Source organism: Bidens hawaiensis, unplaced genomic scaffold, assembly GCF_021521415.1.
Source record: "Bidens hawaiensis isolate Kalapana, Puna unplaced genomic scaffold, B.hawaiensis_p1.1 tig00031115_1, whole genome shotgun sequence".
Classification (NCBI taxonomy): domain Eukaryota; kingdom Viridiplantae; phylum Streptophyta; class Magnoliopsida; order Asterales; family Asteraceae; genus Bidens; species Bidens hawaiensis.
In genome coordinates, this window is record NW_027505203.1 from 49,400 (window position 1) to 193,578 (window position 144,179).

At 36.6% G+C, this 144,179-nt stretch overlaps 1 protein-coding gene, 2 long non-coding RNA genes and 1 pseudogene across 9 annotated transcripts; 2 read left to right on the forward strand and 2 right to left on the reverse strand.

Moving 5' to 3' along the window:
- The first annotated feature begins 34,200 nt into the window (after positions 1–34,200).
- Positions 34,201–105,734, forward strand: LOC143611434 (oxysterol-binding protein-related protein 1D-like; annotated as a pseudogene). Its single transcript, XR_013149771.1, has 8 exons — positions 34,201–34,384; positions 46,088–46,123; positions 46,845–47,034; positions 47,346–48,038; positions 48,652–48,697; positions 103,447–103,711; positions 104,008–104,352; positions 105,337–105,734. The product of XR_013149771.1 is annotated as an oxysterol-binding protein-related protein 1D-like (transcript).
- On the reverse strand, positions 65,186–68,176 carry LOC143611425 (uncharacterized). Its single transcript, XM_077085625.1, has 2 exons — positions 68,040–68,176; positions 65,186–65,433 (listed from the first exon to the last, which is right to left on the reverse strand). The coding sequence occupies exons 1-2, from the start codon at positions 68,142–68,144 to the stop codon at positions 65,347–65,349; spliced, it is 192 nt and encodes a 63-aa protein (XP_076941740.1). The 5' UTR covers positions 68,145–68,176; the 3' UTR covers positions 65,186–65,346.
- Positions 77,384–99,371, forward strand: LOC143611428 (uncharacterized). 6 transcript variants are annotated; one of them, XR_013149767.1, is made up of 6 exons: positions 78,678–78,796; positions 80,187–80,251; positions 80,333–80,390; positions 81,232–81,324; positions 82,386–82,480; positions 98,415–99,371. It is a non-coding gene; the product is annotated as an uncharacterized LOC143611428 (long non-coding RNA). The 6 variants fall into 6 exon arrangements; XR_013149764.1 differs by lacking the exons at positions 78,678–78,796; positions 80,187–80,251; positions 80,333–80,390 and adding exons at positions 77,384–77,604; positions 77,684–77,741; XR_013149766.1 differs by lacking the exon at positions 78,678–78,796 and having other exon boundaries at positions 80,033–80,251.
- Positions 105,735–119,315: 13,581 nt separating the features above from the next.
- On the reverse strand, positions 119,316–120,120 carry LOC143611426 (uncharacterized). Its single transcript, XR_013149763.1, has 3 exons — positions 119,950–120,120; positions 119,751–119,835; positions 119,316–119,343 (listed from the first exon to the last, which is right to left on the reverse strand). It is a non-coding gene; the product is annotated as an uncharacterized LOC143611426 (long non-coding RNA).
- Between the last annotated feature and the right edge of the window lie 24,059 nt (positions 120,121–144,179).

Genomic DNA, 144,179 nt, shown 5'->3' on the forward strand with positions numbered 1-144,179 from the left:
ACGATTGATAAATGGACGTCTCGTGAGGATACGTACATCCCAACGCGGTAGAGTTAAAACATCCATTATCCTCTCGTAATACTGGACACCCTTTTCCCACTTGACTATACATACTTTAAGGTCAGAGTCATAAGCCCATGAAACAATCACCGTGTACCTTTGAAACAGTCTTGAAAGTAGTCACCTGATTAGTCTCAATCCAAGCAGCAGCAGTATCTTTTCTTTCTTGATCTACATAACGATAAGCACTGATAATTTTACCCACTTTATGACGTTTGAACCATCTTTCTACGTCATCATCAGTCACTTCTTTGAGGGAAGGAACTGTTCGCTGCACAACCTTTTCCAGTTCATCCTCAGTCTCTTTAATTACATCTTCATGAAATACCGGAGCTCCTTGATCAACGTTTGTGTGTCGATACAAGTCCGGGTACTCTTCAGCTGTCACATCCTCCATCTCAATCTCTTCATCCTCATAAATAAAATCCGTATCCATATACAACGGATCAACTTCCAATTCTTCCTCAGTGATCACTTCGACATCGGGCTCAGTCTCTAAAGCAGTCCACTGATCGTCATTCAGCCCAAGCAGAATCGAAATCTGCTCCCGTGTCAAGGATCTAACCACAAACTCACCAACCTCTATCTCATCTCTGTTTCCCACACTACAAATAACCCCTGATCCATCAACAAAAATCACTGTGTTAGCTGCAATCATTTCAATTGGCTTGGCAGCTGTTGGATCTTGATAAATAATTATCTGCTTGTTCGAATCATCACCGCCACTAACATCTGCACCAGAGGATGAACCATGCGATTGTTTAGGCTCACCTCCTGCATCAGACTCGTCAGGATCATCATCGTTATTCTTAAGTTTCTTGAGGGCATCTTCTTTACAAGTTAATTGTAAAATCAACTCTTCTTGTTCTTTTAATTTCACCCCCTGAGACTCAACAATCTTACGTAACGACTTAGTCTCTTTTTGACAAAAAGAAATATAACTCATCATTCGTCGTTGATTCTCCATGAGTCTTTCTTGAGTTTGACAGTCAGCTGCATTTTCATATAAATGTAGCAGATTTAGCGGCATTTCAGTTTGACGACCTGGTGACAAGTTGTATACGGATGGATGAACAGGTTGAACAGGTCCTTGAGGTCGAGTGATTCTCATGAATGAGACATCACTAGGCGGAGGTGGAGGAAGAGTAGTTGTTGGCGGAGGAGGAGGTCGCATCGATGTAGCAGAATATACGGTAGACAATGCAGCAGGAGGCCTCGGTATCTCGATTAACGCCATTTGAGGAATAAGACCGAGCCTCTCATGGGACACCAACGTCGTTGTCAAGGTAAGCATCGGAGTGCTAGTAGTTAGCGGCACCGCCGAGCTTTGAGGAGTTGATTGACGTGGTGGTGGGGTTCCAATGATTACCCCAGCCCCAGCAGACACACGGGGCTTCTTAGATGGTTCACCAGTAGCTACAGCTTTACCTTTTCTTTTTCTTTCCAGCTGAGCTTTCATGGTGGCAGCTAGAGCAGCATCGACTGCATCCTGTTGTTCTTTAAGAGCTCTTTCACCAGCTCCACCATCACCATTGTCACCATCATCATCTCCACCATCATTGTTCCCACCTTCTCCCTCTTCACGCTCGGAATCCGAATCATCGTGGATCCAGCGCTCATTAGGAGGACATACGTAATCCGGATTGATTATATGACCAATCATCCGTTTATCTTGTGGCTTTTCATTTCTATAGATTAACATACGATGCACCGTTTCAGCTTTCATATGTTCCATATCAAGAACATCGTTCACCAATGATCGATCAATCACCAAGTTCGGAATCAAATCCTGAATAATTAGCTGTAAAAGCGAGGGTACATCAAGAACTTCTTTGACGGTAGAGTTTGCTGAACTTGCTCTTTCAGATGATCAAAGATGAGTTCTGAGTAGTTGAAGGGCTTGTTCAGGAATAGAGTAACAAATGCTGATTGCAAACTTAGTCTACACTCATCAAAACCACCGCGACGTCCACTCATACAATGAAGTAAAACATGCAGCAGATACTTGTATGGTGGACACAACCCATTCTTATTCAACATAGATTTATGAATATCACCTCCGTAATTCAAGCGTGTGAATAAACCCCTAACCAATGTTCTGTCAAATTCACTCAGGTAATCATCATTATCGTCAAATTGAAGTACCCGAAGAATGACCTCAACATCAATCGTAATTGGAATCTGATTAATTGTAGCTCGAACCCAATTATTTTTCTCGACATATACCGCCGTGTTCCAAAACTGCCTGATAATACTAAGATACACTTTAGGTTTAGCAGTGATTGCATAGTGTATCTTTGAACGTCGTAAGAAAGTCAACATAGCTCCAAACGTTCTCAAATCAGTCACATCTTGATCAACATAAGCACAAATGTTGTGCTTCTTATCAAACGGCAATAAGATCACTTCAGCTTGTTGATCTTGTTGTTGTGGTTGTCCTTGTGGAGGTTGTTCCTGTGGTGGTTGATTTTGTTGTTCTTGATCAGCCATTTTTTACTGTATAAATAAAACCAAATATGAGAGTAGATATCAGAATATATAATCAAAAGATATGTGTAATTAATCTATTTACGTATTAGACGATTTAAATCCTATAATTAAAATAAATGAATATTGAAATTAATTTAGATTGAGATTTTTTTTTAATGTCATTCGTTGGGAATCATACTGATTCGTTATAATAATATAACGAATCAGGCGAGTCGCTATCAAGTAAATGTTTTAACGAACTGAACATAGCGAATTACTATTTAATTTTAACGAACTACACGCTAGTTCGTTATATTTTCAGCAAATTCAAATCTGATTCGTGTAACATCATATTCGCGTAGCTAGTTCGTGTAAAATCTTAACTAATTGGACACGAAACAGTTCCAATTCGCTAAGACTAACGAATGGTCATAATTAAGACTTGTTCTTTGACTTCACAAAGTCAAGGTCAAAATTAGGATGAACACAGATAGTCAACAAGATGAACCCGGAAACGATTAGGCCATAACTATCGTCAAATCATCACAACAATGAGATCGTTGTACTCGGAATTACATTCGTAATCGAAGATGAATGAGATTAAGACTCAAAATCTCTAAGTACATAGGTTAGATGAACCCACAGTAAACACCAATATCACAAAACAATAATTAACCCGGCAAACAACAATTAAAACATGATTGAAGCCCACAAGGGTATCGGAATGTGATTCTGATCATAATGACATCAAAATCATACAGTTATGCACATAAGTTATACACAAATGGGTTTGAAAACTTCAGAAACCCTTAAACTCCTAAAATTTCATAATTTAACTATCAACACATAGCCATTTTTGACGAAAATTATATCGCCATGATTGACTATACCTTAGATACCCAAATATATCTTTGAAATATCCAAACAAGAAAGTCGAGATTTCAAAGAAAATTTGAATAAGTATCTTAATGATGAAGAAAGAAGACGAACAGTGAACGCCTGTTCATTTTCTTGTCTTATATAACATAGCACGCAACCCAAGGTACAGCATGGACGAATCAGACGATTCGTTTAAATTAAAGTTAACGAATTGGCTCATTCGCTAACTCAATTCGTTCCCTTATGTTGGCGAATCGCTACATGATTCATCAAATTAAAGTAGCGAAACAAGTCTTGATTCGTGACGCGATTCGTTAAATATACATAACGAGGGGATGATTCGTTACAGAGTGCGGAAGCGAATTAGGTTAGCGAACCAGAATCTAGTTCGCTAAAGAATCACCTTGTTCGTTATCCATAAATAACGAATTGGATATTAACGAATTAAATTCTTTTATTTAATTTTAAATTAAATAATTAAATGAATTAATTAAAGAATTAATTAAATGAATTAATTAGGTTATCAAGAAATCCTTTTATCCTGACAACCAAATACGTTAAGAAACATTTCAGATTTTCGAAACATAACTTAAACTTATTTAAGTATTTTCTACAAAGAAGACGAAAATATTTTTGGTATTTTGCAAAAATTTAAAGAATGTATTTTAAAAAAATATCCGGTCCGCTAAAAAATAGACAATCTTTTTGTGTTTTTCAATGATTTTATCAAAAACAGTACATATTTTTGTATTTTTGTTGAGTTTGAGCAGAGAATCATATTGACCAAATTGCCCTTCCATCACAGTTTTATATTTCAGCGATATTATGACTGGCGATAAGTCGGTCATTGGTATTGTTATCCACATAAATCTAATAACTCACATTCAAGTATTTTTGTGATATGATTAAATAGTTCAATTAAAGCACAGAATATCAGAAACTATCAGCTTCTAATCTCGGTTCAAGCTTAATTTGATTTTTGCCAAATCACCCCAACTTGACTTAAACCATTATATTGTTGATCAAAATTTTGATACCTATTTTGAAATTTTGAGCAATGCATCAAGTTTCCTTTACTGTGAGTGAATATGCACAAGTCCATCTGTCGGCTTACATACATTGTATCCCCTGGGGTCCGTTTCTTAATGGTATTAAGACGCACGCAAGGGAGGAACAATTGTATGACTAACATCGAATTTTGATCAAGTCGGTAATTTAAATTGTACAAAGTACAGCGGTGATCAAGTTTAATGACTTTGGGTTTGCTCTAGAAGGCGAGTGAAATATTCATGCTTATGAATACCCAGATGGTTAAGCCGCATAAAGACTCACAGTGTCCAGAATCTTAACGCTTGTTATTTGCTTTATTTTATTTTTTGGTGATCAACAAATATAAGGCTTGAGTATGACTGGTTATTACATTTCTGCCATCCTCACCGAGACTTTTGCTAGAGACTAACACCCCTTTCAATTTGGCGTTTCTTTATGTTTATATCACATACTTTACTCTACTGGGTTGTTTTAAGACCTACCGATGCACCAATGCAATTAAGCACACAGTCTTTTAAACTTACTTTTTGCTGAATTTGGGGTCAAGGTAATCAATGTACTATCATGTTCTCTTTTTGCTTCAAAAACTCAAAATTTTGAGGAGCATAAAATAAAGAAAAGATAAATTTAATCGCCCAGTTAACTTAAGTTTATAAATAAATGGCTAACCATCAATTCACAAGTGAATCATAGGACCAAGACATGCAAGCATGCTTCACAAACTTAAATAACCGACGTAATTTTCAGCGAGAAAATAATCTAAAAACCTTTTTTGGTTTTTCTCTATACAAACTTAAAAAAAACAATATTTTTGTCTTTTTCAAATTTCTTATAAACAAAATAAACTTCACAATCTTTTTGGATTTTCGGAATTTTCTGTACAAACATAAATCACATTCTTTTTGGTTTTTCAAAATTTTAAAATGTTTTTTGTTTTTCTAAATATTTAAAAGAAAACATTAAAGAACAGAAATCATCATATTTTTGAATTTGTTTTTTTGTTTTTTTTTAAATTTTTTTTAATGTTTTTGGATTTTCTCTATACAAACGAAAAACACACTCTTTTTGTATTTTCTAGATTTTCACCCCCTAAAACCAAAATAAATTTTAAAAGAAAAATATGACAGAAAATAAAGATAGTCATCCCTGTTTAAGTATATCAGCGAGGGTCTTCAATCCGTTTAAGTCAAGCAAAAATTTAAAACGCGTTTTGTTAAAAGCTTTAGTAAACATATCGGCTTTCTGAAAATCAGTATGTACTTTCTCAAGATCGATTAATTTCTTTTCATAGCAATCCCGTATAAAATGATATCGAATTTCGATATGTTTCGTTTTAGAATGTTGTACGGGATTCTTGGTGATACTAATAGCAGCAGAATTATCAATCAAAATAGGAGTAGTAAGAAACTTCAAACCGTAGTCGCGAAGATGTTGTTGTATCCACAAAACCTGGGAACAGCAACTCGAGGCTGCAACATACTCAGCTTCGGCGGTTGAAGTGGAGACCGTTGTCTGCTTCTTACACTGCCAGCCGGTTTCCTAAAAATTGACATCCTGCAGTCGTTGATTTGAAGTTGATCTTGCATCCTCCATAATCTGAGTCTAAGTAGGCAGTAAGAACGAAAGTATCATCCTTGGGGTACCACAACCCGATGTCTGGATTTCCCCTCAAGTACTGAAGAATTCTCTTGACTGCAGCTAGGTGAGTCATTCGTGGACTTGCTTGATACCTAGCACAAAGACAAACAGCAAACATAATATCAGGGCGAGAAGCCGTTAAATACATTAAAGAACCAATCATGGCACGATAGAGGGTAGGATCAACGGAATCCTCCAATTCATCCGGTGATAAATTGTGCCCTACTGGAAGAGGAGTTGAGGGGATTTTTCCGGCAGAAATCTTGAATCGGCTCAAGACGTCGTTCACATATTTAGTCTGGTGAATAAAAATTCCATGAGCAGACTGGTGAACCTGCAGCCCTAAAAAGAAATTCATCTCTCCCATCGAACTCATATCGAATCTTAATCAATCATGTCATAACTCACACAAAATTAATCGTGTTGACAAGCGAGTTAATGACGGGTTACTATGTTTAGAAAGATGACCGTTTGTTAAAGGCGGAATCAATAACAAACATACGGTTGCAGTGAATATTCAAAAATACGAAGACACACGAAGGATTCACTCAAAAGATTTCCATTTATATAACGTTAATCATACAAAAGGATAGTCGATTAGGGTTTAGGAGGAATCCTAGGACAGCCGTCACACACAAAATATTCTCTTAATTAATGTGTCGGTCTTATCCTCTCTGTCTCTCGTGTCTCGCTCTCCGTCCCCTGGCGGCGTGCCCTAATTATTCTATTTATAGGCCTGCCAACCTAGGACAGCTGTCATTCCTTCTAGAAACCCTATCCGATAGTACATATTCAATTTACATATTCAAAAATTATACTAAGTGTAAAACAAGTCTTCCGGGTAGGCTTTTCATTAAACTTCAGTCTCCGAGTACGCAGTGTACTCGGCCTTCCTTCAGACTTGGTAAACATAGAAGTGTACTCGGAATCAGTTTCCGGGTAGACTTTACTTAAAGAATATTTTACCAAGTAAATTATTCACCGAGTAGACTTCAATCTTCTTGGACTTATCAAACTTTGCTCGACAAATCCTTACGAGCAACCTTGTTCTTCTAAGATCCTGTTCGGCTCATTGTCAGTTAAACAACTTATTGATACGGCGTACTCGGGAGTACATACCTTACTTGAGCAGAACCTTACTCGATATGACTTAGAGATATTCCATCAACTCATCAAGTATACTCAGACCATATTTATTAAAGAATACCTTGCCCGGTCTTCCAATTACCTGGCTTCTTGGACTTGGTTGACCAAACCTTACTCGGAAGAGTAAAATACTTGGTCTTGAAGAACAACCCTGCTTGACAAAGTGAACCTTACTCGGATATGCCAAATTAATGAACCTTACTCGGAAATCATTAAAAAGCATACCTTGCTCGGTTATCCACTTAAGAAGTTTATTTGAAGTAAACCGTGCCCGGGAGGCAAAATCTCGTACTCGGCTAAGTAAAAGCTTACTCGAAGGTCCAAGGTGTACCCGGGTTCAATACTTAGCAGTTTCTGAGGAGGTTGAGAAGATTCCAATCTTCAATATTCTTCATTTAGGTCAAATCTCCTCATTTGGGTCAAACTCTTGACCCAACAATCTCCCCCTAGATTGGAACACCTCAGCTGACCCAAAACACTCTAAGGTTACTTACACTTAGCAAAATACACATCAAATTTCATAATTGAATTACATAAGTAAAAAATTACATAATCAAAGGTTTGTCCGAAGACATTAAAAAGCAAAGCCTATTCTATCTCATTTGTCTTTTCCTCTCATTGTAGGCTGCTTGTCTTCTCAGCTGGATCACAGATGCTGCTCTTTCTCTGAATATATTGAGCACTTGGTAGTGAGTGTGTCCTTCTGGTATCACCAAGTCTCTTATATCAGTAAGATCATCATTATGTAGGCATGTCAGATCTGCATCCTTCTTGATTGTTGCCAAGGCCTTCCCATCTGAGTTCCTCAGCACATAGTGGCCAGTGTCTTCTTTGTATTCAACTTCTGTAATGACACCGTTCTTCTGCACTGTGTAATTTGGCCTTCTCATCCTTCTTCCCAAGCTTATACAAGTCTCCATGTTGGACAGAGGATTTTGATCTCGGACTCTCATCTGGTAGTTCAGTTCAGCCCTGTCCATTTTCTTCAGTTTTTCTGACCTCTTTGACTTGTGAAGTTGGATCAGTCTCCAACTTCTCTTTTCTTTCAAAAACTTGAACCCATCAGCAGCCTGTTCTTGCAGATACTTAGATAAGTTGTTCATTTGTCTTCCTGCTGATCTGTCCCTGTTCCTGTAATCATACAAGTGAAGTGTGGCCATCCTTCTTAATTGATCTTCATTATACTCACGGAAGTCACTTCTGACCACAATCTCCCTTAGCATTCTGCTCTCCATAATCACTTTCATAGAATCATTAACTGAATCATAGTACAGCTCTCTGGGTAGATCCACACCAGACTGTGGTCTTGTTCTTTGTTGTACTGAGCCGCTTGATTCTCCTCTTCCTGCTTGGCCTCTTCCTCTTTGCAATCTTTGATGGATTGGTGGTCTGAATGGAATTGATTTCTTGGGCTTTTGAGGTCCCAAGTTGAATGTCTTTACAAATATTGCTTCCACCATCTCAGTAGGAAGGTTTGCAATCTCCACTATGTCATGCCCTGCTGCCTCCAGCTCAATTAACATTTTTATCATTCCTGGAGTTCTTGCTAGTCCAGCAGGCACAAATCTGCCATCAGAGTAATATCTGGGATTTTCTCCCTCCCTTAATGCTTTTTCCCATTCATCCTTCTGCAGATAGAAAAGAGTCTTCAAGTCCTCTTTCTCCAACACATTAAAGTCTTCTTCAGTCATCCCTCTCTTGTTTATCATTATGTTTCTTAGGATGCTGATCATTTCCTCATTCTCCCAAGGCATAAATGGCTCAGTTTCTTGTTCAAGTTTAGCATCATCTTGAGGGATAGGAATTTCAACAGGTTTGACTTGCTCTTTTACCTTCTCCCTTAAGGTCTGAATTCTTCTTTTCTTCTTTGGAGGCTTATTAGGTAGTTCTGTTTGAATTGTGCTCTCAGTATAGACCCTTTTTAAATCTTTCTCTTTTCTTTTGGAATACTGGTCAAATACTGCCTCCTTGCTCAGATTTCTCACAACCTCAGGCTTCATGCCTTTCTCAATCAAATACCCACACATGCCATCATATTTATTTTTTAATTCTTCCAATTCCATCTTATCATCTTGTTTCACAAACTTTTCTGCAACTATCTCTTTCTCACTATTATAAAGATCTTGAATTTGTTCAGCAGTATACTTTTCCAATGCAGCTTCAGGATAGCCTCTGACTTTCAAAAAAGTTTTATGGTGATCAGTGTTTTTCTTTCTTTTCTCAACCTTCTTTAAGACTTCCTCTGCATTTATTTCAATTATGCACCTTTGAATATAAGTCATTTCAGCTTGAGGGGTCTCAGCATTAGAGCTTGTGCCAACTTTTTCACCTCCTTGATCAGGGTGATCATCACCCTTTCCATCAGACTCCTCAGAGTCATCCTCCTCATCATCTGATAAGTCATTCATGGCATCTATTTTGGGTTCATCAGAGGCAGGATGCTCTTGTTCAGTAACATTCACATCAGGAACCTCAACCTCAGGGACATCAACATCAGAGACCCCTGGTAATTTTTCTCCTGGTTTCAGTATTTCAAGGGGATTGCCCTGATTGGTTCATCATCAGTCTGTTCAGCAGATTTATTTCCTCTTTGATAGGTCTTTTCATATCTTCTTTCTCCCCAGTTACTAGCAGGGTTCTTTTTCATATTCTCCTTAATCTGTTCTGCCCATTCTTGGCAGCTGCAGATGCAATTGACTCCCCAATCTCTTCAGGTATAATCATGTCAGTGTTAAGATTGGTTGATGGTTCAACAGTCTGCTCTTGTTGCTCCTGAAACTTATTAACCACCTTTCTCAAAGAGTCATCAAACTCTTGAGTTTTGTTCATATTCACCAGAATTTCAATAACCTCTTGATCTGCCACATCTTGAAATATTTCTTTTGCTACATTGGCTTCATTGATCAATAGGTCCTGCTGTGCCAACTCTTCTTCAGTCAAGGAATGGGCAATTGCTTCCCTTTCCATTGACTCTTTAATCAGTCTTTCTTTCTCAGCAAGAGCAGCAGCAGCAGCAGCAGTATCTACAAAGGATACATCTTTTTCAACATACACAGCAGGCTCATCCTCTGTTGCTATCCCTTTACCTTTTTCTTTTCTCTTTCTCAACTGCTCTTCATCTTCCTCTTCATCAGAAGTTTCATATTCATCAATTTCCTTGAACAGTTGATCTAATTCAGAATCATGCTCTGCTCTCTTGGAACTAACTTCTTGATCATCTTTAGGTTCAGTGTTTATTAGTTCCTCAGTAGTAGCATTCTCATTCACATTCTCTACAGTCAATTCCTCATTCACAATATCAGTCAACTCTTCTGTTAGCACATTCTCATCATCATCATTGATTACTTCTTTTCTCACTTCCATTTCAGATTCATCACTAACATCATAATCATTCATAATCATTTTTAAACCATCAATATCATCAATACTCTCTGCATTAGTCATACCCACAACATCATCATTTATATTCTCCCCCTGTTTTGGGGCAGCTGAGGTCTTCTCAACCTCCTGCATCAGGGTTTGAATCATCAGTTCAGCATCAGCTAACCTTTTTAACAACATTTCATTTTCATTTGTTAGCTCTTCATTCTTTCTACTCAACTCAACATTTTCATCCCTAACCTCCTCAACTCTCCTCTTCAACTCATCATTCTCCAACATTAGTTCAATATTTCTTTGAAGTGTGTTATCTTGTTGGCTTGAGGGTGGGGTTGTAGGGAATGGTTCATAAGTGGGTTGATCAGTGATGGATGGGGATTGTGTGTGTTGTGTGGAGGTTTCAGGTTGGTCTAAGTTAAATGATTGAGGTGGTGTTTGATGTGGTGAGGTTGGTGGTGGTGAGTGTGATAGTGTTGGGATTGGTTGTTCAATGTCTTCCCTTTGCTCCCCCTGTTCAGGTGCCATCATCTCCATCTCCAAACCATCTCCACCGTCATTACCATCAACATCATCATCAGAGTCTCCTCCATCACTCTCATCATCACTCCCTTCTTCCTCATCTGAGCTCAGCTCAGGCACATGCATAACAGCCAAATCATGGTTTAATAACCATGGCAGAATTTCCAATGGAATACTTGCATCAAAATTGTTAGAGACACCAGGATTCTTTATTCTCTTGTAAGCATCGGGATCTTGCAGTTTATGGGTGGTTCCAATTGTTGGTAAATCTTGTAGTGTGTTATTGAATATGATCTGCAGGAATCTAGGGTACTGTAAAAATATTTTTCTTTCCGGTTTCTTTAGATTCCCCACTAGCCCATCAAAGATCATCTTGGAAAAATTAAATGGCAGATCATAAATTGTTCCAACGGTGGCATTTGCTAGATCAAGACTCATCAGAGTCCATGATCCCTTTCTTGGAGAAAATCCATGTATGATGTGATGAATCAGAAATCTGTACAACATTGGAAATAATCCCTTCTGAAACTGTCCCTCATGGACATTTCCTTGATACCCCATAGTTTCTCTGAAAATCTTCAACAGATGCTTTGTATCGAAACTGATGTGATTGTGATCATCGTCATTCAGTCTTAAACATCTTCTGATCAATCTTTCAGTGATCTGTATTTCCTGCCTGGCCACGGTTGCCTCGATTCGTCTTTCATTACCGTCTTCAATAAGCTCTGCTGATCTCCAGAAATCCAAGGAGTGATTTCTATAGATAATCGGGCTTTCAGTGAGAGCAAAGCTAATGTTTGACCGTGCCATCCATAAGATCATTCGAGCCATCGGTTCATTTTCTGGTGTTACTTGTAGTAGTGCGCACATATTATGCTTTGGCTCAAACACATACTTCGGCTCGTTGTCTGCCATATCTGTAAAACATAAACAAACATATTCAAAATGAAATTAGACATAAAGTTTAAAACTTTAGAAAATTTCAAGTTATAAAAATGAAGAAGAAAGAGAGAAATCTTCAAGAACCTGTTCTTCGACAAATTAATAACCTAAACACATAAACAGAGTGTTAGTACTCGAATACATAATCAAGTCACAATAACAATCTAATCGTGATCGGAAAACATAAAATTTTATGCTTACCGAGTCGGAAATTTGTGGCTGATAAAAATTAGGGTTTGGATTAATCTTGAATTCGATAAGTCGGTTATTTTTCTTAGTAAGAGAGATTTGCAGTGGAAGGAGAGAGATAGAGGGAAATAATGTAGAAGAAATTTGCCTAAGTCCCTCTTTTATACATTTTGAAAGTGGGTTTTAAATGCTTTTTGTCTTCTTGTGAATTACTAGCTGTCAGCCAGTAATGTTATCCACTTGATATATTAAAAACATTTAATCTCGATTAAAATTTTAAGACCTTACTCGAAAAATTAATTTATCCAAAGTCTACTCGATCTACTTCCACTAACAAACCTTGCTCGGTCAAACTTTACTCGAAAAGATGTTCATTTTGAATATAAATTTGCCCGAATACTTCTCTATTTAAACCTTGCTCGATCAAGTAAATTAATTTAAAGTCAAGATATAATGAAGAAAGCTTACCCGAAATACTTGATTTCTTGAGAAATAAATCTCAAGGCAAATAATCAAATATAGTTATCAAATAAACATTCTTATTAAGAATCAATTAAGATCCTCCCAAAAATTTCTCAAATTCAAATTAAAACTTATCTAGCATGAACCCTAAAAATCATAATCACTATCATATTCAAACAACGTATTCATTCAAGTATGAGTCTAAACAATTTCATCATACTAACTCACATATTCAATCAATGCATTCATTCAATTATACTTGTATGAAGATTGTGCTCGAGCACTCTTTCAAATGTAAAGTGTGCTCGGACAACAATCTTATGCAAAGTATACCCGAATAACTTTCATATAATACAAAGTGTGCTCGAAACCAAATTCTAGCAGACAGTGTACTCGGAAAGTTAGGTTTTGAAAATTACTAAGTATATTGAAGGAACACAAGTGTACCCGAAATATAAAGTGTGCTCGGAAAACAAAGTTTGCCCGAAAACACTTGTAATTTCAAAGAAATCATAAACACATATATCACATAGCATGCTCGGAATGAAATTAAACACATAAACATTTATGTGTGCTATAGTCTAAAATTTCATAGAGCTTGCTCGAAAATCCTAAGTTAGCACTAAGCTTGCTAGGATAAACACATTCAATCATCAGGTATGCCCTTGTTCGAGGGAACTTATCATATCAAACCATACCCGAAAAATGACAAACTTAAACAGTAACATCTAAGCGTGCCCGGAAAGATTAACAAACCTTTCCTAACAACATATTCACACAAAGCTTACTCGGTGTACTTAAGTTCACAAAGTTTGCTTGAAAACACAATCAGCATATGATATGCATAGCTTACTCGAAGCTAACATATAACATGCATAGCTTACTCGAAACAAGAATTTCTTGTTAACAGTTAGCTATTTCAACACATAATCATCTCAAGACTTCAAGCTTGCTCGGGAAGTGAGTACAACAGTGTACTCTACCCATAAAGTGTAAACACTTCAAAGCATGCTCGAAAATCATAAAGTTAGTCAGAAATGACTAAGCTTACTCGGAAAGGTTGAAAATTGTCGAACCTTACCCGAAACAACATATTTACACATAATCAACTGTTTTGTACTCGGAAAGGTTATAATTCAATAACCTTACCCGAAAATACATATTCAAACAGTTTGTGCTCGAGAAGGTTAGAAATCATCAAACCTTACTCGAACTTACATATTCAAACATAATCAACTGTTTTGTACTCGGAAAGGTTATAATTCAATAACCTTACCCGAAAATACATATTCAAACAGTTTGTGCTCGAGAGGGTTATGAAATCATCAAACCTTACTCGAACTTACATATTCAGCCTATTTTAGGCAAAATGCAACACTTTTTAACTTAAACCACTTTTCAAAGACATTTCTAAGTTATGTATCATTTCAGAACATAGTTTAAGAGCAAATGGTGCATTTAGAGATCAAATTTCAGTTATACTTCATTTCAAGACAATTTCTTTTATAAACTGAAAAGATATCAGGAATGGGATCATATTGACTAAGTAGCTATCTCATTACTTCACTCTCAGCATTATTATGACAACTTAGATAGGTTAACAGCAGGTATAAACTTAGCATGATTTTCATCTCTTTGGTGATATGATTAAGGTTCAATTTGAGCATAATGCAATAATGGTCAACACTATGCTATGATGCCTCATATCTCTTCTCAAAGCTTATTTGGCTTTCCCCAGATCACCCCAATTTGACTCCAACCTCCTGTATTTGGTCAAAAATAGTTTTTTTTTTGTATGACAGAACTTATTGTATTTTTGTATTTTTAGATTCAAACATATATAGAGGTTGAACGTTGGACTTACAGTTAGCAACATGCCTTTCATTCAAGATGAGACATATTTTGTCAACATCTTTGTAGTTCTTGTTGTAACCCTCTTGTTTGATAAAATATTTAAAACACTTATCAACTTTTGGTTGATTTATTCATTCTTCCCCTTGTTTTTGATATTTTCTCAAATTTTCTAAAAACATGTTCTTTGTCATATATAAAAAAAATGTTTCATTTTGGTTGACCAAATAGCAACAGGCTCGTGTATGACTGGGTAATCACTTTTCTGCCGTATCATTCGGAGAGATCTATCTTGAGACATGCAAAACAACTATGCATCACCACATAAAGATTAGCATATTCATTATGTTTATATCACCTTAGATTTTACATCATCATGGGAAAGCAATCATACATGTCAATGACTATACTAAGGTCTTTTTAGCCTATTAATTCCATATGATCAGCTAAGTAGTCAATGTACTATCATTTCCCAATAAATACAGTTTAATATTCAATCACCCCAATTTCTCTTCATTGTCAGGTTAATGGCTATCCTGTTTGACCAAAAGTGGTCAACAGGACCAAACATACATGTGATATATGTCCTTTCAAAGTCAGAGCTAATGACATAGTTTTAAGTGAAGGAATAAGAAACAAGTCATAATTGCCCCAAATGCATTCAGTTTTCAGGTCAATGGCTATCCTTTGAATCTATAGAGATTTAAAGACCAAACATACACAAGTGCATGTCCTTCCAACTGGGCAAATGACATAATTTTCAGCAAAAACAACTGTTTGAGATCTTTCCCTTTAAAAAATCCTTCTTTTAAGCTTCTTAAAAGCTTGAACTGAATAATCTTATCATATCTCTTCACCATTAATCAACTTGCTCATGTTTTGATCAAAATATAGTGTTTATGCAAAATTCATTATAAATTTCATTGAATCACTTAATTTTGACATAAAGCACATTTTGACATAAACAGTTGCATCACATACTTAAATCTTAATCATTCTTTTATCATCAAGAAAAACAGACTGTAATCTCATTTAATGTCTATTCTATCTTAACAACTTCAGAAGATCAGATTAAGAACATATTCAAGTAATCATAAACATGTGATTACTCATGACATTATATAAGCAATTAAGCTCACCTAAACAGATCAAATTACTTATCATAACATCAGATCAGTTAACAAGATAGTCAATAATTGTCATCAATGTCAAACAAATTGCACAGATAGTTACTTAACTACCTATCAGTTAACTTCAAGACAGTGACATAATCAAAACATATTAAACAACATATTCAGCAGCATATTCAGCAACATATTCAACTTGTGTAACCTCTTCTAAAATATTCAAGTAGCACATAGAGGTACACAACTAAGCACACATCCTTAATCAGATTTCATCAGAGTTGATCATCCCCAGGGCTTTCAAAAGAAAGTTGAACCTGGTTCTATCAAGTGGTTTGGTGAATAGGTCAGCCAGATTATCACTTGTATCAACTCTTTGCATTTCAATCAAACCTTTTTCACTACAATCTCTGATGAAGTGATGTCTGATTTCAATATGCTTAGTCTTAGAATGTTGCACAGGATTCTTAACAGTAAAATATGCAGCAGTATTATCAATCAGAATAGGGGTGTTTAGAAAGTTCAAACCATAGTCCAGCATCTGATTCTGAATCCAGAGAACTTGTGCACAGCATGCAGATGCAGCAACATATTCAGCTTCTGCAGTGGAGATTGACACTGTGGTCTGTTTCTTGCATTGCCATGACACTAGCCTTTCACCCAAAAACTGGCATCCCCCTGATGTTGACTTTCTACTCATATTACATCCATCATAATCACTGTCTGTATATGCAATCAGATCAAAGAATTGGTTCTTTGGATACCAAATCCCTAAGTCTGGTCTTCCCTTCAAATATCTGAATATTCTTTTCACAGCATTCATGTGGGAGACTTTTGGATTTGATTGGAACCTAGCACATACACACACAACAAACATGATATCTGGTCTTGTTGCAGTCAAATACATCAGTGATCCAATCTTGGCTCTGTATTCATGTTCATCAACTGACTCCCCCTTTTCATCAGCTATCATCTTTTCTTTGGTGTCCATTGGAGTTGAGGCAGCCTTGTAATCATGACAGTTGAACTTATTCAGAATGTCCTGCACATACTTAGCTTGGTGAATGAAGATTCCTTCATCCTTTTGTTGAACTTGTAGTCCCAGAAAGAAATTCATTTCACCCATGGAACTCATGCTGTACTTGGACTTCATCACCTCTTCAAACTCCAAACACATATTTTCATTTGTAGATCCAAAGATGATATAATCAACATAGACTTGCACAAGCAGCAAATCTGACCCTTGTCTTTTGTAGAAGAGTGTCTTGTCTATGGCTCCCCTTGTGAAGTCATTTTCAAGTAAATGAGTTGATAACTCATCATACCAAGCTCTAGGAGCCTGATGTAAACCATAAAGGGCTTTGTTCAGCTTATACACCCTGTTTGGATACATGGAATCCTCAAAACCTGGTGGTTGAGTCACATACACTTCTTCATCAATCTTTCCATTAAAGAATGCAGATTTGACATCAAGCTGGAATACTTTAATGTTCTTTGAGGCAGCATATGCAAGAAAAATCCTTATGGCTTCCAGTCTTGCAACTGGTGCAAACACTTCCTCAAAGTCTATCCCTTCCTTTTGAAGACATCCCAGTGCTACAAGTCTTGCTTTGTTCTTAATCACCAAACCCCTTTCATCCCTTTTGTTTCTGAACACCCATTTGGTTCCTATTGCATATCTGTCATGTGGCTTGTCTACAAGATCCCATACATGTAAATCTCTAAACTGAGCCAATTCCTCTTGCATTGCCTCTACCCAACTATTGTCTCTTAAAGCTTGAGCAATATTCTTTGGTTCTAATTGGGATAGAAAGCAAGAGTACAGACAGATGTTAGCTATTTCAGAATGACTTCTTGTTACTCTTTCATGCATGTCACCAATGATATTTTCAGCAGGATGATTCTTTTCAACAGTAGGAGTTTGTATTATCATATTTGTAGACAAATTTATGTCAAGATTTGTTTCATTGATTTCAGGTTCTTCAATGATCAAATCAGCTTCTGCATCATGAAACTCTGGTGCTTCATCATTGGTTTGTCTTGAAGTGGATGCACCATTGTTTCCCAGATTCAAACTTTGAAATAAGTCTTGAAATCTTGCTGTTGTTGCAGCTTCTTCATCATTTGTATTGTTGCCTGTGTCACTCCCATTATGAACATGATCATTTTGTATATCAGTACTATATTGACTTGTCATTTCCTGATCTTGTTCAATGTCATTGTTTGAGGAGCTATTCACAAAAGTGTATTCCTTTTCTTTTCTGGCAACCTTTTTCCACAATTCTTCCAAGTCCAGTTCTTTCTTCTTATTTTCTTCAAGTACACTGGTCTTGTAGAATGTTTCATCAAAGTCTTCAGGATAAATCTTGAATGACTTGATTAACTTTTCATGATCAAACAGCCATGTTGCACCATTGACTGTATTGAATTAATTCTCATTAAAAATAATGTCAGATGACTCTATCACACTCATGTGATCTTTCACATAAACTCTGTAAGCCTTTAAGTGCGTAGAATATCCAACAAAGAAACAGTCTAGTGACTTGGTTTGAAACTTGTTCAAATAGTCTCTAGTGTTCAATAAGAAACATTTGCAGCCAAAGGGCTTGAAGAACTTGATGTAAGGCTTTCTATTGTTGAAAATCTCATATGGAGTTTTATCATGCCTTTTGTTCACAAGCACTCTGTTCTGAACATAACAAGCAGTGTTGATTGCTTCAGCCCAGAATGTGACAGGTAAGTTAGCATCAGCCAACATGGTTCTTGCAGCTTCTATTAGTGTTCTGTTTCTCCTTTCTGCAACACCATTTTGTTCAGGAGTTCTTGGAGCTGAAAATTGTTGAATTATTCCTTTCATAGCACAAAATTCTTCCATAGCTCCATTCTTGAACTCAGTACCATTGTCACTTCTCAGCATCTTCACTTTCTTATTCAGCTTGTTTTCAATCATTGTGACACAACCTTTAATCAACTCAGCAGTCTCATCTTTAGTGCTTAGGAAATAAACCCAAGTATACTTGAATAGTCATCAATGATCACCAAACAATATCTTTTCTTTCCAATACTTGGTACACTCACAGGACCAAAAAGATCCATGTGAAGTAACTTAAGTGGTTGATCAATTGAGTTGATGAGCTTTGTCTTATGAGTAGACTTGTGTTGTTTTCCCTTCTGACATGAGTCACAATGATCATCTGACTTAAATTCTCTTGTAGGTAAACCAATCACATGTTCACCCTTGACCAGTCTATTCATATTCTTTAAGTTCACACCACAACTTCCTATGCCACAATTTAGATTCATTTTCAGTGGCTTTGGACACAAAACATGCACCACCTCTTGAAATAGCATCTTTCATATTCAACTCATACAAGTTGCCATTTCTTGGTGCCATCATCATAATCATGTCAGGTGGGATCACAAACTCAGGTTTTAAGATGAAACAATGAGAATCATCAAAACTAACTTTGTAACCCTTATCACACATTTGAGATATACTCAACAAATTGTATTGTAGTCCCTCAACATGAAAGACATTGTCAAAAGACACCTTCCCATTTGTCAATATCCCTTTACCCACAATCTTTCCTCCATTTTCATCACTCCCAAAGGCAACTGGACCCTCATACTTCTCTACATAATTCACAAGTGACCTCTTGTCACAAGTCATGTGCCTAGAACAACCACTATCCATATACCATATATCATTCAATGGAGTGGCCTGTTCCTGCACAAAGAGAAATTTGATTAGTTCAGTGATGAGATGCAAGCTTCTTCAACTTGCAACTTATCAGTGTCAATTTTAGTGGCAGCTTGGGAAGTGAGTGTAGTAGGTTCAGGATCTTCATGAGTGATCTCCAAGTTGTCTGAATGGTCAGTTTCATACCCACACTCTCTTGGTGTCTTGACAAGTGAAGCTGAATTGTCAAGCTCAACTGAGGCAGTTCTCTTTTCTTGTAAGACATAGTCCTTTGATTCTGAGAAGTCTCTTACATCAGTCACAGCTTCAACTTTAGCTTCAGTTCTAGGTTTCCATGTGAAACCTTGTGGTTCATACCCATGTTTTAACAAGAACTTTTCATCACCAGTGAGTACAGCTTGTTTCTTTCTTTGATATACGGTTTTTCTTTTTGATTTCTCACTGCCTGATGATTCTTGTGACTCGTCAGACTTGACTGAATGAGTATTTTTGGTAAATTTCAATGACTGGTTTTCCCTTATCACCTGCGTTTGCTTCTGAGGTGATTTACTTCTTCTCACATTTTCAGTCATGTGCATCTTCTTCTTTGTCTTAGTCTTCACTTCAACTCTTGTCTCTATTCTATTCACAATTCCCTTTCCCAAATACAAGGCATACTTCTCTTTGTACAAAACAAAATCTTGACCAAACTTTGTTCCATTTGGGACATGAAATGGCTGAAACTTGAGTCTCTCATTACATGAATCAGTATGGTGTCCATATTCATCACACTTTCTACACCACACCTTTCTTTTGAACATCTCATGTTCTTTTGGTCTCCTGAACTTTCACTTGGTTTGGGCTCTCTTACACCAATTGTCTTTTTGTTTTTCAGATTGTCAAAATCAATTGAGAATGGAACAAACTCAGCCATTCTAATGTCACTTCTTTCCACATTCCCTTTAACAAAGACAACCTTTTTCAAGTCCAGTGTTTGATCATCTTCATTGTCTCTATATCTTGACTTCCTTCTTTCATATTCCTCAACAGTTTCTATCTCACCAACATCAAAGTCTTCAACACTTGAAAGGATGGGATAAATAAGAGTAATATATTCTATATCCATTTCTTCCTTATTTACCTTCTTTTTCTTGTTCTTTTCTAATTTTTCCAAAAACTTTTTGCTTGGAGGTCTGACAGCATTGTAATACACATTCTTCTTTTCACCAATGTCAAAAGAAACATGTTTTCTTTTCATTTGCTCATTAATTCTTTTCATTTTATGTGTAACTGGAGGATACTTTGGGAGTTGATCAACAGATTCAGGCTTTCTATATTTTCTTCCTTTTTCAGCAGCTTGAATTTCTTTTTCAGTAATTTGATCACTCAAATCACTCAGATCATCTTGATCCAACTCATCTGAATCAAAGTCATCTTCAGAGACTTGAACTCCAATTGACTTTTCTTCTTTCATTTCTTTCTTCATAACAAATTCACCATCTTCACTCACCTCAACATTCTTGTACAAATCTGCAACATCTTCTTTGTCTTGAAACACATCTTTGAATTGTTGTAGATAAGCACTTCTCTTCTCTTTGTCAACTTTAGGCATAACGTTGTTGTTGAATGGTGGTGGAACAGCCTTGTATTTTTCATCTTCTTTTACTTTATTCAGAATTCCACAAATGTTTCCAGTTGAAACTAAGTTCTTTAGGAATTCATTTTCAGTTTGCAGCTTTGTATTCAGCACCTTTTCATCAATCACCATCTTCTTCAATCCACTAATTTCTGTTGTGAATCTTGTCTGAGCTCTATAGCTATTCATACAATCCTCTTCCAAACTTTTCATTCTTTCCTCACTAACAATCTCACTTGCCTCATAAGCATTGATAATGCTTTGCTTCTTAAAACACTCACTTTCCAGTTTACCAATCTTTTCTTTTAATTCATTGACAAGTTTAGGTAAATCAGCATTAGGATCAGAATGTACCTTAGATGAAGATGCAGAGTCTATGGCCATGAATGCCACATTAGCTCTTCTGATATCATCTGCTATATCTTCCTCATGGTTACTCCAGTCAAAGCTTCCCTCATGCTGAGTAGTTACTGCCACATTGCCTTGATTTCTTGGTTGATTTTGGTTTGCTGGAATGTTGTGAGTTGCAGGGATTTGAACAGCTTGATTCTGATTGTTGTTCATTTGATATACTTGATTCTGATTCATGCCCTGCTGGTTGTTCATCTGAGGCTGATAGTGGTTATTAAAATTGGGATTGAAGTTGTTGTTTGGATGGAAGTTGTTGTTGTTGGGATTGAATCCTTGGTTATTGTTGAAGTTCTGCTGGTTGTTGTTTCTATGCACATTCTGCTGGTATTGTTGTTGGTTTCTAGGCTGTTGGAACTGATTGACTTGAAAGTTCCTTGGCAAATTACACTCTCTTGCAAAGTGTCCAGGCTGTTGACAGTTGTAGCAGATTGCCTTGGACTTATCAAATCCTATTCTCTCATTTGGACCAGAAACTAGTGATCTGCCAGTTCTGTTGTACAGTCTCTTGCTTATTAATGCCAACATTGCAGCTTGCCATTTGAGATCCATGTCTTCAAGGTCATCAGCATCTATTTGTTCCAAATCATCCTGCACTACACTTGTGTGAATTATGTTTTTGGCCACAAATGCATTGTAGGACTCAGTGAACATAGACATTAGGGCTTGTGCTTCACTCCCTTGAACATGCCCTGCACCAGCACTTTGAGCATTTCCATTTCCCACAGAGGCTGAATCATCATCAATTAATTGAACATTAAACCTCTGTTGACCACCTTGATTGCTTGAACCACCTCCAATGAATGACCTAGCAGTCTCATTGTTGTGATCACTTGGTTCTTCAATGATGGGAATTTGTTGTTGATTCTTTGTTGTAAGATTCCCCATTGGAGCAATTAAAACATTTGACACATTGAAACTTGGTTTATCTTCCTTGATCATTTCATTCTCAATCATTTCAAGTTCAGCAGCTTGAAGAAAACATACTACATCATCCAATTTCAATTCATTGAAATTTTGCTTTTGAAGGATGAATTTGCAAGCAGTATACCATTCTTTTGGCATTGAGTTGAGCAACTTTGTATTTAAATCAAAGTCAGTCATTACATAGTCAGTTGTTCTCAACTCATTCACAATACTCAGAAAACGTTCTAGTATTGACTTCAACCTTTCACCATCTCTATACTTGAATCTTTCTAACTGTTGCTTCAGTCTTTGCTTCTTAATGTTCTTCAATTCAGTATTCCCTTCATACATCTCAAGGATTGCATCATACATTACCTTAGCACTTTGATGATGTGCAACCTTTGTGAGGATTTCCCAAGACAGACCAAGTTTGAGCATAGCCAAAGCCCTGTCATCAACCTTTCTCATTCTCTCTCTAACAGCAGCAATAGCATTTGCATTAGCACCTTCTTCAACAGCAGCTTGTGGTCCATTCTTGATAAAATTCCACATATCCACATCATTATAACAAACAGCAGCCTCAAAAAGCACTTTCCACTTGGTAAAGTTCTCCTGACCATACAATCTAGGTATCTTATTAGTAGACACCTCTTGTTCCTCATATCCAGACATTTTCTTAAAATAAAAGTTAAGATCTTATCAAAAGTAGATTAAAACAATCAGATCTGAGAATAAATTCTTAGATCTGAGGTGTCTGATATGAATAGAACAAGATTCAACAATAAAAATAAAAGCTTTAAGTGAAATAAGGAAAAGAAAACACCTAAAACTTGTAGATCTGGAAGAAAAATGAAGAACAGAGCTTCTGACGTCACAAATCAATCGAACAGTGCTCTGCTTACGTCATTCTTCTTCAAAACTTAATCAGCAACAATTTTTCTAAAAATAGCAGCAACAAGCTCTGATACCACTTGTCAGGTCGTTTCGGATCGGATCTTAATCAATCATGTCATAACTCACACAAAATTAATCGTGTTGACAAGCGAGTTAATGACGGGTTACTATGTTTAGAAAGATGACCGTTTGTTAAAGGCGGAATCAATAACAAACATACGGTTGCAGTGAATATTCAGAAATACGAAGACACGCGAAGGATTCACTCAAAAGATTTCCATTTATATAACGTTAATCATACAAAAGGATAGTCGATTAGGGTTTAGGAGGAATCCTAGGACAGCCGTCACACACAAAATATTCTCTTAATTAATGTGTCGGTCTTATCCTCTCTGTCTCTCGTGTCTCGCTCTCCGTCCCCTGGCGGCGTGCCCTAATTATTCTATTTATAGGTCTGCCAACCTAGGACAGCTGTCATTCCTTCTAGAAACCCTATCCGATAGTACATATTCAATTTACATATTCAAAAATTATACTAAGTGTAAAACAAGTCTTCCGGGTAGGCTTTTCATTAAACTTCAGTCTCCGAGTACGCAGTGTACTCGGCCTTCCTTCAGACTTGGTAAACATAGAAGTGTACTCGGAATCAGTTTCCGGGTAGACTTTACTTAAAGAATATTTTACCAAGTAAAATATTCACCGAGTAGACTTCAATCTTCTTGGACTTATCAAAATTTGCTTGACAAATCCTTACGAGCAACCTTGTTCTTCTAAGATCCTGTTCGGCTCATTGTCAGTTAAACAACTTATTGATAAGGCGTACTCGGGAGTACATACCTTACTTGAGCAGAACCTTACTCGATATGACTTAGATATATTCCATCAACTCATCAAGTATACTCGGACCATATTTATTAAAGAATACCTTGCCCGGTCTTCCAATTACTTGGCTTCTTGGACTTGGTTGACCAAACCTTACTCGGAAGAGTAAAATACTTGGTCTTGAAGAACAACCCTGCTTGACAAAGTGAACCTTACTCGAATATGCCAAATTAATGAACCTTACTCGGAAATCATTAAAAAGCATACCTTGCTCGGATATCCACTTAAGAAGTTTATTTGAAGTAAACCGTGCCCGGGAGGCAAAATCTCGTACTTGGCTAAGTAAAAGCTTACTCGAAGGTCCAAGGTGTACCCGGGTTCAATACTTAGCAGTTTCTGAGGAGGTTGAGAAGATTCCAATCTTCAATATTCTTCATTTAGGTCAAATCTCCTCATTTGGGTCAAACTCTTGACCCAACACTTCTCGAACTCCTTACACAATGTGTAGTTTGTAGACCCAAAAATAATATCTTCAACATAAATCTGGACTAGAAGAAGATCGTCACCAACAGTTTTATGAAATAAAGTGCAGTCAACAGTTCCTCGTTTGAAGCCATTATCAGTGGTCGGAGAGCGTGCCATACCAAGCTCTCGGGGCTTGATGTAGACCATACAGGGCCTTGTTTAATCGGTAAACACGGTCTGGATAATCAGGATCTTCAAAACCAGGTGGTTGTTGGACAAACACTTCCTCGTGTAATTCACCATTGAGAAAAGCACTTTTAACATCCATTTGATAGACCTTGATATTCTTATAAGCTGCATAAGCCAGGAAGATTCGAATCGACTCTAATCTTGCAACTGGAGCATATACCTCTGTGTAATCAATACCCTCTTGCTGATAAAAACCTTGCACCACTAGACGTGCTTTGTTTCTGACAATCACCCCTCGATCATCCTTCTTACACTTAAATACCCACTTAGTCGGAATGGCTTTCTTAACTCTAGCAGGTTTGTCTATTAAATCCCAAACACCCAATCGTGCAAACTGCTGTAATTCATCTTGCATAGCCTCTACCCAAGAAGGATCTTCAAGTGCCTTACGAGCTGTCGTTGGTTCAACTTGAGATAGAAAGCAATTGAATTTAGCAATATTCACAATTCCTGAAGAATGTAAGATTGTGTAAGCACACAATATGTTATTATCACTTGACGAAGCAACTTGATGACGTGTACGAACGCCCACATCAAGTTCTCCAATGATATTTTCCTGTGGATGATATCCATGAATCTGAAGAGTGGGATTCTCAGGAACAACAACATTATCAAATAAGTTAGTGTAATGTTCACCCAACTCAGGAGATGAAACATTATCACTGTCAAGATCAATAACTTGAATTTCAGCTTGATCATCATCAGAAGAAGTAGAAACATTATCAATAGCAACTGGAGAAACAACTTGAGATTCTTCAGTTGGAGCATCTGGTTGAGCTTCAACTTCATTAGAACTTGAAGATCGTGGAATGGTCAAATGATCTTCAAAGTATGCTCGAACCAGATCTTCATCGATGTGTTCAGTCGAAGGAGTAAAAGAATTAAATAAACTATCATAGTCAAACATCCAGTCTGGACCTTTCCCTTGAGGAGGAGTTGTGTACTTTTGACAGTCCACATGGTACCATTCTTCAACACAACCAGATGTGAAATTGAAAACCCTTTTCTTTGGAGATGAATATCCCAAGAAAAATCCTTTGATAGCTTTTTCTTCAAATTTACCCGAATCCTTCTTCAACATTGCACACGGACACCCAAATGGTTCCAGGTACTTTAAATTAGGTTTTCTAATATTTAAGATCTCGTAGCTTGTCTTCTTGAGTCTTTTCACAGTTAGAACTCGATTAAGCGTATAACAAGCTGTATTCACTGCCTCATTCCAAAATTGGACAGGAAGCTTTGAATCAGCGAGCATTGTGCGTGCAGCTTCAATCAGAGTTCTATTTTTCCTTTCAGCAACACCATTTTGTTGAGGTACATAAGGTGCACTATATTCTCGGTGAATTCCCTTTTGAATACAAAAGAAATCCAATATAGTGTTTTTAAATTCAGTACCATTATCACTACGGATTCTCCTCACCTTTTGTTTATACAGTGATTCAATTTTAGTAATAAGATTTTGTACCAAAACCGGTGTTTGATCTTTTGAACTCATAAATAACACCCATGAATATCTTGAATAATCATCTGTCACTACAAGACAATACCAGTCTCCAGAAATACTCGCACGATTCACTGGACCAAACAAATCCATATGAATTCGTTCAAGAGGAGTATCAATGGAATTCAATAACTTATAGGGATGTGTCTTTTTCTTCTGCTTGCTCTTTTTGCATGCAACGCAGTGATCAGATAACTTAAAATTCTTTAACGAGACACCCTCAACAAAGTCATTTGCCATTAAATAATTCATCTTTCTGACATGTGTGTGACCCATTCTACGATGCCATAGAATCGAGTCTTTCTCGGTTGCTTTCGAGACAAACATGTTTCGATCGATGTGGATACCTTAGATTTCATATTTAAGACATAAATATCATTTGATCGTGGTGATCGCATGACAACCATGTCCTCGGGGATAACATAACCCGGTTTCAAGATGAGACATTCTTTATCAGTAAATATCGTAGTGAATTTTTTATCACAAATTTGCGATACACTCAATAAGTTATGATCAACCTTGCCACAATAATTCACTTTCTCAAACGTAATGTGACCATTTGAAACTTCACCCTCTTGTGTGATCATGCCCTCAGAATTCCCAGCAAACGCTACATAACCCCCTTGAATATTTCTTACGTTGGTTAATAGGTCGAGATTCCCAGTGATATGGCGAGAACATCCGCTATCCATGATCCAGTTTTCACCAGAAATGGTCTTGGATGAACCCTACACACAAACAAAAAATGATTAGTTCAAAAAGGCAGCCCAGGCCTCAGTCTTGGGCACCTTTTGGTTTTCTCTTTGATCATTAACATTAACATATTTCAATTGTTGTTCAGCCACTTGTGAATAAGTTACCGGCTTCCTAGACTTTCGTCTTAAGTAAGCTGCCTGAACAATGTTTGAATTCTTGTTTTGACATATAGGTTCAGTTGGAATGAATTTTAGTTTCACTTGACCGTGTGTCTCATTGACATGAAGAACCTTCCGAGAATTCACAACAGAGAACAAAATATGAGTATCATCAGCATACGACACAGGTCGTTTTAGGATCTCCTTGACCAATGGAATTGGCTTAGATTTGTCCTTGATAAAAGGATGAAGATTCTGATAGTGCTGCTGACTACAATTTCTCACAACATGACCTTGTTGACAGCATAAAAAACAAGTTCGCATGTCTACATGATGATGTTTAGAAGTAATTGGAATAAATGATGCAGATGATTGATGATGACTCACATTTTTAGTCATGCTGTTAGCAAACTCATCAGATAATTCAGATTTCTTCTTTAAATAAAAATCTAAATTAGAACAGTTCAAAAAGCTTTTTAGTGTATCTGTTCCAGTTGACTTCACAAAGTTAATCTTCTTAGCTTGTTTTAAAAATTGTTTTGCCTTAGTCAATGGATCAGATTGAACTGATGTTTTTGTTTGAGCATACACACGTTCAAGTTCTTGAATTTTTGAAGTTTCATTGACAAAAACACTCTCAATAAGTTCAGGTTTGATAATACTTATTGGAATATCTTTTTTAGTGAACATCGTATCCATTCCCTTTAACTTAAAAACTCTAGCCGATGAAGACCTAGAACTCGAAGGATTAATGAAACGCATTAAGTCCTCATCAGAAATCTTTGGTTTAACTGACTTCTTTGTCCTCACTGGTTTAGTTTTCACAGTTTCTTCCTTGTTCATTTGAGATTTTAATGAACCATACACAGCTTCCTCAAACTCTTGAGGTTCGCAAAGAATATGATTAGAACTAGGAATGTTCTTATTCTTGTGTATTATCTCAGGTTCAAACACATCTTCAATAATCACTTTATCAACATTTTCAACAAAGACCTTTTTACTTTCCACATGAGGTTTTTGAGGAACAACTTGGGATTTGACAATTTCAGGTTTAACCAATTTAGGTTTTTCAGAAATCACAGATTCTTTTTGAATCAAATCCTCTTCTTTTCTTGCAAAATGATTAATTTTATAATCATTATGAAAAGGTGGTGGAATTTCAACAAAACCAATACCCTTTTTAGAATCTTTTTGTTTTCCAGATACTTCAATAATTTCATTCAACAGAAAAGACGAATTCCTAAATTTTCCCAATTTGTTCTTCAATTCAAGAACCTCATTCTCAAGCTCAGTTATCTTAGAACGATGTTTCAAGATTTCCTGAAACTTTTGATCATTAATGGTCATTTTCACAGATAACTCGGCTTTGAGATCGTGGTTACTTGTCGACAATGCTTCAATCTTTTCTCGAGATTTCCTTTGAGATTCAAGAGATTGTCGATAAGTATCCTTAAGAGAAGCAATTTCTCTTATAAGATTATCATTTTGATTTTTCAATGCTTCTAACTTAGATTTGTTAGATTCACAATCAACACATGATGCTTTAAATGAAGTAGTAGAAATAGAATTACTAACCTCATTGATCTTAGCCATGCAAGCAAACATTGATTCAGAAGGCTTGTCGCAAGAGTCGTCAGAATCAGATCCAGAATCATTATCGGAAGACATCTCACTACCAGTAGCATCTTGACAATCTTTATGTAACCCAAACATAGCCAAATTTGCTTGAACATCATTGCATAGTAACCGTTGTGACCAATCAGTTCCATCTGCTAACATTGCTTGTGTTGTAGAAGAAGATGGTTTCTTTTCAGCATCACTTCCTCGTGGTGTAGAAGCATTTTGACTTTGACCACGAGGACCAGTGTATTCTTTCCTTGGTTTGTCACATTCTTTCGCGAAATGCCCAAATTCTTGACAATTATAACACTTTACTTTTAATTTGTCAAAACCCAACTTCTTGTTTAAAGCTGGAAGATCTTTTCCAGTTCTCTGCATGAATCTTTTAACTTTACGAACAATCATAGCCATGTTCCATTTTAAATCCATAATTTCTAGATCATCTGGATCTATCTGATCATAGTCCTCATCTGTTAAATCACTTGTGGCAATCTTACTACTCACTAAATTTTCATATGAAGACATAAAAGCCGTCAGAAAAGCAAAGTTATGATCAGCTTCCTTCATATTGACACTAGGTGGTGTAGCAAATGGATTGGTATTAGTTGAACTTCCAGAACCACCCGAATTGCCAGCAGAGTAGTAACAAACTTTTGGATCATTAAACATAGATGATTCTTTTTCACTTGCAGCATGAGTAAGAAAAGCAGTGATTGGAGAGATCGTTGAACTAAGAGGCATACTTCCACCATAGAAAGCTGGATCTTGATTTTCTTTGGAGGATTTTTGACACTTAAGATCATATTCTCTAGCTTCGATCTTTTTGTAGAAATTCAAGTGCCGTCAAGTCTTCATTCAGAAAATAATCATTCTCTTTCAAAACCATTAGAAATGTTGAGTAGGAACTTGGAAGCACACTTTTAATAGTGTCAATTTTGTCTCTTTCAGAAATTTTCATTTTCATCTTGTCCATTTCAGCAATTAAATGACTAAATCTTGTTGTCATCTCTTCAACTGTTTCTCCTTTCAATAAATTAAAGTTTCGAAACTGAAACTTGAGCATCACTTTCTTACTCTCAGCTGTGTTTCCCATGCTTCTCATACGTGGATGTTGAAATAAGGACGCACATCTCTTGATACTACCAACTTGATGAAAGATATTTTCTGGTAATGCCATAGTCAAAGTAGAATATGCTTTTATCTCGATTTCTAAAGCTTTCTTCTCTTCTTGTGAGTATTGAGAAACAGCTTTAGGAGTATATCCAATAGTATCATCACCAATCATTGGTGCAACATAAACTTCATCAAGACAATATGAGCAGTCATGATGAACAGATCCCAAATGTGCACGAAACTGAGGTTCCCACTTGGCAAAGTCACTGAACTTCATCAATCTTGGACATTTAGAATGCGAACCTATCTCGGTATCAAGTTACAACATATGTTGCATCAACAAGTTTTGAGACGCTAATGCATACATACTAGCCATCTTTGAAAATTTAAGTGTTTAACGAATCAAATAATGAAATAGCTTAACGAATCAGTGAACAGTTATAGCGAACTGTGAACAATTGTAGCGAACTGTGAACAGTTATAGCGAATCAATCCTTAACGAAGTTAAGACTGATCAGTAACGAAGTACCTTAACGAATGAGGTGAGTGTTTTAACGAATCAAAAGTCAACTTAACGAGTCAACTTAACGAATCACAAATAAGGTTAACGAATCTCCCAAATGGCGAAACAGATAATGAATGAGATTAAGGTTTAGCGAATCACAAGTCAACTTAACGAATTGAGCAAACGAATTGACCAAGTCAACTTAACGAATTGACCAAACGAATCACAAAGGATTAGTTTAGCGAATCAGATGATAATCAGTAACGAATCACTAAGAAATGCTTAGCGAATTAATATAACGAATCAGCTATAGTAGATTAACGAATCACACTATAGCGAATCAGGTTGTTACAACCGTTTATAACAAACTCTGACACCTTATGCCACTTGGCAAAGGTTGTTATGGCACAAATCCCAAGAAGAACACGTGTCACACGAATCGGTTAATCTAGTTAACGAACTAGATAACACGAATCAATAACTCACACGAATTGATTAACGAACTAGGTAGCGAAGTAACACTGTTGATAACGAATCACCAAGAAACATATAGCGAATCACCAGGAAGAAGATAACGAATCATCTTCAAATCTTCAAATCTTCAAACAAGTTTTCCAGAAAATTTGAAGATTAAACCCAGAAACCCAACAATACCAAATCTGTAATACTACTTCGTTTCTCAACCAAATTGCACAAATAAACTACCAATATACTCGTAAACCAAATCCGAATCCAATACTCATTACCTCATAACCGATTAACACCAATAACCAAACCAATTTGATCAAAAAACAAACCCCTGTTTCGGACTTAAACCAAAACCAAAACCAAAACACACAAATCCAATCCAAACCTCAATTCCTCTAATCCAAACCTCTACAATACCTTAACCAACACGAATTCAATCCAATTCGTCCATAATTCAATCAATTCAAACACACATTGATTCAAAATCAAACACAAACTGAAAAACTTAATAACAATAACAATTAACACACCAAATCAAGTGTAAAGAGCACCAACAGCTCTAATACCACTTGTTGGATCCCAAAATTAATAGTCAATCGATAACAATAAACAGATAACAGATATGTGAATATCCGATTACCACTATTAAAGATCTAGCTCATAATTTACCTTGATTTAATGTTACGTGTGTATATATTATCAATATATTAAACGAATAATGTTAAGGTGAAGCTTGAGAGAAAGCAATTACTCTAAAAATTTTTCTCTAAAAACTTTTAATTAAAGTGAACAGTGGTTCACTATATATAGAAGGCGACCTGGTTCGCTAACATTCCCTAGCGAACCAGCTTCCCCTTCGTTACATAATTTAACATAACGAACCACCCCCTGATTCGTTAACATCCCCTAACGAATCAGGAGGGTATACATAATAATGTCTTAGTTCGCTAACATCCCTTGCGAACTAGACTTAATCTTAACGAACTAGTCAATAATAAATATTAAATATTACATTAATTAATAAATAAACATTAACGATAAATACAAAGACTCTAGACGCAAAACCGTGCACTAACAGTTATAGATGTCGTTTAAAGCTTACACGGAGAATTATGTACGCAAGGCAAAGGAGGCTGGAATCACCGAACCATACCCCGAGGATAACATGAGCGAAGGGTATTATGAAGCCTACTTCAACCAAGACGTGGAACACGATCTGTCCAAACCCTTGTACTACCCCGGTAGCCGACACTACCCAATCAACATCTCCGACAGTCCATCGAAGTGAAGCATTGAGGCGCCAAGGCACTCAAGCTACTATCCACCAACTCAACCGGTGTACCAACCTGCGGAAATGTCACAATATTTCCCAAATAGTTATGGACCGTCAAATCCACAACCAACGGAAATCCCCACTTTCCAACCAACTGAGGCTTTCACCATTCAACCTATGGAGACACCACAATACTACCCAGCAGGATACCTACCAAACTCTCAACCACCCGCCGAGTGGATGAAGTATCTCAACGAACAACAAGAGTGGCATGCCGAGAGCTCTACCCTCAGTGAAACCAATCCCCAACCAACCCAATATGAAGGACCATCTCGTAAGCCAAAAATGAGAGTGATGATGCCTACTGAAATTTTCGAGAAGCTTTCCATTGAAGCTACCCAACCAATGGAAGAAAATGAACAAGAGAGAGAACCTATGGAGCAAGAAGAACCAATGGAGGAGGAAGAACCTACGGAAGAAGAAGAGTCCGAAAATGAAAAGGATTCCGAAGAAAGTAGTGAGGAGGACCCAATAGGAGAGTCCGAGGGAAACATGGAAGAAGAGCATCCAAATAACTCCAACGAAAAATCAAGATCGATGAATGGATCACTCACTTCCAATGCAAGCTATGGTTCAATGGATCCATATGTTGAACACCTCGAGAAGTTAAAGAACCAAGCTTCATCAAGTTTTCCCCCATATCAAGGAAGAATTCCAACCATCCAAGAACAAGCGGACGAGATTCGTGAGCAAAATCAAGCCGCCAAAACCTATCTCTACATGTCATCCAACGGGGATTACGTTCCATACCCTGAACCGAGAAATCGTATTGAAATGGTGACACTAGGTTATCGTGACCCACCACCACAGTATGGGTATCCTGATGTAATTCCCCAATCTTATGAAGAGCATTTTGACCGCGCCCTTCATGAGATTCATAAGACTGATGAGTGGAGAAGGAAGATGGATAAGGAGAAGAAAAAGAAGAAGAGCGTAGGAGAGAAACTCCTTAAAAGTGCAACAAGTTGTCAAGGATGGTGAAGAAGTATATGAAAGATTGAAGATGTTAGCCAAGGGAAGACAATATGTAATATAGTCCTATGTGATATGTGTAATATTATGAATAAAGAACGTTTGAAGCGTTCTATTGTAATGATAGGGCTTAATATATATATCGTGACAACGATATATATATATATATGTGTGTGTGTGTGTAAAATGATAAATATATATCTTTTGATATATATTTTTGTGAATAAATAAAATGTGTGTTTGAAAAAGAAATGTTGTACAAATTTCAGACCAAAAAGAAAGAAAATGTCTGAACAAAGCAACAATAACGAGAATGAAAATGCTCGTAGAGAGAGAGATGAATAATAAGGGGAAAGGCCCCGAGAATGAAAGGGAGGAAGAAATTCCCGAAAAGTATATGACTAAAATTGAAAAGATGATTAAGAAAGCCGTGAGAGAAGAATCTGAATGGAGATCTCAATCTCATCAATCCCGAAAATTCCATTCCGTTAATCCTTCCGTTCATCCTTCTCATAACCCGAGAAATCCCATCCAAAACCTTCTCATGATGAGGAGAGTGATCATGGGTCCAATGCCGATGAAGGCATTAGACAAAAGTTTAAGAAATTGAAAGTCAGTGGTTGTACTTTCAAGGAATTCAAGTTCTATGGACCGAAAGAGTTCCATGGTGACAAAGGAGCCATCACAACCGTGAGGTGGCTCGAGGAAATGGAAACACTCGTTATCACAAGCGAGTGTACTAAGGAAAAGAAAATCCAATACTTTGCCCTAATGTTCAAGGGCGAAGCGCACGAGTGGTGGAATGCACTACTGATGAGTAAGGGAAGAGAAAAGATGTATAGTCTGTCATGGGAAGAGTTCAAAGCCATGGGGATGGCGAAGTTTTGTCCAATGCACAAAACCGACCAAATACAAACCAAGTTTCTTAATCATAAGGTCGTAGGGACAAATCTTAGAGAATATAACACCAAATTCCTAGAGTACTGTCGTCTTGTTCCCCAGCTGGTTAACCCTGAGTCCAGCAAGGTCACATGTTATATTTGGGGACTGCCGCGAGAGATTCGCGACATGGTGAGGTCTCACTTGCCTCAAACCGCCGATTCTGCTATGGAATTGGCCGGGTACTTGATGGGCGGCATGGTCCGCAACAAAGAGGAGGACAAGAAGACCGCACCAACGACTGCTCAAGGGAAAACTGGTGGAGGTTCCAATTTTAGGAACAAAGGCGTGAACCGAAACAACTCTATGCCATGTAAGACTTGTAGGAGGTATCATAAGGGTCGATGCAATTTCGCCCCATTTCCTAAAGTCTGTGAGTCCTGTAATCGCACGGGACATGATGCTGCTAACTGCTGGAAAAAGAAGATGACTTGCTTCCAATGCAAAGAGATGGGCCATTTGAGTTTTGAGTGCCCAAAGAACAAGCCTGCTGCTGGTGGTGCGGGTGGAAGTGGCAAAGATAAGAAAGGAAACGCTCGAGTGTTCATGCTCGACACAAAGAGGGCCGCTGACATGCCGGAAACTGTTACCGGTACGTTTCTAGTCAACGACACGTATGCTAGAGTTTTATTTGATCCTGGTGCAAATTTAAGTTTTATAGATTATATATTCTGTAGTCTATTAAACGAACCATTAACTAAATTAAATAAAACTCTAAGCGTCGAGACTGCTAGTGGCGAAGTCATTAAAATCTCTGAAGCCCTTGAAAACGGAAAAATCCTTTTAGCCGGTTATATCTTACCTATTTGTTTGTTACCCATGAGCTTGGCTGGTTTTGACATTGTACTTGGTATGGATTGGTTATCCGATAACCATGCTCGTATCATCTGCAATAGCAAAACTATAGAACTTCAAGCCCCCGATAAACGAACGATTCGAATAGAAGGGGAAAAAGACACGGGCCAAGTTAGCATAATCTCCATGATTAGGGCTAACAAATGTTTGAATCAAGGATGACTCGCATTCATGGCCTACGTCACCAAAGATTCTAAGCCAAAAGAAATTCAAGACGTCTCTATCATTTCTAACTTTTCTGACGTCTTTCCTGATGAACTTCCTGGAATCCCTCCCGATCGTGAAGTAGAGTTTAGGATCGATCTTATTCCCGGTACTGCTCCGATCGCCAAAGCTCCATATCGCTTAGCGTCAACTGAAATGACGGAGTTGAAGAAACAACTCGACGAACTACTTGAAAAAGGTTTCATTCGACCAAGTTCTTCACCTTGGGGAGCGCCAATTTTATTTGTCAAAAAGAAGGACGGATCCATGGGAATATGTATCGACTATCGTGCATTAAATAAAGTCACCATCAAGAATCGTTATCCACTCCCTCGTATCGATGACCTTTTCGATCAGCTTCAAGGTGCTAGCTATTTTTCTAAAATTGACCTTCGTTCTAGCTATCACCAACTTAAGGTTCAATCCAAGGACATTCCAAAGACAGCTTTTCGAACAAGGTATGGACATTATGAGTTCACGGTTATACCGTTTGGGCTTACTAATGCTCCGGCCGCATTCATGGACATGATGAATCGGATTTGTAAGCCTTACTTGGATAAGTTTGTTATCGTCTTCATCGACGACATATTTATTCCAAATCCAAGGCTGATCATGAAGTTCACCTTCAAACTTTACTTGAGATTCTTAGGACCGAGAAATTGTACGCCAAGTTCTCGAAATGCGAGTTCTGGTTGCACGAGGTGCAATTTCTTGGACATATCATCAATGTCAATGGTATTCAAGTAGACCCCACTAAGATTGAAGCAATCACTAAGTGGGAGGTTCCGAAATCGCCAACCGAAGTCCGAAGTTTCTTAGGTTTGGCCGGCTATTACCGTAGATTCATCGAGAACTTTTCTCGTATCGCCGTTCCCTTAACTTCGTTAACTTGAAAGAATATTAAGTATGAATGGGGACCGAAGCAACCAGAGGCATTCGATATACTTAAGAAAAAGCTTACTCAAGCACCTATCTTGGCTTTGCCAGAAGGTATTGAAGGTTTTGTTGTCTTTAGTGATGCATCCCGCCTAGGTTTGGGATGTGTACTAGTGCAACATAAGAAAGTAATCGCTTACGCCTCTCGTCAACTCAAAATACACGAGAAGAATTATACGACTCACGATCTAGAGTTAGGTGCCATAATCTTTGCACTAAAGATATGGAGGCACTATTTCTATGGAGTACGATTCACCGTGTATACTGATCATAAGAGTTTAAAGCATATCTTTGATCAAAATAAGTTGAACATGCGCCAAAGGCGATGGATGGAAACGCTTAATGACTACGACTGTGAGATTATCTATCACGAAGGTAAGGCCAACGTTGTGGCCAATGCCTTAAGTCGTAAAGAACATGAGAAACCCAAGAGTGTTCGAGCATTACGCTTAGAGCTTCAAATTGATCTCATTGAGCAAATCAAGATTGCTCAAACTCAAGCGATCAATGAAAACCAAATCGCCGATGAAAAACGCAACGACACCAATGACTCGTTAGTCAAGGGTGACGATGGTATCCTAAGACTCGGTAATAGGATTTTGGTACCAATCGTTGGAGGATTGTGCGAGAAGATCTTGAACGAAGCCCATAAGTCAAAATAGATGATGCATCCCGGAAGTGATAAGATGTACCATAATCTCAAAGAGAATTATTGGTGGAACGGGATGAAAAGAGATGTCGCTTCGCATGTGGCGAAATGTTTGACTTGTTTACAAGTCAAGGCTGAACATCAAAAGCCTTCAGGATTTCTTCAGCAACCCGAACTTCCTGTATGGAAGTGGGAGTTGATTACTATGGATTTCATTACTAAACTCCCAAAGACGACTCGACAACATAATACTATATGGGTAATTGTGGATCGTTTGACGAAATCTGCACACTTTATACCCATCAATGAGTCGTACTCAATGGATAGACTAGCACGTATATATGTGAACAACATGGTTGCTTTGCATGGAGTACCGCTATCTATAATATCTGATCGAGACAGTCGTTTTACGTCTCATTTCTGGAAAAGCTTCCAACAAGCTCTTGGTACGAAGTTAAACCTAAGCACTGCCTATCATCCGCAAACGGATGGGCAAAGAGAAAGGACAATTCAAACGTTGGAAAATATGCTCCTCGCTTGTGTGATCGATCTAGGTGGAAGTTGGGATGACCACTTACCCCTAATGGAATTTTCATATAACAATAGTTATCACACAAGTATTCAAGCCGCACCATTCGAGGCATTATATGGTCGAATGTGTAGAACGCCGGTGTGTTGGTCTGAAACCGGAGATAATCAATTGTCTGGACCTGAGATTGTCCAAGAAACAACCGACAAAGTTCTCCTAATCCGAGAACGACTTAAGACGGCGCGTGATCGCCAAAAGAGCTACGCCGATTTTCGACGTATGCCTTTAGAATTCAATGTCGGTGAAAAGGTATTACTGAAAGTCTCGCCTTGGAAAGGCGTTGTTCACTTCGGTAAGAAAGGAAAGTTAAGTCCTCGATTCGTTGGACCTTTTGAGGTACTCGAACGAATCGGCACTGTTGCATACCGATTGCGACTGCCCGAGGAAATGCAAGGAATACATGATGTATTCCATGTTTTGAATCTGCGTAAGTGTTTGACCAATGAATCTTTGGCAATGCCATTGAAAGACGTAGAAATAAACAAAAATTTGAAATTCGTAGAACGTCCAATTAAAATCGAAGATTCGAAAACAAAAAAATTGAAAAGAAAGACTTTGAAAATTGTGAAAGTTAAATGGGACTCGCGTAGAGGGCCCGAATATACATGGGAACTCGAATCGGAGATGAAACGGAAATACCCCCAACTATTCTTGTAAGCAATCTCGAGGACGAGATTTGTTTCAAGGTGGGGAGGATGCAGCACAGTGCAAATTTCGAGCCCAAAGTATCAACTTTCCAAAGTCTAGGGACTAAAATTGCCAAATTCCAAACTTGAGGGTTAAAATTGAAAAATAATATTTTCTGACCCATCGTGCTACGCGATGAGTCAGAAGAACCCCATCGCGTATCGCGATGGGGCTGCCGACAATCAGTGACACGTGTGCCACGTGGCACACGGTGGCGCTAGGTGCTGCCACGTGTCACCACGTGGCAACACTTCTGCCACGTGTCGCAACGGCTGCCACGTGTCAACACGTGGCAAGCCTATATGGGACGCGTCACCAGGCCTATATCGCGATAGGCCTGGCTAGGAGCCCATCGCGTAGCGCGATGGGGTCCAAAATCAAGTCTATAAATAGCGGGCATGGGATCTCATTCCAGGCATCCCAAACCAGTCCTCCAACCTCTCACTACTCTCTCACTAGAATCCTCGATAAACGTGTCTCGTTGTCTGGATAAACGTGCCTCGTTTCCTCGTAAAACGTGTCCCGAATCCTCGAATGTGTATTAAAGTTTCCTTGAAGATCTACACCACTTCCCACCCTCATTCAACCAAGACGGTGATAGTTCTCAAGATCCGCATCCTCAAAAAGTGAAGATTGGCAATTCTCGATTTGCGTGTCGAGTAGAAAGAAGCGGCGTCGAAGTGCTGCTTGAGTACCTAGCATCCCCTACGCCATTGTGAGGTTAGGCGTAGTATTGAATTCAATATAATTAAATATTATATTCAAGGCCTTAAGTCGAGGGTATACTCGATGCCTCGATAAACAAAAAGAAAACATAACAAAGAAATGAATGTGTATTGGATATTGAAAATGAGGTAAACATATATATGTGTGTAAGTATATATGGGTATACATTCTTTGTTATGAATTTATTATTTATTGAATAAGAGTATTCTTAAATAATAAAAGAAAAGATTACGTTTCTTAGAGAAGAAGAAACGTCGGGTTTTGAATATAAACTAAAGGTTTATAAATTTACTTTTAAACAAGAGGTTTTCAAGTAAATACGAATTGAACTAGAGGTTCAATCGAGGATTGAGATATAAGACTAAAGGTCTTAAGCCGGATCGTGTATCCGACTAACAAACATTTACACTCGTAACTATAGGTTCGAGGTAAAAGAAAGGGAAAGACTCTTGGACGGTGAGCGAAGCCGATCCTAAAGAGACAAGGTGAATACGCCCCCAAACTTTTATAAACTTGTTTTTCAAATGAGTCAAACTGTTATATGAAATTGTTTACAAGGAACTATGTGTTCCTAAAACCGTTATAACTATTGAGTTGTGTATGTTAACGTCGTCACTGTATTCCGCTTTGCTTGCGGTTATTTGTCCATTGAGTTGTGTATGTTAACCTCTAATGGTAATTCATAACATTTTCTTATACGCTATCCATTACCGAATAAAAACAAGTAGTTATTAGAGAAGATGGCCTTAACCAACAACAATCATCGATTTCGTGTTCATATAGAACTAATACATAAAGGGGGCAAAATGTGTGGGCCGGATAGTTTAGGTAACGGGTTTGGATCAAAACGAATAGATTTTAAACAAGTTGGGTTGACCAAAAACATTTTTTGCAAAGCGTTTAGATTTTATTCATATATTTGAGTCATTAAAAGATGACCACACAAATAAAAACTTGTACGAAAAGTTCACATAATAACGTAAACCATAAAATAAAGTCTGCATGAGGATCAAAACCAGACAAAAAGAGCATCTTCTGGTCACTCAAATACACAAAAGTTTTCATTCAAGGATAACAGTTAAAAATAATAATAATTTAGAGTTGAAGTTTGATGGTTAGTTTTGATGAGCTAATAACAATACATATGGAGATGAAATTTGATTTAGGAATTTGGGTTTTTAACGTGAGTGAATAAGTAAAATGTTACAAGCCAAACAGAAGAACTCAATCCAAAAGACTAGTCTGATAGGTGAGGGAACCTATTTGGCTTATAAATCCCACATCAGCTGCCCATACAACCGATGTGGGACAAGTTCCATACCTTGCAATGGTTTCAGTCCGTAACATAAAATGATCAACTTATCCTCATGTCTAAGGCACATAATGTGACTTAATGAAAACCAAAAACTGTTTATCGTCGGGTAAAGGCACATAAAGGAGGTTAATTCTTTTTTGGAACGACCAACTAAGTAACGTCGGGTACTCCGTACGCGGCCCCCATTGGCTAAAGGTAGTCTGAGCCGGCCACGAGTCCGAACGGACACAACCCTTAGCGGTCCACATATTAAGGGATTCCCCGAATAAAACCCGACTCCCACGCCTGCCAAACGGCACGGCAGCGAGGGGTCGGTAAAACCGGGTGAGATCAGGACTCGAACCCTTTCCCTCATATCTCCCATATAAATTGATGATAGTTAAGTTTAAACCCCCATACTTCTCACTAGTAAAGTAAGTGTTCTACCATTAAGTCACATCCCATTTATATTGTTTTTAAGAGGTTAATAAATGAGGAAATCAAGATAAGTTTTCTCGTAAAATAAAGTAGTAATATCGGCTTTGAATTCATACAAACCAACCTACCTAACTGTTAGGTAAGGTATTAAATGAAACCAATACAACCGTATCGCCTCTTCTTTTTCACAAGCAGACAAGCTACAGCCATATCATTAACCTCACATATACATCCTTTGAGGTTCTTTCTTGGGAAAATTACAAGAATAGACAAGTTTGACTCAAAATTTACCAAAATAGACATGTCTATTTAGCCTACATCTCTCCAATTATTGGTTTTTTAACCAATAAACAATTGACAAGTCACCGAAACCGGCTAAGGCGGCTAAGCCTTAGCCTCCACTTTATAGGCACGGAATTTTATAAAAAGTAAACAGGTCCCACCTTTAACCAATAAAATTCGACATGTGTCAAAGGCGGCTAAACTTAGCCTACATCTATGGTTATTTAGCCGGCATCTTTGACTCTTAGCCGGCTTCGGGATACGTGTATATTTAGTTAGCCGGCTCCAAATATTCCTTCTTAGCCGGCTCCAACTCGGCTTCAATTTTTTCATTTAGCCGTCAAAATTGAATATTTTACCAACCTTATTAAATATTTAACCGGTTTCACTTAGCCGTCTTCTTAGCCGGTGTAAATTTAGCCGACAAAATTGAATATTTTACCAACTTACCAACTCTATTAAATATTTAGCCGGCTTCACTTACCCGTCTTCTTAGCCGGTGTAAATTTAGCCCCCAAAATTAAACATTTTACCTACTCACTTAATTATTTCGCCGGCTTCGCTTAGCCGCCAATTTTTTCTCTCATAGCCGGCATGTTTTAGTCATCAGCAAAAAATACTTTACCTACCCAAATTTAATTTTTTCACCAACCATTTTTATAAAACTATACAACCATGTCCCCTACATCTTATAAAACCATCTTCACCCTCTCAAAAGATACTCATTTTAAAAAATATATATGTTTGTTAACGTCGTCGTTTACTCAGATTGTAGGCTTTACTTAGCCGCCAATTTTTTTTCTCCTAGCCGGCATGTTTTAGCCATCAGCAATAATTATTTTTCCTACCCAAATTTAATTTTTTCACCAACCATTTTTATAAAACTATACAACCATATTCCCTACATCTTATAAAACCATCTTCACCCTACAAAAGATACTCAATTTTTAAAAAAAAATATGTTTGTTAGCGTCGTCGTTTACTCAGATCAGATTGTAGGCTTTACTTAGCCGCTGTAGGCTCCTGGACGGATCGTACACGGGACATCGCTAACAACGCAGGTGCGGAATCCCTGCGTGGGTAGATACGAGTGTAGAGTATGTGGAGATCGAACACACAAGCAATAAACCAAACACGTTATATTGATAACAAACACGTGACCCGAGGTCACTGTTACAGACTATGACACGTAACTCGGTTACTGAACGACTGAAATGAAACCCTAAACGACCCACTTTATAAACTGTTCCGCTGAACAGTTTATATATACGACAACTTCGCCACAGGCGAAGTTGTCGATAACTTCGCTGATTCAACAAGTTCGCCATAGCGAACTTGTTGACAACTTCGCGTATTACACAAATAAACATAATCAAAACATAATTGCATTACAGACTCGATTACAAATGCTAGACTATGAACTACTGACACACATGTACCAACAGACTCCCCCTTGGCAGTAGCTTCATATCTTTATCTTCAAATCTTGAGTCTTGTAATCTTGCATCTCTACGCGTGCGCTCCTTCTCTAACACATACCGACACCACCCGTTGTTATTTCCTAGCTTGATCCTTCCAAGCAGGAATGTAGAAGATCTTCTTCTCGTTGAGCACTTTCAGATCAGCCTGCGATAGATTAACAAGATGCATCGGGTCGTAAACCCGAAGTACTTCTTGTTCATCCTCATCTTCCATTACCGCCTCAGCTGTCTCACAATCCACGTACCACCATTTTAGATCTTTGAGCACGTCCTTGGGCATGAACTTCATCGGTACTTCTTTAAGGCACCGGATCGGTTTGTATTTCATGACCATCCAAGGTTTTCCATCAACTCTCAGACCTCTATCCTTGTCTTCGACAAGTTTTCCCTTTTGTGGTTTCAGTAGCTCAAACTTTTTCTCTTTAACGCACTCTTTCCACACGATCTTCGCAATGATTCTAGCCATGTTGTCTTCACTTCTGTTTACCAATCCCAATCTGGCTAAATCTTTTACTTCACATTCTGGCAGTGTGTTTAGAGATCTCAACTTTCTCTGGAAGTACTGAATGCCATCATATCTCTTGATCACGAAGAGCCGCAGCTGCTCGTCGTATAACCAGCAGATAATACCTTTCTTGGCTTCCGCGTATCCCTTAATATTGTAACTTTTTCTGAACATCTTAGGGACCGCCGGCTTCTTCGTCTTTACGAACCAGTGGGCACAACCCTCCTTCCATTTCGGTTGTTCCTCCCACTCAGCATCTTCCTCCACGTTCTCATCACCCAAACCTGGTCTCTCAACCTCCGGAATCTCATGTTCCACGGAGTCATCAACAATCTCACCTTCTTCCAACACGTTTTCAACCGTAATCTTCTCTCCAATCCTCTCGATCTCATCAACTGGCAACACATCATCTTCAATCATAAACTCATCATCCTCCTCATCTAACTCTTTCAATGCGTCGATAACATCTTCAACATCAGCATCATCATCACCAGCTACTACATCGTCACCAGCTGCATTTGTAGACTCCCCCTCAGCTGTGGAAGCCCCAAGAGCCTGAGAGGTTCTTGGCAGCTCACCACCTGCACCTTCCGGTGCATTGGGATCATCGTCATGATCTTCTCTTCGTTTCGTCCTCAACTCATCACCCCTACACGTCTTCTCCCCCTGAGATGCCAAGAATGCTTTGAAGGCATCTATCACCTTTCCGTGTTCAACCAGGAGGGCTGCTTGTAGTTGATTGGATTCCACTAGGCTCTGAATGGTCTTTGTCTGATCAGCAACAATCTGCTCTAGTGATGTAATCCTCTCGGAATCTGAAGTAGGCGTTGGAGTTGGCGGGACATCAGCAGCAGAAGTGACCGCAGGTGGTACACTTGGTAACCCTGCAGTAGTAGTGATGGTCGACTCCACAAATCGTGCAACTACCACCGGTGGATTAAGCGGTTGGGTTGGTAGAGACACAATTGCTGGGGTCGACGTCTCGACAGCAGTAACCTGTGCTGTAGTAGGAATAAGAGACATACCAGACAAGGCAGGTGGAGCAAAACGTACCAGCCTTGAAGATTCTCCAGCTCCCGAACCCATACCTCTCTGTTCTCTTCTTGAACGTCTGAGCACAATCTGCACTGCCTCCTCTTCATCAACTTCATCCTCATCCTCGTCTACAGTTCTCGGTCTCTTTCCCGTAGTTCTCTCCCGAGACACCAAAAGTCGTCTCGCCTCAGCAAACGTTTACAGCCGCCAAATTTTTTCTCCTAGCCGGCAATTTTTTTATAAGATGTAGGGAACATGGTTGTATAGTTTTATAAAAATGGTTGGTGAAAAATTAAATTTGGGTAAGTAAAGTATTTATTACTGATGGTTGAAACATGCCGGCTAGGAGAAAAAAAAATTGGCGGCTAAGCAAAGCCGGCTAAATAATTAAGTGAGTATGTAAAATGTTTAATTTTGGGGGCTAAATTTACACCGGCTAAGAAGACGGCCAAGTGAAGCCGCCTAAATATTTAATAGAGTTTGTAAGTTGGTAAAATATTCAATTTTGGCGGCTAAATTTACACCGGCTAAGAAGACGGCTAAGTGAAACCGTCTAAATATTTAATAAGGTTGGTAAAATATTCAATTTTGACGGCTAAAATTAGACGGCTAAATGAAAAAATTGAAGGCGGCTAAGTGAAGCCTTAGCCTACAAGCCGAGTTGGAGCCGGCTTAGAATGAATATTTGGAGCCGGCTAACTAAATAGACACGTATCCCGAAGTCGGATAAGAGTCAAAGATGCCGGCTAAATAACCATAGATGTAGGCTAAGTTTAGCCGCATTTGACACGTGTCGAATTTTTATTGGTTAAAGGTGGGACCCGTTTACTTTTTATAAAATTCCGTGCCCATAAAGTGGAGGCTAAGGTTGCCGGCTTCGGTGACGTGTCAGTTGTTTATTGGTTAAAAAACCAATGATTGGAGATATGTAGGCTAAATAGACATGTCTATTTTGGTAAATTTTGGGTCAAACTTGTCTATTCGTGTAATTTTCCCTTCTTTCTTTCTTGTTGATTTGTATCATATCAATAACCTCACAAAGAAGGTTTTTTTTTTCTATTATTTCTTTTTTCGGATATTCGGATATCCGAGGTGATTTTCACTATCCATGAAGCTGTGTTGCTGTGGAAGCCTCTTTTCATATAAGATACCGTGCCCTAATATTTTCTTTCATACTCGTTCGTTGGAATATGTGGTCTCGGAAATAGGTATAAATTTTGCTTCCTCTCTTGCATCTTATGTATAAAATTTGGCCTAAATTTTATGTCTCAGTACGGACCGGGTCCAAGCTCATGGTTTAAATACTAACAAAATAAACTTACAAAAAGTGCACAAATTGGTCTTTTACCCCCAAACTGTTGCTAGTCAAAGTGCTCAAAACCGGTCTCTTGTTGTAAGAACCCATTTAGGAACCGGTTTTCTATAACAATATTTATATAAAAACTATAAATACATAGATAACGTACCTTTGAAACATCTACAGTGTTAACGGTCTGGTTTGTACGGGTTTTAGATCAAACCATGAGCCAGATCGTTATTAACGGTTTTTGAATAACGAAAACTGAAACCACACTGTTGGAAATTGAAACCGAACTGCTACTAACGGTTTTGCTTCAGTTTGGTTTCATGGTTTGGGACAAAGGCAAGTAAAATGAAAATCTAGAATTTAACTTGAAGATTATAAACCTATATTTTTATTAATTATTTAATAAAACTAAAAAAGTTATTTACAATTTGACATATTACCATTTTATACATGGACTTTTTAGCTATGATTTTTTTTTCCTTAAAGAATGAAAAGTACCATCTTTTATTGAAAAAATTTAATAGCAACAGTTCACATCATATATATGTTATATGAAATTTGTTCTATCATATATAATGACGTATACTTTATATCTAGGTTTATCAACCTCATTTTACGATTGTTCTGGATAGACAATCTTTTTCGGACACTCATTTTACGCTCATTTCGTATCAAACCTTTTTAGTACCTGTTTTATAAAATTCAACCCATGGGTCATATTTGCCACCCCTAGTCAGAACTACAAAACACTTAATTCAAATGGACCCATGTGATTGACATTCTTATAACATGTTTGGGATTGAGTTTGAAAAATGCTTATTGGCTTTTTCAAAAAAGCCATTTTGAAAAGCCTGGATTTTGAGCTTTTAGAAAACTGCTTTTTAACTCTTTTGAAAAAACTAAAATAAAAAGGATTTTTGTGATTGCCACACACATTTTGGCTTATTGGCTTTTTGAAAACATCAAAAAGCCAATAAGCATTTTTCAAACTCAATCCCAAAACATAATATGTTGATTTAACACTTTCAGTTGATGGAGAAGACTGTCATATGGACATCTTTCCAAGTATTTGAATTTGCCCGGGGAAGCAACAGGACGGTTGTTTATCTAGGGGCATACCCACGTCGGTCGCGCCAGGTGAAATGCCTTACAGAGGATCAATTCAATGCTAAGAGACAAGGATATGAAATTCTTCGGAGTTGCTGGCTTGGTTCTGCGCATATTGTTCTTTTGTTCGCATTCGAAAAGGTTGGGAATTTTATATGCGCTATGATATCGCTTTTAATAAATACCGTAAAAATGAAAAAAGTTATTAATGTGTTAGAAAACTGTTCCTTTTTATTTTTTGGGTTCAACAAGTAGTTATTACAAAGTAACATAAGATGCCACACGACATGAAAAAACAAAGAAAAGGTTTATCAACTATATTTGATTGCCATGTCGAATTTTTGAAAAATAGACACAAAATGACATGCTACATTGCTACCCTTTAAACAGATAATTTGTTGCTACAAGAAGTAAAAATGACGTGCTTCTGCCACATCAGATGCCACATATGCAAAAAATAGCTATGTCAAAAATACTGAAAATTAAGTAAAAAATTCAATATTGCTTTAAAACAATTATGTATACAAAATAAAAAATTATCATCAGAACAAATAAAAGCCACTTCATATACACTAAAATGACAGATATTGCCATGTTAGCAGTTTTTTAAAGACCAGCTAAAATGAATGACCTGCTACAACCAATACTAGATTATTATAAATTTATCTTGTTCCTTCAGAAGAATTGGTTATTTCAACCGAAAAATTACGATCCCGATTATCACAAGAAGGAATAACTGAGGAAATCATAAAAGATTGTGAATCGATTATGTTGAGTGAACTCACCACCATGCAAAACCAAATGAACACTCTTCAACTTAAACATATTGTTCTCTTAGACACATTAAGACAGTTAGAGGTACACATAATGTTCAACTTAAACATATAGCAGTTTTTTGCAAATCACACTTGCTTTATGAAAGATGAATGCCAAAAAATATTGCACTGATTGGTTTAACCTTATCTAATTTATTATGTGTAGCCTGTTACCGGATGACCTCTGACCGGCTGACCAAATAGAGTTTTTTGCAACCAAAACAGACATAATTTAAGATAGATACAATTAATACAGATTTTAATCGGCATAATTGCAGTTTTACACTTAATGTATTTAAAATACTAATTGAGTTGGAAAACTATCCAGTTGTCACGTTGAATAATTGTTTTTCAACAAGTTAAAGTAGAAAAGAAAGAATAATATTGGATGCACATTATAGAATCATAGACACTTCTCTTTTTCTTGCAACAGATTTCTATTCTATATTGTCAGAAGGCAGTGGAACCGATTCTGATGCTGACAACGACAGCCGGTACGGAGTAGATATTGAATCAGATGAAGAAACTGGGACATTTTTTGACACAAATGAATTCATGATGCCAGCTGATGTTTTAAGATGTGCTTCTTATCGAGGTAGAGAAAATTATGGAACAAGTTCTTCATCAAATGAAAAGGGCTCTTTCTTATCAGGCTATGCTGGAACTGAAATTAATTTAATTCAGCATCCTCATATTAAAAGAAGAGGCAGTTTGCCTGAACCAAAGGAAAAAGAAAGACCGGTTGGATTATGGTCTATTATTAAAGATAACATTGGAAAGGATTTATCTGGTGTTTGTCTCCCTGTTTATTTCAATGAACCACTTTCTTCATTGCAAAAATTAAACATATTTTACATCTTGTAATTTGATGTTTAACTGACATTAAACTTGTATTAATGCAGGGGAATGATTTGATGAGAATATTAAGCATGGCAGCTTTTGCTGTTTCTGGTTATGCATCAACAGAAGGTAGACAATGCAAACCCTTTAATCCTCTTCTCGGGGAGACTTATGAAGCAGATTATCCAGACAAGGGCCTACGTTTCTTTTCCGAAAAGGTAGATTATTTGGTTAATTACGCTATATAAGTTTGATTATAGAAAAAAGTGATGACGTATCATTTAAGTGGAGGTCATCCAAGTATCAACTTATTTTATTAAGGCATATAGGCCTCCCAAGTATGTTAGTGGTTTCGTTTATGCTAAATCTGGCCAAATACATGTCTAATGATGAAAATTCCCTTAATATTTTGAAAAGACAAAATTGCTCTTAAGTTTTGTAAAGACAAAAATGCCCTTGTATTATTATGAATTTTTGTTTCTATGAAATCTTGTCTTTTCAAAAACTTATGCGTATATTTGTCATTTTGTATAATATGGCTGGATTATGTATAAATGAAAACAAATACATCATGCAAAAACAAGTGTCTGGATTCTGGAATTTTGCATACAAGTGTCTGGAATTTTGTTTTGTATATCAAATTCTTAAACTTAACGAAAAAGTTCTCTAATAAAGTTTATGTACTTAAACATGCAAAACACCGTTTCCTTATAGTTTGGGAAGTCTGGATTTAGTCAATGCAAAAAAGGATTTTTATGTTATAGATTTAAAAATCAAGTAGAGGACTTCATTATTAAGCTTGACAAGTTTAATGATTGTTGCATTTAATAGGTGAGTCACCATCCTATGATTGTTGCGTGCCATTGTGAGAGCAGAGGCTGGAAATTTTGGAGCCGGCTAACTAAATAGACACGTATCCCGAAGCCGGCTAAGAGTCAAAGACGCGGGCTAAATAACCATAGATGTAGGTTAAGTTTAGCCGCCTTTGACACGTGTCGAATTTTTATTGGTTAAAGGTGGGACCCGTTTACTTTTTATAAAATTTTGTGCCCATAAAGTGGAGGCTAAGGCTTAGCCGCCTTAGCCGACTTCGGTGACGTGGCAGTTGTTTATTGGTTAAAAAACCAATGATTGGAGAGATGTAGGCTAAATAGACATGTCTATTTTGGTAATTTTTTAGTCAAACTTGTCTATTTGGGTAATTTTCCCTATTTTTTCTTTATCCTAATAAAGGATCAATACTGTACTATAAGACTATTAGCCGATGTGAGGCCTCATATTGTTCATTTGTTCTCCACCTGGTATCAAGTACCAACCCTACCACTGTTCCAAAGTCTTGCTCATCGCATCCAGCCGAAACAAAAGACTAGATCCAGTTAACAATCTAAAATTTTACCTTACACTCACAAAGCTAGATCTGGATAGTCTTGCGGTTGGATCCATGAAGCTGTGTTGCTGTGGAAGCCTCTTTTCATATAAGATACCGTGGTCTAATATTTTCTCTCATACTCGTTCGTTGGAATATGTGGTCTCGGAATTAGGTATAAAATTCTTATTCCTTTCTTGCATCTTATGTATAAAATTTGGCCGAAACATACCGGATCATTATTACAGCGCTGGTGAAAAATTAAACCAACATTTTGGTTTTATAATATTTAGGGAATGTGGTTGTTAGTTTTATAAAAATGGTTGGTGAAAAATTAAATTTGGATAGTTAAGTATTTATTGCTGATGACTAAAACGTGCCGGCTAAAATAAAAAAAATTGGTGACTAAGCGAAGCCGGCTAAATAATTAGGTGAGTAGGTAAAATATTTAATTTTGGGGGCTAAATTTACACTGTCTAAGTGAAGGCGGCTAAATATTTAATAGAGTTGGTGAGTTGGTAAAATATTCAATTTTGGCGGCTAATTTTACACCGGCTAAGAAAACGGCTAAGTGAAGCCGGCTAAATATTTAATAAGGTTGGTAAAATATTCAATTTTGACGGCCAAAATTAGACGGCTAAATGAAAAGGTTGAAGGCGGCTAAGTGAAGCCTTAGCCTACAAGCCGAGTTGGAGCCGGCTAAGAAGGAATCTTTGGAGCCGGCTAACTAAATAGACATGTATCCCGAAGCCGGCTAAGAGTCAAAGACGCGGGCTAAATAACCATAGATGTAGGCTAAATTTAGCCGCCTTTGACACGTGTCGAATTTTTATTGGTTAAAGGTGTGACCCGTTTACTTTTTATAAAATTTCGTGCCTATAAAGTGGAGGCTAAGGCTTTGCCGCCTTAGCCGGCTTCGGTGACGTGGCGGTTTTTTATTGGTTAAAAAACCAATGATTAGAGAGATGTAGGCTAAATAGACATGTCTATTTTGGTAATTTTTTTGTCAAACTTGTCTATTTGGGTAATTTTCCCTATTTTTTCTTTATCCTAATAAAGGATCAATACTGTACTATAAGAGTATAAGCCGATGTGAGGCCTCATATTGTTCATTTGTTCACCACCTAGTATCAAGTACCAACCCTACCACTGTTCCAAAGTCTTGCTCATTGCATCCAGCCGAAACAAAAGACTAGATCCATTTAACAATCTAAAATTTTACCTTACACTCACAAAGCTAGATCTGGATAGTCTTGCGGTTGGATCCATGAAGCTGTGTTGCTGTGGAAGCCTCTTTTCATATAAGATACCGTGGTCTAATATTTTCTCTCATACTCGTTCGTTGGAATATGTGGTCTTAGAATTAGGTATAAAATTCTTATTCCTTTCTTGCATCTTATGTATAAAATTTGGCCGAAACATACCGGATCATTATTACAAGGCTGGTGAAAAATTAAACCAACATTTTGGTTTTATAAAACCAACATTTTGGTTTTATAATATTTAGGGAATGTGGTTGTTAGTTTTATAAAAATGGTTGGTGAAAAATTAAATTTGGATAGTTAAGTATTTGTTGTTGATGACTAAAACGTGCCGGCTAAAAGAAAAAAATTTGGCGACTAAGCGAAGCCGGCTAAATAATTAGGTGAGTAGGTAAAATATTTAATTTTGGGGGCTAAATTTACACCGTCTAAGTGAAGGCGGCTAAATATTTAATAGAGTTGGTAAGTTGGTAAAATATTCAATTTTGGCAGCTAATTTTACACCGGCTAAGAAGACGGCTAAGTGAAGTCTGCTAAATATTAAATAAGGTTGGTAAAATATTCAATTTTGACGGCCAAAATTAGACGGCTAAATGAAAAGATTGAGGGCGGCTAAGTGAAGCCTTAGCCTACAAGCCGAGTTGGAGCCGGCTAAGAAGGAATCTTTGGTGCCGGCTAACTAAATAGACACGTATCCCGAAGCCGGCTAAGAGTCAAAGACGCGGGCTAAATAACCATAGATGTAGGCTAAGTTTAGCCGCCTTTGACACGTGTCGAATTTTTATTGGTTAAAGGTGGGACCCGTTTACTTTTTATAAAATTCCGTGCCCATAAAGTGGAGGCTAAGGCGGTGGCAGTTGTTTATTGGTTAAAAAACCAATGATTAGAGAGATGTAGGCTAAATAGACATGTCTATTTTGGTAATTTTTTAGTCAAACTTGTCTATTTGGGTAATTTTCCCTATTTTTTCTTTATCCTAATAAAGGATCAATACTGTACTATAAGAGTATAAGCCGATGTGAGGCCTCATATTGTTCATTTGTTTACCACCTAGTATCAAGTACCAACCCTACCACTGTTCCAAAGTCTTGCTCATCGCATCTAGCCGGAACACAAGACTAGATCCGGTTAACAATCTAAAATTTTACCTTACACTCACAAAGCTAGATCTGGATAGTCTTGCGGTTGGATCCATGAAGCTGTGTTGCTGTGGAAGCCTCTTTTCATATAAGATACCGTGGTCTAATATTTTCTCTCATACTCGTTCGTTGGAATATGTGGTCTCGGAATTAGGTATAAAATTCTTATTCCTTTCTTGCATCTTTTGTATAAAATTTGGCCGAAACATACCGAATCATTATTACAGGGCTGTTCAAAAAGCTCGTGGCTCACTCGAAACTCCGCTCGAAAATAGCTCGGCTCGAAAAAGCTGGTATCTAAATTAGCTCGACTCGATTTTTAAACGAGCCAAGCTCGAGCTAGGGTCCGCTCGGCCCGTGGCTTGGCTCGTTAGCTCGGCTCGTTGGCTCGTTGGCTCGTAGATTAAACCCTAAATTTTAATATCTATATATAATAATATCATGTCAAGATATAAATAAATAAAAATTATACATATATTATGGTTTAGTACGGATACCAAATATTTTCAGTGTTCGGGATCAGGACGGACCAGATCCAAGCTCATGGTTTGAATACTAACAAAATAAACTTACAAAAAGTGCTAAAAAACCGGTCTCTTGTAAGAACCCATTTAGGAACCGGTTTCTATAACAATATTTATATAAAAACTAAAAATAAATAGATAGCATACCTTTGAAACATCTACGGTGTTAACAGTCTGGTTCGTACGGGTTTTAGATCAAACCATGAGCCAGATCGTTATTAACGGTTTTTGAATAATGAAAACTGAAACCACACTGTTGGAAATTGAAACCGAACTGCTACTAACGGTTTTGCTTCAGTTTGGTTTCATGGTTTGGGACAAAGGCAAGTAAAATGAAAATCTAGATTTTAACTTGAAGATTATAAACCTATATTTTTATTAATTATTTAATAAAACTAAAAAAGTTATTTACAATTTGACATATTACCATTTTATACATGGACTTTTTAGCTATGATTTTTTTTTCTTTAAAGAATGAAATGTACCATCTTTTATTGAAAAAATCTAATAACAACAGTTCACATCCTATATATGTTATATGAAATTTGTTCTATCATATATAATGACGTATACTTTATATCTAGGTTTATAAACCTCATTTTACGATTGTTCTGGATAGACAATCTTTTTCGCACACTCATTTTACGCTCATTTCGTATCAAACCTTTTTAGTACCTGTTTTATAAAATTCAACCCATGGGTCATATTTGCCACCTCTAGTCAGAACTACAAAACACTTAATTCAAATGGACCCATGTGATTGACATTCTTAGAACATGTTTGGGATTGAGTTTGAAAAATACTTATTGGATTTTTCAAAAAGCCATTTTGAAAAGCCTGGATTTTGAACTTTTAGAAAACTGTTTTTTAACCCTTTCGAAAAAACTAAAATAAAAAGGATTTTTGTGATTGCCACACACATTTTGGCTTATTGGCTTTTTGAAAACATCAAAAAGCCAATAAGCATTTTTCAAACTCAATCCCAAACATAATATGTTGATTTAACACTTTTAGTTGATGGAGAAGACTGTCATATGGACATCTTTCCAAGTATTTGAAATTGCCCGGGGAAGCAACAGGACGGTTGTTTATCTAGGGGCATACCCACGTCGGTCGCGCCAGGTGAAATGCCTTACAAAGGATCAATTAAATGCTAAGAGACAATGATATAAAATTCTTCGGAGTTGCGGGCTTGGTTCTGCGCATATTGTTCTTTTGTTCGCATTCGAAAAGGTTGGGAATTTTATATGCGCTATGGTATCGCTTTGTGATTACGACCTTTATCACTTGGTGAAGAACGAATGGCTCTATGCAGACTTGTTGGAGGATACAATAGTCTTTAACGTACAAGAATACATGTATTCATGAAATCGCATCACAAGATCTCGGAATCATCAATATATATCCAATTAATCATCGGTTCACTGAAAAAAAAAACCAGAGTTAGATCGTTAATTGATCATTTTTTAACTTTCTTTTATTGTACAATAGCTTAACCCTATATATATGTGTGTGTTTGAAATTTTAGGGTTTTAATGTTTTGTTTTGTTTGTATATATGGTGCTAGCAAATTGATAATCTATTGGTTGGTTTAATACTGATGGAGAAGACTGTCATACGGGCACCTTTCCAAATATTTCTAGATAAAGAAATTGGCCATGGAAGCAATGGGACGGTTGTTTATCAGGGGGTATACTGAAATGCCTTACAAAGGATCAATTCAATTCAATGCTAAGAGACAAGGATATGACATTCTTAGGCGTTGGGTGGACGGTACTGTGCATATCGTTTGCTTGCATGCAATCGAAAGGGATGATAATTTTATATACGCCATGGTATCTGATAGCAAGATCATTGGTAACGGCAGAAAATTGATACGAATATAAAACGGATGGAACAACGGCTTGTTTTCGGATACAGATACACCACCGAACCAAACCGAAGGGCGTCTAACATGCGTATAGGATACAGAAATCACCACCTAAACTTGTGACTAGATTCCAAAAATCACCATTCAAGTTGGCACACTTAAACTAGCATTGGAGAATCAATTTTTACTCAAAATCCATTGAGATAAAATTGACACAATAATTTTAATCAAAACATAACTTTTTTTCATTAATTAAAATTATGATACATATAGGAAAACACAAAATAAACTAACTCAAACATGACTCCATAGTTTAAGGTAATAACCAACACTAGTGGGATCGTGAAACATAGGAAACTAAAGACAATAAACTGAAAATATGACAATAATAAATAAAACATGTTGCATGGCAAAGACGTGTGACGTGGCTATGACCGGGTCATGGGCTCACCGCGGATCTTCGGGTTCAGGTGTGGTTAAGTAGACGACCAAATCGACCCACTTGATGAATCAGACCTTTATGTATAACAGTATCGCTTTGTGATCACGACCTTCATCACTTGGTGAAGAATGAATGGCGGTTGTTGTTGGAGGAAGAGAATGGATGCCCTAAACCTTACTTGTTGGACTTGATGAGGTGAGTGAATGATCGATGCATGGAAGTGTTTGCTGGGCATTTTTTCTTCCGTACGTGTATTTATGTATGAATGCTGCTTGTTTTGTAGGAACATTGTTGATGGCCTTCAACACTTGCATGCTCGAAGGGTTATTTACGGGAATCTGAACCCTTCCCACGTGTTGATATATAAATACGAAACCAGTATTGCCCGACTTTCTGTTGTGGGTACTTGCAGGCGCCTTGCTAAGGATGAGACCAGTAACTAATTAAATTTTAAATGTTATAAAAATGTTAAAAAACAAGTCTAAGTTCGTCTCGAGCTTGTGTGGTGATATGGTCTAAAATATACATATAATTATATAAATATTTCCTACACTTTTAAATACTTTTGAGCCAGGTTTTTATTGAATATTATTCTTAATTGGTTCATATGTAAGTTTAAAGGTTTCTAAAGATTATGAGCTAAAATTGAATACTTTTTACTAATTTTTACTAAACTTGTGACCAACGAGCAAATCCAAGTAATCGGTTTATACTATTTACTCGTGTTTACAAATGAAGTTATATATTAATTGCAACAGTTTTATTAATAAAGAAAAAAAGAAAGTTGTTACTCCTAATTGCTGATGGATTTTTAATGGGTCAGAACTACAAAACACTTAATTGAAATGGACCCATGTGATTGACATTCTTAATTCCACTAGGCAAAATTATTATTTGAATTCTCATTGTAGATTGTAGCTAATGGCAGGAACAAAGGAAACTTTAATGGGCATATTATATTCATTCCAAGGTTCGTACGTTGTCGGATAATTAAATATGTTTTTGTTTGGGCCACATGTAAACGTAGGGTTGGACGATAACAATAAAAAGAAAATAACAATTTGCATAGGAGGCATATGTGGCGACTGTTATAATTATAATATAATACTTCTGGAGGTTTTTGAATTGAATAAACAGATGATACAGCATCAAGAGTCCGGTCCAGTTGAACATTCTATATATTAAGGTGCTTTACTTTCTTCAAATTTTTGTGTTCTAGTTCTAAGTGGACATCAGAAAAAAATTTTAAAATGGTGTGTATGGAAAAAAAAAGAGGAAAATGGGAAAGTCAAAAAAAAAGGGAAATGGTTGAGCCACTATTGGGAATAGCGGCTTAGGAGTAAATTTATTTTGCTTTTCTGACTTAGAGAGAGGGAGCCGCTTTTGGAATGGAGGCTTAGGAAGAAAAGAGGGAGCCGCCATTGCCAATCGCGGCTTAGGAACAAACCAACTTAACCTCGTTTAACCTCCGTTAGTTATAGTATTGGGTATAAAAAAAACCCACCAAAACCCTATCACACACCCTAACACACATTATAATTTTATAACTTTAAAAAAACCACCAAACAACCTAATACACATTTACATATCTTCATTTATATTTTATAAAAACTATACCTATTTACATATGTTAATTTATATATTTTATAAAACTAATTTGTTTACATATCTCCATTATAATTTACATATCTCCATTTGTTTAATTTTTATAACTCTAGTATATTTAAAATATATATGAATGATATTTTTTTAATAATACTATTTATTACAATATTGATGGCGGTTACGAAAAATGCAAATAACATGATCTTGCCGCTTGCCTACGCCGTGGTTGATGAAGAAACAAACAACAGCTGGAGGTGGTTTCTTTAAATGTTTGCGGAGAACGTTGAAGACCCCAGATCCCGAAGGTTATGTGTAATTTCTGATAGGCATGCAGGAATCAAGAACGCCGTGGAAAACTTGGAAGCCTGGCAGGAACCCAATGCCTACCATCGATTTTGTCTTAGGCATGTAAAGAGAAATTTCGCCACGCATTTCAAGGGTGTGAGCTTGAAGAAGATGTGTTGGGAGATCGGGACACAACAAAGAAAGTACGATCGCCTAATGTACAGCCTAAAGAGAACAAATAAACAGGCATGGAAATACCTAAAAGACATTGATAGAAGTAAGTGGACACTCCTGCATGACAAGAAAAATCTCCGATGGGGTAACCTCACCACGAACATATCCGAAAGCATGAACAATGTGTTGCGTGGTGCCCGGATGCTCCCGATAAGGACATTGGTTGAGCATACCTTTACAAGAGAGGTTCACCAATACGTCATAAACTACCAACAGGCGTATAATTGTTCAACCCAATTTCCGGACCGCAAGTGAACATTGTTTCATGGTCGTGAAATAAGGGCTCGAGAACATAGAGTATTCCCTTATTCAGTACCTGAGCAAGTGCTCATGGTGAAAACATGCCTACAGACCTCCGATGAAACCGGCGATAGTCCTTATACGGTCAAATTCAAGAAGAAAACCTGCACTTGTGGTAAGTGGCAAATTTACCGGTTCCCTTGTAGCCATGCATTTGCAGTTTGCCACTATCTACAAGAAGATCCAAAAAGTATTGTGAATAGCAGGTTTCACACAGACACATACCGTGCGCAATACAACAACAGCTATCATCCGGTGAGTCATAAAGAAGATTGGAACGACGCCGGATGGACACTTTATGGGGACGCAAATAAGATAACCATACTAAGAGGAAGACGTCGTGCGAGGAGGATGCGTAACGAGATGGATAACACCTATGCACAAGAAAGGACAGGGCCGTGAGGCTTTCCCAGGGGATGTTTTCTATTTACATTCCCATCTCTTAGAAAGAGCCGCTAAAGTGCTCTGGCTGTAAACAACCGGGTCACATGATCAACAATTGCCCAAACTGACCAAATTAGTGCTGTTAGGTCTTGTATCTCGTGTTACTTTGTATGTGTATTATGTTAACCAGTTTAATATTTTGAGGAATGTTAGGTCTTGTATCTCGTGTTCTTGATAGTATTATAGTTTTTTATGTCATTATCTTAATATTATTAGATGTCAAATAATCTTACATTACATTAAAATAATTTAACATATTTATACTTATTTAAACCATAACGTGCAATATTTATACAAATTAATATTAGAGTTATAAAAATTAAATTACGGTTATAAATAATGAATCCTACACTAATAAATTATCATTTAAACAAATTAGTTTTATAAAATATATAAATTAACATATGTAAATAGGTATAGTTTTTACAAAATATAAATGGAGATATGTAAATGTGTATTAGGTTGTTTGGTGGGTTTTTTTAAATTTATAAAATTATAATGTGTGTTAGGGTGTGTGATAGGGTTTTGGTGGGTTTTTTTTATACCCAATACTATAACTAACGGAGGTTAAACGGGGTTAAGTTGGTTTGTTCCTAAGCCGCGATTGGCAATGGCGGCTCCCTCTTTTTTTTCTAAGCCTCCATTGCCAAAAGCGGCTCCCTCTCTCTAAGTCAGAAAAGCAAAATAAATTTACTCCTAAGCCGCTATTCCCAATAGCGGCTCAACCATTTCCCTTTTTTTTTTTGACTTTCCCATTTTCCTCTTTTTTTTCCATACACACCATTTTAAAAATATTTTCGTGGACATCATAACAATAATATCAACTAGTTGTTACTAATTTTGTCACCCAAGTTACATAATTTACTATCAGTTGTAGCAACAAATGGTCATGTGTTTTCCTCTGATTTTTGCAAGCTCTTGAATTGTATTCATGTATGCATGCATATATACATGAGAGTGTGTGTATTCAACTGGAGGACAAATATTATGTTAAGAACTGCACATATTTGAATTTCTTTAAAAGCTTTAAAATTATTGTTTGTTAAGGTTTTTAATGTTTTGTGCGTTTGCATGCAAATTGACAAGCAATCATAATCTGTTGATTCAACACTTGCAGTTGATGGAGAAGACTGTCATATGGACATCTTTCCAAATATTTCGAGATAAAGAAATTGGCCACGGAAGCAATGGGACGGTTGTTTATCTAGGGGCATACCCACGTGGGCGTCCGGTAGCTGTGAAACGCCTTTCGGAGGATCAATACAATGCTAAGAGACAAGGATATGACATTCTTAGGAGTTGTAGGCTTGGTTCTGCGCATATTGTCCGTTTGTTCGCATTCGAAAAAGTTGGGAATTTTACATGCGCTATGGTCTCGCTTTGTGATTACGACCTTCATCACTTGGTGAACAACGAATGGCTCTATGCGGACTTGTTGGACGAAAAAGGATACCCTAAACCTTACTTGTTGGACTTGATGAGGTACGTGAGTGATCAGTTCAAGCGCTTATTATTAGGGGTGTGCGTGGTGCGTTTGGTGCGGTTTTCAGCTAAAACCAAACCAAAAACCAAAACTTCGGTTTTTGAAGCTTTTGAAACGTTCGTTTCAGTTTTTTCAATGTCGGTTTTTTTGTTTTTGTTTTGGTTTCGATTCGGTTTCGGTTTTTGCCATTTGTGCTTTAAAATTTTAGGATGAAAAAAAAGTTGGCAAAAATTAATGAATTTAGGCATAAATAATTTTGTTAATTGTAAAATAATGGACTATTATATATTTGACCAAAAATATTTTAGTTATATATTTATTAATTTCTTATATATTACTTAATATAAAATATAAAAAAACAAAAATTTAGGAATTCAGTTAGGTTCGGTTTTTATAAAAACACAAAACCAAATCATCGGTTTTTTCGGTTTGGATTTTTTGGTTGCAGATCGGTTTTTTCGGTTTCTTGCACACCCCTACTTATTATGATAGTTTTTGGGCTTTTTTTTTCTTTGTTCCATGAATTTATGAATGTTGTTTGTTTCATAGGAACATTGTTGATGGCCTTAAACACTTGCATGCTCGAAGGGTTATTTACGGGGATTTGAACCCTTCCCACGTGTTGATAAATAAATTCGATACCGATATTGCCCAACTTTCTATGGTGGGTACTAGCAGGCGTCTTGCTAAGGATGAGACATCATTAAGATCCGATGATAGTGGTAACTCGAGATATATATTTAGCTTGATTGATTTTGTATTTTTAGATCCTGTTTTCACTTGGTTTGTTACATGTCAGTGTCAGGAACTCCAGGATGGCGAACGCCTGAACAAATTAATTTGTTCCAAACGCCGGCCATGGATGTGTTTAATTTAGGCTGTGTTCTCTTCTTTCTTTTGACTCGAGGAAAACATCCGTTTGGTGAAAGCGAAAACAATGTGGCCGACGACAACGTAGTGAATCTCTCCATGGTGGAACACATTCCAGAAGCCAAGGATCCGTCTCTCGATTGGTAAAATTTGAACCTCGACTCAGGTACAAATTTTTCATATTTTTCTGTAAGTAAGTTTATTATATATTTACTAGCATTTTTTTATGATACATACATTTGTCAGGTCAAAGGTGTCAGATGTACTGCTTCATCCTCTGTTTTGGAATTCCTTTAAGCGAATGGCGTTTCTGCGAGATGCGAGTAAGAGGGCAAATGGTAAAAAGAAGGGAGCTCGTTACATTGTTGAAGCATTAGAAAGAGATGCTCCTAGGGTCTTTAGTGGGGCGTTTAACAGCTTAATCGCACCTGAATCTATTGCTGAAATGGAATACAACCAGCAGTTCTCCCGCATCAGTGTTGTTCGAGAGCTGCTCCACTCCATTCAATCAACAGTAGCAGCTTTGCCTTGCAGAGCTCTTGAGGACAAGGTTTGCTTTTAACGCCGCTCAATTTATAGAAATCGGAAAAAATGAATCTGACTACGAAAGCGAACTGGTATATTCTTCAAATTTTTAAAAGTACTAAATCATTACTCATTTGCGCGCAGGCTGCCTATCTAGCTGGCTCGTTTTCAACAAAGTTTCCGTTTGAGGATAAGGATATGCTAGAAGAGCTTGACCACTACTTACGCCGAAGGTTTCCTAACCTGTTCATGGCGGTATATGATGTGATGCTGGATTTCTGCAAGCTCGAAGATTGGTTCGAGTGGCTGTACTTGCCGTACCAACGATTATATTAGACCCAGCTTTTTGTTAATGGGCAAACATTAAGATGAAGGAAATTGATTGCCATTTTAATTACATATATGCTTTGCCACCATTTAAATTAGTTTTGGACATAGTTTTGATTGTGTAATGCATTTACATATATGTAAGTTGATTTTATTTTTTACATATACGTATATTATTAAGTTACATATATGTATCTTGTATATTACCAATTCAAAAATGCTAAATTAAAAGCGCTACATATGTGTAAACTTATATGAACTCGAGAGTATGCAGTTTCAGTATAATTACATATGTGTAACTATGGGTAAGGATTCTAAGAGAACCCTTTGCAAATTGAGAACTTTGGGAACCATTTTGGGCATTTAAAAACACCTTTAAGAAAATATTTAAAAAAATCATAAAACAAAAAATAATAAAAAATTTTAAAAAGTAAAAAAACCAAAATTCTTATATTTCATTCCGGTTTCATTACCAAAATAATAAAAATAATAAAAAAACAAAAAAAACGTCGTGATATACACATATGTATAATTTCATATAATCTTTAGTTACGTAATATACACATATGTACAGTATCATTTATCTTAAATTATACACATGTGTACAAAAAAAACATGTAAATGTACATATATGTATATACTATACATATGTGTATATAATTTAGCTAAATCGATTTTTTTTTATTATATTTTTATTTTTTTATGAAACTGGGATTATAAAATAAGAATTTTGGTATTTTTAATTTTTTGATTTGTGTTTTTTTTTTTTATTTTATGATTTTTTTTATTTTTGGGTTTTTTGTGGTCCAAAATGGTTCTCATAGTTCTCAATTTCAAAAAGGTTCTCTCATGATCCTGATCCGTGTAACTATAATGTTATACATATGTATCACCATCACTAACTTTATTTTGATATATTTAAAATGACGTTTGTTTGGTCGGTAAACCCGGGTGGTGGTAGAACCCAAGCGTTGTCGGTCCTGGGAATTGAGGCGGTAACTGGAGACAAATTCGGTCAGTTTCGGCTATGTACGTTACGGTACCGGAGATAAAAAAGGACAAATATAAAAATTGAGTGGACCAGTGAGGTGGCGTCGGTCGGTAAACACGGGCGCTGGTAAAACACGAACGTTGTCGGTTCCGGGCGTTGAGGCAGTAAGTCTATATATACGAAGTCTGTCGGTTCCTGTCACGTTCATTACGATATCGGAATTAAACAAACAAAACTGTTTTTCGTTCGACTTCTGTTATATTCGTTACAATACCGAACGGAAAAAACAAAATAAATAAATAAATAACAAAATGTTATGGACAAGTAAGGTGCCGTCAAGTGGCCCAATCTTTAGTTGTGCTCAGGGTTGCTTTTTTTGCTAAATAATTAGCTTATTCCGTATTGAAATTAGCAAACAGTTTGTGTTTGTTAACCAATCCGTGATTTTTTTTTATAACATTTTGAAACCGTTTATTTCAAGTAGATTAAACATAAGCATAGGCTGAAAAATAAGCTATTCCAAGCATCCCTATAGTTTCTGTGTGTTGTTGATCCAAAAGGTAATGGCTTTGTTTATGATGCGCATATTGCTGTTTTATAACACGATTCGTGTTTTTTATATTTTGAAATTGTTGTTAACACAAGAAGTATATCCACCCGTGTTTTGCACTAAGGTTGAAGTGATTTCTATTGAGATATAATCTTGAAACAGGTTATCGAAAGTTGAAGGGGCTAAGTGAAAGTATTTGTATTATGTTTATTTTGGTACGTTTATCTAGTATGGTAAGACTGTTAAATATTATTTAGTTGCCTAGAATAAGTTGTCTTGTTTTGCAAGTTGTTAGTTTGTTGGAGGAAAACGGATACCCTAAACCTTACTTGCTGGACTTGATGAGGTGAGTGATCGGTTCATGGAAGTGTTTGTTGGGCCTTTTTCTTTTGTACCTACATTTATGTATGAATGTTGTTTGTTTGTTTCGTAGGAACATTGTTGATGGCCTTCAACACTTGCATGCTCGAATGGTTATTTACGGGGATCTGAACCCTTCCCACGTGTTGAAAGATACATACGAAACCAATATTGCCCGGCTTTCTGTTGTGGGGTACTTGCAGGCGCCTTGCTGAGGATGAGACATCATTAAGATCTGATGATGATGATACTGGTAACTAACGTTCAACTGTTACATCATATTCTTTTAGATATTTTTAGCTGATTTACAACACTTTTGTTATGGGTTGTCAGTTTCAGGAACTCCAGGATGGCGAACGCCTGAACAAATTCTTAATTTGCCCCAAACGCCGGCCATGGATGTCTTTAATTTAGGTTGTGTTTTCTACTTTCTTTTGACTCGTGGAAAACATCCATTTGGTGAAAGTGAGAACAATGTGGCCAACGACAAGATAGCGAATCTTTCCCTCATGGAACACATTCCGGAAGCTATGGATCTAATCTCTCGGTTATTAAAATTCGAACCTCAACTTAGGTACAATTTTTCCATATTTTTCTGTAAGTTTATTACTCCTTCTGTCCCATTAAAAGTGTCCATATTTCTATCTTTATTTGTCCCATTACAAATGTCTCACTTTCAAAATTTATTAGCCAATTTCCAATTTTACCCTTAAACACACACAACCAGTATTAATAAACAATATTGATGGCCCCAATTTCCAATGGCATTATTGTCATTTGGTAAGCAAAAAAAGTAATCATTCAATCTACCTAGAACTTTGTGTTTTTCAAACAATGACACTTTTACTAGCATTTTTTTATGATACATACATTTGTCAGGCTAAAGTCGTCAGATGTACTGCTTCATCCTCTGTTTTGGAATTCTTTAAAGCGAATGTCGTTCTTACGAGATGCGAGTGTGAGGGTGAATGGTAAAAAGAAAGGAGCTCGTTCCATTGTTGAAGCATTAGAAAGAGAAGCTGGCAAGGTTTTTTGTGGAGCGCTTTATGGTTTAATCGATTCTGAATCCATCATCGTTGAAATGGAACAACACGAACCGTTGCGCCGCGTCAATGTTCAAGAGTTGCTCTGCCTAATTCAATTAAAAGTAGTAAATTTGTGTCGCAGAGCTCGTGAGAACAAGGTTTGCTTTTAACGGCACTCAATTTATAGAAATTCCGGGGGGGAGGGATTGTTGAGTTTAAAAAAATATAATAACTAAAAAAGCGAGCTCGTATTTTCTTCAAATCTTTAATAGTTTAGTTACCCATCTAGCTTACTTGTTTTTAACACAGTTGCGGTATCGACCTATGCTGGAAGAGGTTGACCACTACTTACGCCGAAGGTTTCCTAACCTGTTGATGGCGGTATACGATGTCATGCTGGGTTGCTGCGAGGAAGAAGGCTGGTTCGAGGAGTACTTGCCGTACGAACAATTATTTTAGACCCAGCTTTATGTTAATGGGCTCTTTTGTGTATTATGTTAATGGGCAGAATGTTATTCATGCAGAAGACGAAAATCAAGAGCGATGTTTGTTTCAAGGTATTTAAACGGACTGTTTTTATCGAGGGTATCAAGTATATAATTCCTTTAAAAGGCCTATAAATAAAAAAACAATCATGATATGCTTGAAACTGTTTGTTGTCATATGTATTCTTAATGATTTTGACTCTGCTTCTATTGCATCAATGAGTATGAGATCCTAGTTTATTGTTAGTTCTTGTTGGTATTGGCATTTTGATGACAATACTGATTTTTTTGGTATCTTCCCTTTGATTCATTTAAGCATCACCGAACAAAGAAGCGAAAATGATATTCGTTCATGAGTACTACCATACTTAAACGAGAACAGACAGATTGTTACATCTTGGATAAATCGATATTATTCCATTCAAAATAGAGATATTGGGTCATAAATCATAAGGAATGCTTTCATGTTTGGGCATTTGGCTGTGAATGAGAGAAATCTACACTTAAATGTGTTTGAATGGAGCAATCCCGTGATGGATGACCTTATCGAGAGTCATTCGCGAATAAAAAAAATCGTAATCCTTTATGTTTGAAGCGGGCATTCGTTATTGATACGAGAGCTACCAAACAATTCATTGCTTGTTGTAAAGTTTAGTTTGTTTATGTTTAAGTAACACATCTACTTTACATGGAATATTTATTGGACATTCAATTATTTATAAGCATAGTTGGTTTAATGTTAATTACAACAATAATTATAATTTTATTTTTCCGATTATAAGACAACATTGTGATGATTTATAGCTTTATACAGTTGTCTTTTTCACATGATATAAAACAAATGATGAACAAACATATATAACTTATTTTAATCATTTTGTTATGATATATAAAAAAAAGGTTCCAAAAAACTTATGTATTGATGACCTTAATGTAAGAGGTATTGACGTATTGTATCCATTGTCTAGCGCACAAGTATGTGTTGTATCAATTGTCTAGCGCGCAACTATGGCAAGCAACGTACCAATTTGTTACAGTACCAAATAGTGTAGGGACTTTAGTGTAATTGTTGAATAGTATAGGGATCTTTGTGAAAACGAACTAATCGATAATCTTGTTCTACTTACAATTGTCTACAACCAGTTTATGGTACAAGGTCTCAAGTGATCACTATGTTTATCTTTTGTTCTGGTTCGCTATTAGTTGTTTACGGTTTCCTATTAGTAAAGATGTTTAAATGGCTAAGTTATTTTTTCTGTCAAACTCTATCCTCAGTCAAGAAAAAAAGTAGTTATTAGAGAAGACAAACTTAACCAACAACAATCATCGATGTCGTGTTCATATAGAACTTATGTCCTGATCAAAATTCAGGCAAACCAAACAACAATATGACGAAAAATCATACAATGTATTGCGCATTAATCAAGCACTTACGAAAATTAAGCGAGTGGGTCCCTCTCTTTGTTTTCTTGTATCAACTGCTCCCTAACTCTCCTGATCTCTGCTTCCTTCTCCATTCTTTCTTTCTGCAAACAATCAACAACATTATTAATATAATAATTTTGTACAAATATTATATTATTTCAATAATAATCTCTTTTCAAAGAAGGTAACACACAGAGGTGTCAAAATGAGTGGGGGTCAGATATAGATAACGGGTTTGGATCAGAACGGGCCGAGGATATTTTTATAAAACGAGTTGGGTTGACCAAAATACAACTTTTTGCCAAGTCTTTATATTTTTATGCATACATTTGATTCGTTATAAGATGACCACACAAACAAAAACTTCTACAAGAAGTTCACATAATAACACAAACCGTAAAATAAAATCTGCAGCACAATCCAAACCGGACAAAAAAACATCTTCTGGTCACTCAAGTAAACAAAAAATCAAAAATTTGAGGTTCAAACTTCAAAAAAGACTACTAATAAACAAAAATAATATCTATAACGAATGTTTTACATTTAAGGGTAACGGTTAAAAGTTAAAACGACTCTACCACGTCTACACAATGACAGGCTAACAAAAAACTAACCGCATTTAAATGATCTTAGATTCTTATCTTTATCATACAGCCATTGTAACAAATACTTTCACATTCATAAAAAAAACATGATTCACATATCATATCTCAGTCTCACGTGGCGTTTGCATTGCATATTTAAACTGCATAATGCCATTTGATATAAGCAGTTTTAAACAAGCAACTTAATACTCCCTATTCAACACAACTTTATTCAACCACAGATAATCCGATAAGAAATTTATATAAGCAATCACAAATAGTTTCAACACGACTTCCTGATGTATCGTAAATTAATAACACGATAAGAAGATAAACAGTTTCAATAACAGTTCCAAACAGCTCCTAAAAATGTAATCAGTTTACTACTTAAACCCAAGAAACAAGAAACTAATTATTAATATCATTTTATCTAGAGCAATTTAGTATAAATGAATTCATTAACATACTGTGTGCACCCAATTCTAGGTCTGGAGTTGATATTAGAAGACGAGTTAGCATGCATTTAGACCTAATTTTGCTCCTATCCATGATGTCAACACCATTATTAAACGTTAATCTGAAATCAGATCATCGAAGTTCTTCAGTCAAATAGTATAATTGGTGTTTAGCAATCAGATAGACAGATACATTGTGAACTAATTTTGCCACAATCCATGGAGCTTGTGAGCAAAAAACGAACCGTTAACCGAAATTAATTATAACCGACAAAACCGATCGGTTATGGTTAAGTAATGTGGTTAACCGACAATTAAGTTATAGTTACGGTCCGAATTTAACCGAAACGGAACCGACCCTTTTGTGTTTTTCAATTTTTATACCTCTATTTCCCTATTTTATGCCTCCAGTTCCAGATTCAAATATTTATATTCATGTTGCAACTGTCTAAAACTAGATATGCAAACAAGCCGAGCCGCTCGTGAGCTACTCGAGATCGGATTGATAAAAAGCTCGAAAAGAGTCGAGCTTTTTTGAGACTGGGCTGAGCCCAAGCCTCAAATAAAGCTTGATTAGGCTCGTCGAGCCTTAAGTAGCCTTGTGTATTTTTAAATGTGACTTCTTTTGGACTTCTACGTATTAACTTCAACACTGCATAACTGCGCTCGAGCTCGAGCCGACCTTAGGCTCGTTTAAGGTTTTTCTCAACATATATAAAACCAATTAAAACGTATATTAACTAGTTAATTAACAATAAACGATCCAAGCCCAAGCTTGAAAAAACAACTCACGAACCAAGCTCAAGCCTTGGAAACTAACCTAGCTCAAAAGCCAGCTCCTGTAAGTCTAAAAAAGCCGAGCTTGGAACTGGCATATTTCAGCTTCAAAACTTGAATTAAAACTTCATAATTGAGATTCGAACACCATAAGTTTCATAACTGGACCAATTTTAACCGAAACAAAGAAATAAAAATAGAGCAATTAACCGAACTTGACCGAAACCTACTCATAACCGATCCGATATAATATTCGTCTAACTTCACACCTCACAGCCAAGCTTAGGCTTGTTTAAGGTATCACACAAGCTCGATTTGAGCTTAGGCTCGCTTAAGGTTTTTCTTAAAATACACAAAACTAATTGAAAAACTATATAAATTACATAATAAATAATTAAGAAGCCGAGCCCGAGCTTGAAAAAACAACTCCCAAGCCCAGCTTGAGCTTTAGAAAAAAAGCTCGAAACGTGCCAAGCTCAAGCTCTCGACCTCTTGTAGGTCAAAATGAGCCGAGCCGAAGCTTGAAAAAACAGCTCACAAGCCGAGCTCGAGCTTAAAAAAAAGCTCAAAACGTGCCAAGCTCAAGCTCTTGACCTCTCGTAAGTCAAAACGAGCCGAGCCAGAGCTTGAAAAACCAACTCACACGCCGAGCTCGAAACGTGCCAAGCTCAAGTTCTCGTAAGTCAAAACGGGCGGTTACCGAGCTCGAGCTCGACTCAATTACATTGAAATTATCGAGAACTGTAAAATAGGAACCCTAATAATTTCTAAAACCTCATGCTAATCAAATAATCAAACAACACAATCACATATTAACATAGCAAGATTAATACAATATAATAATAATAATAATAATAATAATAATAATAATAATAATAATCAATTAAGCACCTTTTCGTCCTGGTGAAGTGCGATCCAAACGTGAACTTTATCCATTGACTGCCAGAACACAAATGCTCCAAGTGACATCCCGAAAAACGTAGTCATGTTCACCATCTTCTTCTTCGATTATTATTATTATTATTATTATTATTATTATTATTATTATTATTATTATTATTATTCACTCGATGATTCAATTGCTTCTATTATATTATTAACTGTGGATTTGTAATTTGAGTTTTGTTTCGAGCCCTAATTTTATTTGTAGCGATGATAAATCCAAACGACGTCGTCGTATAACAAGAGAAAGCTTTAATGGGTATAGTATAGGTTTTCCCAAACCCATGTATCTCTTAACTTATATTTTTATAGAAAACGGACAAATTGACACCATGTATATAGATTTTCGAGCGAAAAAACAACTAAAATCACACTACCATTGCTAGAGGTGTTCTCCGAGTTCGTTTTTCGGGTCGGGTTCTTCGGGTTTCAGTATTTTAAATCTTGACCCAAAACCCAACCCGAATCTCTCAAAGGTTTTTCGGGTTCGGGTAAGCCTCATTGTGTTTCGCCTCTGGCACTTGTAAGCCAAAACAAGCCGAGCTCGAGCCTAGTCAAGCTCTCGGCTCGTTTACACCCTATCTATAACTAAGCTTGGAACTAGCATATTTCAGTTTAAAAAACCTTATGATTGAGCTTCGAACACCATAACTGGACCAATTTCAACCGAAACAAATAAGAAAATTATAGGAATTAATTGAATTTGACCGAACCATAATTTTAAAAACTTAATACTAATCAAATAATCAAACAACAGAATCACATAACAAGATTAGTATAATATAATATTATGAGCATAAATTGATAAATAACCTTTTGGAACTCGCATATTTCAGCTTCAAAACTTTATAATTGAGCTTCGAACATCATATCCGAACCAATTTAACCAAAACAAAAACAAAATACAGCAACTGACCCAACAGAAACCTACTCATAACCGACAGGCGACTGTTAACCGATCCAATACATTTCATAAAGGGCTTGCAGTGCAGCTTGTTGTCAGTTTCTCTTTGGTTTTTATATAAACACTAATTTTTTTTATATATAACTAATGAAAATATACAACAATTAACCGAACTTGACCAAAACCTACTCATAACCGACCCGATAAAAATATTCACCTAACCTCAATTACATGAAATCATCACAAACCACAATCCCTAAATCCCAATCTTAAAATCTCTAGCTAATCAAAATCAAACAACACAATCACAAATTAACACAACTGTGCGACAACCGGAGATGTGGAGAGAAGCCACCGAACTACCCGAGATCCTAAGAGGGAGAATCGAAGAAGGGTTTGTGTGTTGTCTGCTTGATGTTGGATTGAAATGATATGCGTCGTATTTAATTATTTGGTATACAAATTAAATAATTAAGTAATGGAGGTAGTAATGAGAGGTGGGTGGTGGTGGTGGTGGTGGTGGTGGTGGAGGGTGGTGGGTTGGTTGGAGGTAGTAATTAGATGAAAATAAGGTGAAAGCTGAGAGCGGTGGGTAGCAAATCGAAAGTTGGGAGTAAAGGATTAAAGTTGGGAGTAGGGATGGCAATGTGTCGGGTTTGGGTTGGGTTTAGGTATTCCCAAACCCATACCCGGTTATAAAAGTCCATCCCAAACCCGTCGGGTTTTAATCGGGTAATTACCCATCGGGTTTCGGGTTTCTTATCGGGTTTTGATAATATACCCGTCGGGTATACCCGGCTCAAACCCGCTAGGTTTCTACCGGGTTTTGACAAAATATAACTAATTGATTACAAAGATGGTTACCATAAAGATAATGTCTCAAATAATTGACATAAACAAGTTCCGACAAATATATATTTAGAATATAGTATATATATAACTAGTTTTTATCTCCCGTATTAAATTTATATTTTTTTATTGTATGAATATACTTATGGTTTGATGATAAATTGTTTCACAAATAAATGAGATGTTATAACCCGGTTTATATAGTTTTGATGAGACCCAAGACCGGTATATTTTTTTTACTATAAAATTGATTTTTTTAATTATAAAAAATATTTATGAAAATTAATAATATACTTATTGTTTGATGAGACTCAAGACCCGTTTATTTTTTTTTACTATCAAATTGGTTTTTTAATTTAAATAATATATATATCTTTTTTAAAATAAATAAGATATTAATTTTTATTATATCCTATTTTATAGGATTTTTACATCAATAATTTGGTGAGAATAATTTTTAATTTAATGAGATGTTATAACCCGTTTAAAAAATATCTAGGTTTGGTAAGATCCATACCTATTAATTCGGGTCAAATGCATGAGAAGCCTCCATTTAAAAATCAAGCAAATCTGGTGACTCCAAAAAAAGAGGGAGCGATCATATCGCGACACATATGATTTTTATATCTTCGTTTATATATATTATAGATATAATAAATCGGGTATATAATCGGGTAAATGAGTTTATGTTATCAGGTAATCAGTTCGGGTAATCGGGTAAATTAGAAATCCCAAACCCGTCCCAAACCCGTGAAAAATTTCAAAACTAATCCCAAACCCGTCCCAAACCCTAACGGGTCGGGTATTATCCGTCCCATTTATATCAAGTTTCGGGTTTTCCCATCGGGTTCGGGTTTCGTTGCCATCCATGGCTGGGAGTATTAAAAACCAATATCCCTAATATAAAATATAAAAAAGTAAAAATTTAGGAATTCGGTTTGTTTAACATGCAAAACCAAAACCGAACTGTTAGTGCGGTTTTTACAAAACCTAAAACCAAACCGTCAGTTTTTGTTTCGATTCGATTTTTCGGTTTGAATTTTTGGTTTTTTTGGTTTTTCGCACACCCCTACGAAAATTAATAGGTCGACTCATGTCTACCTGTTTAGTACACGGATACCCAATACCGGTTAAAATCATAAAGGCCTAATAATATAACTAACGGCTCCCGCTAATTAAGCCTAAACCCCAACGGTCTTCAAACCTCGCTTTCGAACTACGCATCTCCGATCAAATCCATTCTATTCTATTCTTCGTGTTATTAAACATCGATTACTCAGCGATTCAACGCTTCTGTAAACTCTGTTATTGCTATTACTTACTTAGGCTTTTCATTCGTCGGTTCTCAGCCGCTTCGATCCGGTAAGAAAATCGAATCTCTGATCTCGCAATCTCAACCATACACTCATCTGTTATTGCTATTACTATTACTTTCTAGGGTTATATAATTGTATTTACTGTTTTAACTTAGTTGATCGAGGTTATTTTAAGAGCGATTCGTTCGGTTAATGATAATTGAAAGGTAGTTTCTATCTAGGGTTACAGGTAACGGTTTGAAGAGTTGGAGTTGTTTTCAATGTTAAATAATATGATTGGAGGAGACTTGACTACTGGTAGGTAGCAGTTACGTGTAATTACGGACCGGAGGTTAATGATAGACGATACGATACAATCAGAGTGAGTAAATATGATTTGGTAATAACATGGACTTATTAATTCAAATTATTAATTCATTTAACAACGATTCCTTCGGTTATTACTTATTAATCATCATTGTAAACTAGTTTCTAGGGTAACAGTTAACGGTTAGGTTTCAACAGTTGGAGTTGTAATCATACACTCGGTAAAATAATGATAGGTGACTAATTATGGTAGCAGGTAGCTTTTAAGTGGTTAGTGATAGACGATGCAATCAGAGTAAATACGATTCGATAATAACATGTACTTATTATGGTAGCAGCTTATAACTGGTAATACCTTTTAATAGGATAATGACAGACGTAATTACTGACTAGCTATCCATGGTAATAGCTTTTCATTGTTGGATTCTTGTTCGTGACATCGGAATAGTGAAAACTATAGGTTAATGATCATACCTTCTTGTGTTTTGCCTGATGAAAAATGAATGTTATAAACTACTTAAATGCTGTATATATATGATGATGTTCATTATAGAACAACGAGTTTATGCGAAAACGAAAAAGCAAACTAAATCTTTTAATTTTTATTTTAGTGATTTATATTTTTTCAAAGTTTTTTTACCTCATACGTGCAAACATGTATGTTATATATATTTGTAATCATGAAACTGGCTTGTTTCATTTAACAATTTTTTGCAAGTTGGTTTAGTGGTTTTTTTATGTATATAACGTATGTGTTTGTATGTATGATGTATAAATTCAGATGGAAAATATGAAATATTAATGAAAAATTAAGGAATTAAGATTTTCTTTTTGTTCTCCCAATAACTTAGCGTTCTATAGTAAACCTCTTATATATATGTATGTTAAGTAGTTTAAACTATTCATTATAATAATAATGAGGGACTTATGGTAGCGGTTAGGCGTAACTACGAACTGGAGGTTAATGATAGACGATACAATCAGAGTGAGTAAATATGATTTGGTAATAACATGGACTTATTATGGTTGGTAGCAGATTTTAAATGGTAATAACTTTTAATAGGCTAATGATAGATGTAATTACCGACTAGTGATCTATGGTAACACACAACTTTTTACTTTTGGATCCTTGTTCGTGACATCAGAATAGTGAAAACTATAGGTTAATGATCATGCCTCCTTGTGTTTTGCCTGAAAATTGAATATTATAAACTACTTAAATACTGTATATATATATGGTGATGTTTTTATAGAACACTGAATTTATGCAAGAACGAACAAGCAAACTAAATTGTTAAATTTTTTAATTAGTGGTTTATATTTTTTCAAAGTTTTTTTACCTCCTACATGCAAACATGTATGTTATATATATTTGTAATCATGAAACTGGCTTGTTAACAATTTTTTGCAAGTTGGTTTAGTGATTTTTTTATGTATATAACGTATGTGTTTGTATGTATGATGTATAAATTCAGATGTAAAATATGAAATATTAATGAAAAATCAAACAATTAAGATTTTCTTTTTGTTCTCGCAATAACTTAGCGTTCTATGGTAAACCTCTTATACATATATATATATATGTACGTTAAGTAGTTTAAATTATTCATTAAAATTATGATAAGGGACTTATGGTAGCGGTTAGGCGTAAATACGGACCGGTGATCTATGGTTATAGCTTTTAAGTAGTAAATGATAGACGATACAGTAAGAGTAAATATGATTCGATAATAACATGGAGTAAATGATGATTGGTGCTATGGTGATAAACTCATGTGATTTTTCGTGTTATAAACATCGATTACTTCAACGCTTCTGTAAACTCTGTTATTGCTATTAATTACTTAGGCTTTTCATTCGTCGGTTCTCAGCCGCTTCGATTCGGTAAGAAAATCGAATCTCTGATCTCAAACATACACTGATCTGTTATTACTAATACTATTACTATTAGTCTATTACTTTCTAGGGTTATAATAATTGCATTTAGTGTTTTTACTTAGTTGTTGAGGATAATTTAAGACCGATTCGTTCGGTTAATGATAATTGAAAAGTACTTTCTATCTAGGGTTACAGGTAACGGTAGAGTTGGAGTTGTTTTCAATGTTAAATAATGATAGGAGACTTGACTACTGGTAGGTAGCATTAGGTGTAATTACAGACCGGTGGTTAATGATAGACGGATGATACAATAATCAGAGTAAATATGATTTGGTAATAACTTGGACTTATTATGGTAGCAGATTTTAAGTGGTAATACCTTTTAATAGGTTAATAATAGACGTAATTACCGACTAGCGATCTATGGTAACAGCTTTTAATTTTTGGATTCTTGTTTGTGACATCGGAATAGTGAAAACTATAGGTTAATGATCATACCTTCTTGTGTTTTGCCTGATGAAAATTAAATGTTATAAACTACTTAAATATTCTGTATATATATATATGGTGATGTTCTTATAGAACACTGAATTTATGCGAGAACAAAAAAGCGAACGAGATCGTTTAATTTTTTAATTTTTGATTTATATTTATTCAAAGTTTTTCTACCTTATACAAGCAAACACATATGTTATGTATATTTGTAATCGTTAAACTGACTTGTTTCATTTTACAATTTTTTGCAAGTTGGTTTAGTGATTTTTTTTATGTATATAACGTATGTGTTTGTATGTATGATGTATAAATTCAGATGAAAAATATGAAATATTAATGAAAAATTAAACAATTAAGATTTTCTTTTTGTTCTCGCAATAACTTGGTGTGTGTTCTATAGTAACCGCTTATTATATATACACATTAAATAGTTTAAATTATTCATTTTTCAATGTAAAGTAATGATGAGGGACTTATGGTAGCAGTTAGACGTAGGTCCGGACCGGTGATCTATGGTGATAGCTTTTAAGTGGTTAATGATAGAAGATACAATAAGACTAAATAAGATTAGGTAATAACTTGATGCCATGCTGATAAAAACTCATGTAAATAATGGTAGGGGACTTATGGTAGAAGCTTTTAAGTTATTAATGATAGACATAATTACCGACTAGTTAGCGATCTATGGTAGGTAACAACTTTTAAGTTTTGAATTCTTGTTCGTGACATCGGAATAGGAAAACTATAGGTTAATGATCATACCTCCTTGTGTTTTGCCTGATGAAAATTTAATATTATAAACTACTTAAATACTGTATATATATATGGTGATGTTATAAGAACACTAAATTTAAGCGAGATCAAACAAGCAAACGAGATCGTTTAATTTTTTAATTATCGATTTATATGTTTTCAAAGTTTTTTACCTCTTAATGCAAACGTTTATGTTATATATATTTGTAATCATTAAACTGATTTGTTTCATTTCACAATTTTTTGCAAGTTGGTTTAGTGATTTTTTTTATGTAAATAGCATTTGTGTTTGCATCTAAGATGTATAAATTCAGATGAAAAATATGAATTTTTAATGAAAAATCAAACAATTAAGATTTTCTTTTTGTTCTCGCCATAACTTAGTGTTCTATAGTAAAACTCTTATTATATATATACATTAAGTAGTTTAATTTATTAACTTTTCAATGTAAAATAATGATGAGGGACTTATGGTAGCAGTCAGGTGTAAGTACGAACTGGTGATTTATGGTAATAGCTTTTTAGTGGTTAATGTTAGACATAATTACCGACTAGCGATCTATGGTAATAGCTTTTAATTGCTGGATTATTGTCCCTGATGTTGGCGGAGTGCAAAATAAAGTTTAATGTTCATATCTCTTTTTGTTCAATCATCCATCATTGAAAAAACCAATAATTACCGGCTAGCGATCTATGGTAATAGCTTTAATTGCTGGATTATTGTCCCTGATGTTGGCGGAATGCAAAACAAAGTTTAATGTTCATCTCTTTTTGTTCAATCATCCATCATTGAAAAAACCAATAAGATAATAGAATAGTATTTATTAGTTACTGACTTTGTGAGAATGCAAAATTACACATTCTGCCATTACTTAGGGTTACATAGGAGTCAATAGACTTATGTTAAGTGGTAATTAGTTTTATGTGGTTAATGATAGGCGTAATTATCGACTAGCGATCTATGGTTATTTATTTAATTATCTGCTTGAAGCTATACGCTTGTGATCGATGGCCAAAAGTTAAAAAGTTTGTGTTTTGCCTGAAAAGTGAATGTTATAACATGGACTTATTATGGTAGCAGATTTTAAGTGGTAATACCTTTTAAATAGGCTAATGATAGACGTAATTACCGACTAGCTAGCGATCTATGGTAGGTAACAACTTTTAATTTTTGTATTCTTGTTCGTGACATCGGAATAGGAAAACAATAGGTTAATGATCAAACCTCCTTGTGTTTTGCTTGATGAAATTTGAATATTATAAACTACTTATAAATACTGTATATATATATGGTGATGTTATAAGAACACTGAATTTAAGCGAGAACAAACAAGCAAACGAGATCGTTTAATTCTTTTATTATTGATTTATATTTTTTCATAAGTTCTTTTACCTCTTACATGCAAACGTTTATGTTATATATATTTGTAATCACTAAACTGATTTGTTTCATTTCACAATTTTTTGCAAGTTGGTTTAGTGATTTTTTATGTATATAACATTTGTGTTTGCATCTAAGATGTATAAATTCAGATGAAAATATAAATTTTTAATGAAAAATCAAACAATTAAGATTTTCTTTTTGTTCTCGCCATAACTTAGTGTTCTATAGTAAAACTCTTATTATATATATATATACATTAAGTAGTTTAATTTATTAATTTTTCAATGTAAAATAATGATGAGGGACTTATGGTAGCAGTCAGGCGTAAGTACGAACTGGTGATCTATGGTAATGGCTTTTTAGTGGTTAATGATAGACGTAATTACCGACTAGTGATCCATGGTAATAGCTTTTAGTTGCTGGATTATTGTCCCTGAATAGGATAGGTTAATAACAGAAAAGTATTTACTAGCTACTGATTTTGTATCTAGGTTGCCTTGCTATTATCTGCTTGAAACTGTACGCTTGTGATCGATGGCTAACATATAAAACTTTTGTGTTTTCTCTGAAAATTGTATATTATAAACTACTTAAATGTTGTATATATATGGTGATGTTCATTATAGAACAATGAGTTTCTGCGAGAACGAAAAAGCAAACTAAATCTTTTAATTTTTTAACTAGTGATTTGTATTTTTTCAATGTTTTTACTTCATACATGCATATGTGTATGTTATATATATTTCTAATCGTTAAACTGATTTGTTTCATTTAACAATTTTTTGCAAGTTAGTTTAATGATTTTTTATGTATATAACATATGCGTTTGCATCTAAGATGTATAAATTCAAAAAACAACATGAAACATTAGTAAAAAATTAAACAATTTAGATTTCTGATTGCTCTCGCTGTAACTTAGTATTCTATAGTAGCCACTTATATATATATATATATATATATATATATATTTATTCAGTACTTTAGGTTATTCGTTTTTCAACGTAAAATAATGATAAGGGACTTATGGTAGCATTAAGGCGTAAGTATGGATCGGTGATCTATAGTGATAGCTTTTAACTGTTTAATGATAGATCATACAATAACAGAAAATATGATTCGGTAATAACATGGAGTAAAGGATAGGTTAATAACAGATAAGTACTTACTAGCTACTTGTATCTAGATTGCCTTGTGATTATCTGCTTGAAACTACACGCTTGTGATCGATGGCTAAATTTTTGTGATTTGCCTGAAAATTGAATGTTATAATTTAATTTATTTATTTTTTTCATTCTTATTGTTATAATTTTTATACAGTAAAGTAAAATCTATATTTAAGCAAAAGTCTATTATGAAATTAAATTTATGTTTATTCTAACATTAAACAAAACTACTCTAAGTATGAAAAAACAATATAAAACAAGTAAGTTTGAGAAAATAGTATCTAATAGTTTACTTGCTAAGATAGAATAAATAATTAGCATAATTTATTGTATTGATACGATACTAATCTAGTTTTATTGGTTTCATTTTTTTGTGTGACACTGGGGAGATGGAGGTGCTAAACATCATACTACTGTGGATGTACGTGTTGCTGCATGCTAATGAAATATTCCCCGCTATGTTAAGGTTTGTTGCATTAAAATAACCAGTTTACCGTGGATTGTGTTTTTAAGAATTTATTGATTTTTTCAGTACTTGAGTGCAGGTCATTTTATGACATAAGCAATGATTATACCGCTGATTCAGCTTCAATCTCTGTTCAGGTACATAAAAACTTTAATTTGAGTTGACTTTTATGAGGGGCTTTTACGGGTCATCGGATGTCTAATTAGCCAGAAATAGCTTGAGTTAAATGGAATGTCATTTGACCCGTCACAAACTTGTTAAATAAATTGACTGCTATCCCAAATGCTATTACTATTACTATTATTAATAATAACATGGACTTATCGTAGCAGCTTATAAGTGGTAATAGCTTCTAATAGGCTAATGACAGACGTAATTATTGACTAGCGATCTATGGTAATAGCTTTTAAGTGTTGGATTCTTGTTCGTGACATCAGAATAGTAAAAATTATAGGTTAATGATCTTACCTCCTTGTGTTTTGCCAGAAAATTGAATATTATAAACTACTCAAGTATTGTGTATATATATAGTGATGTTCATTATAGAACAACGAGTTTATGCGTGAATGAAAAAGCAAACTAAATCGTTTAATTTTTTAATTAGTGATTTATATATTTTCAAAGTTTTTTTACCTCATACATTCAAACATGTATGTTATATATATTTGTAATCATTAAACTGGTTTGTTTCATTTAACAATTTTTTGCAAGTTAGTTTAGTGATTTTTTTGATGTATATAACATGTGTGTGTTTGTATCTAAGACGTATAAATTCAGATGAAAATATGCATTAATAATGAAAAATTAAACAATTAAGTTTTTTTTTTTGTTCTCGCAATAAATTAGCTTTCTATAGTAAACCTCTTACTTTTTATATACAGTAACATCCATTTTTTTGCTCTCATTATTTTTTTTGTTCACTCTTGTCATTATAATTCTTATATGCAGTTAAGTAAAAATCTATATTTAAGCAAAAGTCTATTTTGAAATTAAAATTATGTTTGTTTTAACATTAAACAAAACTAGTTTAAGTCTGTAAAAACAATATAAAACATGTAAGTTTGAGAAAACAGTTCCTAATTGTTTACTTGCTAAGCTAGAATAATTAATTAGCAGAATTTATTGTATTAATACGACATTAATCCAGTTTAATTGGTTTCAATTTTGGGGAGTGAACGCATCGGAGATGGAGGTGCTAAACATCATAACTGATGCTCTGAGTCATACTACCGTGGATGTATGTGTTGCTGCTTGCATTATTTCGAAATATTATCCGCTTGGTTAAGGTTTGTTGTTTTGAAATAATCAGCTTATTGTGGATATTGTTTCTACGAGTTTATTGACTTTTTCAGTATTTCAGTGCAGGTCAATTTATGACAGAAGCTGTTATTTTAAAGATTTTACTGCTGATTCAGCTTCAGTCTTTGTTCAGGTATATCATAACTTTAATTTGAGTTGACTTTTATGAGGGGTTTTACAGGCCATCAGATGTTTAATCAGCCAGAAATAACTCGAGTTAACTAGAATGCAGTTTGACCCGTAACAGACTTGTTAAATAAACTACCTCATATCCCAAATGCCCTTGTACTTTCATCGTGACAAGTACAAATGATTATAAAAAGACCCACACAGAATTTGTATTAGTTTCCCAAAACTACCTCAATTTGCAAAAACTTTTTCAGATTACTTCTGCAAATTGTAATCATGTTTTAGTATTTCCAAAATATCCTTCAGCAACAAGAACTTTCATCTGTATGTTGGAATTTAATTTGCAAGATCAACTTCACATCTAGATTGCCTTGTGATATTGTGCTTAAACTATATGCTTGTGATCGATGGCCGACAGATAAAAAGTTGTGTTATGCTTGAAAATTGAATATTTTTTAAACTAGTTAAATGCTGTATATATCGCGAGGTTCATTTTATAACACTGAGTTTATGTGAGAACGAAAAAGCAAACTAGATCGTTTAATTTTAAATTAGTGGTTTATATTCTTTTCAAAGTGTTTTTACTTCATACATGCAAATGCGTATGTTATATATATTTATAATCATTAAATTGGTTTGTTTCATTTAACAAATTTTTGCAAGTCAGTTTAATGGTTTTTTTTATGTATATAACATGTGTGTTTGTATCTAAGATGTATAAATTCAAAAGAAAAATATGAATTATTATTGAAAATTAAACAATTTTGAATTTTTTTGTTCCCGTCATAACTTAGTGCTCTATAGTAAACCTCTTGTTATGTATACACACACACATATATATATACAGTAACATCCATTGTTTTCCTTAAATTATTTTTTTTCATTCATATTTGTTATATTTTCTATAAACAGTTTAGAAAATCTATATTTAAACCAAAGTTTTCTATGAAAGTATATTCATGTTTACTTTAACATAAAGCAAAACTAGTTGAATTTGAAAAGAACAATATAAAACATGTAATGTTTGAGTAAACCGTTCCAAGAATTTTACCTGTTAACACAGAATAATTAATTTGCATAATTTATTGTATTGATACGATATTAATCCATTTTCATTGGTGTCATATTTGGGGTGTGACACATCGGAGATGGAGGTGCTAAACGTCGTAACTGATGCTCTGAGTCATACTGCTGTGGATGTATCTCGCGCTCGGTTTAGGTTTGCTGTTTTGAAATAATCAGTTTACCATGGATAGTGTTTTTTTAATTTTTTTTTGACTTTTTCAGTATTTGAGTGCAGGTCATTTTATGACAGAAGCAGTTATTTTACCTCTGATTCAGCTTCACCTTCTTTACAGGTACCTCATAAATTTAATTTGAGTATTTGGGTTGACTGTTATGTGAGGGATTTTACGGGTTATTAGATGTGTAATCAGCAAGAAATTACTCGAGTTAACTAGAATGTGTTTTGACTCGTAACAACCTTGTTAATTTCATTCTTGCCTCAGTATGAACAGGGTCGGGCGAGTTGGGTAACGGGTCAGGTTGTGTCAGTCTTGCAATTTTACTTGGGCACAATTTCATTCATTTGGTGCCTTCTTTATAGGCCCAATTGTCATTGCTATTTAATAGGTCATTCCAATCATTTTTTTAACCTGGTGCAAGTTATCCCACTTCAATCCCTTAGCATACTCATAATAAGCCCATAGGTAACGCGTCTTTAACAAATGTCCAAATGTTTCTTTACTTGGATCAATGCACCAACAAAGTCAACACCCACCAACCAGCAGCTTTGACCCAATAAAAGTCAAGTTTGACAACCTTCCAAACTGATCCGATTCTTTACCATGTCCAGATTTTCCAAAAAGACCAAATTACCCTTTTAGTAAAAAATCTGTAGATATTAAACTAGTTTCAACCCAATGCAAATCATGAATAAACTTGACTGCAGCAAATGTGGTGATAAACAACTCATAAACTTTAGAAACCTCCAACAAATGATATGATATGGCTTTATTGCTGCTTTCATCCTATTGCAGTACCATAGTTCATATCTGAGTTATGTAATTTGAGCCAATCTAGAACATTATTTCTTGTTGCAAATAGAAGATGAAGTTGAAAATTCTTGTTACAAATACCTTTATATGTGTTTTTAATATCTTCGTATTTGTAATCATATCATTTTTCCCATTCTTGCAGGTTCAGAGTAACGCATTATCGCTCTACTTAAAACACCTTCTGGCGACACCGATCAAACAGAACCACTCGATTCGTCCTGATTCGTGTGATCAGGTAACTAAATCGAACAACACCTTGGTATGATTTAGTTTGTTCTCAAATCGCTTATAAACTGGCGGTTCAGTTTAATTTCAAACCAGTTTCTGGATTGGATAGGGTCGGTTTCGGTTTATTCTATGAAAGTTAAACACAGGTTACGGGTCAAAGAGGTTAAAACTCACCCATGAAATGGTCAAGTGTTTACAATCTCCTAATTTGCATTGGATCATTGTCTTAATGAGTGGTCCGTCCGCCCTAATATTTAAGAACTTTTAGTCGAGCATTTTTAGGTTTGTTTATTAACTTTATATATATTAATTATTTTCTATCAGTAACTATATATTTTTGAATAAAAATAATTACTCCAGGCAATCTTTGAAGTGAATGAGGAATGATTATACTATATATATACTTGAAAATATCTGTATGACCGTTGACTCGAAAAGTATATTGTTTTGACTGCAAAAGTCAAAATTTACCTTTTCTTCAAAAGTGTATATTTTGTAATAAGATAACCAAACTTTGTTTACCAAACATCTTTTACTCTTTTTACTAGCGAGTCAAAATGGGTTCGGGTTTAAAAGGGTTCAAGCAGTCATTTTATAATGTTGAAAGTCTTCTTTATAAAAAGAACAAGTTTACATGGTAATATATAAATTGTTCATTGTATGTTTCAATTCTTTCTCTTTTTTCATTTTTGTGATATATTCTCATTTTTTTAACAACTGTTTGCCCTGCTTTTGGGAAGTTCAACCATTTTTTAAGACGGCCCCGTCTTGATCCCAACCAAAATAATTATTCTTAAATCTGTCAGTTCTAACCCGAATGTTTTAACCCGTTACCCCTCCCAACCTGGCTCGTCCATTTCGCCAGATATACCAAGTTTAAGTGATATTTTTACCCACATATCGACTCGTAACTCGTTACCTGACCCGCTCAACCTGCATATTTGCTAGTTCAGTATATTTCATCCCATTACCTAAGTATTTCTTTGCAATTGGTTTATACCATTATTATAAATTTTCATCATTTTGTTATTTTCGTGTTTTCTAATTTTCCCATTCTTGCATGTTCAGGGCAATCGACGGGACCTGCTTCTAATTCTCCATTATTGAATTTTGAAGCTCTCACTTGAACATAGATGGTCACTTTCACGTTGATGCTCCAAAAGGTACGTTTTACGAGGTACTGATAACCGGAATAACTGGTTTCGGGTGTAACCGAACTGGTTAACCGGTAAAAAACCCAATTTAAAAAAATAATAGTAAAAAAAATAATAATAACCAGTTCGGTTAACCGGATTGTAACCGGTTTCGGAGATCAATAATATAAACGGGTATCTAACCGGCGGTTAGAAATGGGTATAAACCGGTTAGTGGTGGATCGGTTGCTAACCGGTTAGGATTTCGGTTTGGAACCGGTTAACCGGGTTGGCTGTGCACGGTGCACCTCTACGTATATGCTCCTGAAAGTTTATTGGGCTTATATGTTCATGCATGATGGGCCAGTTAGTATCAATAAATCACTAATAACTTACAAATAAACTCATGTAAACGAATGAAGTTTAATAAACAAAACATAAAAGAGCGTATATAACCAAACATAAGCAAATGAACATAAACCAACAAGCATGACATATATTCACTTTTTTTCATTTAATTAACTGAACAAAATTTTTTACTCGCGTTCGTTCGTTAAACAAACAAATATTAACAAACTTTCTATCCTTCAGTTTTATACTGCTAAATAAGCATTATGATATTCTTCTCCAAAAGAATCAAAATGATAAAACCAAAAACCAGATAAACATAAACCAACTGTACCCTTCTTAATATACAGAATGTAAGCCTAAAATGACGTTTTCGGGTTCAAGAAAACCTGTTTCCGAAATCCAAATGGAACTTAGAACAGCTAAGAAAACTGTTTTCGTTTCCTATGACCGAATCCATAAATACAGTAAAATTAATAACTTGATCAACCAAAAACGAAAGCCGGAAACCAGTTACATAACTAATGACCACTATCATAAACTGCAGATACATACAAACATATGCCATACCTTTAGTTCTTCCCCAAGTGGTCAAAGTTCAATGTGATCTAGAAGAAGAAACAAATCTAAGCCGATCGGCGGTGTATGGCCCACGGTCATGTCGTTGGCGGAGTTTCCGGTATGTTTGCCATGTGTGTCATCAAGCCCATTGATATGATCAAGGTCTGTTTATATTGTTACCTAGTGTACTATACGCATTTTAAGTTGTTGATATGAGTTTAGATCTGTTGTTAGGTGTAGATCGGACTCTCGTAGGCGTAATTATTTGATTATATGAGCTAATTACTGATACAAGCTTGCTACTTGTGTGATGTGTCATTTAGCTTATGATATGATCTAGGTGTGTTTATCCAGTGTATTATATGCATTTCGAGTGTTTAACTTGTTATTATGATTTTAGATCTGTTGTTAAGTGTAGATCGGACTCTCGTAGGTGTAGTTATTTGATTATATGGGCTCATTATGCAGGTGTTGGATCTTACATTAGGTTTTCATTTGTTATGTATATACGGTGTGATGTTGACTTCTGAGTAATAGAATTATCTCATCCAGTGTGCTTATTACATGTGTCATCCAGCTGATTGATATTGTCAAGCTGTGTTTATCTTATTATGTAGTGTAGTATAGGCATTTTAAATTGTTGATATGAGTTTAGATCTGCTGTTAGGTGTAGACCGGACTCTCGTAGGTGTAATTAATCGATATTTTGAGCTCATTTGTTGCAGGTGTTAGATCTTATGTTAGGTTTTCATTCGTTATGTAGTAATATATTCATTTCAAGCTCTTAGTAGGATTTTAGATCTGTTCTTAAGATGTAGATCAGACTCTCGTTGGTGCAATTTTAAGCTCATTCGTGAAAGAAACTTGCAGGTGTTAGATCTTCATCTTATATCAGGTTTTGTTCCTTATGTATATACTCTGCAATTTTGACTTCCGAGTAATAGAATTACCGTGCTTGCCACACGTGTCATCCAGCTTTTTGATATGATCAAGGTGTGTTTATGTAATGTGATGTATGCATTTGAAGTTCTTAATATGATTATAGATGTGTTCATGTTGTCTGATGTAGATCGGACTCTTGTAGGTGTAGTTCTTCAAATATTTGAGCTCATTCATGATGAGAAACTTGTAGGTGTTAGATTATGCTTCATGATGAGAAACTTTAGATCAGACTCTTGTAGGTTTATTGTTTGATTTTTTTTGAGCTTGTTAGTGATAGAAACTTGCAGATGTTTGATCTTGTGTATTATAATTTGATTGATAGAAACTTGATCATATCAATCGGATGGATAACACATGTGTTATCCATCCGATTGATATGATCAAGTTGTGTTTATCTAGTGTAATTTATACATTTTAAGTTAATATGATTATAGATGTGTTGTTAGGCGTAGATCAGACTCTCGTAGGTGTATCTATTCGATATTTTTAGTTCATTATGCATGTGCTAGATCTTACATTAGGTTTTCATTTCTTATGTATATACTGTGTAATTTTGACCTCCGAGTAATAGTAATAGAATTATCATCTAGTGTGCTTGCTACGTGTGTTATCCAGCTCATTGATATGATCGAGGTGTGTTTATCTAGCGTAATTTATGCATTATTAACTGTTTAATGTTATTTTAGATCTGTTGTTAGGTGTAGATCGGTCTCTTGCAGGTGTAATTATTTGATTTTTTCAGCTCATAGTTAGTGTTAGAAATTTGTAGGTGCTAGATCTTATGTTAGGTTTACAATTTTACATTCTCTATGTATATACTCTGTAGTTTTGACTTCTGTGTGCTTGCTACATGTGCCATTCAGCTTGTTGACATGATCAAGGTGTGTTTATACTTTATACAGTGTAGTGTATGGATTATTAGTTTTTAACTTGTTAATATGATTTTAGATCTGTTGTTAGATGTAGATCGGACTCTTGTAGGTGTAACTTGAGTATTTTAGCTCATTTGTGATAGAAACTTGCAGATGTTAGATTATCCTTCACGCATGTGTTGGTTAGCCCGTTGATATGATCAATGTGTGTTTATGTAGTAATAATATATGCATTTTAAGTTCTTATTATGATTTTAGATCTGTTGTTAGGTGTAGATTGGACTCTTGTAGGTGTAATTATTTGTTTTTTTGAGCTCATTAGTGGTAGAAACTTGCAGGTGTTAGATCTTCATCTTATATTAGGTTTTCATTTACTCATAGTTATCAAATGCGCTAAGCGCTCAAAAGCGTTGAGGCTGGGTCTAGCGCAAAAAAAGCGCCCGATTTAAAAAAAAGCGCACATTAAAAAAACAAAAATTTTAACTTAAATAGAACATCTTATGAAGAACACATACATTCATTTTTCAAATAGTTTATAAAACAACCAAAAACCAAAATTCAAAATCCAAAACATGAAGTATTACCAAGTACATCATAATAATCAGAAAAACCAAAAACCAAAACATAGAAAAACCAAAATGGTTTTTAATACGCATGGAACAGGTTTTTAAATGGAGTTTTAGGGACTCCTAAAGAATAGGAAATAATATTTAATATGCATGGGGAGGTTTGGGAAAAGATGACTGTGCTTTAAATGTCTGTGGCATGCAAATCGCAATTAATGCGCCTGACGCTTTAAATGCGCTTAAGCGCAAAAAGCGCTCGCTTTTAATAACTATGCATTTACTATGTATATAGTATAATAGTATATACTCTGTTAATTGACTTCAGAGTTCAGAGTGATAGAATTTTCATATGGCATCAAATTATTTACTTCTATATTTACTGGTGTCATTTTAAATAATATATGTGATATTGGGTTAAATTTGGGCTTTATTTTGATGCTAATGGGTTAAATGAGCAAATTTTGCAAAAAAAAAAAAAAAAAAGGTAAACGGTCACAGAGTTTGAAATTTACCCATGAAATGGTAAAAAAAAATACAGATATTAATTATGTTCTAATCAACCATTATATGTTTTAAATAAAAATAGTCACTCCAGGTAATCTTTGAAGTGTTTGAAATTGATTTGATTGCAATGATAAGTTTCTTTAAGAATTTTTTCAGAATGATTAGTGTTGATATACTTATATTATATATATACTTGAAAATGTCTGTTACTTTTTAGTCGAAAAGTATATTGTTTGATTGCAAAAAAGTTTACCTTTTTACCAGTGAGTCAGAATGGGTTCGGGTTTAAAAGGGTTCAAGCTGTCATGTTTTAATGTTGGAAGTCTTCTTTATTGGAAGAACAAGTTTACATGGTGATATATAAGCTATTCATAGTATGTTGTTTTGCTTACAATTTTTTTCGTTTGAAAATTTTCTCTTTGTTCTTTTTTGTGATCTATACCCATTTTCTAAAACGGCCCGTCTTGATCCAAACCAAAATAATCATTCTTAAACATGTCAGTTCTGACCCGAACATTTTGACCCGTTTCCCTGCCCAACCTGACTCGTCCATTTTGCCTGATATACTATGTAACTATGTTTAAGTGATATTTTTACCCAATCATTGACTTGCAACCCGACCTGCTCAACCTGCACATTTGCTAGTTCAATATATGTCATCCCATTACCTAATTATTTCTTTACAATTGGTTTATAGCATTATTATAATTTTTCATTATTGGTTAACGTTTTTCTCTATGCAACATCTCTTTGTTATTTTCGTGTTTTCTAATTTTTCCCATTCTTGCATGTTCAGGACAATCGACGGGACCTGCTTCTAATCCTCCATTATTGAATTTTGAAGCTCTCAGTTGAACATAAATGGTCAGTTTCACGTCGACGCTCCAAAAGGTAAGTTTTACTCATTATATTGGTATATTCTTGTTCTTTTTTTTTTGTAAAAAAAAAAAATCAATCTTCTCCAGTTTTCTAACTTATTTCTACAAGATAGTTTCACAAAGAAAGTCGGCCGTTTCTCTTTCGGGTTTTTGCCTCGTGTGGTGTTTTCCATTACCAGTATTAGAAACCCAATGTCGTCTCGTGGTGTTCTGCTCGGTGTTTCTGCTTGGTACAGTTTCTTCAAACCCGTAAGGTACAAATTTCTTACTTTTCTATGGTTGTGTATCCAAGTTTTATTGTATTCGCATCTGAACCGCCGAAGGTCAAGAATGGTTCGTACACAAGATTTCCAAGGTAGTTAATTTTAAAACTTGTGTACGAATCCCAACGGCGGTATTGGAGCCACTTTTGCGAATCTTTAAAACAATGATCAGTTTAACCGATTAAAGCAACTTACATTTACTTTGCCAAAACTTTTATTTGGCAAAAGGTTGCTACCTTTATATTTTTTGTATGAATTATTGTGTTGGTTGCAAATCAAGCCCTAGACCCGTGGTTGTGTTTATTTCTATGGTGGTTTGCATTTTTCGGTTTTATGGGATGTTGTATTTGTTGCTGTCTTATTTTTCGGCCCTAGACCCATGGTTGTGTTTATTTCTATGGTGGTTTGCATTTTTTGGTTTTATGGGATGTTGTATTTTTTGCTGTTTAATTTTTCGTGTTGTAATAGTTAGGTTATCTTTGTAAGTAATTTATGATCATTGTAATTATAAACAAACCAAGACAAGAACAAGATTTAAAAATGTCACGGAGAAAGTGATGTATCTTGACGCAAGTGCGAGTGGATTGAAAAATGTAGTTTTTAAATTGTCCCCTTGACCTGTTTGATGTTGCTAATTGGCTCTAGCAATTTCAAACATCATATGGCTTGATTTGCAACTTGTGGTTGTGTAGACTTAGGATTTAAAATATACATAAAACGATTAAGATATTTTAAAATGGTTTAAGAACTAAACAACACAATTTAAATTGCAAGGTATTAAAATTTTATTTAGGGTAAGGTTACTTTTAGTTAATTAAAAGTTAAAACAAGAGTTTTTGAAGAATAAACTAAATGAGACTTTAATTTATTTAAAATTCACATATAACTAAAAGAGTTTATTAATAAATAAAATGGTATGCTAAAATCACACTTATTGAAAATTGAGTATTAAAATAAAGCCTCTTAAGATAGATACCATAGCTTTACTTAAACCGGTAAAATATTAGACAAAATCATATGTGTATTTCATTATTCCGGCGTAGTATTAGTAGATTTGAATTGATACAAAATGAACCCTTAGGTATGTGTGCTTCAAACCCAAGTCACTTCGTCATTCGCTTTAAAAAATACTCTTTTAACCATAACATATTTCTTGCTCTCCGAGACGAATAGCAACAGGTACCTTGATTTCAATGGTTGTAACCCATGTATCCCAAACTAAAGTTATCTCCTTACCCGATTTGTACATGTAACATGTCTATCAACTTAGATTCCGATCTCGTTTCCACCGTGTTGTTTTCCAACATGCCTATATGTTTCCATAACTTCATGATTTCTTAACCGTAATCCTTTCCCACACGTTTCCACCGTGTCGTTTTCAAATTGATCTTAAGCCCAAAAGTAAAATAAAAGCATCTTTAAGTAAGGTTTAAATTCATGAAATTAGAGGGGCACCACTCACCAATTCCTCAAACTTGCTCACATGGTCTGCTTAAATGCAAACACTATCTCTTGAAATATTAACCCCTCTGAGACGCTTCTCCGATCTATTCCATCGGTGGATGCATACCTTGAATCCGGAGCCTGACTAGTCTTTCTTGTTTCAATATCTGACCCACCCAACCTGCAAAACATGAACCACTTCTTCCATCGATCTTTATAATCATCCATGAGCTCTTTTGCTTTGATTGGACACCTGAAGGTTAACACAACTTTTAAGCCACCAGCGTATCTAATCACCACCTGCTTAACTTTAAGGTGCATAGGTTCTTTACTTCTCCAATCAAAGAGACCTTCCATAATTGAAAGCAATACACTCCTTTGCTGGAAGAGAAATAGTCTTGCCCACAATAGTAACATTGTTCCCTGATGTTTCTTATTTCAAATTTGATGGTTTTCCATTCTGCTTTAAGACCACCTCCGAGAGGTATAAAATCTCCCACATCTCTTTATATATTAGCCTTCCTCGAAGTAATCTTAGTCGTCAGCCTGTCATAACTTGTTGATGGAACCATACACTTTTCAAGTCTCCCCACATTTACCTTCACTATCACCTTATCATTTCTATCGAACTTAAGATCTCCTGAAGAGACCTCACGTCTTCGGTTTTTACATATAAGATAAAAGCAAAGCGGTTACCGAATCCATCTCATTTCTTTGGTACAAAGCTGTTAACTAGCGACCCAAAACCTTCGTAGCAAGCATGTGTACCAACCATTTCAGCATATTTATGGTTCAATACCAAAGCCATATCTTCCACATCCTTCAAGTCTACTTTGACTCCAAACAAAGTACTTTTTTTCAAATAGATTCATGAAATTAGAGGGACACCACTCCCAAACTCCTCAAACTTGCTCACCTAGTCTGTTTAAATGCAAACACTATCTCTAGAAAGATTAATATCCCTCTTAGATGCTTCTGATCTATCCACCCCCTTCTTGAACATGCTGCAATTACAAACAAGGCATTCCACGGGGGTATATGCATACCTTGAATCCGGAGCCAAACTAGTCATTCTTGTTTTAGTATCTGACCCACCAAACATGTAAAATATGAACCACTTCTTCCATCGATCTTTAAAATTATCCATGAGCTCTTTCGCTTTAGCTGGACACCCGAAGGTTAACAAAACTTTCTAATTTCAAACTTGTTTGAAATTAGAGGGACACCACTCCCAAACTCCTCAAACTTGCTCACCTAGTCTGTTTAAATGCAAACACTATCTCTAGAAAGATTAATATCCCTCTTAGATGCTTCTGATCTATCCACCCCCTTCTTGAACATGCTGCAATTACAAACAAGGCATTCCACGGGGGTATATGCATACCTTGAATCCGGAGCCAAACTAGTCATTCTTGTTTTAGTATCTGACCCACCAAACATGTAAAATATGAACCACTTCTTCCATCGATCTTTAAAATTATCCATGAGCTCTTTCGCTTTAGCTGGACACCCGAAGGTTAACAAAACTTTCAAGCAACCCACCTATCTAATCAACGCCTGCTTCCATCTAAGTTTTCTATTGCATTCTTCAAGTTTTTTAAGGTGCATAGGTTCTTTACTTCCATAATTGAAAGCAATACACTCATTTGCTGGAAGAGAACGAGTTCTACCCACAATAGCAACGATGTTCTCTGATGTTTTATATTTTGAATTTGATGGTTTTCCATTCTGATTTAAGACCACCTCCGTTAAACTCTCCCACATCTCTTTATATATTAGCCTTTCTCGAAGTAATCTTAGTCGTTGGCCTGTCATACCCTATTGATGGAACCCTACTCTTTTCAAGTCTCGCCACATTTACCTTCACTCTCACATTATCAATTCTATAGAATTTAACTCTCATGAAGAGGCCTCACGTCCCCGTCTTTCACATGTCTGATAAAAGCGAAGCGGTTACCGAATCCATTGCGTTTCTTTGGTACAAAGGTGTTAACTAGCGACCCTAAATCTTCGTAGCAAGCATGTGTACCAACCATGTTAATTTGGCACATCGGAATTGAATAAGAATGTACAAGATCAAAAGAACTAATCTCTGATTATTATGATCAAAATGAAACTGATTACACAAAGTCTATGAACAAAGTGAATACAAAAGAAAGAAAATGAATGAATTTTAACTATCAGAATGAAAATCCCAAAATCTTTATAACCCTAATTTGGAGATAACCGCAACTAACAAACTGTCTTCTGAATTTTCACCTTTAGCCCCTGATCTTTCATCAACTTGATAGACACCTCAAACTTCATAAACTAACTTTTACTAATGTCAACTATAACCTCTGACTTTTGTTGACCATTATTAACTTGTAACACTTAATAAAAACTAGTAATTCTAATCTCATACCATAACAATCTCCACTTTACCAGAACTTCCAAAATTACCCTTGATCGCCAAGAACGTGCATATACTTCAAACAATGCACAGACTTTGGACCAGCCACACTTTTAGTAAGCATATCAGCTGCATTGTTCTTTGTATCAATGTACTCCACCGTGACCTCCTTAGAATTCAAGATTTCTCTCACCCAATGCAACTTTACACTAATGTGTTTTGACCTCTTATGAAAAACTTGATGCTTTTACAACTGTATAGCACCCAAGTTATCACATAACACAATAGTGTCACTTGAATCTAAACCCATCTCAGTAGCAAACATTTTCAACAATATAGACTCTTTCACAACTTCAGTTAAGGCTACAAACTCAGCCTATGTAGTTGTCAAAGCTACTGATCTTTGTAGTGTAGATCTCCAACTAACAGTTCCACCAAACACATGATAAACATATCTGGTTAATGATCTTCCTTTATCAAGGTCTTTAGCAAACACAATAGTGTCACTTGAATCTAAACCCATCTCAGCTGTAAACCTTTTCAACAATATAGACTCTTTCTTAGCTTCAGTTAAGGCTACAAACCCAACCTCTGTAGTTGACAAAGCTACTAATCTTTGTAGTGTAGATCTCCAACTAACAGTTCCATCAAACACTTGAAAAACATATCTGTATAATGATATTCCTTTATCAAGGTCTTAAGCAAAATCTGAATCAACAAAACCTTTTACCACTAGCTCATGCTCTTTGACTTTACCAAAAACTAAACCATGATTCCGTGTACCATTGAGATACCTTAAAATCCATTTTATACCTTCCTGATGCTGCTAAGCAGGATTGCTCAAATACCTACTCAAAATACTTACACCATACCCTATATTAGGCCTAGAGTAAATCATCAAGTACATAAGGCTACCAACAACATTTGAATTTAGTACATTTACCATATTATCCTTCTCCTTTTCAGTTGTAGAAAAATCCAAACTAGACTGTTTATTTCCATACCAAGTATCTTCTTTGCTTCACCCATATCTTTCATATCAAACTCAGCCCTCAACAATTACTTAGTCTCTTTGATTAACCCCTTATCTCTACAAGCTATCAGCATATCATCAACATATAATAACAAGTACAACAACTCCTTGTTATCATATTCCTTATAATACACACAAGTATCATAATCACTTCTTTTGAAACCATTTGAGACCATATAACTATCAAATCTCAAATACAGTCTAGGGGATTGCTTAAGGCAATATAATGATGTTTTAAGTAAACACGTCTTCATCAGCTTAACGCCTCATCATCACCGTTACACGATCATCGGTTATTTTCCTTTTTCCCATACCTTTCTTGCAGACAGTCTCCTTGCCTTTCTTCACAGTCCCAGTCTCTTTAGTCGTGACTTTAATCGCCTCAACCGTGATTTTTAGCATGTTTCCACGAATCGTCACGTACACTTCTTCAACAATAGCATCACAAACAATAGGTTCCATGATGTAAAGAAGATGGTTGTAGTGAAAGTAATGTTTATTACTTGAAGGTGTGTCTAATACATAAGCTACTACACCTATATATACACAACTAAACCCTAGCTAACAGCCCATAAAAGGCCCATGGGCTCTATCTAACCAAATGGGCTAAAACCCTAACTAAATACAATTAACACTCCTCCTCAAGTTGGAGCATAGATGTTAATCATGCCCAACTTGTTACAAATAAAATCTATCTGAGCTTTCCGGAGCGGTTTAGTTAGAATGTCTGCTAGCTGAAAATTTGTCTTCACATGAACTGGTTGAATGGAAGGAGGATCAATTTGTGTGCCTACTACCCGATCTCTGATAAGGTGGCAGTCGACCTCAATATGTTTTGTCCTCTCATGAAATACTTGATTCTTGGCTATGTGAATAGCTGACTGATTATCACAGTATAGCCTCATCAAGTCATTAGAAACAACCCCGAGCTCTCTGAGAAGACGACGAACCCATGTCATCTCTGATGTTACATCTGCCATGGCTCTATATTCTGATTCGGCACTCGACCGGGAGACCGTGTGTTGCTTCTTACTCTTCCATGATACAAGGTTTCCCCCAACAAACACACAATATCCGGTGGTAGATCGTCGAGAAATTGGACAACCTGCCCAATCTGCATCTGAGAACCCTGATATTCGACCATCTCCTTCTTCCGTGAAGGCACCTACACGACAATGACCCTGATCAGAGTATAATATGCCCAAGCCAGGTGAGGTCTTAAGATATCTTAAGACACGAAGGGCAGCATCCCAGTGACCGGTGTATGGTGTAGCCATAAATTGGCTCAGAGCACTGACAGTAAAGGAGATATCCGGTCGTGTGACGGTTAAATAATTAAGTTTACCAACCAGCCGTCTGTATCGCTCAGGATCTTTCATTGGATCTCCTTCCTTTGGGAGGAGTTTCTTTGTAGGAAGCATTGGTGTATCAACAGGTTTACAACCCAATAAGCCACATTCAGTTAACATATCAAGAACATACTTTCGTTGGGAGAGAAGTATTCCTTGTGGAGAGCGGGATACTTCTATGCCAAGGAAATACCTCAGTCGACCTAAGTCGCTTACCTGAAACTGAGACTGAAGAAACTGCTTGAGTTCGGAAATCCCGACCTCGTCATCACCTGTGATTATAATGTCATCCACATAAACAACTACGATAATCCTCTTCCCTTTCTGGTGTCTAAAGAAGACAGAGTGATCGTAGGCACTCCGCGTCATCCCAAACTGTCCCATAACACTAGAGAATCGACCAAACCATGCTCTGGGAGACTGTTTAAGACCATATAGAGAACGACGTAGTCTACAAACTTTCGAGGCCTCCTCCTCAACGACGAACCCTGGGGGCTGCTCCATATATACCTCCTCCTCAAGAACACCATTAAGAAAGGCGTTCTTGACATCAAGCTGGTGGAGCGGCCAATGATTAATGGCAGCAAGAGCGATGCAAATACGGACAGATGGCATTTTAGCAACCGGAGAGAAAGTTTCATCGTAATCAATGCCATATGCCTGAGAATACCCTTTTGCAACCAACCGAGCCTTTAAGCGGTGTAGGGAGCCATCCGGGTGTAGTTTAACCGTAAACACCCAACGACAACCAACAATACGCTTCCCTTTAGGAAGTGTTTCAAGATCCCATGTATGATTGGACTTTAGAGCCCCGATTTCATCTTCCATAGCCTGTCTCCATCCTGGGTGAGCGAGAGCGCTCGTCACATTTTTGGGAATCGGGTAGGAATCAAGGGTAGTGGTGTACGCATGAGATTCAGGAGATAGGTGGGTGTAGGCAACATAGTCCTGAATTGGGTAACGAGTACATGTCCGGGGTTCCTTGCGAAAGGAAATAGGTATATCGGGAAGTGGGGCACCAGGAGGATCATAAACAGGTGTGTCAGAGGTTGGTGGATCGGGTAACGATGTAGTAGTGAGAGGTGTGGATTGCTCAGATGTAGGCGGAGTATCGGAGGGTATTTCGGGGTCGTGGCCAGGTTGTGAATCAAGAGTCGCTGATGTTTGACCCCTATCCCGCCTAGCATATGTGAAAAGCAGTGGCGGAGATTCTGTCGGTGGGTCAGAATCAGTAGAGATTGGATCGGTAAAAGGAATTGACACAGGAATGGTGGGGATGAAGGGAGATGTGGGTATATCGAGGTCGGGAAACGGGTCAGAAACAGGAGTGGAACACTCGGGAAAGTAAGGAGACTCGTGAAAAGTGACATCGGCACTGGTAAAGTATCGGTGAAGTGATGGGCTATAGCATCGATACCCTTTTTGAACCCGTGAGTAACCAAGAAAGACACAACGAATGGCTCGAGGATCAAGTTTGATGGTTTTTGGACTATGGTCATGAACATAGGCGACGCAACCAAATACTTTAGGTGCGAGAGGAAATGGATCATCGTTGGGAAATAGTATAGAAAACGGTGTTTTACCATGAAGAACGGTTGAGGGCATGCGGTTAATCAGATATGTGGCAGTGAGAACGGCATCTCCCCAAAAACGATGAGGAACACGTGATTGGATCATGATTGTGCGAGCAACATCCAATATGTGACGATTTTTGCGTTCGGACACACCATTTTGTTGAGATGTATAAGCACACGATGATTCATGAATAATGCCGTTGGTTTTTAAGTATGAAGAAAAGTCGGTGGAAAAATATTCTTTAGCATTATCAGATCGTAAAGTCTTAATGGTGGTGTTAAATTGGTTTTGAACATAAGCATTAAATTCTCGAAATATGGAAAATACCTCACTACGAGATTTCAATAAATAAACCCAAGTAGTGCGAGAATAGTCATCAATAAAGGTAATAAAATATTCAAAACCCAACGTAGATTTCATAGGGCAAGGACCCCATACATCAGAATGCAACAGTTCAAAACAAGAACTGACTCGATTGGGCACCCTAGGGGGATAGGGACGCCTGGTATGTTTACCAAGTTGACACGACTCACAATGAAAATTAAAAGACGAAAGCGGTAAATCTGGTCGCATTTGCCTCAGAACTGCTGTAGAGGGATGACCTAACCGACAGTGAGCCTCCCTGACAGCGGAATCACATAAGTTTGCTACAGGATGCGAAAACGGGGATATACGATAGAGACCTCCTGATTCAAAACCAGTACCAATTACCCGATTTGTTCCTAGTTCATGAAAAACGCAGTGAGTTGGGTAAAAGGTCACAGAACAGTTGTTTTGTTTGGTAATCTGACTCACTGAACAAAGACTGGTAGGAAATTTAGGAACAAATAGGATAGAAGACAGTTTTAGGTTTTCCGAGTTACTGATGGATCCTATGCCGAGAACGGGACATGAAGATCCATCGGCAAGACGTACTGGTGCATGGGAAACATTTTGAAGACTAGAAAAAATACCCCGATTCCCAGTCATGTGATGTGTGGCTCCAGAATCAATCACCCATGATAAGTCAAGGCTAGAAGGTTTACCTGAATGTGCCGAGCTGGTTTGAGGATGAGGCAACTGGGAGGTAAGAAACCGTTGAATAAGATCATGCTCCTCTTTAGTAAATGTATACATGTATGTATTTTCGCCCATAGTGATACACGAAACTGAAAATTGACTGTGAACAGTAACAAGTGCGGGTGGAGGGCAGGAACAGATTCCGGCGTAAACAGTTACTCGTCGTGAACAGTTAATCCCGGCAGCGAACAGTAACTTTCCGGCAGCGAACAGTAACTTTCCGACAGTGAACAGAAATCCCGTCAGTGAACAGTGTTTTCCGGCATGAACAGTGTTTCCGGCAATGAACAGTACCGGTGAACAGTGAACAGTGTTCGTCAGTGAACAGTAGTTTCCCGGCAGTGAACAGTGTTTTCGGCGATGAACAGTACCGGTGAACAGTGACAGTGTTCGTCGTGTGAACAGTAGTTTCCCGGCGATGAACAGTACCGGTGAACAGTGCTCGCGTGAACAGTGCTCGGACAGAACAACAAGGCAGGAGCTTGTTTCAGATCTGAAGGCTGCTGGTGACGGCTGGTCAGACTCAGGTTCGGGTCAGATCGCGGCTAGGGTTTGGATCGAGAGCCGTAGCTCTGATACCATGTAAAGAAGATGGTTGTAGTGAAAGTAATGTTTATTACTTGAAGGTGTGTCTAATACATAAGCCACTACACCTATATATACACAACTAAACCCTAGCTAACAGCCCATAAAAGGCCCATGGGCTCTATCTAACCAAATGGGCTAAAACCCTAACTAAATACAATTAACACATGACAACTCTTATCATTTGAGGGTTTAGAGTTACGGTCCGTCTCCACAATGTAAGAATCTTCATGCATGGATTCGATCGGTTAGGTAACCACCAAAACGCCTTCACCCTTTTTCCCATTTTTGCATGTTAAGTGAAATCGACGGGACCTGCTTCTAATCCTCCATTATTGAATTTTGAAGCTCTCACTTGAACATAGATGGTCACTTTCACATTGATGCTCCAAAAGGTATGTTTTTACAAGGTACCGATAACCGGAATAACTGGTTTCGGGTATAACCGAATTGGTTAACTGGTAAAAAACCCGGTTTTTAAAATAATAGTAAAAAAATTAATAATAACCGGTTTGGTATTGTAACCGGTTTCGGAGATAAATAAATAAACCGGTTTCTAACCGGTGGTTAGAAACGGGTATAAACTGGTTAGTGGTGGATTGGTTACTAACCGGTTAGGATTTCGGGTTGGAACCAGTTAACCGGGTTGGCTGTGCACCTCTACTTATATGCTCCTGAAACTTTATTGGGCTTATGTATTCATGCATGATGGGCCTGTTAGTATCAATAAATCACTAATAACTTACAAATAAAGTCATGTAAACGAATGAAGTTTGATAAACAAAACATAAACGAACGTACATAACCAAACATAAGTGAATGAACATAAACCAACGAGCATGACATATATTCACTTTTTGTCATTTAATTAACTGAACAAAAACTTTTACTCATCGTTCGTTAAACAAACAAATATTAACAAACTTTCTATCAAACAGTTTCTATCAAACAGTTTGTTCACAAACTGTTTACCGAACGTTTTGGTCATTTACAAACCCATTGATAAGTAATAGAAAAGGTCATAGTTACAAGTTGGATTATATTATATACTTATATACTTCTGTTTTATACTACTAAATAAGCATTATGATATTCTTCTCCAAAAGAATCAAAATGATAAAACCAAATACCAGATAAACATAAACCAACTAAAATGACGTTTTCAGGTTCAAGAAAACCTGTTTCCGAAATCCAAATGGAACTTAGAACAGCTAAGAAAACTGTTTTCGTTTCCTATGACCGAATCCTTAAATACAATAAAATTAATAACTTGATCAACCAAAAACGAAAGGTGGAAAACTGTTACGTAACTAATGACTACTGTTTGAATTGGTATCAGTACTTATAAAATCAGTACTTAACAAAGAAGATGAAACAAGTAGCAAAACACACACAGCATTTATTTTTAAACATTTTCAGTATTTTTATCTTCTAATTAGGTGTTTTAACTAATCATATAGAATGTATCCTAAGGTTGTAATGTGATTTCTTATCAGGCCTTTGCACTTTAAGTTATATTCTTGTTTTTTTTTTAAATAATCAATCTTCTCTTTCGGTGAGGTAATGATGGTTCTAACTTATTTCTACAAGGTAGTTTCACAAAGGAAGTCGGCTGTTTCTCTTTCGGCCATGATCGCAAGGCCAGAAGCAGTTTCGGGTTTTTTCCTCGTGTGGTGTTTTGCGTTATCGGATTTAGAAACCCAATTGTTGTCTCGTGGTGTTTCAGCTTGGTACAGTTTCTACACACCCATAAGGTACAAATTTCTTACTTTTCTATGGTTGTGTATCCAAGTTTTATTGTATTCGCATCTGAACCGCCGAAGGTCAAGAATGGTTCGTACACAAGATTTCCAAGGTAGTTAATTTTAAAACATGTGTACGAATCCCAACGGTGGTATTGGAGCCACTTTTGCGAATCTTTAAAACGACTATTGGTTTAACCGATTAAAGCAATTTACATTTACTTTTGCCAAAACTTTTATTTGGCAAAAGGTTGCTATCTTTACATTTTTTTATGAATTGTTGTGTTGGTTGCGAATCGAGCCTAGACCCGTGGTTGTGTTTATTTTTATGGTTGTGTGCATTTTTTTTTTTGGTTTTATGGATGTATTTGTTGCTGTTTTATAATCCCCGTGTTGTAATAGTTAGGTTATCTTTGTAAGCAATTTATTATCATTGTAATTATAACCAAACCAAGACGAACAAGATTTAAGATGAAAACATGAAGATCAAGAAGCGGAGAAGAAGGTGATGGACATCTTGACGCAAGTGCGAGCGGATTGAAAAATGTAGTTCTTTAAATTGTCCCCTTGACCTGTTTGATATTGCTAATTGGCTCTAGCAATATCAAACATTATATGGCTTGATTTGCAACTTGTGGTTGTTTAGACTTAGGGCTTAAAATATACAAGTATAGTAAAACGATCAAAATATTTTAAAATGATTTAAGAACTAAACAACACAATTTAAACTGCGAGGTATTAAAATGTTATTTACTTCTAGTAAGGTATTAGTTAATTAAAAGTTAAAACAAGAGTTTTTGAAAGTATAAACTAAATGAGACTTTAATTTATTTAAAATCACACTTATTATTAAAACATGAGTTTATCAATATTAGCACTTATTGAATTTAGGGTGTTAAAATAAAGCGTCTTAAAATAGATACCATGGCTCTACTTAAACTACTGGTAAAATTCTAAACAAAATAATATGTATATTTTATTATTGCGTCGTAGTATTAGTACATTTAATTTGATACTGGTAGGTGTGCGTCAAACCCAAGTCACTTTGGCATTCCTTTCAAACCCAAGTAACTTCGTCTTTCACTTTCAAATAACACTTTTATTTCTTGCTCTCCTAGGCGAGTAGCAACACGTACCTTGATTTCGATGGTTGTAACCCATGTATCTAACCAAACTAAAGTTTTATCTCCTTACCCAATTTGTACTTGTAACATGTCTATCAACTTAGATTCCGATCTTGTTCCCACCGTGTCATTGTCCAACATGTCTATATGTTTCCATGTACAACCTCATGATTTCTTAACCAGAATCCTTTCGCACATGTGCGAATCTGTGTGACCAGCAACAACTACCTTAACCAAAGAGGAGTTACCGTTCTTATAACACGACCAACATTTAAAAAGTAAAGATATGTTGGTCGCTTTTAAATTCCCCACGTTAAGACCGCCACGTTTTTTTTAAGAACTATCTTCTTCCAAGAGACCTGACTAGTTTTCTCCTTTTCCTCGTGTCCATCCCATAAGAATATTCGTATTATGCTATCTAGTTGCTTTAACACCTGCACCTGATTAACGAGTGTTAGACAACCTCCAAAAGCAACACCTTCTGCTTTCTAGTTGGTTTATCTCGTTTCTGTCGTGTCGTTTTCCAACATGCCTATATGTTTCCTGGTACAACTTTATGATTTCTTAACCGGATTACTTTCCCACGTGTGCAAACTAGTGTGAACTGCAACAATATCCTTACCCAAAGTGAGGAGTTATCATTCTCATAACGAGACCACCATTTAGCGAGTAAATATGTGTTAGCCGCCTTTAAAGTCCCCACATTAAGACCATCATGCTTTATGTCAAGAACAAACTTTTTTCCAAGTAGCCCAACTCATTTGATCTTTTTCCTCATTTTCATCCCTGCTTTACCACCTTCACCGGAGCTTTTAAACATGGAGAAGCAATACGTACCCAAACTTTTCAAAACGATAAACAACTTAGACGACCTCCAAAAAAACAACACCTTTGCTTTCCATTTGCACATATTTGCTTCGAACGGTAGATCTAGTGCACAAATGGTATTTTAGTAGATTTACGGTTCAATACAGAAGCCATATCTTCCACCTCCTTCAAGTCTACTTTGACTTAAAACAAAGTACTCTTTTTCAAATTGAACTTAAGCCCAAAAGTTATATAAAAGCATCTTAAAGTACGGTTTAAATTCATGAAATTAGAGGGGCACCACTCACCAATTCTTCAAACTTTTTCATCTGGTATGTTGAAATGCAAACACTATCTCTACAAACAAAGCATTCCATAGGTGGATAGGCATACCTTGAATCAGGAGCCAAACTAGTCTTTCTTGTTTTAGTATCTGACCCACCAAACATGTAAAATATGAACCACTTCTTCCATCGATCTTTAAAATTATCCATGAGCTCCTTCGCTTTCACTGGACGCTCAAAGGTTAACAAAACTTTTAAGCCACCAACGTAATCAATCACCACCTGCTTCCTTTATGAGTTTTTTGTTGCATCCTTCAAGTTTTTTAAGGTGCATAGGTTCTTAACTTCTCCAATCAAAGAGACCTTCCATAATTGAAAGCAATACATTGTTCTCTGATGTTTTATATTTCAAATTTGATGGTTTTCCATTCTGAGTTAAGATCACCTTCTTTTAGGAGGCATCAACTCTCCCACATCTCTTTATATATTAGCCTTCCTCGAAGTAATCTTAGCCATCGGCCTATCATACCCTGTTGATGGAACCCTACTCTTTTCAAGCATCACAACATTTACCTTCACTCTCGCATTATCAGTTCTATCAAACTTAAACTCTCCTGAAGAGACCTCACGTCTTCGACTTTCACATATTAGATAAAAGCGAAGCAGTTACCGAATCCATCACATTTCTTTGGTACAAAGGTGCTAACTAGCAACCCTAAACCTTCGTAGCAAGCATGTGTACCAACCATATCATAAAGAAACGAGTATATAGAAACAAAACCCACCTCGACTTTTTTTTGTTATAGTTTTTTATCACGTGTCCAATTACGTCACAGTTGTGGCACTATTTAGAGTTCGGCGGTCATGATGTTGGTGTCTAGGGTTTTTACATCAAAATCATAAATTGGTTCCCAACTTGCATTCTCCCGGATATTGTTTCCTACATTTCTCGCATAGATCCACCTCTTCCATCCTAGCCCTCTTTTCTACAAATTCATGGTTCCGACGTAGGCATTTCGTCTCGTTTATCAAATTAAATTCGCTAAACTAAATTACCAAAAAATACATGCTAGATTTACCTGTCATCACTAGTCTTTTGGATGTCAACTAGCAATCCTTGTACATATTATTATACCTTTTTAGCTTATGTAGTCACCATATCAGGAATTAGACAACACAGTTCACAAGTATCTTTACTTTTCCCACTCCCACTTCATTCTCTGATCGCTCTTTCTTTCGGGTCTTAAAGTCAATTATCTTGATTTTTGCATCCATTTTCTAATCCATTGTGAGCAACTATAACATCCTTAATGCCATAAAATAAGATTACATATCTAAAAAGAAAACTATAGTTGCACCTTTTAGCTTCTCTACTAGAACCCCGTGAGTTTCATCATTAGTTATTAAGATGTTCTACTGTAGTTAAAATTTTGTTTTTTTAATATGCGCTTTTTTTTTAAATCGGCCGCTTTTTCTGCGCTTATCGCCTGGGCGCTAGAAGCACCTTTATCGCTTTAGAGCGCTTCTCGCATTTGATAACTATGGTTTAGAGTATAAATGAATGGCTCAAGACCATACGCGAACGGACATAACTGAAGATAAATGAACAATCAGAACTGACGTAATACCAATTAAAATTTAAACGTGAACATCGATCTGTTGGGCCTAAAGAATAATAAAACCAGACAAAATTGTCGTGGGTGTGAAAAATTAACCAAATTAGATAAACAAGCTTAAACACACATAAACTAACAGGATAAATGAATGTAAACAAACAAACATATATAAGCACAAATGAATGAACACAAACGGACGTTCACAAACATAAATCAACAAACTAGACATGTGTTCAGGAACAGTTCACTAAATGTTCGGTTCATTTACAAGCCTAAGTCTGATCTAGATGGGTCGGCTGACCACTTGAACCGACCCACGTATACTTTTTCTTTAATTGTTAAAAAACAATAACAAAAATATGACGAAACAATAAGCAAACTATAATTAGAGGCTGAAAGAATAAATTTTTAATTCGGGTCAGGACCCAAATGGGTCTCAGGTCAAAAAGTGATGACGTATCATTTAAGTGGAGGTCATCCAAGTATCAACTTATTTTATTAAGGCATATAGGCCTCCCAAGTATGTTAGTGGTTTCGTTTATGCTAAATCTGGCCAAAAACATGTCTAATGATGAAAATTCCCTTAATATTTTGAAAAGACAAAATTGCTCTTAAGTCTACAAAAATGCCCTTGTATTATTATGAATTTTTGTTTCTATGAAATCTTGTCTTTTCAAAAACTTATGCGTATATTTGTCATTTTGTATAATATGGCTGGATTATGTATAAATGAAAACAAATACATCATGCAAAAACAAGTGTCTAGATTCTGGAATTTTGCATACAAGTGTCTGGAATTTTGTTTTGTATATCAAATTCTTAAACTTAACGAAAAAGTTCTCTAATAAAGTTTATGTACTTAAACATGCAAAACACCGTTTCCTTATAGTTTGAGAAGTCTAGGGATTTAGTCAATGCAAAAAAGGATTTTTATGTTATAGATTTAAAAATCAAGTAGAGGACTTCATTATTAAGCTTGACAAGTTTAATGATTGTTGCATTTAATAGGTGAGTCACCATCCTATGATTGTTGCGTGCATTGTGAGGGCAGAGGCTGGAAATTTTGGGCAGATTCCAATCTTAAGGGAAAATTTTGGGGACGTTCTATACAACTCGACCCTGTCGGTGTCCTTAAACTGCAGTTTGAAGATGGTGAAACATTTCAATGGAGTAAAGTAACTACCTCCATATACAATATTATTCTTGGCAAAATTTACTGTGATCATTATGGTACAATGAGAATCACGGGTAGCGGTAAAAAAATTCTTGCAAACTCAAGTTCAAGGAGCAATCAATTATCGACAGAAATCCACATCAGGTAGTAATAACTTCTTAAACTGGTCAATTGGGTCCGGGTTAAAACATGTAAATTGTCTAACACTGATCTTAGACTTGTAAACGAACTGGACGAACACGAACAATAAGCAAACTATAATTAGAGGCCGAAATAATACATTTTTAAGTCGGGTCAGCACCCAAATGGGTCTCAGGTCAAAATAGTAACTTTTAAACGGTGGTCTAGATGGGTCAGGTTGGGGGTGCTCAATGACACTTTTTCTGAAATTTATAAATAATTATTGTATACTGAATAAGGTCTACAATGTAATTACACAGGTTCATGGATTTGTACATGACAACACGACACGGGAAAAGGTAGCAATGTTAATAGGAAAATGGGATGAAGCAATGTACTATGTACTAGGAGATCCAACAACAAAACCGAAAGGATATGATCCTATGACAGAAGCTGTGTTATTATGGGAAAGAGACAAATCTGCTACTAAAACAAGATATAATCTCACACCATTTGCAATTTCTTTGAATGAAATTACACCTGGTTTAAGGGACAGACTGCCACCAACCGACTCTAGGCTTCGACCTGACCAACGCCACCTGGAAAACGGTGAATATGAGCTGGCGAATAAGGAGAAGCTGAGACTCGAGCAGTTGCAGAGACAGGTATGATTTAGTTTTGTGAAGTTACGGCTGTGTAAACCCTGTCCAAACCGTTTGACCGAAACCGGATTGGATATGACCAAACTTGATTCGGTTAGGCGGTTATCTGTGGTCCAGTGTTTTCCTTCTCGGTTCATGGCATGATAAAGATTCGGTTTTCGGTCCACTCTGGTTTGGTCTGATTTGGGACCGAAGTGGTTCGAAACTGGCGGTTCGTTCTGGTCCTGTCCTGTTTTGGACTGTTTCAGTTAAGGTGTAAACGACTCGGGGTGTGCATGCAACCGAAAAAACCTAAGCCAAACAAAACCCTACGGTTTGTTTTTATGTTTTTGTAAACACCAAACCAAATTTATTGATTAATAAATTGTGTAACCCAAGTTTGCTAGCTCAAATGTATAATGATCAATAAATTATTAATTATTAAATACATTTAGGCTCAAATTCTTTATTTTGGACCATTTTTCTTCTCTGCCAAAAATTAAAAGCCCAAATGACAAACCCCGAAAAAGCCAAAAACTTGAAAAACTGACCCATGCACGCCCCCTACCATGCCAGCTTGTTTAGCTTAACCGATCTTGAACTTCAACTCCATATATCCATAACTCGAGCTTGGCTCACTTATTATATATTAAATATTTGATTATTTAGAATTGCTTCGATAAAGATACGGCAAGCAATGTTCTTTATGTACTTAACGAATTTTTTTATATTTTTCATAAATATAGTTTTATATGTATAACATAATATATATTTAGTTTTTTTTATCATAACTATGTATATAATGATTATGGAACATAAATTGTTATATTAATAAAAATTATTATACATGTGTATATAATAATAGGTTCGTTTAGACTCACGAACATAAAGATACAAACTGCTTATATGTTATCATATAAGCAGTTTGTATCTTTATATGATATTAATAAAAGTTATTACACATTTGTAATTAAGACTTAGATCAAGGTTATTTATTTATGTGAACAGGCAAGAAAACTGCAAGAAAGAGGATGGCAGCCAAGGTGGTTTGAAAAAGACGAAGACGGTTGTTTCCGTTACGTGGGCGGATACTGGGAAACAAGAGAGAAGAAAGATTGGAAGGGTATTCCAGATATATTTGGGCAGAATGTTATTCACGCAGAAGACGAAAATCAAGAGTGATGTTTGTTTCAAGGTATTTAAACAGACTGTTTTTATCGAGGGTATCAAGTATATAATTCCTTTAAAAAGCCTATAAATAAAACGCGATCATGATATGCTTGAAACTGTCCGTTGTCATATGTATTATTCTTAACGATTTTGACTCTTCGTCTATTGCATCAATGAGTATGAGATCCTAGTTTATTGTTATGTCTTGTTGGTAATTGGAATTTTGACGACAATAGTAATTTTTGGTTTCTGCCCTTTGGTTCGTTTAAGCATAACCGGACAAATAAGCAGAAATGGTCTTCGTTAACAAGTATTACTGGACTTAAAACGAATCTTAACCGACGGTTTGTGACACCTAGAGATATTGTGCCATAAGGTATGCATAACACACCAAGTTTTATGTTCTAGGCGCATTTGCGGTGGATGAAAGGAAAAATCTATCGTTAAATGTGTTTGGATGGGAATCAAAATAAACTCGTATGCGCTTTATACATGAAGCCGACATTCTTAATTGGCATTGAGTTGTGTAAAACAAAGTTTGTTTACGTTTGTTAAATAAACAAACACATATACTTCGCTTGTTCCCGTCGTCACTGTTTTCCGCTTTGCTTGCAGTTATTTGTCCATTGAGTTGTGTATGTTAACCTCTATTGGTAATTCATAACATTTTCTTATACGCTATCCATTACCGAATAAAAACAAGTAGTTATTAGAGAAGATGGCCTTAACCAACAACAATCATCGATTTCGTGTTCATATAGAACTAATACATAAAGGGGGCAAAATGTGTGGGCCGGATAGTTTAGGTAACGGGTTTGGATCAAAACGAATAGATTTTAAACAAGTTGGGTTGACCAAAAACATTTTTTTGCAAAGCGTTTAGATATTATGCATACATTTGAGTCATTAAAAGATGACCACACAAATAAAAACTTGTACGAGAAGTTCACATAATAACGCAAAGCATAAAATAAAGTCTGCATGAGGATCAAAACCAGACAAAAAGAGCATCTTCTGGTCACTCAAATACACAAAAGTTTTCATTCAAGGATAACAGTTAAAAGCTATAATAATAATTATTTAGAGTTAAAGTTTGATGGTTAGTTTTGATGAGCTAATAACAATACATACGGAAATGAAATTTGATTTAGGAATTTGGGTTTTTAACGTGAGTGAATAAGTAAAATGTTACAAGCCAAACAGAAGAACTCAACACAAAAGACTAGTCTGATAGGTGAGGGAACCTGTGACATCTGCCCCGATCCGACCCGAACCAGGTACCCGTTTCTCTGACCCGATCTCTCTTTTATTATTTAATATTTATACTTATATTTTACTTTTAATAATACTATATATTTTCCTTCCCGCCTCTCTCTCTCTCTTTCTTTCCGCCGTCCCGTCCCTCTTCCTTCTCTCTTTCCGCCTTCTTTTCCCTCTTGTCGCCGTCCCGCCCTTACGCCTTGTTTTCCTCTTTGCTTGTCCTTTGGTTCTTCCCGCCTAAGGATGTCTGCAGCTCCACGCGCCAGACTCCTTACATGGAAGAATGCGTGAAGACATCTTGTTCCTGCGATGCGTGAAGAGAACTCTTCTCGCAGCGCGCTAAGAATGCATGTTCTTCCCGCAATGCGCTAAGAATGTATGTTCTTCCCGCGATGCGCTTAGAATTCTTGTTCTTCACGCAGCACGCTAAGGATGTGATTCTTCCCGCAGTGCGCTAAGGATTGTTGTGCCAGCCTTCGCGCTCGCGCACTCAGCCTTCCCGCGCTTAACCCTTGTATCTTCTGTTTAAATCTAGCCGTTTGCTTTTGTGTTGTCTTATCTTCTGTGCTGTTGACCTAACCTATCTAATGTCTGAATAGTTACTTTCGGCGCAGCATGCGTACCAACCCCCATTGGTTGGTAGAAAAAGTGACTGACATTATCTTTTGAGATCTGCTTTTGCCAAGCTTTATCCAGTACCTTTATCTGATCCGCCCATGCCTGTTACTGTTCCCTGTCAGCTTTATCTTGCTCCCTGCAGCTGCCATATCTTTTGATATCTTTTGCTTTTGGAATCTTTTGCTTTTTGAGATATTTTCCCCTTTTCCTAGGGATTGTGTTCCCTAGGGTTTTTCTATAAATAATAATAATATTTCATAACACATCACACACAAAACACTTAATCTCTCCTGTTCTCTTGCTCCTTGCTCTCTCTGCCGTCTTCCCCTCTGCCTCCGTCTTCCTCCTTGTTCTTCCTGCTTTTCCGGTAATATATATTATAATTTACTTATTAATTATGCTAACTTATAATCAAGACTTAAAACAAATCATTAAAACAATAATCTTATTTATAGGTTAACTTGTGCTTGTTTAAAGTTGGTTCTTGCTTTATCTATCACCGCATCGTTTATCATGTGAGTTATCTCGTATCTAATCCCTTTTTATTTTAAATGCTTTGGGATGTTCATGTGTTCATACAAAACTTGAGTCTTAAACTTGTTTATGAACTTTAGTCGCGCAGTATCCCATGTGTTGAGGACGTTTACTTGGCTGTTTATTTGTATGTGTGTATCATTAACCGCTTTGTTCGGCCTATTCCGCAGTTCCGTTGGTACCATTAGTTGAACACGGGAGACCTATCGTTTACGGTTTTCTTTGTTTACACTTGCACAGATGTTTTCTCGTTTTTATGCTCAATTGGGAGCATGGATTGAACTATGATCTATGAACTATCTTAGGCTTGATCACAATCTGATTACACCCTTGTTAAACTCTAGACATACACGTGTTGCGCGCAGATTTACTGTGATTATCTATGATTATCTATTAAACTTGATTTCTCACCAACACGCAAGTGTTTGACGTTTATTTTAACACATGTTCAGGTTTGCAGTAGCTGTTTTGGAGCTTGTGGACACGTAGGACGTTTTTACTTTTGGACCTAGAATTAAAATGTATCAAGACAAGTTAATGTTGTTTGAATGTTATAATTTATAATATATTAATTTATGTTTAATTTATGTTCTTTATTTTCCCCGCTGCGCGTGCGCGATAAAATGTGTATTAATAAATATTGACACCAATAGTGTCACGAGTAATGAAACAATATGTGGCGCCCCGATGTATAATCCGCCTTTGGTCGGGGTGTTACAGATTGGTATCAGAGCTCGTTGACTTTAGGATAGGTGGTTAGACGTAACGGCCTAGAATACCTAAGAGTCCCTTCTCGCGCATGAGAGAAATCTCATGTTTGCGCGCTTATTGTTAATTACTCGTTATTTATGAATATGCTCGCGCTTGCGCAGTATATGATTTTATTCCGCGATATTTCGACTTTTGTTGAATTTCGATTTTTATTGATTTTACTTACATATTCGTTTGTTGGGGTTGAAAATCCGAAAAGTCATGGTGATACATGAATAGTTGATTTTCAATTTCCATTTACGATTATGTTCTGAGGTTGGAGACTTGAAAAGTCATGGTGATACATGAATTGTCAACCTCCAATACTCATTTTCTTGTATGTTTTATATTGAGGATTGAAAAGTCATGGTGATACATGAATCGTCAATCTCCAATACTCGTTTGCTCGTATATTTTAAATCGGGAATTCGGAAAGTCATGGTGATACGTGAATTGTCGGTTCTTGATTCGAATTTGTTACCTTTATTAAGTCTGCATTTAGGATCATTTATTTTACTTTAACTTTTGATAGTATCTAACTCCGTGAAACCAAGCTTTATAAGATTAAAACTTTGCGCTAAAACCAAGATATTAACTAAAATTAAAATTTTTATAGAATGCCTCCGCTATCTCGCCGATTTCAGAGAAGAGAAGCCTCGCGCATGCGTGGACAGCAACGTTCCCAGGAAATGGCCGCCGCAATAGCCCAAGCTTTGAGCCAAAACAATGCTAATACCTCCAGTTATAACATTAAGTCCTTTAATGCGGGTAACCCTCCGAAGTTCACAGGTCTTGAAGGAGCCACCGTGATGCTCCAATGGCTTGAGAAGATTGAAAACACTTTCCTCCATACCCAATGCCCCTCAGAAAGACGAACCCTATATGCTTCCAGTGTCCTGGAATCCAGAGCGCTTACATGGTGGAATGGAGTAGCTCATGCGCGTGGCGCAGAGGCTGCTTCTAGCATGACATGGGAGGAATTCAAGGAAATTCTTACGCGAGAATTCTGCCCTCCCAACGAAGTTAAGCGCCTGGAGGAAGAATTCTGGAACTTGAAGCAATACAGCGGTGAAGCGCGCGAGTACGCGACGCGCTTCCACGAGCTAAGCTTACTGGTCCCTCACCTTGTTACCCCTTCCCGCCGAGCCATCGAGAAATTCCTTGGGGGTCTCCCCATGGAAATTCAAGATTCTGTATGGGCCAGAAACCCAGTTACCCTCTCTGACGCCATCGAATTGGCCGCTGTGCTCAGCGACAACCATGTCAGAGCAGGAACCCTGTTCCTGCGGGGAACTGAGAAGACCAAACCCAAGACTGTCCCTGAACCAACAGAAACCAAACCAGAACCCTCAAACCATAACCAGAAACGTAGGCGCAGACAAGCCTATGCGCTTACCAACCCGCCCATTGTCCAGCAACCCATTTATCAACCTCCAGTTTACGCGCCTAACCCACTGTCAACCTACCCAGCACCTCCTGTAGTCCACAACTATGCCTTAACCAATCCCGCACTCCCTGCCCCGCCAACTAAGAAACCTTACACAGGAAACCAACCCTTTTGCCCAACCTGTAGACTTCATCACCCACCTCAAGTCCCGTGTCGACAATGTAACCGATGTGGCCGCGTAGGTCACTCCGTTGAGTACTGTAGAACCCCTCCCTCCAATCCGATTGCGCCAACACCACCAGCCTACCCGCAGAACCCACAGCCAACTTACCAAAACCCACGACCCAGATCGTGCTTTAACTGCGGTGATCCAAGTCATTTCCGGAACGCGTGCCCAAGGCTACAAGTTCAGATTACTCAAGCGAATCCGGTGAACCAAATTTCGAACCAAGTGACGCGTGGCCGAGCTTTTAACATAACCGCGCACCAAGCGCAAGCGAATAACGACGTAGTTAATGGTACATTTTTGCTTAACGGATTTTATGCATCTATGCTTTTTGATACTGGCGCCGATAGAAGTTTTATCTCTCGCGCCTTTGAGCGGAAGCTTGCGCGACCGCGCGATAACTTAAAAGAAGATTTTTCAGTTGAATTGGCTAATGGTGAAACTGTTTTAATAAACTCGGTAATTAAAGATTGCACGCTTAACCTTAACGAAAACGATTTTCTGATCGACCTCATCCCTATGCCTCTTGGAAGCTTTGATGTTATCATTGGTATGGACTGGCTCTCGAAGAATCGCGCCGAAGTTATTTGCGCCAAGAAATTGATTCGCATACCTCGAGAAAATGGTGATCTTCATATCTACGGCGAAAAACCCTCCAGTGGTCTTAAACTTATGTCTTGCGCCGAAGCCCAAAGACTCATGCGGAAGAAGTGTATTGCATTTCTAGCCCATGTGGTTAAACCCGATGAAGGAAAGAAGCTTCGCGATATCCCTGTTGTGCGTGATTTTCCTGAAGTTTTTCCTGATGATCTTCCTGGTATCCCTCCCGCTCGTGAAGTCGAGTTTCGTGTTGATCTTGTCCCTGGTGCTTCCCCCGTTGCTAAATCTCCTTACCGTCTTGCACCCGCTGAGATGCAAGAATTGGCCAGCCAACTTCAAGAGTTGACTGCTAAAGGATTCATTCGCCCTAGCTCTTCGCCCTGGGGTGCTCCGGTGTTGTTCGTTAAAAAGAAAGATGGATCGTTTCGCATGTGTATTGATTACCGCGAGTTGAACAAACTCACCATTAAAAACCGGTATCCTTTACCGCGTATTGACGACCTCTTTGATCAACTCCAAGGTGCCTCTTGTTTCTCGAAGATTGATCTCCGCTCTGGTTATCACCAGTTGCGTATCCGCGATGAAGATGTTCCGAAGACTGCTTTTCGTACTCGTTATGGCCATTTTGAATTCTTGGTCATGTCCTTCGGTTTAACCAACGCACCCGCCGTTTTCATGGATCTTATGAATCGGGTGTGTAGGCCTTTCTTGGATAAATTCGTGATCGTGTTTATCGATGATGTTCTGGTGTATTCTAAGACCAAGGCCGAGCATGAGCAACATCTCCGATTGGTATTGCAAAAGCTTAGAGCCGAGCAACTCTATGCTAAGCTTTCCAAGTGTGAATTTTGGTCTGATGAAGTACAGTTTCTTGGTCATGTTGTAAACAAGATGGGTATTCATGTCGACCCATCCAAGATTGAAGCAATCAAGAACTGGATTACGCCATCCTCTCCTTCTGAGATCCGTTCCTTTCTGGGCTTAGCTGGTTATTACCGGCGTTTCATTTCGAACTTCTCAAAGATCGCTTTGCCTTTAACAGCTCTGACGCACAAAGGTAAACCGTATATTTGGGGCTCGAAGCAAGAAGAAGCCTTTCTAACGCTCAAGCGTTTGTTGTGTGAAGCTCCTGTTCTTGCGCTACCTGAGGGTAATGATGATTTTGTCGTGTATTGCGATGCATCCAACCAAGGTCTCGGTTGTGTTCTTATGCAACGAGGCAAGGTTATCGCTTACGCATCAAGGCAACTCAAGGTTCATGAAAAGAATTATACAACTCACGACCTCGAGCTTGGTGCAGTTGTTTTTGCCTTGAAGATCTGGAGACACTACCTTTATGGTACTAAGTGTATCCTCTACACTGACCATAAAAGCCTTCAGCATATCTTTGATCAAAAGGAACTTAACATGAGGCAACGCCGATGGAACGAACTCATCAGCGATTACGATTGTGAGATCCGGTATCATCCTGGTAAGGCTAATGTGGTAGCCGATGCGCTCAGCCGAAAACCCTGCCAACTTAACTGTATCTTGCCGCGCACCCAGCTTCACTTCGCGCCGATTCAAAGCAACCTTGAATCGCGTATTCGTGACGCGCAGCGCGCATCCATCAGTAATGGTAACCTTCGCGCCGAGTTAGCGTGTGGCGCGGAAGCACTCTTTGTCCCTAATCTGAGTGGAATTCTCTGCTATCTCAATCGCATCTGGATCCCTTGTGATGTGAATCTTCGCGCTGATATCCTGAGTGAAGCGCACAAATCTCGATATTCTATTCACCCTGGCGCTGATAAGATGTACAAGGATTTGCGCATAACTTATTGGTGGCCCGGTATGAAAAAGGATATTGCTGTGTTCGTAGCTAGATGTCTGACTTGTTCTAAAGTAAAAGCTGAACACCAACGCCCATCTGGTTTGCTCGAACAACCAGAAATTCCTACGTGGAAATGGGAAGGTATAGCGATGGACTTTATTACCAAGTTACCTTTGACAGCAAGCAAACATGATAGCATTTGGGTAGTAGTGGATCGATTGACTAAATCTGCTCACTTTCTGCCCATTCGTGAAAACTACCGTGTTGAGCATCTCGCGCAGCTTTATGTCAAGGAAATCGTCTGCCGCCATGGTACTCCTTTGAGCATCATATCCGATCGCGATGGCCGTTTTATATCTCGCTTTTGGAAATCTCTCCAATCTGCGCTAGGAACTCGCTTGGACATGAGTACGGCATATCATCCTCAGACTGACGGTCAGTCTGAGCGAACTATTCAAACTCTTGAGGATATGCTCCGATCTTGTGTTCTTGATTTTGGAGGTAATTGGGATTCACACCTGCCTTTGATCGAGTTTTCTTATAACAACAGCTATCATTCCAGTATCGGTATGGCCCCATTTGAAGCACTTTACGGTCGTAAATGCCGCTCCCCGATTTGTTGGAGCGAAGTGGGTGAAACTCAAATCACAGGACCCGAACTTGTTCAAGAGACAACCGATAAAATCGCCAAGATCCGTGATCATTTGCTGACTGCCAGAAGCCGACAGAAGAGTTACGCAGATCGTAGGCGAAAGCCTCTCGAATTTCAAGTTGGTGATCTTGTTCTCAAAGTGTCGCCTTGGAAAGGTGTTGTCCGCTTTGGGAAGAAAGGTAAGCTTGCTCCTCGATATGTTGGACCATTTAAGATTCTCGCGCGTGTGGGAAAAGTTGCCTACAGACTTGACCTGCCGCCCGCGCTCAGTAATGTGCATCCAACGTTCCATGTATCCAATCTCAAGAAGTGTTTAGCTGACGAGAACCTTCACATTCCACTTGATGAAGTTCAAGTTGATGAATCTATGCATTTCATTGAGAAGCCTGTTGAGATTATGGATCGCGAGGTTAAGCAAACCAAGCGCAGTCGTATCCCTATCGTGAAAGTTCGCTGGGAGTCCAAGCGCGGAGCCGAGTTTACATGGGAAAGGGAAGATCAAATGAAGATCAAGTACCCGCACCTGTTCTCTGCGCAACCTACTTCGAGATAAATTTCGGGACGAAATTTCTTAAAGTAGGGGAGACTGTGACATCTGCCCCGATCCGACCCGACCCAGGTACCCGTTTCTCTGACCCGATCTCTCTTTTATTATTTAATATTTATACTTATATTTTACTTTTAATAATACTATATATTTTCCTTCCCGCCTCTCTCTCTCTCTTTCTTTCCGCCGTCCCGTCCCTCTTCCTTCTCTCTTTCCGCCTTCTTTTCCCTCTTGTCGCCGTCCCGCCCTTACGCCTTGTTTTCCTCTTTGCTTGTCCTTTGGTTCTTCCCGCCTAAGGATGTCTGCAGCTCCACGCGCCAGACTCCTTACATGGAAGAATGCGTGAAGACATCTTGTTCCTGCGATTCGTGAAGAGAACTCTTCTCGCAGCGCGCTAAGAATGCATGTTCTTCCCGCAATGCGCTAAGAATGTATGTTCTTCCCGCGATGCGCTTAGAATTCTTGTTCTTCACGCAGCACGCTAAGGATGTGATTCTTCCCGCAGTGCGCTAAGGATTGTTGTGCCAGCCTTCGCGCTCGCGCACTCAGCCTTCCCGCGCTTAACCCTTGTATCTTCTGTTTAAATCTAGCCGTTTGCTTTTGTGTTGTCTTATCTTCTGTGCTGTTGACCTAACCTATCTAATGTCTGAATAGTTACTTTCGGCGCAGCATGCGTACCAACCCCCATTGGTTGGTAGAAAAAGTGACTGACATTATCTTTTGAGATCTGCTTTTGCCAAGCTTTATCCAGTACCTTTATCTGATCCGCCCATGCCTGTTACTGTTCCCTGTCAGCTTTATCTTGCTCCCTGCAGCTGCCATATCTTTTGATATCTTTTGCTTTTGGAATCTTTTGCTTTTTGAGATATTTTCCCCTTTTCCTAGGGATTGTGTTCCCTAGGGTTTTTCTATAAATAATAATAATATTTCATAACACATCACACACAAAACACTTAATCTCTCCTGTTCTCTTGCTCCTTGCTCTCTCTGCCGTCTTCCCCTCTGCCTCCGTCTTCCTCCTTGTTCTTCCTGCTTTTCCGGTAATATATATTATAATTTACTTATTAATTATGCTAACTTATAATCAAGACTTAAAACAAATCATTAAAACAATAATCTTATTTATAGGTTAACTTGTGCTTGTTTAAAGTTGGTTCTTGCTTTATCTATCACCGCATCGTTTATCATGTGAGTTATCTCGTATCTAATCCCTTTTTATTTTAAATGCTTTGGGATGTTCATGTGTTCATACAAAACTTGAGTCTTAAACTTGTTTATGAACTTTAGTCGCGCAGTATCCCATGTGTTGAGGACGTTTACTTGGCTGTTTATTTGTATGTGTGTATCATTAACCGCTTTGTTCGGCCTATTCCGCAGTTCCGTTGGTACCATTAGTTGAACACGGGAGACCTATCGTTTACGGTTTTCTTTGTTTACACTTGCACAGATGTTTTCTCGTTTTTATGCTCAATTGGGAGCATGGATTGAACTATGATCTATGAACTATCTTAGGCTTGATCACAATCTGATTACACCCTTGTTAAACTCTAGACATACACGTGTTGCGCGCAGATTTACTGTGATTATCTATGATTATCTATTAAACTTGATTTCTCACCAACACGCAAGTGTTTGACGTTTATTTTAACACATGTTCAGGTTTGCAGTAGCTGTTTTGGAGCTTGTGGACACGTAGGACGTTTTTACTTTTGGACCTAGAATTAAAATGTATCAAGACAAGTTAATGTTGTTTGAATGTTATAATTTATAATATATTAATTTATGTTTAATTTATGTTCTTTATTTTCCCCGCTGCGCGTGCGCGATAAAATGTGTATTAATAAATATTGACACCAATAGTGTCACGAGTAATGAAACAATATGTGGCGCCCCGATGTATAATCCGCCTTTGGTCGGGGTGTTACAGAACCCATTTGGCTTATAAACCCCACATCAGTTGCCCATGCAACCGATATGGGATAAGTTCCATACCTTGCAATGGTTTCAATCCGTAACATAAAATGATCAACTTATCCTCATGTCTAAAGGCACATAATGTGACTTAATGAAAACCAAAAACTGTTTAACGCCGCGTAAAGGCACATAAAGGAGGTTAATTTTTTTTTGGAACGACCAACTAAGTAACGTCGGGTACTCCGTACGCGCCCCCCATTGGCTAAAGGTAGTCCGAACCGGCCACGAGTCCGAACGGACACACCCCCTAGCGGTCCACCTATTGAGGGATTCCCCGAATAAAACCTGATTCCCACGCCTGCCAAACGCACGGCAGCGAGGGGTCGGTAAAACCGGGTGAGATCAGGACTCGAACCCTTTCCCTCATATCTCCCATATAAATTGATGATAGTTAAGTTTAAACACCCATACTTCTCACTAGTAAAGTAAGTGTTCTACCATTAAGTCACATCCCATTTATATTGTTTTTAAGAGGTTAATAAATGAGGAAATCAAGATAAGTTTTCTCGTAAAATAAAGTAGTAATATCGGCTTTGAATTCATACCAACCAACCTACCTAACTGTTAGGTAAGGTATTAAATGAAACCAATACAACCGTATCGCCTCTTCTTTTTCACAAGCAGAAAAGCTACAGCCATATCATTAACCTCACATACACATCCTTTGAGGTTCTTTTTTGGGAAAATTACCCAAATAGACAAGTTTGACTAAAAAATTACCAAAATAGACATGTCTATTTAGCCTAAATCTCTCCAATCATTGGTTTTTTAACCAATAAACAACTGCCACGTCACCGAAGCCGGCTAAGGCGGCTAAGCCTTAGCCTCCACTTTATGGGCACAGAATTTTATAAAAAGTAAACGGGTCCCACCTTTAACCAATAAAAATTCGACACGTGTCAAAGGCGGCTAAACTTAGCCTACATTTATGGTTATTTAGCCCGCGTCTTTGACTCTTAGCCAGCTTCGGGATACGTGTCTATTTAGTTAGCCGGCTCCAAAGATTCCTTCTTAGCCGGCTCCAACTTGGCTTGTAGGCTAAGGCTTCACTTAGCCGCCTTCAATCTTTTCATTTAGCCGTCTAATTTTGGCCGTCAAAATTGAATATTTTACCAACCTTATTAAATATTTAGCCGGCTTCACTTAGCCGTCTTCTTAGCCGGTGTAAAATTAGCCGCCAAAATTGAATATTTTACCAACTCACCAACTCTATTAAATATTTAGCCGCCTTCACTTAGACGGTGTAAATTTAGCCCCCAAAATTAAATATTTTACCTATTCACCTAATTATTTAGCCGGCTTCGCTTAGTCGCCAATTTTTTTCTTTTAGCCGGCACGTTTTAGTCATCAGCAATAAATACTTAACTATCCAAATTTAATTTTTCACTAACCATTTTTATAAAACTAACAACCACCTTCCCTAAATATTATAAAACCAAAATGTTGGTTTAATTTTTCACCAGCCCTGTAATAATGATCCGGTATGTTTCGGCCAAATTTTATACATAAGATGCAAGAAAGGAATAAGAATTTAATACCTAATTCTGAGACCACATATTCCAACGAACGAGTATGAGAGAAAATATTAGACCACAGTATCTTATATGAAAAGAGGCTTCCACAGCAACACAGCTTCATGGATCCAACCGCAAGACTATCCAGATCTAGCTTTGTGAGTGTAAGGTAAAATTTTAGATTGTTAACTGGATCTAGTCTTTTGTTTCGGCTGGATGCGATGAGCAAGACTTTGGAACAGTGGTAGGGTTGGTACTTGATACTAGGTGGTGAACAAATGAACAATATGAGGCCTCACATCGGCTTATAGTCTTATAGTACAGTATTGATCCTTTATTAGGATAAAGAAAAAATAGGGAAAATTACCCAAATAGACAAGTTTGACTAAAAAATTACCAAAATAGACATGTCTATTTAGCCTACATCTCTCCAATCATTGGTTTTTTAACCAATAAACAACTGCCACGTCACCGAAGTCGGCTAAGGCGGCTAAGCCTTAGCCTCCACTTTATGGGCACGGAATTTTATAAAAAGTAAACGGGTCCCACCTTTAACCAATAAAAATTCGACACGTGTCAAAGGCGGCTAAACTTAACCTACATCTATGGTTATTTAGCCCGCGTCTTTGACTCTTAGCCGGCTTCGGGATACGTGTCTATTTAGTTAGCCGGCTCCAAAATTTCCAGCCTCTGCCCTCACAATGGCACGCAACAATCATAGGATGGTGACTCACCTATTAAATGCAACAATCATTAAACTTGTCAAGCTTAATAGTGAAGTCCTCTACTTGATTTTTAAATCTATAACATAAAAATCCTTTTTTGCATTGACTAAATCCCTAGACTTCCCAAACTATAAGGAAACGGTGTTTTGCATGTTTAAGTACATAAACTTTATTAGAGAACTTTTTCGTTAAGTTTAAGAATTTGATATACAAAACAAAATTCCAGACACTTGTATGCAAAATTCCAGAATCCAGACACTTGTTTTTGCATGATGTATTTGTTTTCATTTATACATAATCCAGCCATATTATACAAAATGACAAATATACGCATAAGTTTTTGAAAAGACAAGATTTCATAGAAACAAAAATTCATAATAATACAAGGGCATTTTTGTCTTTACAAAACTTAAGAGCAATTTTGTCTTTTCAATATATTAAGGGAATTTTCATCATTAGACATGTTTTTGGCCAGATTTAGCATAAACGAAACCACAAACATACTTGGGAGGCCCATATGCCTTAATAAAATAAGTTGATACTTGGATGACCTCCAAATAAATGATACGTCATCACTTTTTTCTATAATCAAACTTATATAGCGTAATTAACCAAATAATCTACCTTTTCGGAAAAGAAACGTAGGCCCTTGTCTGGATAATCTGCTTCATAAGTCTCCCCGAGAAGAGGATTAAAGGGTTTGCATTGTCTACCTTCTGTTGATGCATAACCAGAAACAGCAAAAGCTGCCATGCTTAATATTCTCATCAAATCATTCCCCTGCATTAATACAAGTTTAATGTCAGTTAAACATCAAATTACAAGATGTAAAATATGTTTAATTTTTGCAATGAAGAAAGTGGTTCATTGAAATAAACAGGGAGACAAACACCAGATAAATCCTTTCCAATGTTATCTTTAATAATAGACCATAATCCAACCGGTCTTTCTTTTTCCTTTGGTTCAGGCAAACTGCCTCTTCTTTTAATATGAGGATGCTGAATTAAATTAATTTCAGTTCCAGCATAGCCTGATAAGAAAGAGCCCTTTTCATTTGATGAAGAACTTGTTCCATAATTTTCTCTACCTCGATAAGAAGCACATTTAAAACATCAGCTGGCATCATGAATTCATTTGTGTCAAAAAATGTGCCAGTTTCTTCATCTGATTCAATATCTACTCCGTACCGGCTGTCGTTGTCAGCATCAGAATCGGTTTCACTGCCTTCTGACAATATAGAATAGAAATCTGTTGCAAGAAAAAGAGAAGTGTCTATGATTCTATAATGTGCATCCAACATTATTCTTTCTTTTCTACTTTAACTTGTTGAAAAACAATTATTCAACGTGACAACTGGATAGTTTTCCAACTCAATTAGTATTTTAAATACATTAAGTGTAAAACTGCAATTATGCCGATTAAAATCTGTATTAATTGTATCTATCTTAAATTATGTCTGTTTTGGTTGCAAAAAACTCTATTTGGTCAGCCGGTCAGAGGTCATCCGGTAACAGGCTACACATAATAAATTAGATAAGGTTAAGACCACTAATGATAATTTTAATCTGCAAGCCATATTACTAAGGTCATCTATAGCAATATTGTATCAGTAACCTAGTTAACAGGAAGATTAAACTCTTAAAAAAATAAATTACCACTGAATCTTCTATCTTGCCCACAACAAGAATCCCTCTCTTTTGTTTCATCAACCACAGTTGTTTCCAGCTCGATTTTCTCAGTCTGCAAATCAATGGCTTAAACCAATCAGTGCAATATTTTTTGGCATTCATCTTTCATAAAGCAAGTGTGATTTGCAAAAAACTGCTATATGTTTAAGTTGAACATTATGTGTACCTCTAACTGTCTTAATGTGTCTAAGAGAACAATATGTTTAAGTTGAAGAGTCTTCATTTGGTTTTGCATGGTGGTGACTTCACTCAACATAATCGATTCACAATCTTTTATGATTTCCTCAGTTATTCCTTCTTGTGATAATCGGGATCGTAATTTTTCGGTTGAAATAACCAATTCTTCTGAAGGAACAAGATAAATTTATAATAATCTAGTATTGGTTGTAGCAGGTCATTCATTTTAGCTGGTCTTTAAAAAACTGCTAACATGGCAATATCTGTCATTTTAGTGTATATGAAGTGGCTTTTATTTGTTCTGATGATAATTTTTTATTTTGTATACATAATTGTTTTAAAGCAATATTGAATTTTTTACTTAATTTTCAGTATTTTTGACATAGCTATTTTTTGCATATGTGGCATCTGATGTGGCAGAAGCACGTCATTTTTACTTCTTGTAGCAACAAATTATCTGTTTAAAGGGTAGCAATGTAGCATGTCATTTTGTGTCTATTTTTCAAAAATTCGACATGGCAATCAAATATAGTTGATAAACCTTTTCTTTGTTTTTTCATGTCGTGTGGCATCTTATGTTACTTTGTAATAACTACTTGTTGAACCCAAAAAATAAAAAGGAACAGTTTTCTAACACATTAATAACTTTTTTCATTTTTACGGTATTTATTAAAAGCGATATCATAGCGCATATAAAATTCCCAACCTTTTCGAATGCGAACAAAAGAACAATATGCGCAGAACCAAGCCAGCAACTCCGAAGAATTTCATATCCTTGTCTCTTAGCATTGAATTGATCCTCTGTAAGGCATTTCACCTGGCGCGACCGACGTGGGTATGCCCCTAGATAAACAACCGTCCTGTTGCTTCCCCGGGCAAATTCAAATACTTGGAAAGATGTCCATATGACAGTCTTCTCCATCAACTGAAAGTGTTAAATCAACATATTATGTTTTGGGATTGAGTTTGAAAAATGCTTATTGGCTTTTTGATGTTTTCAAAAAGCCAATAAGCCAAAATGTGTGCTTATTGGCTTTTTGATGTTTTCAAAAAGCCAATAAGCCAAAATGTGTGTGGCAATCACAAAAATCCTTTTTATTTTAGTTTTTTCGAAAGGGTTAAAAAGCAGTTTTCTAAAAGCTTAAAATCCAGGTTTTTCAAAATGGCTTTTTGAAAAAGCCAATAAGCATTTTTCAAACTCAATCCCAAACATGTTCTAAGAATGTCAATCACATGGGTCCATTTGAATTAAGTGTTTTGTAGTTCTGACTAGGGGTGGCAAATATGACCCATGGGTTGAATTTTATAAAACAGGTACTAAAAAGGTTTGATACGAAATGAGCGTAAAATGAGTGTCCGAAAAAGATTGTCTATCCAGAACAATCGTAAAATGAAGTTTATAAACCTAGATATAAAGTATACGTCATTATATATGATAGAACAAATTTCATATAACATATATATGATGTGAACTGTTGCTATTAAATTTTTTCAATAAAAGATGGTACTTTTCATTCTTTAAAGAAAAAAAAAAATCATAGCTAAAAAGTCCATGTATAAAATGGTAATATGTCAAATTGTAAATAACCTTTTTAGTTTTATTAAATAATTAATAAAAATATAGGTTTATAATCTTCAAGTTAAAATCTAGATTTTCATTTTACTTGCCTTTGTCCCAAACCATGAAACCAAACTGAAGCAAAACCGTTAGTAGCAGTTCGGTTTCAATTTCCAAAAACCGTTAATAACGATCTGGCTCATGGTTTGATCTAAAACCCGTACAAACCAGACCGTTAACACCGTAGATGTTTCAAAGGTACGTTATCTATGTATTTATAGTTTTTATATAAATATTGTTATAGAAAACCGGTTCCTAAATGGGTTCTTACAACAAGAGACCGGTTTTGAGCACTTTGACTAGCAACAGTTTGGGGGTAAAAGACCAATTTGTGCACTTTTTGTAAGTTTATTTTGTTAGTATTTAAACCATGAGCTTGGATCCGGTCCGTACTGAGACATAAAATTTAGGCCAAATTTTATACATAAGATGCAAGAGAGGAAGCAAAATTTTTATACCTAATTCCGTGACCACACATTCCAACGAACGAGTATGAAAGAAAATATTAGGGCACGGTATCTTATATGAAAAGAGGCTTCCACAACAACACAGCTTCATGGATAGTGAAAATCACCTCGGATATCCGAATATCCGAAAAAAGAAATAATAGAAAAAAAAAAACCCTTCTTTGTGAGGTTATTGATATGATACAAATCAACAAGAAAGAAAGAAGAGAAAATTGTCTGGTCCCGTTTATGATGGTCGATTCGGCTCGGATCTTAATCAATCATGTCATAACTCACACAAAATTAATCGTGTTGACAAGAGAGTTAATGACAGGTTACTATGTTTAGAAAGATGACCGTTTGTTAAGGCGGAATCAATAACAAACATACGGTTGCAATGAATATTCAAAATACGAAGACACACGGAGGATTCACTCAAAAGATTTCCATTTATATAACGTTAATCATACAAAAGGATAATCGATTAGGGTTTAGGAGGAATCCTAGGACAGCCTTCACACACACAATGTTCTCTTAATTAATGTGTCGGTCTTATCCGTATTGTCTCATTTTCCGTGTCCTTCGTCTCCTTGGCGGAGTGCCCTAATTATTCTATTTATAGGCCTGCCAACCTAGGACAGGCTGTCATTCCTTCTAGAAACCCTATCCGATAGTACATATTCAATTTACATATTCAAAAATTATACTAAGTGTAAAACAAGTCTTCCGGGTAGGCTTTTCATTAAACTTCAGTCTCCGAGTACGCAGCGTACTCGGCCTTCCTTCAGACTTGGTAAACATAGAAGTGTACTCGGAATCAGTTTCCGGGTAGACTTTACTTTAAAGAATATTTTACTAAGTAAAATATTCACCGAGTAGACTTCAATCTTCTTGGACTTATCAAACTTTGCTCGACAAATCCTGTGACAACCGGTAATTTCCCAAACCCATAAGCTAAGTAATCAACCTAATAATTAGGTGATTGTAAATATTAAGCGCGTGCATTTGTTATGTGCGCCCTGCGCGAGCGCGCCATGTTAGTCAGCGCGTGCAGTTGTTATGTGCAACCTGCGCGAGCGCACCATGTTAAGAACCAGCGTGAGCATATGTTATATGCGCCATGCGTGAATGATTTGGCTTTATGTTTTCATGTAACTTAAACATTATGTTGTCTATGGGTTGACCATCCCGCATGATGCTAAGGCGGGTGCATCCTACATCGTTTATGCGCGTGCGGAAGGGAACTAACCTACCCGCATGGCGGGAACGTTGGGAGCTAGTTTGTCTGAAGCTCCAAGATGGAATTGACTTCAACATGACTGATCACTATGTTGAAATACCAAGACCACCTGGAGAATCTACAAATGAAACTCAAATGTCCCTAACTGCGAGAAGGTTACGCACCTACCCGCAGCAAAGACATGTCCTATACGCAGAAAGCTATGCGCACCAAGTTATACGCGCAGAACACTTGGTCTATTCTCCAGTTAAGGAGATTACTCCCGCCCGAAAGGAAACAGTAGCGTGTTTCAGAGATTTTCCACTTTTTACTGTACACTGACAAAAGTACCTGAAAAAGCACACTGTAACATGAAAAGTCAACTGTCAGCCACCCTATTCTCACCAACCCCAGACCTGCATGTTCTGTCCAAATCAAATCAAAATCTTTTATCCACCACTCCACTCTTAAGTAAATAATAATAACTTCCATACTTTATCATCATTACAATTAGATATGAAAAGATTTTAATCCCCTAAAGCAAGGGATTGTGTTCCCTTGAGTTTGCCTATAAATTTGTAGCCTAAATTATCACCCAAAACACACTTCAAAGAACTACAAACTTGCACTAATCCTTTCCCAAGCATCCGTTGTTTCCAGCTCCGATCCTGTTACTAGGTAAGCCGAGAATATAACCTTGAGACCTACTATCCAACCCTTATATTCTCCTATTTCTTGATCTTAATATATATACTTGTTATTTAATCGTATTCTAGACCTTCGATTCCGAGGCCAACACCAAGAAAACCCGAATCTCGATTAATCCCTTAACAAGAACCTCAGGTGAGTCTCACAGCCCCTATTTTCACTGTTTTCACTGTTTTTAAATTGCTTTCGGGGCGAGGGACACGTACTTAAATAATGTTTTATCATGGTATACTTACAAGCTATGCAAGCGATTATGTGTTTTAAGTTATGTTTCATGATGAGCAATGCAAACGGTTATCTAAGGTTTTCAATGTATGTGCGCTAGAACTCGAGTAAGTGATCACTTTACCATTGGAACTCTAAGGGTAGGGACTGCTGGTTTGATCCGCCCACTCGTAGGGGTCGCACCTCTTTGCATGGACGAGTGCCTGGCATGGGGCAGTACTATGGGGTTGAGCCCGCTCGTAGGGGTCGCGCCTCTTTGCATGGACGAGCGCCTTGTTTTCCGGCACAACGTCTGCGCGTAACCCGCGGGACGGTATCCTTAGCTCGTAGGGGCAATGCCTCTTTGCATGGACGAGCACAGTTTCTCAGAATTGTTCGCGCGTAACCCGCGGGACAGTATCCTTAGCTCGTAGGGGCAATGCCTCTTTGCATAGACGAGCATAGTTTTCCAGAAACGTCTGCGCGTAACTCGCGGGACGGTTTTACGTTATTTTAGCTCGTAGTGGCTGCGCCACTTACATAGACGAGCACCGTATCCAGAATTTGTTCACGCGTAACCCGCGGAACGATTTTTATCAGAATATTGTCAGAATTATGTGTTAATACGATTTTACCAAGCAGATGTTAATGATGTTGCCAGAAATGTTTCAGAATGATTTTATCAAGTTACTAAAACTTGTGAACTCACTCAGTTTATACTGATTCAAATGTTTTTACGTGTCTTTCAGGAGATAACTAGGTAGCGCATGGAGTCACACTTAGAGCACCACACGCTGAACATCTAAAACAAGCTTTTTGGAAGATTTTGGTTTTATCCCCTCGATGCGCACGGTTACCCGCCGCGCAAGGGGATATGGCGAGAAAATCTTCAGTTTTATACTTGGATGTTTCTTTTTGTAATCTTTGAACAATGTAATGTGTTTGTAATAAACTTCTCATGCGCAATAAAAATCTTTGAATGTTTTGCAATGGCCCGTGCTTAATTATCAATCCCCACTCGTGCGCGCCCGGCTGTTTCCGCCGCTCAGGGCCGGGTGTGACAAATCCTCACGAGCAACCTTGTTCTTCTATGATCCTGTTCGACTCTTTGTTAGTTGAATAACTTATTGATAAGGCGTACTCGGGAGTACATACCTTACTCGAGAAGAACCTTACTCGATATAACTTAGAGATATTCCATCAACTCATCAAGTATACTCGGACCATAATTATTAAAGAATACCTTGCCCGGTCTTCCAATTACTTGGCTTCTTGGACTTGGTTGACCATACCTTACTCGGAAGAGTAAAATACTTGGTCTTGAAGAACAACCCTGCTTGACAAAGTGAACCTTACTCGGATATGCCAGATAGATGAACCTTACTCGGAAATCACCAAAAAGCATACCTTGCTCGGATATCCACTTAAGAAGATTATTTGAAGTAACCCGTGCCCGGAAGGCAAAATCTCGTACTCGGCTAAGTAAAAGCTTACTCGAAGGTCCAAGGTGTACCCGGGTTCAATACTTAGCAGTTTCTGAGGAGGTTGAGAAGATTCCAATCTTCAATATTCTTCATTTAGGTCAAATCTCCTCATTTGGGTCAAACTCTTGACCCAACAATCTCCCCCTAGATTGGAACACCTCAGCTGACCCAAAACACTCTAAGGTTACATACACTTAGCAAAATACACATCAAATTTCATAATTTAATTACATAAGTAAAAAATTACATAATCAAAGGTTTGTCCGAAGACATTACAAAGCAAAGTCTATTCTATCTCATTTGTCTTTTCCTCTCATTGTAGGCTGCTTGTCTTCTCAGCCGGATCACAGATGCTGCCCTTTCTGTGAATATATTGAGCACTTGGTAGTGAGTGTGTCCTTCTTGTATCACCAAGTCTCTTATATCAGCAAGATCATCATTATGTAGGCATGTCAGATCTGCATCCTTCTTGATTGTTGCCAAGGCCTTCCCATCTGAATTTCTCAGCACATAGTGGCCAGTGTCTTCTTTGTATTCAACTTCTGTAATGACACCGTTTTTCTGCACTGTTAATTTGGCCTTCTCATCCTTCTTCCCAAGCTTATACAAGTCTCCATGTTGGACAGAGGATTTTGATCTCGGACTCTCATCTGGTAGTTCAGTTCAGCCCTGTCCATTTTCTTCAGTTTTTCTGACCTCTTTGACTTGTGAAGTTGGATCAGTCTCCAACTTCTCTTTTCTTTCAAAAATTTGAACCCATCAGCAGCCTGTTCTTGCAGATACTTAGATAAGTCATTCATTTGTCTTCCTGCTGATCTGTCTCTGTTCCTGTAATCATATAAGTGAAGTGTGGCCATCCTTCTTAATTGATCTTCATTATACTCACGGAAGTCACTTCTGACCACAATCTCCCTTAGCATTCTGCTCTCCATAATCACTTTCATAGAATCAGTAACTGAATCATAGTACAGCTCTCTGGGTAGATCCACATCAGACTGTGGTCTTGTTCTTTGTTGCACTGAGCTGCTTGATTCCCCTCTTCCTGCTTGTCCTCTTCCTCTTTGCATTCTTTGATGGATTGGTGGTCTGAATGGAATTGATTTCTTGGGCTTTTGAGGTCCCAAGTTGAATGTCTTCACATATATTGCTTCCACCATCTCAGTAGGAAGGTTTGCAATATCTACAATGTCATGTCTTGCTGACTCCAGTTCTTTTAACATTTTAATCATTCCCGGAGTTCTAGCCAGTCCAGCAGGCACAAATCTGCCATCAGAGTAATATCTGGGATTTTCACCCTCCCTTAATGCTTTTTCCCACTCATCCTTCTGCAGATAGAAAAGAGTCTTCAGATCCTCTTTCTCCAGAACATTAAAATCTGCCTCAGTCATCCCTCTTTTGTTTATCATTATGTTTCTTAGGATGCTGATCATTTCCTCATTCTCCCAAGGCATAAATGGTTCAGTTTCTTGTTCAGGCTTTACATCATCTTGAGGGATATGAGTTTCAACAGGTTTGACTTGCTCCTTTTCCATTTCTCTTAATGTCTGAATTCTTCTTTTCTTCTTTTGAGGCTCATCAGGTAGTTCAGTTTGAATTGTGCTCTCAGTATAGACCCTTTTCATCTCTTTCTGTTTCATTTTGGAATACTGGTCAAATACTGCCTCTTTGCTCAAATTTCTCACAACCTCAGGCTTCATGCCTTTCTCAATCAAATAACCACACATACCATCATACTTCTTCTTTAATTCTTCCAATTCAATCTTATCATCTTGTTTTACAAATTTTTTTGACACTATCTCTTTCTCACTGTTATAGAGATCTTCAATTTGTTCAGCAGTGTAGTTTTCTAAAGCAGCTTCAGGATAACCTCTGACTTTCAAATAAGTTTTATAGTGGTCAGTATTTTTCTTTCTTTTCTCAACCTTCTTTAGGACTTCCTCTGCATTTATTTCAATTATGCCCCTTTGAATATAAGTCATTTCAGCTAGAGGGGTCTCAGCATTAGAGCTTGTGCCAACTTTTTCACCTCCTTGATCAGGGTGATCATCACCCTTTCCATCAGACTCCTCAGAGTCATCCTCCTCATCATCTGATAAGTCAATCATGGCATCTATCTTGGGTTCATCAGAGGCAGGATGCTCTGGTTCAGTAACATTCACATCAGGAACCTCAACCTCAGGGACATCAACATCAGGAACCCCTGGTAATTTTTCTCCTGGTTTTAGTGTTTTCAAGGGGATTGCCCTGATTGGTTCATCATCAGTCTGTTCAGCAGATTTTCTTCTTCTTTGATAAGTCTTTTCAAATCTTCTTTCTCCCCAGTTACTAGTAGGGTTCTTTTTCATGTCTTCTTTTACTGCAATTGACTCCCCAATCTCTTCAGGTATAATCATATCAGTGTTAAGATTGGTTGATGGTTCAACAGTCTCCTCTTGTTGCTCCTGAAACTTGTTAACCACCTTTCTCAAAGAGTCATCAAATTCTTGAGTTTTGTTCATATTCACCAGAATTTCAATAACCTCTTGATCTGCCACATCTTGAAATATTTCTTTTGCTACATTGGCTTCATTGATCAATAGGTCCTGCTGTGCCAACTCTTCTTCAGTCATGGAATGGACAATTGCTTCCCTTTCCATTGATTCTTTAATAAGTCTTTCTCTCTCAGCAAGAGCAGCAGCAGCAGCAGTATCTACAAAGGATACATCTTTCTCAACATATACAGCAGGCTCATCCTCTGTTGCTATCCCTTTGCCTTTTTCTTTTCTTTTTCTCAACTGCTCTTCATTCTCTTGCTCATCACTAGTTTCATATTCATCAATTTCTTTGAACAGTTGATCTAATTCCGAATCATGCTCTGCCCTCTTGGAACTAACTTCTTGATCATCTTCAGGTTCAGTGTTTATCAGTTCCTCAGTAGTAGCATTCTCATTCACATTCTCTACCGTCATCTCCTCATTCACAATATCAGTCAACTCTTCTGTAATCACATTCTCATCATCATTTGTTTCCTCTTCACACACCTCTTCTTCATTCTCATCACTAACATCATAATCATTCATAATCATTTTCAAACCATCAATATCATCAATACTTTCTGCATTAGTCATACCCACAACATCATCATTTATATTCTCCCCCTGTTTTGGGGCAGCTGAGGTCTTCTCAACCTCCTGCATCAGGGTTTGAATCATCAGTTCAGCTTCAGCTAACCTTTTTAACAACATTTCATTTTCATTTGTTAGCTCTTCATTCTTTCTACTCAACTCAACATTTTCATCCCTAACCTCCTCAACTCTCCTCTTCAACTCATCATTCTCCAACATTAGTTCAATATTTCTTTGAAGTGTGTTTTCTTGTTGGCTTGAGGGTGGGGTTGTAGGGAATGGTTCATAAGTGGGTTGTTCAGTGATGGATGTGGATTGTGTGTGTTGTGTGGAGGTTTCTGGTTGGTCTAAGTTGAAAGATTGAGGTGGTGTTTGATGTGGTGAGGTAGGTGGTGGTGATTGTGGTAGTGTAGGGATAGGTTGTTCAAGTTCTTCATGTTGCTCCCCCTGTACTGGTGCCATAATCTCCATATCCAGACCATCTCCCCCATCATTTCCATCAACATCATCATCAGAGTCTCCTCCAGCACTCTCATCATCACTCCCTTCTTCCTCCTCTAAGCTCAGCTCAGGCACAGGCATTATAGCCAAATCATGGTTTAACAACCATGGCAGAATTTCCAATGGGATACTTGCATCAAAATTGTTAGAAACACCAGGGTTCTTTATTCTCTTGTAGGCATCAGGATCTTGCAGTTTGTGGGTGGTTCCAATTGTTGGTAAATCTTGTAGAGTGCTATTGAATATAATCTGCAGGAATCTCGGGTACTGTAAAAATCTTTTCCTTTCCGGTTTCTTTAGATTCCCCACCAGCCCATCAAAGATCATTTTGGAAAAATTAAACGGCAGATCATAGATTGTTCCAACGGTGGCATTTGCTAGATCAAGACTCATCAGAGTCCATGATCCCTTTCTCAGAGCAAATCCATGTATGATGTGATGAATCAGAAATCTGTATAACATTGGAAATAACCCCTTCTGAAACTGTCCCTCATGGACATTTCCTTGATACCCCATAGTTTCTCTGAAAATCTTCAACAGATGCTTTGTATCGAAGCTGATGTGATTGTGATCATCGTCATTTAGTCTTAAACATCTTCTGATCAATCTTTCAGTGATCTGTATTTCCTGTCTGGCCACGGTCGCCTCGATTCGTCTCTCATTACCGTCTTCAATAAGCTCTGCTGATCTCCAGAAATCCAAAGAGTGATTTCTGTAGATAATCGGGCATTCAGTGAGTGCAAAGCTAATGTTTGACCGTGTCATCCATACGATCATCCGAGCCATCGGTTTATTTTCTGGTGTTACTTGTAGTAGTGCGCACATATTGTGCTTTGGCTCAAACACATACTTCGGCTCGTTGTCTGCCATATCTGTAAAACATAAACAAACATATTCAAAATGAAATTAGACATAAAGTTTAAAACTTTAGACAATTTCAAGTTATAAAAATGAAGAAGAAAGATAGAAATATTCAAGAACCTGTTCTTCGACAAATTAGTAACCTAAACACATAAACAGAGTGTTAGTACTCGAATACATAATCAAGTCACAATAACAAATTAATCGTGATCGGAAAACATAAAATTTTATGCTTACCGAGTCGGAAATTAGTGGCTGATAAAAATTAGGGTTTGGATTAATCTTGAATTCGATAAGTCGGTTATTTTCCTTAGTAAGAGAGAGTTGCAGTGGAAGGAGAGAGATAGAGGGAAATAATGTAGAAGAAATTTGCCTAAGTCCCTCTTTTATACATTTTGAAAGTGGGTTTTAAATGTTTTTTGTCTTCTTGTGAATTACTAGCTGTCAACCAGTAATATTATCTACTTGATATATTAAAAACATTTAATCAATTAAAATCATAAGACCTTACTCGAAAAATTAATTAATCCAAAGTCTACTCGATCTTCTTCCACTAACATCCTTACTCGGTCAAACTTTACTCGAAAACTTTTCATTTTGAATGTGAAGTTTGCCCGAATACTTCTCTATTTAAACCTTGCTCGATCAAGTAAATTAATTTAAAGTTAAGATATAATGAAGAAAGCTTACCCGAGATACTTGATTTCTTGAGAAATAAATCGCAAGACAAATAGTCAAATATAGTTATCAAATAAACATTCTTACAAAGAATCAATTAAGATTCTCCAAAAATTTCTCAAATTCAAATTAAAACTTATCTAGCATGAACCCTAAAAATCATGATCACTAACATATTCAAGCAACGTATTCATTCAAGTATGAATCACTTAAACAATTTCATCATACCAACTTACATAATCAATCAACGCATTCATTCAAGTATGCTTGTATGAAGATTGTGCTCGAGCACTCTTTCAAATATAAAGTGTGTCCGGACAACAATCTTATGCAAAGTATACCCGAATAACTTTCATATAGTACAAAGTGTGCTCGAAAAGAAATTCTAGCAGACAGTGTACTCGGAAAGTTAAAGTTTTGAAAATTACCAAGTATATTAAAGGAACACAAGTGTACCCGAAATATAAAGTGTGCTCGGAAAACAAAGTTTGCCCGAAAACACTTGTAATTTCAAAGAAATCATAAACACATATATCACAGAGCATGCTCGGAATGAAATTAAACACATAAACATTTAAGTGTGCAACAGTCTAAAATTTCATAGAGCTTGCTCGAAAATCCTAAGTTAGCATAATGCTTGCTAGGATAAACACATTCAAACATCAGGTATGCCCTTGTTCGAGGAAACTTATCATATCAAACCATACCCGAAAAATGACAAACTTAAACAGTAACATCTAAGCGTGCCCGGAAAGATTAACAAGTCTTTCCTAACAACATATTCACTCAAAGCTTACTCGGTACACTCACTTAAGTGCACAAAGTTTGCTTGAAAACACAATCAGCATATTACATGCATAGCTTATTCGAAGCTAACATAAAATATGCATAGCTTACTCGAAACAAGAATTTCTTGTTAACAGTTAGCTATTTCAACACATAATCATCTCAAGACTTCAAGCTTGCTCGGAAAGTGAGTGCAACAGTGTAAACACTTCAAAGCATGCCCGAAAATCATAATGTTAGTCAAAAATGACTAAGCTTACTCGGAAAGGTTGAAAGTTGTCAAACCTTACCCGGAACAACATATTCACACATAATCAACTGTTCTGTACTCGGAAAGGGTATATTTCAATATCCTTACCCGAAAATACATATTCAAACAGTTTGTGCTCGAGAAGGTTAGAAATCATCAAACCTTACTCGAACTTACATATTCAGCCTATTTTAGGCAAAATGCAACACTTTCTGACTTAAACCATTTTTCAAAGACATTTCTAAGTTATGTATCATTTCAGAACATAGTTTAAGAGCAAATGGTGCATTAAGAGATCAAATTTCAGTTATACTTCACTTCAAAACAATATCTTTGATAAACTGAAAAGATCTCAGGAATGGGATCATATTGACGAAGTAGCTTTCTCAATACTTCACTCTCAGCATTATTATGACAACTTAGATAGGTTAACAGCAGGTATAAACTTAGCATGATTTTCATCTCTTTGGTGATATGTTTAAGATTCAATTTGAGCATAATGCAATAATGGTCAACACTGTGCTATGATGCCTCATATCTCTTCTCAAAGCTTATTTGGCTTTCCCCAGATCACCCCAATTTGACTCCAACCTCCTGTATTTGGTCAAAAATAGTTTCTTATGACAGAACTTATTGTATTTTTTTTATTTTTTTTTTTGGAATTTTGATATTCAAACATATAGAGGTTAAACGTTGGACTTACAGTTAGCAACATGCCTTTCATTCAAGATGAGACAGTTTTTGTCAACATCTTTGTAGTTCTTGTTGTAACCCTCTTGTTTGATAAAATATCTAAAACATTTATCAACTTTTGGTTGATTTATTTATTCTTCCCCTTGTTTTTTGATATTTTCTTAAATTTTCTTAAAGCATGTTCTTTGTCATATAAAAAAAATGTTTCATTTTGGTTGACCAAATAACAACAGGCTTGTGTATGACTGGGTAATCACTTTTCTGCCATATCATTCGGAGAGATTTATCTTGAGACATGCAAAACAACTATGCATCTCCACATAAAGATTAGCATATTCATTATGTTTATATCACCTTAGATTTTACATCATCATGGGAAAGTAACCATACATGTTAATGACTATACTAAGGCCTTTTTAGCCTATTAATTCCATATGATCAGCTAAGTAGTCAATGTACTATCATTTCCCAAAAATACAGTTTAATATTCAATCACCCCAATACCTCTTCATTGTCAGGTTAATGGCTATCCTGTTTGACCAAAGGTGGTCAACAGGACCAAACATACATGTGAATATATGTCCTATCAAAGTCAGAGTTATTGACATAGTTTTAAGTGAAGAAATAAGAAACAAGTCATAATTGCCCCAAATGCATTCAGTTTTCAGGTCAATGGCTATCCTTTGAATCTATAGAGATTTAAGGACCAAACATACACAAGTGTATGTCCTTCCAACTAGGCAAATGACATAATTTTCAGCAAAAATAGCTACTTGAGATCTTTCCCTTTAAAAAAATCCTTCTTTAAGCTTCTTTAAAGCTTGAACTGAATAATCTTATCATATCTCCACACCATTAATCAACTTGCTCATGTTTTGACCAAAATATAGTATTTATGCAAAATTCATTATAAATTTCATTGAATCACATAATTTTGACATAAAACATATTTTGACATAAACAGTTGCATCACATACTCAAATCTTAATCATTCTATCATCATTAAGAAAAACAGACTGTAATCTCATTCAAAGTCTATTCTACCTTAACAACTTCAGAAGATCAGATTAAGGTCATATTCAAGTAATCATAAACATGTGATTACTCATGACATTATATAAGCAATTAATCTCACCTAAACAGATCAAATTACTTATCATAACATCAGATCAGTTAACAAGATAGTCAAGTATTATCATCAAATTCAACCAAATTGCACAAGTAGTTACTTAACCACCTATCAGTTACCATCAAAACAGTGACATAATCAAAACATATTAAACAACATATTCAGCATGTGTAATTAGTCATCACAGAGAGACACACATAGAAAACAGTTAAGTTACATAGCATAGAACATACTCAGTAACATATTTAGCAACATATTCAGCAACATATTCAGCAACATATTCATCAACATATTCAGCAACATATTCATCAACATATTCAGCATGTGTAATTAGTCATCACAGAGAGACACACATAGAAAACTATTAAGTCACATAGCATAGAACATACTCAGTAACATATTCATCAACATATTCAGCAACATATTCAGCAACATATTCATCAACATATTCATCAACATATTCAGCAACATATTCAGCATGTGTGACCTCTTATAAAATATTCAAGTAGCACATAGAGGTACACAACTAAGCACACATCCTTAATCAGATCTCATCAGAGTTGATCATCCCCAGGGCTTTCAAAAGAAAGTTGAACCTGGTTCTATCAAGTGGTTTGGTGAATAGGTCAGCCAGATTATCACTTGTATCAACTCTTTGCATTTCAATCAAACCTTTTTCACTACAATCTCTGATGAAGTGATGTCTGATTTCAATATGCTTAGTCTTAGAATGTTGCACTGGATTCTTAACAGTAAAATATGCAGCAGTATTATCAATCAGAATAGGGGTGTTTAGAAAGTTCAAACCATAGTCCAGCATCTGATTCTGAATCCAGAGAACTTGTGCACAGCAGGCAGATGCAGCAACATATTCAGCTTCTGCAGTGGAGATTGACACTGTGGTCTGTTTCTTGCATTGCCATGACACTAGCCTTTCACCCAAAAACTGACATCCTCCTGATGTTGACTTTCTACTCATATTACATCCATCATAATCACTGTCTGTATATGCAATCAGATCAAAGAATTGGTTCTTTGGATACCAAATCCCTAAGTCTGGTCTTCCCTTCAAATATCTGAATATTCTTTTCACAGCATTCATGTGGGAGACTTTTGGATTTGATTGGAACCTAGCACATACACACACAACAAACATGATATCTGGTCTTGGTGCAGTCAGATACATCAGTGATCCAATCTTGGCTCTGTATTCATGTTCATCAACTGACTCCCCCTTTTCATCAGCTATCATCTTTTCTTTGGTGTCCATTGGAGTTGAGGCAGCCTTGTAATCATGACAGTTGAACTTATTCAGAATGTCCTGCACATACTTAGCTTGGTGAATGAAGATTCCTTCATCCTTTTGTTGAACTTGTAGTCCCAGAAAGAAATTCATTTCACCCATGGAACTCATGCTGTACTTGGACTTCATCACCTCTTCAAACTCCAAACACATATTTTCATTTGTAGATCCAAAGATGATATCATCAACATAGACTTGCACAAGCAGCAAATCTGACCCTTGTCTTTTGTAGAAGAGTGTCTTGTCTATGGCTCCCCTTGTGAAGTCATTTTCAAGTAAATGAGTTGATAACTCATCATACCAAGCTCTAGGAGCCTGATGTAAACCATAAAGGGCTTTGTTCAGCTTATACACCCTGTTTGGATACATGGGATCCTCAAAACCTGTTGGTTGAGTCACATACACTTCTTCATCAATCTTTCCATTAAGGAATGCAGATTTGACATCAAGCTTGAATACTTTAATGTTCTTTGAGGCAGCATATGCAAGAAAAATCCTTATGGCTTTCAGTCTTGCAATTGGTGCAAACACTTCCTCAAAGTCTATCCCTTCCTTTTGAAGATATCCCAGTGCTACAAGTCTTGCTTTGTTCTTAATCACCAAACCCCTTTCATCCCTTTTGTTTCTGAACACCCATTTGGTTCCTATTGCATATCTGTCATGTGGCTTGTCTACAAGATCCCATACATGTAAATCTCTAAACTGAGCCAATTCCTCTTGCATTGCCTCTACCCAACTATTGTCTCTTAAAGCTTGAGCAATATTCTTTGGTTCTAATTGGGATAGAAAGCAAGAGTACAGACAGATGTTAGCTATTTCAGAATGACTTCTTGTTACTCTTTCATGCAGGTCACCAATGATATTTTCAGCAGGATGATTCTTTTCAACAGTAGGAGTTTGTATTATCATATTTGTAGACAAATTTATGTCAAGATTTGTTTCATTGATTTCAGGTTCTTCAATGATCAAATCAGCTTCTGCATCATGAAACTCTGGTGCTTCATCATTGGTTTGTCTTGAAGTGGACGCACCATTGTCTCCCAGATTCAAACTTTGAAATAAGTCTTGAAATCTTGATGTTGTTGCAGCTTCTTCATCATTTGTTTTGTTGCCTGTGTCACTCCCATTATGAACATGATCATTTTGTACATCAGTACTATATTGACTTGTCATTTCCTGATCTTGTTCAATGTCATTGTTTGAGGAGCTATTCACAAAAGTGTATTCCTTTTCTTTTCTGGCAACCTTTTTCCACAATTCTTCCAAGTCCAGTTCTTTCTTCTTATTTTCTTCAAGTACACTGGTCTTGTAGAATGTTTCATCAAAGTCTTCAGAATAAATCTTGAATGACTTGATTAACTTTTCATGATCAAACAGCCATGTTGCACCATTGACTGTATTGAATTGATTCTCATTAAAAATAATGTCAGATGACTCTATCACACTCATGTGATCTTTCACATAAACTCTGTAAGCCTTTGAGTGAGTAGAATATCCAACAAAGAAACAGTCTAGTGACTTGGTTTGAAACTTGTTCAAATAGTCTCTAGTGTTCAATAAGAAACATTTGCAGCCAAAGGGCTTGAAGAACTTGATGTAAGGCTTTCAATTGTTGAAAATCTCATATGGAGTTTTATCATGCCTTTTGTTCACAAGCACTCTGTTCTGAACATAACAAGCAGTGTTGATTGCTTCAGCCCAGAATGTGACAGGTAAGTTAGCATCAGCCAACATGGTTCTTGCAGCTTCTATTAGTGTTCTGTTTCTCCTTTCTGCAACACCATTTTGTTCAGGAGTTCTTGGAGCTGAAAATTGTTGAATTATTCCTTTCATAGCACAAAATTCTTCCATAGCTCCATTCTTGAACTCAGTACCATTGTCACTTCTCAGCATCTTCACTTTCTTATTCAGCTTGTTTTCAATCATTGTGACACAACCTTTAATCAACTCAGCAGTCTCATCTTTAGTGCTTAGGAAATAAACCCAAGTATATCTTGAATAGTCATCAATGATCACCAAACAGTATCTTTTCTTTCCAATACTTGGTACACTCACAGGACCAAAAAGATCCATGTGAAGTAACTCAAGTGGTTGATCAATTGAGTTGATGAGCTTTGTCTTATGAGTAGACTTGTGTTGTTTTCCCTTCTGACATGAGTCACAATGATCATCTGACTTAAATTCTCTTGTAGGTAAACCAATCATATGTTCACCCTTGACCAGTCTATTCATATTCTTTAAGTTCACATGACACAACTTTCTATGCCACAATTTAGATTCATTTTCAGTGGCTTTGGACACAAAACATGCACCACCTCTTGAAATAGCATCTTTCATATTCAACTCATACAAGTTGCCATTTCTTGGTGCCATCATCATAATCATGTCAGGTGGGATCACAAACTCAGGTTTTAAGATGAAACAATGAGAATCATCAAAACTAACTTTGTAACCCTTATCACACATTTGAGATATACTCAACAAATTGTATTGTAGTCCCTCAACATGAAAGACATTGTCAAAAGACACCTTCCCATTTGTCAATATCCCTTTACCCACAATCTTTCCTCCATTTTCATCACTCCCAAAGGCAACTGGACCCTCATACTTCTCTACATAATTCACAAGTGAACTCTTGTCACAAGTCATGTGCCTAGAACAACCACTATCCATATACCATATATCATTCAATGGAGTGGCCTGTTCCTGCACAAAGAGAAATTTGATTAGTTCAGTGATGAGATGCAAGCTTCTTCAACTTGCAACTTATCAGTGTCAATTTTAGTGGCAGCTTGGGAAGTGAGTGTAGTAGGTTCAGGATCTTCATGAGTGATCTCCAAGTTGTCTGAATGGTCAGTTTCATACCCACACTCTCTTGGTGTCTTGACAAGTGAAGCTGAATTGTCAAGCTCAACTGAGGCAGTTCTCTTTTCTTGTAAGACATAGTCCTTTGATTCTGAGAAGTCTCTTACATCAGTCACAGCTTCAACTTTAGCTTCAATTCTAGGTTTTCATGTGAAACCTTGTGGTTCATACCCATGTTTTAACAAGAACTTTTCATCACCAGTGAGTACAGCTTGTTTCTTTCTTTGATATACGGTTTTTCTTTTTGATTTCTCACTTCCTGATGATTCTTGTGACTCATCAGACTTGACTGAATGAGTATTTTTGGTAAATTTTAATGACTGATTTTCCCTTATCACCTGCTTTTGCTTCTGAGGTGATTTACTTCTTCTCACATTTTCAGTCATATGCATCTTCTTCTTTGTCTCACCCTTCACTTCAACTCTTGCCTCTATTCTATTCCCATTTCCCTTTCCTAAATACATTGCATACTTCTCTTTGTACAAAACAAAGTCTTGACCAAACTTTGTTCCATTTGGGTCATGGAATGGCTGAAACTTGAGTCTCTCATTACATGAATCAGTATTGTGTCCATATTCATCACACTTTCTACACCACACCTTTCTTTTGAACATCTCATGTTCTTGTGGTTTCCTGAATCTTTCACTTGGTTTGGGCTCTCTTACACCAATTGTCTTTTTGTTTTTCAGATTGTCAAAATCAATTGAGAATGGAACGAACTCAGCCATTCTGATGTCATTTCTTTCCACATTCCCTTTAACAAAGACAACCTTTTTTAAGTTCAGTGGTTGATCATCTTCATTCTCTCTATATCTTGACTTCCTTCTTTCATATTCCTCAACAGTTTCTACCTCTCCCACATCAAAGTCTTCAACACTTGAAAAGATAGGATAAATAGGAGTAAAATATTCTATATCCATTTCTTTCTTATTTACCTTCTTTTTCTTGTTCTTTTCTAATTTTTCCAAAAACTTTTTGCTTGGAGGTCTGACAGCATTGTAACACACATTCTTCTTTTCACTAATGTCAAAAGAAACATGTTCTCTTTTCATTTGTTCATTCCTTCTTTTCATTTTATGTGTAACTGGAGGATACTTTGGAAGTTGATCAACAGATTTAGGCTTTCTATATTTTCTTCCATTTTCAGTAGCTTGAATTTCTTTTTCAGTAATTTGATCACTCAGATCATCTTGATTTAATTCATCTGAATCAAAGTCATCTTCAGAGACTTGAACTCCAATTGACTTTTCTTCTTTCATTTCTTTCTTCATAACAAATTCACCATCTTCACTCACCTCAACATTTTTATACAAATCTGCAACATCTTCTTTGTCTTGAAACACATCTTTGAATTGTTGTAGATAAGCACTTCTCTTCTCTTTGTCAACTTTAGGTATAAAGTTGTTGTTGAATGGTGGTGGAACAGCCTTGTACTTTTCATCATCTTTTACTTTATTCAGAATTTCACAAATGTTTCCAGTTGAAACTAAGTTTTTTAGGAATTCATTTTCAGTTTGCAGCTTTGTATTCAGCACCTTTTCATCAATCACCATCTTCTTCAACCCACTAATTTCTATTGTGAATCTTGTCTGAGCTCTATAGCTATTCATACAATCCTCTTCCAAACTTTTCATTCTTTCCTCACTAACAATTTCACTTGCCTCATAAGCATTGATAATGCTTTGCTTCTTAAAACACTCACTTTCCAACTTACCAATCTTTTCTTTTAATTCATTGACAAGTTTAGGTAAATCAGCATTAGGATCAGAATGTACCTTAGATGAAGATGCAGATTCTATGGCCATGAATGCCGCATTAGCTCTTCTGATATCATCTGCTATATCTTCCTCATGGTTACTCCAGTCAAAGCTTCCCTCATGCTGAGTAGTTACTGCCACATTGCCTTGATTTCTTGGTTGACTTTGGTTTGCTGGAATGTTGTGAGTTGCAGGGATTTGAACAGCCTGATTCTGATTGTTGTTCATTTGATATGCTTGATTCTGATTCATGCCCTGCTGGTTGTTCATCTGAGGCTGATAACGGTTATTAAAATTGGGATTGAAGTTGTTGTTTGGATGGAAGTTGTTGTTGTTGGGATTGAATCCTTGGTTATTGTTGAAGTTCTGCTGGTTGTTGTTTCTATGCACATTCTGCTGGTATTGTTGTTGGTTTCTTGGCTGTTGGAACTGATTGACTTGAAAGTTCCTTGGCAAATTGCACTCTCTTGCAAAGTGTCCAGGCTGTTGACAGTTGTAGCAGATAGCCTTGGACTTATCAAATCCTATTCTCTCATTTGGACCAGAAACTAGTGATCTACCAGTTCTGTTGAACAGTCTCTTGCTTCTTAATGCCAACATTGCAGCTTGCCATTTGAGATCCATGTCTTCAAGGTCATCAGCATCTATTTGTTCCAAATCATCCTGCACTACACTTGTGTGAATTATGTTTTTGGCCACAAATGCATTGTAGGACTCAGTGAACATAGACATTAGGGCTTGTGCATCATTCCCTTGAGCATGCCCTGTACCAGCACTTTGAGCATTTCCATTTCCCACAGAAACTGGATCATCATCAATCAATTGAACATTAAATCTCTGTTGACCACTTTGATTGCTTGAACCACCTCCAATGAAAGACCTAGCAGTCTCATTGTTGTGATCACTTGGTTCTTCAATGATGGGAATTTGTTGTTGATTCTTTGTTGTAAGATTCCCCATTGGAGCAATTAAAGCATTTGACACATTGAAACTTGGTTTATCTTCCTTGATCATTTCATTCTCAATCATTTCAAGTTCAGCAGCTTGAAGAAAACATACTACATAATCCAATTTCAATTCATTGAAATTTTGCTTTTGAAGGATGAATTTGCAAGCAGTATACCATTCTTTTGGCATTGAGTTGAGCAACTTTGTATTTAAATCAAAGTCAGTCATTACATAGTCAGTTGTTCTCAACTCATTCACAATACTCAGAAAATGTTCTAGTATTGACTTCAACCTTTCACCATCTCTATACTTGAATCTTTCTAACTGTTGCTTCAGTCTTTGCTTCTTAATGTTCTTCAATTCAGTATTCCCTTCATACATCTCAAGGATTGCATCATACATTGCCTTAGCACTTTGATGATGTGCAACCTTTGTGAGGATTCCCAAGACAGACCAAGTTTGAGCATAGCCAAAGCCCTGTCATCAACCTTTCTCATTCTCTCTCTAACAGCAGCAATAGCATTTGCATTAGCACCTTCTTCAACAGCAGTTTGTGGTCCGTTCTTGATAGAATTCCACATGTCCACATCATTATAACAAACAGCAGCCTCAAAAAGCACTTTCCACTTGGTAAAGTTCTCCTGACCATACAATCTAGGTATCTTATTAGTAGACACCTCTTGTTCTTCATATCCAGACATTTTCTTAAAACAAAAGTTAAGCTTTTATCGAAAATAAAGTAAAATAATCAGATCTGAGAATAAATTCTTAGATCTGAGGTGTCTGATATGAATAGAACAAGATTTAACAATAAAAATCAAAGCTTTAAGTGAAATAAGGAAAAGAAAACACCTAAAACTTGTAGATCTGGAAGAAAAATGAAGAACAGAGCCTCTGACGTCACAAATCAATCGAACAGTGCTCTGCTTACGTCATTCTTCTTCAAAACTTAATCGGCAACAATCTTTCTAAAAATAGCAGCAACTAGCTCTGATACCACTTGTCTGGTCCCGTTTATGATGGTCGATTCGGCTCGGATCTTAATCAATCATGTCATAACTCACACAAAATTAATCGTGTTGACAAGAGAGTTAATGACGGGTTACTATGTTTAGAAAGATGACCGTTTGTTAGAGGCGGAATCAATAACAAACATACGGTTGCAATGAATATTCAAAATACAAAGACACACGGAGGATTCACTCAAAAGATTTCCATTTATATAACGTTAATCATACAAAAGGATAATCGATTAGGGTTTAGGAGGAATCCTAGGACAGCCGTCACACACACAATATTCTCTTAATTAATGTGTCGGTCTTATCCGTATTGTCTCATTTTCCGTGTCCTTCGTCTCCTTGGCGGCGTGCCCTAATTATTTTATTTATAGGCCTGCCAACCTAGGACAGACTGTCATTCCTTCTAGAAACCCTATCCGATAGTACATATTCAATTTACATATTCAAAAATTATACTAAGTGTAAAACAAGTCTTTCGGGTAGGCTTTTCATTAAACTTCAGTCTCCGAGTACGCAGCGTACTCGGCCTTCCTTCAGACTTGGTAAACATAGAAGTGTACTCGGAATCAGTTTCCGGGTAGACTTTACTTTAAAGAATATTTTACTAAGTAAAATATTCACCGAGTAGACTTCAATCTTCTTGGACTTATCAAACTTTGCTCGACAAATCCTCACGAGCAACCTTGTTCTTCTATGATCCTGTTCGACTCTTTGTTAGTTGAATAACTTATTGATAAGGCGTACTCGGGAGTACATACCTTACTCGAGAAGAACCTTACTCGATATAACTTAGAGATATTCCATCAACTCATCAAGTATACTCGGACCATAATTATTAAGGAATACCTTGCCCGGTCTTCCAATTACTTGGCTTCTTGGACTTGGTTGACCATACCTTACTCGGAAGAGTAAAATACTTGGTCTTGAAGAACAACCCTGCTTGACAAAGTGAACCTTACTCGGATATGCCAAATAGATGAACCTTACTCGGAAATCACCAAAAAGCATACCTTGCTCGGATATCCACTTAAGAAGATTATTTGAAGTAAACCATGCCCGGAAGGCAAAATCTCGTACTCGGCTAAGTAAAAGCTTACTCGAAGGTCCAAGGTGTACCCGGGTTCAATACTTAGCAGTTTCTGAGGAGGTTGAGAAGATTCCAATCTTCAATATTCTTCATTTAGGTCAAATCTCCTCATTTGGGTCAAACTCTTGACCCAACAAAAATTACACGAATAGACAAGTTTGACCCAAAATTTACCAAAATAGACATGTCTATTTAGCCTACATATCTCAAATCATTGGTTTTTTAACCAATAAACAACTGACACGTCACCGAAGCCGGCAGTCTTAGCCTCCACTTTATGGGCACGGAATTTTATAAAAAGTAAACGGGTCCCACCTTTAACCAATAAAAATTCGACACGTGTCAAAGGCGGCTAAACTTAGCCTACATCTATGGTTATTTAGCCGGCGTCTTTGACTCTTAGCCGGCTCCAACTCGGCTTGTAGGCTAAGGCTTCACTTAGCCGCCTTCAATCTTTTCATTTAGGGAATATGGTTGTATAGTTTTATAAAAATGGTTGGTGAAAAAATTAAATTTGGGTAGGAAAAATATTTATTGCTGATGGCTAAAACATCCGGCTAGGAGAAAAAAATTGGCGGCTAAGCGAAGCCGGCTAAATAATTAAGTGAGTAGGTAAAATGTTTAATTTTGGGGGCTAAATTTACACCGGCTAAGAAGACGGGTAAGTGAAGCCGGCTAAATATTTAATAGAGTTGGTAAGTTGGTAAAATATTCAATTTTGGCATCTAAATTTACATCGGCTAAGAAGACGGCTAAGTGAAACCGGTTAAATATTTAATAAGGTTGGTAAAATATTCAATTTTGACGGCTAAATGAAAAAATTGAAGGCGGCTAAGTGAAACCTTAGCCTACAAGCCGAGTTGGAGCCGGCTAAGAAGGAATATTTGGAGCCGGCTAACTAAATATACACGTTTCCTGAAGCCGGCTAAGAGTCAAAGATGCCGGCTAAATAACCATATATGTAGGCTAAGTTTAGCCGCCTTTGACACATGTCGAATTTTTATTGGTTAAAGGTGGGACCTGTTTACTTTTTATAAAATTCCATGCCCATAAAGTGGAGACTAAGGCTTAGCCGCCTTAGCCGGCTTTGGTGACGTGTCAGTTGTTTATTGGTTAAAAAACCAATAATTGGAGAGATATAGGCTAAATAGACATGTCTATTTTGGTAAATTTTGAGTCAAACTTGTCTATTCTTGTAATTTTCCCTTAAAGATGTATGAATGAATGAATGAATAAGATTGCATTAATTTCACTCTGCAACGAGAACTGGTTAGTGCGTGTGTCAGAGGTTGAAGCAGCAGGCGTAGGTTAGTGAGAGAGGCGTATTGTGTATGTTGTTATGTGATGATGCATGAAACCGAAAAAACCGATCTTAACCATGAATGTTTAATAAAACCGGAAACTAAAATGATCTGTATTCATAACCGATTCGAATAGCAAATTTGGTTTTCAGTTCGGTTAATAACCGAATCCGAATCAGAAATTCGGTTTTCGGATCGGATAACAGATATTTAGAATTCGGTTTGTTCTGGTAACTGAATTATCTGAATTTAACAATT

Bases quoted from the DNA above. Each gene is read 5' to 3' on its own strand.
- LOC143611425 (XM_077085625.1), bottom strand. From the start codon at position 68,144: ATGGTGAACATGACTACGTTTTTCGGGATGTCACTTGGAGCATTTGTG. The intron at 65,434-68,039 runs GTGCTTAATTGA...GATTGTTTGCAG, and splicing joins CACTTCACCAGGACGAAAAG to AAAGAAAGAATGGAGAAGGA.